Source organism: Anas platyrhynchos, chromosome 21, assembly GCF_047663525.1.
Source record: "Anas platyrhynchos isolate ZD024472 breed Pekin duck chromosome 21, IASCAAS_PekinDuck_T2T, whole genome shotgun sequence".
Classification (NCBI taxonomy): Eukaryota; Metazoa; Chordata; class Aves; order Anseriformes; family Anatidae; genus Anas; species Anas platyrhynchos.
Window position 1 is genome coordinate 16,519,993 of NC_092607.1, and position 141,897 is coordinate 16,661,889.

A 141,897-nucleotide genomic window follows, 5' to 3' on the forward strand; every position below is an offset into this window, starting at 1 on the left:
ACAGTAAAAGCTATTTTCTTCTAGCCAGCAAAGGACATTACGCAGGTTTCTTGCCTCTGATGCTCAAGCAATCTGCTGGTTGCTTGCACCACTTCGAAAACCAGGGAAATTGTTGAATTCCCCCAATTCCCCCGAGAAGCAACTCATGCTTTTGAGCACAGTGTCCTCTAGTGGCCACCCAGCCCTTTCTTACCAAGGCAGGTCGTGAAAGCAGCAGCATCTGCTGCAGCCTTTAAATAACACCCTGAGTGCTCCAGGTAAGTGACAGCTTTTAATTCCTGATTTGAGAGGTTAAGTGCAGCTCCCTCCTGAATTAAAAAAAGATGACGCAGGTTATGTCACCAGAATCTGCGAGAATTAAGTCGTTTTGTCTTCCACTCTGGTCCCCAGACCATCTGTTTGTGAAACATGAACTCCATCAGGACAGGATAACTACTTAGGAGCTGCTCTGGAAGTATTTCTAGGAAAATAAGCAAAACCACTCTCTTCTAACCATGTCTTAGCATTTATGAAATTCACCATCTTCTGTCGCACACGTGGATGCTCCACTAATACAAGACTTTTTGTATCCAGTTATGTCTGACTGCATAAACTACAAGCTCTAAACCAACCATCTGCAAAAAAAAAAAAAAAAAATTAATTCCCTTCCAGGTTTATTTATATTGCTAAGAGGAGAATTGGGTTATGCATCAGTCATGTTTCTATACGCACTTGTCTTTGCTATGTTAGTTGAGGGCCTGGTGGTATAGTTGACTGTAGCTTCTGGAAGGATTGAAGATATTTACTTATTTTGTGGGATATGGATAATTAGCAGTCAAGATTTAATAAGAGCCATACAACAGGGAATAATTTGAGTGCATAAAGGCAAGTTCTGCAACCTGAATCTACTTAGGAGCAGTCTTCACTTGAAGCATTCCTCTTCTACCTTACCTCCCCTTCATAACAAATGGGATGTTGGTGAGATGTTACAAAACACTAGCAATCATAGTTCCCTTACATGTGCATCAATTCATTTTATTTTCCAACAACATGACAAATTGTTTAAAAAAAAAAGTTTGCAGGTCTGAACAAGAGCCAAGAATTAACTCTCAAGTGACAGGAACAAAAGTTAATGCTTGTGTCCCATGGTTCAGCATTTGCAACCTGTGCTAGAAAGGCTTTTGCCACACTGGAAGAACAGAATTTTTGCTTGTTTGATCGTTTTTGCTTGCGTGGGTGCTGCTTTTTCTCTTTTAAGCACCCTTCTTTGTTTTTAACTTTGTTTTCTGTCCCAGTAAGAAGATTTCACAGGAGTACTCCTCCCAGAGTTCCTCACTACTTCCCTGGGAACTGCAATATGCATTTCACTAGGAAGTGAACATAAACATTACCTGTCTTGACAAAGTTAATCTACTTGATGTGACACATCCACGGCTTTCCAAAGCAGGAAAGGATTTTTTTCTTCCAGCACTGTCATGTGAAGGAATGCATTAACACTGTACTGCGCTTGTTTTATGGCTTGTAGAAGGACATCTATTATACAGACAGACAACAGGAAGAAACAGTCTACAAAGAACTATCACATGGAATAAAGGTGAGCAGACATTTAATTGGCAACAGCTGGATTTGCTATTATGAACAGCTTTCTATTACAGCTGAAGCATTGTTCTCAATATTATCAGAAGGAAGCTTTCAAACTAGCTCCTAAAATCTGCATTAATTAAACAGAAACAGCACAGGAGACGAAAAGGGAATTGCAGAAGTGGCAGTAGCTCAGAATGCATTTAAGAAGGTACCATCGTGCTTCCTTTAGGTGATCTTGTCTCAAAGCAGAGGAACAGACTTGATGACCTCTTGATGTCTCTGTTGTCTACAAGCCTATCAGCCGGGTAAGCGAGCTCTCTTTAAGTGTTCTATTAAAATCAAGTTCAGTGCTGCATATACTAACTCCAAAACACATCTTGCACAACTCCATTACATAAGGATTTGGAAATCATCAGATGGGCAGGTTTCTTTTGATTATATTCTGAGGAGTTCATCTAGAACTATGCACCTGCACCATATCATTAAGGGCTTTTTCTACTGTTCTAGTGTCTTAACCTTCAATTATGGAAATCAGCACTTATCTACAAAGTATTCTAATCACAACACGATGCAAAGCCATGTTAAGAAGGCTAAAAAGTCTTTACTGAATTTATTGATACAGAAACACTTATTAATGAAAGTTTTTAAGTTGTGTAACACTTTCGCATGCCTCAGGCCAATTTAACTCGTTTCTATACACAGATTTTTCAGCTTACACACTAATTATTAAAGCAGTTTGAAGTTCATTTCTCTTTGCACGTTTACTGAACTATCAAACCTAAAAGGAGTCAGATACAATTGAAGTGAAAACTACTTAAAACAAAAAGAAACAGTAAAAGCAGATAAAATTCCTAGAGAGCTTACAGGCTATACAAAAACAGTTATGCTACAATTACTCTGCTAAAAATGCATACAAAACTACAGTGCAAATGCTTGTGCACAGGGAAAAATGCATTTATGGTTCCCCTTCATTTATACACTATAAGCAATACTACTTCACAATTTTATTACACGGAAAAAATTCTACTATGGGTTTGTTTGGATCTGTGGGTTGTGGGGTTTTTTTTTTGGACAAGGGGACAACCTGACAAGCTAGAACACACATTTCCTGTATATATATTTACTTATCCGTATCCAGGAAAAATAGCAGTATTTTATGCATTTTATAGAAGACTACAAAAATCTAGCAAATGTAATAAAAAGGCAAATCTGGTGAAAAATCTGAAAAATATCTTTTAAAATTAGGGGATGGGGTGTGGTAAAAAAAAAAATCAAAGAGGGCTAAACAAAAGATTCTCCCTCAAACTGTCAGCTTTAACACAATCTCAGCAAAGTTTACTACCACAACCAGTACTTTACACATCTCTTTTTAAAGTGACTTCTTTACGACCTCCATAAGTTCTGCAATTGATAAACCAAAGGATAACCTGCTAGCCAGAAGTAAGCCCCCTGTACTTACTACATGGAGACATGTAAAGTGTGCCACAATACAGAAAGGTGCCTACCTGGTAGGATAGCTATTAAACAGAAATGCCTAACACCTGCAGAGATGATAGCCTTTGGGGAAGCACAAAGGAACTCTATATAGATTCTGTTACACCTCCATTTATCACCATATTCAGGATTTTCATCTGTAGAAAAAAAATTCCTTGTGGTTGCCAGATTTACAAGATGGGTACTTACAAGCGTCCAGAAAACCATCAGCTCAGTGGCCACGTAACTGCCCCATTCCAAATGCACAAACAAAAACCTGAGGGAGCAGGATAGCTTGGGGTACCATTTATTACAGAGGTGAAGACTTAGGAAACTAGAGGCAAAACACAGCCTACAACTTTCATATCACGTGGCCACCAGCCACATGACTCTGATCAGTTAATATTCTCAAAGACAAAAAAAAAAAAAAAAAAGCCTATTAAACAAGGAAGAGTTCTCCAGCTTGGGCTTAGATGTATAAGAGTTATCTGTACATTTTCAAAGCTGCATAGAACTTTGAAAAACTATCAAACAAGTTGTGCAACTCAGTACCATTAACTGAACACCCAGCATATTTTTGGCAAGACAGTCTTCATTCATTCCTCCTCAGAAACTGAGGAGACAGCTTCAAAACAGGTATCAAAGTGATACCACCTTCAGTGCTTTGATGGGCCAACCCTTTTCTTAAACAGCTTTGTTATCTACTGAGGGTTTGCTTTGTTTTTTTTATTACTCCCAGATTTAGGAGTACTACTCACCAATGCAAGCTTAAAGGTTTCTTTCCAGCCTATGCTGATTTAGGTAGATTTTTCCAACAGGCTGAACCAAGTCAACTTCCCCTTCCAAACACAGTATCTCCTTCCATCAGCATTACAGGAAGAACGGGGAATAAAAAGAAGTCCACACCCACAAAACTGCAGACTGTAAAGTCCTTCTATGCAAGTCTGGTAAAGCATCTATTTCATTGCTGCAGGAATAAAATAAACTGAGACAATCCACCTCTTTCTACCTACTGTATGTGGATTAGATGTGCACGAGCTGTATTCTAGCCACCTTGCTATCTACGAACTGCATCAATTTGGCTTTTTAGGCAGTTTCCATACACCCTCCACAAAACTACGCTTGGCTGATTTCTCAGGGCACAAGCCACTCTGCCCAGGCTGGAGCCCTGCACTCCACTCTGTTCAGCCCAGCAGCTGCAAGTTCTCACGCTTACTGCAAAATCTACAGATTCTGCTTTCACTGTCAGTAGTCACAAACTCTCCTACGCATCTCCTCTCTACCCTCGTCCCCATTCAGAATTACTCTGTAAAGATTTCCAGAGACTACAGTCACAACCCTGACTACACAAGCATCCTGTCAAAGCTAATCAGCTTCACAACTCTTCACCTGACTCCACTGCTTTAAAAGAAAGCTTCACAACTCATTGAACTGTAATTCACTAAAAGAGGTGTTTCCCATTAAGCAAACCAATATTCTGTAAATCATTTCTACTTTTTACTGAAAACGGATATAATGTTTAAAAGCAAATCTGAGACCAACCAAACGGGAGCTGATGCTTTCCTTCTGAATTCAAAACCTGGATGCCTCAAGAGTAACACCAAATATTCTTTTCTTTCTTATCCATAAAAGTTGTGCTTTTTCACGTTTCTGGAAGAAAAAGATTTGCTGGGTCAGCTTTTTACTAACAATCTTCACCCTCCATTAAACACACGCCACGGTAAATACATGGCAGGTTGAGCGGTAGAGTGCACAGACAGCAAAGGTCTTCAGGGAACTGCTTAAGAACGTAAGAATATTTAAAAACTGCAATTCGGTAGAGCAGCCGTGAGATTTTAGAACATCTCTCTGCAGTTAGTTTCAGGGAATTAAATCCTCCTTTCCGTAAGCAGCCAAGCATTTCACCAACTTGCTTCCTAAGGAATCCCTGCTGTAGGATCAAACTATAGCACACAACCAAGAAGAAAGAGGAAACTTAAAAAAAAAAAAAAGCTATAATGTTTAAGTATACAGCAGCCACATTCCCCAGCTAGCCTACTGCCTTGGGTGGTCACATTAGCAGGCAAGCAAGTGGTATACGTTTGTCAAGCCCTAAGTAGTACTTTATTTTCTGCCTACTCCCCACTTTCTAGAACAATTTACTTTTCCCTGTAATAAAGCAGGTAATATTTCAAGGGATCAGGCAAAGGCAAACTCAAGACCTTTTCCCTCAGAAAGTTTACAGGGGGATCTGGCTTTAGTTCAGAGGGTTTGGTTTCCTCCTCTTCTCGTCTCTCATCCTCGAGCTCCTCGCAGTTGTTATCATCCGATGGGTTGGAGATCCGACTAGCGAAGACCTCTTTGTCCAAGAAAACAATAGTTTCCATGCGACGGCGACGCACACGTCTTCGTTTAAATCTTGGGGGGTTCTTCAGCCCGTTTCCATTTTTGCTCATTGTTTCTTGATGTATAATTTTTTTAATGGTTCCTCGGATGGCTATGCGAGCCAGATCCTGGAGGCTGCGAACAGCCACTGGGGCTAAAACAAAATGAAAACCATGAACAGATACAGAGAAATTCCCCTCAAGAGCACTCACAGGAAAAGCTGCATTTGCTCAGATTAAATCAGGCCACTTGAATTCCCTGCTGTGATTTCGAAAACAGCTCTATTCAACTCCTGTCAACTCCGATAAACTGTATTGTAACTTTCCAAACAAAATTTAATTATGCATTTCTCTCATTAACTGGAGAGAAAGAATGGGATGAAAGAAGAGTTGTGTGTTTTGATGTCAAATCCTCACAATTATTTTAACATACACATCTTAAAGATTATAAGAATGTAGATTTAGGGACTGATACTGTGACTAGTTAATAACCAATATATTTTCCTATTGTAGATAACTAGAAGTGAAGTCTATTTAACTCTTCCACACAATGACTTTCCTATTGTGAAGTTATTTCAGCTTTGCCAAGTTGTTCTTTTTACAAACGAGTACTATTTATGCTCTTCAAAGACTGCTCCAGACTTATGGGGTGAAGACTGGCTGGAAATCTATTGGTAAAAATAACTTCAGAAGCAAAAGTTATTTATTAAAAAAATACTTTCCACATTAACGGCTTGGAAGACTACTGTCTTCTGCACTTATTTGCTGCCAGTATATAAACACATAACGCACGGAGCATAAGAAAAAAGGAATATACTAATGTATACGTCTATATGCTAAAAAAACAAGCAAACAAAAAACATATTAAACTGAAAAGCAAGCATTCCTGTGATCTGGATGAAAGAATGAGGAAAAAACCAGCATGTAATAAATGCAGGTGTCTCTACAAAGACACCATAAAAAGTATGCTCAAACACATTCTTAGTGGACTTTATGGTACTGTATGGACTGCTTACTGAGGTGCTTTTTGTCACACACAGACACCTTTCCAGAATAAGAATAAAGCCTGACTAATCTCTTCATGAGTATCTTTGTCTTTGTTCACTCTTAAGAGGCCTCTCTACAACAAAGTCTTAATCTGAAGATTGAGGCCATTGCATGACTGCATTTCAAACAACGAACCAGAAATTGCACAATTTACTTCTCTCAGGTGTTCCGGGTTTGGGCTTATTCTTAACTGCTGAGAGCCTTTGGGTAGAGGATGTTTGTTCACAGGTACTGCCCATGTATTTTCCATCACCATGGTGCAGGGCCTGAGAACTGTGACAGTACATGATTCCAGATTGAAAGAGATGTCTGAACATGCAAAAACAATGACCAAACATCCCATGAAGCTTAGGTACAATTTCACAACAGATCATTTGTATTTAGCATTTTAATTATGCAATTCTGATTCTAGCAGCAGATAGACTCCAAGACAGACTGGGATCCAGCACAGGAGTCTTAAAGAGTGTTCAAAGAAGGAAGCAGATGGAGTAATTTTTATGGAAAGGATTGGTAGCGATGTTAAGAACAAGGAAGCAAGATGCATCTTATGAACAAAGAGCAGACAAAATCTCTCCCATAGCCAAGAACATTTGTACTCACGCAAGTGAACAAGCCTTGATTTTCCTGAATCTGCGTGGTTGGGCTGAATCAAGGGAGCAAAAGAAACAGCAAGAATCTTCTTGGTTTCCCAGGCAGAAGGACCAGTACGGGTTATCTTAGTTAACTAAACCAAAACAAGGATGTTATTTTACTGTGTGTGAACTAGTAAGATTTTTAAACACAAAGAAAGAACAAGCAACTCCTCTGCCTGGACATGTGGTTAAAGTACAAGAAACTGTAATAGTAAGAAACTGGAAGGTAGAGGGATCACTTTTTCCCTCCAGAAAATTCAGAACTCCTGGTAGGATTAGCCCCAGGTAGCTTTTTCCATTGAATATGAACACGCACAGAATATGTACACCAGCAATTTGGGTCACCTAGCTTTCCCAATTCTCCCCCATTCTGAACCAAAACAGACTGACTCCTGAGAAAAAGCATCAACCACTAATGAACAATCCCTCTTGAGAGAAGCCTGCAGCTCACTATATTTCTGTTACAGCTCAAATCTTGCACAGCATATTACTAGGAAGAAACTGCATTCTGCTAATCTTAGCTCTAGAAAGGCAACTGAAAGATCAGATATTGGCCATTCAAGTCCATTAAAACAAGACATCTTTACAGCGAAACAATCACCTGAATTACCATCTTGAGTTTGCACACAGGGCAGTTACCCACTTCTTACTGAAACCAAATCCATTGATACTTGTAAATAGGGATGACTTTTGGGATGACTTGCAAACTCTTTCATGAGACAGTTTGGATGTAAAACCTTCTAATAGCAATTCTGTACTTTGTCATAGGTAAAACATTTGACTATACGACTTGAACAAAACCTTCTTACATTTTCCTGTAGCATTGAAGTAAGTCTGCATTAACAACAAAAGACCAGCACACATGGAAGTCTGGTACAGTGATGAATATTATGGTAGAACTTAAATGTTAGGAAGTGTGCAGAGTTCAGCTACCACTCTGAGTGAAGGCTGGTGTACTTTAGGCTTTCTTCAATTTGTCAAATCGCTGTTGGTAAGAAGTGCAAACTGATGGAAGAGCTATTGACTACTCTGAGATCAGAATTAAAAGTAACTGGAAGAAAAACAAGAGTAGAAAGGCACTCAACCTTCTCTTCCAGAGGCATGACAAGAATTCCCCCAACTTTCAACAGGTTCTTCATGTAGTCTTCGTGTTCCTTCTGTACTCCAGCACCACAGTAAACGCGGTCATACTGAGTACAGTCCGGGGAAATCTCTAAGCAATTGCCAGTAACAAATGATGGCTCGCAAAATTCAAATCTGAAAATTAAGAAGATGTGTATCATACAGGAATATTACAATTTATCATCTGAATTACTTCAATTCTGAAAAAAATGACAATGAAAAAAATACTCAAAATGTTTCATGGCATTTCTCCTCCCAAGCCCTTGTATTCTAGAGATTGCCAGAACAGACCACAGCTGGAAATCCTGAAACCACAAAAACCTTGAGGTGAGAACTCATACATAAAAATTTCCAAAGGGTATTGATGCACGATTGCACACCTGATTTGCATCTAACTTTAGAAGTAGCTATTTTTAGTTAGCTAATGCTGACTCAGTTCTAATATCTAAAGATAAACATTTGGCCTGCAATTCTAAATGTAGAAGTCTCAAGGACTACTGTACCAGTTGTTTGGTATTTTCAAAACCTTTTATATGGTTTTCAGATGTTCTGGGGAAGCTTGATGCTTCAGAAATATACATGCTGAAGCCAATGGGAGTTTTGCCATTAGCTTCAAAAGCAGCTTGATTTCATCCTTCATAAAAAGGAATTTTTGTCCATTGAATTTCTGATTTAGTTTGGAAGCAAAATGAGTAATTTTATGATACTTTTTTCTTTTTTTTACACACTCTAATCTACATAAGCTTTAAGCCCTACATTCAAGGCCTGACCTTGATTGAAGCTGTACAACATACCCATTTGTCTACCAGTATCTTGCGAGGCACCTCAGTATAACACCTACTTATTCCTAAATACTTCCTGAAGCTTTTTGCTTTTGCCAAGCATGCTAGACTTTCCTAGCAGCTGGCTAACAGTTCCTACACGAGGTGTTTTAGCAGCGTAATAACTCAGCAGCCACTTCTCTCAGCAATGCCAATTTTCCAGTCATGTTGATTTCTGAATTCAGCTGACTTTTGCTTTTACTTGTCCAGAGAGAAAAGAATAGCCTCCTTTAAAAACACCTGTTCAAACAATAGCAATGTGGCTGTCTGGGGAGGTGGGGTCATCAATGTGCAAGCACCTTCCATGCAGAAAAAATTTCAGCTGGTTGCCAGCATCAGGAAAATGCAGTTCTTTCATCAGCAGCTTCCCAGTACTGCAGTACCAGCAATTTCAAAATGGAGTAGTTTAAATTCCAGCATTTAAAGACTAATTTTCTTCCTCCCACAACAAGATGACTTTCAGGTAGCCAGAGATATTTTACTTCCATGTCTGAACAAACTGTGAGACAGATCCAAAAATATGACAGCTACAACTTTCATTGCTGAGGTTGCTTTTGGCAGTGGTTATCTTGCTAGAAAGTTATTACTTTTGACAGCAGCAAAATGGATGTTGTAAGAAAGAACATAAATCAAATCCCAAGCAGCTTTAGTACTAACTTAATCATTATAAAAATACCTTCCTGTTTTAAAATACCATTTTTCTTCTTCTCAGATAAAACACATTAGGTCACCACAGAAATCAGTTCATATTCTTCTCAATAACCATGCATGCTCTCAGATTACAAGCATAACTATTATTGTCATTTGTTGTTTCAAGCTGTTACCTGCAATTGCATTTTAAAATAAGCAACCGTTTTCAGCTTGTTCTGAGCTCTGCACCATCAGAACTGCTGTTGAAAACACCACAGCAGTTTCTGACCACCACCACCACCCCCCAAACACACATCAGCTTAGAAGGTCACACACTGAAGCTCAGCAAGCCTAAGGAGCCAGAATCCTCAGATTACCCTGAATCCAGAGCTGCCACATGGGAGCAAGAACTGCCACAACTACAGCCAAGCACACAAAATGAAACTGAACAGGCATTGAACATTCTTACTTGTCAAAGCTGTCACTTGTTTTGATGAAGAAGTCCAATTTCTGCTTTGCGTATTCAATCACATCGGAATGGAGCTCCACACCATGGTTAACACCAAAAGGACCTGAAAATTTAGAGAAAACAGGCAACAGGTAATGCTAACAGACAACAACACAAAATCCAGCAGAATCGAACACGGCTTTGGTTACTTCTTATATCAGATTACTCCTTGAGTGTAATTCAGTGCTTGTGTAGGGCTAGATGTCTTACTACTACAATAGGAAGTGAAACCCTACACTCACAGCTCCTGTCAGCAAATAAAGGTGTTTTGCACCATCAAGTTTGAATCATTCGGCCTTAACCAGGCAGGAAATTCGTCTGTAGGAAGAAAACACCAATAGTGAAGAAATACTGTTGCTGTAAAACTGACCACCTGGAAAAAACTTGCATGTGTAGAACAGCCTGCATGTTTTAGAAAATCCCTCAGAAATGTTATTTTATACCTCCTTGTTGATATACTAAAAATATCCACATCCAAGAAAACAGGAAGAGTGACCACAAATTGTACTTCAATTAGCAACAAAAATAAATTGGAAAAAATAGATGTTATTCAACATCCATGCTTTTTATTCAGGACTGACTTGATCACTTCAAAAATACTTCAGGGCAAACTGCAATTATAAAGCTGTACTTTGATGCTTCGTACCTGCAGTCACAAAGCCAGTTCTGATGCACTAACTGCTCTTCCACAAGCTATTCCCACCTATACATTGGTAAGAACCAAAACTGGATCTCAATTAACTGGCAACAAACCCAAGTTTGCACCCAGTCCTGTGGGAATCTACTAAAGCCACCCGTGTAATTTCACTGCTGCCTGCTCCAACTTGCCACAAAAATCTGGACACCATCCAGTTCCAGAAAGAAGGCTGCAAGAGTCCTGATAAATTGGCCAGCTGGATTAACGCACTGTTTACTAACATTTTTTTTCATTAATTGAGGAATGCTTCCCTCCTAAATTTAAAACTTTCTTCATTTTTTAAAACTAATGACAGTAGTTAAGGTGATTGAAAAGGTATTTACCCAAGATGAGTCCAACCATAGAACTCAGATAGCCAGTGCCACTGCCAAGATTCAAAAACGACAGCCCGGGTTGCAGATCCAAAGCTTCCATCACCTCAGAGTAAATGCAGGGTGCTGAAAGATGAATATTTCCATGCTTCCACGCCAAGTCCTTGTAAGCATTGTCTTTGAACTCTTCCAGGTAGTAGTCTGCTCGATCAATGGCACGGAACGCCTGCTCTACCAGTTCTGTCCGGATATATTGTGCCTCCTTCAGGTTATCAATTAACTCGTCATTGTCTTCTCCTGCACTCACTGCACCTCCCATCTTCAAGTTTTCTGTAAATGCTAAAACTAAAGAAGAGAAAGGAAAGGTGAGGAATACAACATGCATTTGAATGCTAAGTTCTGCTGCTGCATATGAAGTCCTTTGAGATAAACCTTTAGGTACATGAAGCACAAGAAGCAGCAGAAAAACATTACCACCACCACCCTACCCTGTCAAACAATGAAGAACAAAAGGCAGATCTGGCATCTAGTACCTGATGCTAGCAGGGAAAATCATAATAGACAGTTCAGATGTGCAACGCCTATCTTAAAACAACAGCAACACGTTACGAGTGTGTCAGCTGTTCCACTGAACCCTTTTACATAACAGATTACTCTAGCTGTTATGCTTATAGGTCATTCTTCATTGCAAATCCGAGCAATAACGTAAGTCTGGCTTCCCTGCCAGAGCTCTTGCCACACGTAGACTTTTATTTCCAAGAGCACCAAGGGGAAATTAAGAGGTAAGCAGGGAGAACCAGAAAATCTCAAGCTACACATTCAAAGAAAACATCAGGATTTTGGGTTCGTGGAGCTTAAAAACCTCTGGCCTAGACAGAAGCACAAGCTTCCTTTAGCAAATATACTTTCACACAGCTCATCTTTAGAGCTGGCACCATTATCATCAGTAAAGGACAACAGGGACAGCAACTGCAGAGAGAAGTTTCACTGAAGCCAGTGGAATTTTTTTAGGTCCTCCTAAATCCTAGACGAGCTAGCCCCCAATCTGAAAACACTGCAGTGACACAGACTGCAGAATTACAAACACTTCTGATTTTCCTGTCATCTCCGGCAACAAATTCAGACCTTGTGATGTGGGGGAAAGAAAAGCGAGCACCCTCCTTGACTGTGCAGAATATTAAGTAGAAATATGTGCTTCATGCGGTACAATATCTGCAGGTTTTAAAGAAAATATACAGGGAGAAGAACACAAAAGAACTTATTACTCTGAATTCTTCCAGCTTTCCTTCCCCTGGCCCCACCTACAAAAAAATCCCTTTTCAGAAAGCGAATTTTTTTTTTTTTAAGTGCATTTATTTACAATGCCTTTCGTGGCTCACAATAATAACCACAGAAGCAGCAGCTTTAGAATTCATTCCTGGGATCAGAAGATCTGCCTACAGCTAAATTGTTGGGGCTTATTTGTTACATTCAGCAGAGAGCAAATTGTACACTTTCGCTTTCAGAGGAAACAAAAAAACCTGCAGGAATCTAAGAAAGTTTCGCAGTTACTCAAATAACACACCATCCTAACCACCTGCTGTTGAGACACACAAAATAACACATATTTCAACAGGGAACTCAAGGCAGTTTTTAATAAATTCTTGTCTCAAACATATCAGTCCAGTTTTAGACTATTAATACAACTTTAAAAAAAAAAGCCTCCCTTTGCCTCTCTATCATAAATCCTTCAGTTTCTCTACAGAAAAACTATTGTGCTGTATTACTTCACAGTGGAAACACCACAAATTTAAGGCCTAGGTGGGTTCATCAGCCAAATCATTTTTTTTCCCCTCTTATATACAAATCACACTGCAAATACTCATTGAGGGCTGCTTTGGTCTTTAATACACTCCCTCTAACACTGCATTAAAACACTCTCTTCCCTGAAGGCGTTAACTCCCTTGACCTTTTGTACATTTAGTTCTTACACTTGCTTCTTTTTTCCACTTAAGGTCTTCTTGCAATTAAAATCAGCGTTTTCAGATTTAAAGCGTAAATCCACAGACTTTAACGGCGTTCCACTTTGGATGCCAATCAAATTCCTCCCAGCGTATGCAATCCCCACTGGGACAACTGGTCCGACCTGGTTTTAGCTCAGCTTTGTGATCAACAACCGTTCTTCCACGTTCTACAAGTAGCAGACATTTTCTAAGGGGATCAAGGAATATCCCAGCTCTAACAGGTGCCAGTTATTTCTGAAACAACTACTTTTACTGAACGCTACTTGGCTTCCAATAAAATGAGTGTTTTATGAGCAGAACACAGACCCCACTCATTTAAACTCCTCCTCGAGTAATTCCATGTTTTTGTTTACCTTCGTTGCCTCCTTCTAATTAGGAGGGAGCAACACAGGCTTGAAGCAGGATTTACTTGTAACAAACCTTTTAAAACGAGATCCTCTCCATCCACGCTTTGCACGGATGCACTTTTCACACTCCTCAGGAAGAACGCTGAATTCCACAGCTCTCTGCAGGCATGAAACTGATGTGAAGAAATGATGATCGGCAGCAGATCACGGTACAGGTACGGAATCAAGCAGCCTTCCAGCCCTGAAGCATCCCTTCAGTTGCCCGTTGCCATCTTCCTCCTTAAAAACAAACAAACAAGGCTGACATGAGTGGCTGCATTCAGACGCCTGGCCCAGAACAATGAAATTAAAGGGGTTTGGTACGAAGCAGGGAGCAGCAGATGCGCGGCAGCAGCCCCGGAACAATGCACAAGGCCCACCAGCACAGCCCCTCACCCCAACAGAGGGGCAGCACCTTTTTTCCCCCGTTAAAAATGAGCTGCAACAGCCCCAGCCTTCAATCCCACCCTTCCCACCCCAAATTAAGAACTCCTCCGACCAAATTAATCTCCCCACCACCACATTAAGAAGCCCCCAACCCTAATTAACCCTCCCATCCCCAAATTAAGGGCTCCACACCACGTTAAGAACCTCCAAAATTAAGAACCCCACAGCCCAAATTAAGAACCCCCCCCACCCAATTAAGAACCCCCCACCCAATTAAGAACCCCCCACCCAATTAAGAACCCCCCACCCAATTAAGAATCCCCCCAAATTAACCCCACACCAAGTTACGAACCCCCAAAATTATGACCCCTCTCCCCAAATTAAGAATCCCCAACAAGACACGAACCCCTCCAAATTAAGACCCTCACACCTCAGATTACGCACCCCCACCCCAAATTAAGAACCCCTCCACCAAATTACAAACCTCCCAAATTAAGCACCCCCCAACCCCAAATTATGACTCTTCTACCCTAATTAAGGCCCCCCACCCCCAAATTATGACCCCCCATTCCAAATTATGAACCCTCACATCAAATTATGACCACCCCCACCTCAAATCCAGACCTTCCCATCCCAAATTATGACCCCCTCCCCAAATTAATACCCCCCACCCCCAAATTAAGACCCCTCACTCCAAACTACGACCCCTCCTCCCCAGATTAAGACCTCCCATCGCCAAATTACGACCCCTCACCCCCAAATTAAGCCCCCCTCATCCCAAATTACGACCCCCCTCCCCAAATCACGAACCCTCACCCCAAACCCAGACCCCCCCCAACCCAAATTACGACCTCCCACCCCAAATTACGACTCCTCCTGCTCCCTAATTAAGACCTCCCCACCCCAAATTAAGCCCCCCAACCCAAATTCGACCTCCCATCGCCAAATTAAGACCCCTCACCCCAAATAACGACCCCCCATCGACAAATGACGACTCCTCACCCCAAATTAAGCCCCCCTCATCCCAAATCACGACCCCTCGCCCCAAATTAAGACCCCCCAAACCCAAATCACGACCCCTCGCCCCAAATTAAGACCCCCCAAACCCAAATTACGACCCCCCCGACCTCCACAGTCGCAGGCTGTGAGAACCGAGCTGAGGCCGGGCCCCCCCTTCAAGCTCTGCCCCCCCCAGCCCCGCCGCTGTAAACAGAGCCCAGCTGAGCGCCGGCCGCGCACTGCGCATGCGCGGCCCGTCCCACCGGGCCGGGGAGGGGGGGAGCGGGGCGTACCACTGAGAGCCGGAGGGGGAGCGGGGCTGTGCCATGGGGAAGAGGAGCGGGGGGAGGGCTGTACCACTGAGGGGTGATGGGGGGGGTTGTAATGGGACCTGGGGGTGGGAGGGGACTGGGAATAGGGCCCATATATAGGGCCTGGGGATGGGGTCTGTGTATGGGATCCCCGTATAGGACCCCTGTATAGGACCAATGTATGGGAACAATGTATGGGACCTGTGTAGGGACCCGCATATGGGACTCTGTATAGGACCGATGTATGGGACCTGTGTATGGGACCAGTGTATGGGGTCTGTGTATGGGATCTATGTAGGGACCCGCATACGGAACCTGTGTACGGGACCCTGTATAGGACCAATGTATGGGACCTGTGTATAGGACCTGTGTAAGGACCCATGTATGGGACCTGTGTATAGGACCACTCTATGGGGTCTGTGTATGGAACCTCTGTAGGGACCCGCATATGGGATCCATGTATGGGACCCTGTATAGGTCCAGTGTATGGGGTTTGTACATGGGATCTGTGTAGGGACCCACATGTGGGACCCGTGTATAGGACCAATGTATGGGGTCTGTACATGGGATCTGTGTAGGGACCCATGTACGGGACCTGTGTACAGGACCAATGTATGGGGTCTGTACATGGGATCTGTGTAGGGACCCATGTACGGGACCTGTGTACAGGACCAATGTATGGGGTCTGTGTATGGGACCTATGCAGGGACCTGCATATGGGACCTCTGTGTGGGACCCTGTATAGGACCAACATAGGGGGTCAGTGTATGGGATCTGTTTAGGGATCCCTGTATGGGGCTTGTGTATAGGACCTGTACTTGGGGTCTATATAGGGACCAGTGTATGGGACCTGTACATGAGACCCCTGGTTGAGGCCAACACATGGGGCCTATGTGTGAGGCATGCACAAACAGGGCCTGCATATGGGGCCTATGTATGGGCCCTACAGCCCTGGCCTCACCTCGAACCCAGCCCGCAGAGAGGCCTACCGGTCATGCATGGTTAAATACGGACCAGGCCCAAGTACAAACTGGGCCTGAGCACAGGCTGAGCCTCCAGCATGGAGCAGAGCTGCAGACCGGGGCTCAGTGCCAGCGGGGCCAGCAGAGCGGGGATAATTCCATGGTTTTATGACACTGGCCAGACCTAAAGGCAGACCAGGCCTAAAGAGAGGCTGTGCCAACAGCCCGCACCCACAGATCTGTCCTAAATATGGCCCAAGTTGAAATACAGCCCCGTGCCCATGTCCCCATCCCATGGTGACTGCCTTCCCCCCAGTCCCATACCCCGTACACTGCCCTAATTTCGGGCTCAGCTTCTTTTTGAGCTCAGCACCCAGCCCTCCCAGTTCTCCCAGTTGTCCCAACCCTCGAATCCTCGTGCCCTGCCACCCCGCTGTGACAGCAGTGCCTTGTCCCAGATCCCACTGGGATCGGGGCTCCCTGGGGTGCGGGAGCAGTGGGAGCGGTGCTGGGGAGATGCCAGCCTCCGGCTGGCACACGCAGTCCTCGCGCCGTAGCTGAGCCTCCCACGTGAAGCATGGCCAACACCAGATGTTCTGCTATCATTAGTCAGGCTTGGAAAAAAAATTAAAAAAAAAAAAAAATATATATATATATATATATATATATATATATGGGAACGTGGAAAAAGCATTGCTCTGGGGGCTAATTGATATTCTGCATTTTGAGCCTATGAACATCCAACACGCTAGGATTTTTATTATTAATTATTATTTTCAGCACCCATTAATATGAAAAAGAAATTCTCTGAGAAGTAAATAAGGGAGATGCTTCTTAACCTGACTCTCGGGGTTGGGAATTGAAGGAACCATGGAGGGTTATCGGCAGACTGCCACAATATCCGACTCCCCATTTGTGCAGCAGGGAGATCCTGTCCCCTGGCATTATCTGCCTGAGTGTTAGGCACATAATTCGGATTATATCAAACCATGTGGGCTCCTTCTCTGGTTGTAACCAACCTGGCAGGGTCTGAGGATAAGAGAAATTATCCTCTAAGTGTGTCTCCATCCATAAGTTACCCACACGATGTCAGCTGAGGCTGTGGGATCGGTCTGACCTCTATGGCTGCAGATCAGACAAAATTGTCTGAACTAGCCTTAGATCAGGGACTTGGTGCTGTGTATGGCTGCGAAATGAGAAGGAATAACCACATCTAGACAAGAGGCTTCTTGATTTGTCTGAAGATGATTTGTGGGGGAAAAAAAATAATAAAATAGCTGTCCTTCCAGACACAACAAGCCTGCAGCGGGGGAAAAAAAAGAAATAGCCTGGCAAATTGGACTCAAATAAGAGAAAGTGAATCAGCATCCGCGTATTTATGCGTTAAGGTGATTATCTCTGCTCCCTTCATTAACATGATAACAGCAGACTCCGTGCAAACAGGCACTGGGTAATACTGTAGATGTCTGCACTTTCATTTTGCAGAAGACAGCTGCCTGGGAGAATGGGATTATTTGTGGAGAGTGAGCACTGAACTCCTCCTTGCTGATTCAACCAAAACAGGACATGTTGATTGTGCTTGCCTCGTCTTGTTTAATAAGAAAAGCACCCGAGCATAATGGCAGCACAGTTGAAATCTGCAAACACAGAACCGACAAACTCCTTGCACGTATGAGTCCTGGGCTTCCATTCAGCATCTGCTCCCCTTCCCAGTAGAGCTGCTTGAAAAAAAATAGTTAAAATAAAAGCTGGGTAAAAATTTCCCGTTATCAGTAGGTCAGCAGTGATGTGAGAGCAGCAGGAGTGGTGGGGGGCACTGCTGTACCTCCCAGCAAAATGAGTAATTACTGAGGGAAGGAGAAAGATTCAGCGGCAGCACCTCTTCTTGCAAGACCCCAAGAAGACCAGAAAGTGCTAGAGGAGTGTTTTAGAGATTCCCAAATACGCACCTGCACCTCCCAGGTGTATTTGTGATTCCTAACAGCCTTTTGCTTCCAGGATTTGTGAGATGCAGCCCACCTGTTTCCAGATAATTACAGGAGTGAGCCAGGAGAAGCACCAGGGAAGACAAAAACCACGAGTCCCTGCCTGGTTGCCTGCACCCCAAATGTGTTTGGGGACGGAGCCTTGGGGAGGGACCGGCTAAAGGAAGATGAGCACCCCTAAGGGATGGGTTATTTTCTGCAGCTCTAACTCTGAGTGTGTCTGCAGTACCTGGCCCGAGTCACGATGTAGGAGGGATGAGTAACAGAAGAGTAAGGCAGAGCCGTGACCACACGGGCACATTTTGCTGCCGCATGGCTTCACCCCCAGCTTTCCCCTTGGCACCTGCTTGTTCTGCTCCCCTGCCAGCTCTTTCCCTTCTGGGTTCTTTGAACACGTAGTTCTCCGTTTATGCAGAGAATTTGGATTATTGCGAAAATCCCCACATTTAGGAAAACAGAAGGGTTGGGTTGGGACCCCAGGGACCCAGCGCCTCCGGCAGCAGCACCGGCAGGTGGCCCCAGCAGCACGGCCACTGCTGCGGGGCTCAGCGCCTGCCCCTCAGCATCCCCCCCAGCTCCAAGGCTCACCAGCAAGGATCAGGCCTGCAGCCTTCATTAGCTGAGATCCCTAATTGCTGAGAGCAAGCAGTTTTCATGAGGGCGAGCTGATAGCTTTTTCTTGCTTTCCCTGTATTGATTTCCTTGCTTTCTACTGTTTCCTCCTTCCTTTTTAAAACCCGATTTCTTTTATAAATATTTCTAAAAGCACCAGCCAACATGAATTAACTTCCTGAATTCCACGGTGGGGACGGCCAGTTAAAATGGGATGGTTTTGTTCATTTGAAAGAGGAAATAGTAACAATTAATTTTCGTGCCCGGCTGGGGGCCAGCAGGCTGAGCTCCGCCTGACCTGCAGCCTTGCAGTGCAGGTGGCTAAGTCAACACAGCAATTCGTAGGTGACAGGGTGGCTCATGTAAATCAAGATTTGGAGGAGCATTAAATCATGGGGTTATATTTTCACCATTTCCTTTTTTTTTTTTTTTAAATTGTGCACAATACCTCTGTTGCCTTTTCTGGTCATCTTGGCACTACATCTCGGTCAGAAGCTTATACGTATAAACACACACACACATGCATACATGTAAATACACACAGGCATATGTATTCCTACAAAAAAAACTGGCAACAGATCACCTAAATCCTCCTGCCCATGCAGAGGGTATGTGTGTGTGTCCGTGTCTCCGAAAGCTTTCCTCTTGTCTCACTTACCGAAGGGCTCTGTGAGTAATTGCTGCGCAAAGAGGAAGCACATCTGTCTTGATTTGCACCATATTGCCCTGTGCATAACCACTGCCACTTGGAAAAAAAGGCCCCATAAAGACCTGGATTCATCTCACTTAGCTGAGATGTCGGAGCAGAAAGGAGGGCAGCTGCTATGAAGTCCTGCGTGGTCAAAGGTAGGAAACAGCCAGCAGACCGAGCAGTCCCCTGCCTGCACCACCTGCTCTGGGGATGAGAAAGAGTTACCAAAAGTGCCTGCAAAAGCACCTGGGAATGTGAACATCTTCACATTCCCAATGGGAATATATTCCTGGCCAAGGTGCACTTTATTTGATCTCCCACCAGCATTATCCTCTAACTTAAATCATTCCCCTTCCTCCCACCCTGCGTGTATTTATGAGGAGTAATCATATCCCCTCTTAACCTTTGTTTTTTCTAGGCTAAACAAGCCGAGCTCTTTTAATCTCCTCTCCAAAGATAGGTTCTCCATTCTGCTAATCACCCCGCCAGTCCTTCCTGCACCTGTTCAAGGGTAAATTCATCCTTTCCTTTCCCAAAGACAGGTCCCAGAACTGCCCACAATATCCTGCACAAGGTCTTACTGCACCGCCTGCGCTGTTCCTAATACCTGGCTGTGTCTGCTAACAACTAGCGTGAAAGCTGCACGAGTCTTTTTGCACAGCAAATGGAAAATAGTTACAAATCCCTAAACCCATAGCCATAACACAATCATACTCAAGGAGATCGCTGTTTCACTTGGAAGGGCATTGTGCTCCTTTACATTTGTGGGTCCTGGTGCCCAGCAATCCTTACTCGGTATTTTTCTCTTTTCACTGGGTGAGCATCAGTCTCATCTTGGCTTTCGCTCAGCCTTTGCTCCAGCAAAACTCTCTGTGCAATCACGGGCGAGGGTTTGAACTGCATAGATGCAGAGTCAAACGATGAAAACCATTTTGCATTCATCTCTTCTCTTTTCAAAACGATTTTCCAGTTTTACTTGGGGTTTAATTAAATTTCTCCGACCCAGGCGGGGAGTTCAGCCTTTCTAGATTAGCGCTCTTTTAGGTGCCTCTGATAAGAATTTAGCATCAACAATTGAGCTAACAAGCCCCAGCGACCAGTTTGTAGCAGAGGACTAATTCTATTAACACTTTGCAGTGTCAGGGCTCCACTTTGAGCTAGAAGCCGAGAGGAGGGACGGGAAGCAAATGCAACATTTGGCAACTAAATCCCTGAGATTCAGCCTCTTTGCGGGCAGAGCTCAGCTGGAAACTATTTTAGCTGACAACATCAGAATTTCACCTGTTCTCTTTTTTTTTTTTTTTTTTTTCTCCTGGCTGAAGCTCTGCACTTTCTTGGCTCATTGTGATAACGGCCGGGAATAAGGAGCGGAACTGACTGGTGGCGTTGATAAGAGAAATGAAAGGGTAATGCGATGACATGATACCGGGGAAGGGCCTCTGCATCAGCCCTGCCCGTCTTGGATGTGGACCGAAGTACAGGATGGTCAGGACAAAGGTGCTTATGCTGACAGTTGCAAATTAGCCCGTTGTAAGGGAAAATTGAGGTTCGCACTCTGCAGAAGTGCCTCGGTTACTTTTTTTGGGTGATGACAGAAATGTCTTGCGGGTCTGTTGTGCCGTTCTGCACTAAAGAAGCTTGGCTGGTGCACAAGCATTTTCTCTCTCTCTTTCCCCCTCCCCTCCTGCTTCAGGTACCACTAAAATCTCTCTCTGTCTATGCTAAAACACGGCCTGATGTCTCTGAACCATAGCGTAACATCTTGGCCAAGGCATCCACCTGCCCAGAGCTTCTCATCTCCAGTGCCTGGAGACCCCATTTCAGACCAGCCTGCAAACCTCACACGAGCGTCTCCTTTGCGGAGAAGCCAGAACATTATTTCAGGGACATTGCTTTGCTTTCTGCCCCGGGCAGTCATCGAGAATAATTTGAGTCAAACAGATTACCTGGATGTGACCTGAAAACAAGGCTGCTCGGTGCTTGCTGCATTCCTCAGCCACACCAAACTGCGAGTTGAAATTCAGCATCCCTCGCTGCTGGGCTGCAGATGCTCCTTGTTGCTTTGGAGCACACGGGTGCCTTTCCCCATTGCTGCCATCCCTCCTGTCAACTTCTCATCCTTCCTTGAGAGGCTCAGGGCTCCCACCTGTTTCTGCTTTGCTCAGAATGGCTCCGTGTGGCTCTGCTGCCCTCTAAGGCTTTAGGAGCAAGGGGCTTCTCCAAGGCCAGCGGCTGAGCCAGGAGCGTAAGCAATGCTGGGGACCTGTGGCTCCTCCAGGACAGAGCTGCCCAGGAGCCCTGCAGCACCCTGCCATGCCATGTGGCAGGGAGAGGGACAGGGACGGGTGCCAAGTGCTGCTGGAGCCGTTCCTCCCCACGATGCTGCAGCTGGAGGCTGCCCTGGCAGGGCTGGCTGTGCCTGCACCCACGTCTCCGTGTGCGCACAGCCGCCGGTCTGCACCCCGCGCCCACAGAACACGCCTGGTTGTATTTTATTTATTTTCCAAAGCAGGCTAATGATTCAATTAAGTTATTTAGGCAATTTGATTACCTCCACAGTCAGTGCAGGGAGATGAAGAGCGTTTCAGTCCCTTCCTCGCCGGAGCTGGCAGGAGCATGTGTTCCCACATCACACCCAGCCTCCCCATGGCACTTCATTGGGATGAAAGCTCTTCTCTGTCCCCGGGTCAAACGATGACAAAATCTGCCAAGGACACGCAAACAGGCACCCTCCCTCACCCCCCTTGCCCGACTTTTGCCGCAGCATCGCCGTGGATTGGAGCTGTCAGCGGGAGACCACGCTCATCAGAAGGCTCCATCCGTAATCACTCTAAAGAGGATGCTGATATCTAAGTCCTGGAAGCTCCCCAATATCAGATCACAGCAGGGACTGAAATAATTCCCATGTTCCCTCCCATGAAAACGTGCAAACCCGCTGAGAAAGCACAGAGGAGGGAGCTGACGACACTCCCAACGCTGCAGGACCAGAGGCAGCAGAGCATCGGTGCTCAAAGGCACCGGCAACAAGCGAGCGCCGGTGAATGTCCTCTGCCTTCATCTCTACAGCTGTTGGAAATGGCCCCGCGCACAAAGGGCAGCATCCTCATTAAATTCCGTAGAGGGTTGCCATGTGGCCAGCAGAAATTTGGGTTTTGTTGTATTTGGGTAATACATTCACCACCTCCGCCGTAATGGGGTGACAGATGGGAGCTGGGCTCCGGCTTTCATGGGAAAGGCTCCTCTCGGCGGGGAGGCAGCGAGTTTCCCACCTAATCTTCTGTAACCTCCAGACTGCTAACAACTGCAAGAAGAAAGCAATGGGTAGTTATTAAATTAATGACTTCATCCCCGAGCCAGTAATAAATATCTTACAGTTTTATCTCTCCACCCTGTAGACTGCTCTAGACGGACTAGACTGTTTATTAATCTAGCTTCTGGATTTATGTTATTTAATTGCTGAACAGCCTCAGCATGGTTGGGCTGGATTATTAAATGCTGAAGCCCGAGGAGTCCTCTGGCAATGGCAAAACCTGAGGAGCTGATTCTCGATCTTGGGCTCGACGAGCTTTGGGCCAAAACCAAATCCCCTGAGGCCAGCACCATTAAACTGGTGCAAAGTCCAGGGTAGCCCCTGGTTGGGTCCAGACTAGTTGACCTCATGCCATTTGGGGGGACTCTGGAACTTGCTGGGAGTAGGAAGATGCAAGGAAAAGCTTTGGCACATCATGGCTTCGATAAGGATGTGCTGGAGTTAGCCATGGTCATGCCTGGCTGAGTCTCTCCCCATATGTCCCCTGATGTTGTGGGGTCAGACACCAAACCTGAGCATGTCCAGGCTCCTCCTGGCGTGGTCTGACCCTTGGTGCCAGTCCTGGAGCTTGAGTTTTCATGTCCTTGCTCTGTCTCTTCATGGCTCGTGGTTCTCCAGATCATCACTGAGATTCAAACAAAAGAGCGTTGCCGTTCCACAAATGAACGCAGGCTTTAATGCTTGCTGTACTTCCCAGCTGACAGCGATGAAAATGCCTTTAAATCTGATAGCACCGTTTTTACAGCAGTTGGTGATGTATTCGTCCTGCAGAAAGAAGGGGGTGAAGGCATCTGGAATAACGAGAGCTATTTGACGAATGCATCATCCTCGTGCTTCCCTACAACCCCAGTCCCACGAGCCCCGCTGGGCTCAGTGCTGGTCGGGGGGGCTGCGGTGGCCCCAGCACCCTCAGCACCATCTTCTTGGGGCCCAAGGAGGTGAGGTCCCTGCCAAAAAGCAGCTCTGGAGAGCACAGTTGTCTTCTCTCCCTGGTGGAAAACCTGATGGAGGAGGAGGCCACCCCATCCTGACCACACCAGTCTTTTCAGACCCTTGACGTGATCATGGTTGGCCTTTCTGGAGGCTACCGTGCACCATCCCCCCTTGTCCCCATGAGGGTTTTTGGTGGGGTGGGCAGGATGTAGGTGGTACCAGGACCACCACGGCTCACCGAGGGGCTTGGGTGTTACAGGGCAGCCTGGTGGCAAGGAGGCAGGTGGAAAGGAGGGCATGGATCGGGTGGGAGCCTTGAGACATCACCCAGAGGAGCTCGAGGGGAAGAAAATCAGTAAAAAAAATACAAGGCTGGGAAAGAAACCCCTTACTGCTCCCCCCAAAAGCCCTTGCCGGAGCGAGTGGAAGGTACGGCTTGAGCAGAAGAACAGAGGGAAGGGTCATTAGCAGCTTTCAACAATTAACAGTGGCATCAGCGAGGCCAAATGATGCTCTCGTTGGTCAATGATTTATCGACGTGTTTAGAAACGACCGTACGCTGACAAGGAGCTTTTCCCTTCATCCTGGAAGCAAAGCCCCGCTGTCCTCTGCCGCGCAGCTCTCACCCTCCGCTTGTCGGAGGAGGCTTAAGAGCTCTCCTAAGCACACCTATAAACGCACAGTGTACCATCTTAAACCAATTCAATTCCCTTCCCTGCGATAAAGGACGCCAGTTCGGAGAAGATAACATCTCACAGTGATGGCTCCCAAAGCTGCAATTTAACACAAATCCAACCGCTCCATTATGCAGCGCGGCCAATTCGTTAGGAGAGGACGCGCGAGCGCGCCTATTAGCTCGATCATCATCATCAAATATTGGCACAACGAACTGCTTCGTGGTGCAAAGCCTGTCAACACCCCCCCAAAACAATGCCGTGCCCTTCAGAAAAAAGCCATGCCAGCCAGTTTAGGCGTGCCATCACGCGAGTCTGCCCCCTTTTCCCATTTAAGCTGTGCCGCTCATTGTGGAGGGGGCAGGACCCCATGAGCTCCGTGAGGTCTCCAGCAAAACCTCAAAGAGTCCTTGTCCAGTTCATGGAGATAATAATTTTTTGGTTTTGTGTTTGGAGTGGCTTTCACACCCCGAAACTTAATAGCCTCATTTTTTTTTAATTTTATTTTTTTTCTGGAGAGCTGCTGGTGACTGGTAGCACTGTGGTCGCACTACTGGGCTCCAAACTCTGCCGCTCGCCCAGTCTGCAGCTCGCAGACACCCAACAGAGAGAAAAAAGCTTCCAGTGAACACTACGGCCATGCATCTTTGAGGAAAGGCTTTAAGGAATCTTGTTTCTATCCCAAAACCTTGCTCCAGCTTTCTCTGGCTCCAGTCCTTACCCGTCTGCCTCCATTTCACTCCGCCTTTCATGCCCGTGCCATCGCAGCGCTGCCACCGCCTCCAGCACAACCCAGCACCCCTCGTGCCCCTGTGCGGGGACAGCCAGGAGGCTCAGCTCACTTAATAAGAGAAATGAATTTCTCAATGACAGACCTGCCTGAAATTCCCATTCGCCCCAACTCGCTCAGCTCCAAACGGCCTTAATGTGATTTACCTTATTTCACCTCGGAAGCTGCAGCTCCAGCAGAGCTAAAGTGAATTTCGGTGACTTCCGAAATGCCTCCTCCGACGAAGAGCACGGTGATGAATCCCCTTCATTGCCACAGCTTCAGAAACGAGATTCTTCCTCCAGCAAAGCATCTCCGCTCCTTGACGAGGACAGCCTGGGAGCCAGGCAAATAAAAACGAGGCAATCCTGTCGAGAAGAACAACCGCCTCCCAGCATTTAAGTTAAAGCTCAAAGATCAATTCTGTGATTTTTTTTTTTAGTAAATCCAAAGGGTGAAAGCATCCATCCTGCACCCTGTCCTCCCCCTGCACCTCCTGTGCTCACGCAGGGCTGCTGAGTGCTGGGGGTGCAGGATGCGACCCCTGCTCGGGGACACGTCGGGGACGTTGGCAGAAGCTCGAAGAAAGACCATAGGAACTAAAGTCACAAACAGAACTGGGTTTTATTACGAAATAACCCTGCCAGTACATAAGGAAGTTCTGTCTGCAAAATACATTTCCTGAGGAAAGTAGATCACAGTATTCATCTTCACAGAATAACATGTAGCCTGCTATAACTTTCAATGTGACTCTTTATTATTTAAATATTAACAGTATTCCTTCACATAAACAAGTACTCAGTCATCACATAACCGACACACAAACGACAAAATAAATATACAACAAGAGCACAGTTCATTTTTTTTTTTCTCGACTTAAATATTAAATAAATAATAAATACAGAATTTTCATTTCCTGTTATCAGTGCCTGAAACAATATGAATGAAAAAGAAAAGAAAAACTGAAAAAGTCTCTCTTCCCCCGGTGCCCCTGCCCCCACAAAAAAACAAACCAAAAAATTATCAAAATGTCTCAGTTATAAAATATCTTTAAAAAAATTCCCATCGTTAAAAGAATAAATAACAAAATATATAAAAAATAACTTGGTTGCATCAAAATTACAAGTAGGAGTTGTAGATAGGGTGTTTTTTTTTTTGGAATATCATTTTTTATGGTCAAAAGTTTTAATTTTAAACTTTTTTTGCTTCTTTTATCTTCTTTTCTATGGTGCGGTGTCCAGTTTAAAGTAAGTATAAAATTAATAAATAAAAAAGTTAAATAAATAGAAAAAGTTAACATAAGGTGTTGTAAATATAAATTACATACATCTTGCCAAAATTAAATAATTTACAGGATAATTAAACTAACTACTTTTTTTTTTTCCTCTCTTTCTTCCAGGAAGTGCAATTTCTCTACTTTTAAATACTAACTGAATTGCAGTCACAATCAATTTGGACTCTATTTACATGTTAAGAACATTGTGTTTTTAACACCTCAAATTATTATTATTATTTTTTCCCCTTTCTTTTGTAGTTTTGCACTTGGAATGGGTTCTAAAATAAGCAAACTCACGGAGTCTGAGCCCGTGGAGGCCTCAGCGTGGCCGTGCACCCACTGAGCTCCTCAGGGGAACCAGCCCAGGCTGAGCTCCCCACCGACCTCTCCAAATCACAGATTCTGCCCCAAATAGCTGCAGGATTGGGCTCGAAACACCACCACGGCCTCGCCTTTAGCATCGGTCACCAAAATCCTCCCCACCTCTGCTCTGCCCCAACGCCACCAGGAGCCATGTGGGGGACCCTGGAGGGGTTTTGCCCCTTCCACTTCCAAGGTGTTTGCACCAGGGTGGCAGCGAGCCCTGGGTGGGAGCTAATGGAAAAAAAAAAAAAAAAAAAAAAAAAAAAAAGGAGCTCCCACCTCTCCTTTTCTTGGAAAGGTGCCGAAATGGCCCCCCAATCCCCACCGCGCTCAGCCTGGATGCTGGAGCATCGCAGAGACATTCACGGAGCTGCACGTACCGAGCTGCTTACAAAATGCTTCTTTGGAACAATACCCAATACCTGAATGCTTTTTTTTTTTTTCCTTTTTCTTTTTTTTTTTCTTCTTTTTGTTTTTCCTCCAGAGCGGCGCTTGTGCTGTGATTTTGCACAAGGTGTAGAACACCAAACCAAGAAAAACCCATTGCCCTGTGGATATCTGCAAGAAATAAACTGCTGATTCACGTTAAGTAAGCACTTTGCTGGCCATCAATTAACATTTCTCTTTTTGTTGCTTTTTTGTTTGTTTGTTTGCGGTTTTTTTTTTTGTTCATCGCAATCTCAAACGTTCTCTGGCATTGATGTATGATCTCTGGACTGGCAGTACTGCGCCACTGTAAGGATGATCACAATAATGAAAAGAACCAGAATCGTCATCAAACAGACTTCCAAAAAATCATATACACCGGACCATGACACATTAAGAATTCTTCTGTATGAAATATCTGGTATTGGCCTATTCATAATAGCTATTCTCATATTTAAGACAGACAAAGGAATACTGTAGTTGCAAACTCCAAAAGCTTCCCTGAGAACCTTTTTTCCATTGCGCTTTCCACTGGAGATCCAGAACTGCTCTTCAGATTTCTTTCAGAAAATAAAAATAAGCTACTTTATAATACTTAAGAGTTCCCATGCCCAGTGGATATCTGAACTCCTGGGGTTGGGAGGCCCAGCACAGGTTCAGATTTACAGGTAGCTTGCAGCTCCAGCACTTATAGCAACATATAACATAATTCATGGGTGAGTAGGTGATCTGGACATACGACCATAGACAACATGAGGGTTTGAGCCAGTCATACGCTAGTCTTGGATCAGACAAAACCCTGTTCTTGTAATGTTTTAACCCTTGGATCAACTCTGTGAAAGCACGGCAGCTTATGAAAGACGCCTGCTCTTCACCAGCTACCGAGCCCCACAGCCTACTGGAGAATTTAACCTTCCATCCTGGTCTACCTCGTGGTCCAGGGAGAAAAATCCCACTTTTCCTAAGAAGGTCCAAAGTTAAGTAAACGAGAACATTGAGTTCGATCAGTTCCACGTCTCAGAAATGGCCTCTTGGTTACGTTTTGGTCCTTTGTGTGTTTTTGTTTTTGTTTTTTTTTTTTCATTCATTAAACAAGTTTTACAACTTGTAAACCTGAATACTTGGAGGGAAAGTTCCGTCTTACAGTCTGTTTGCTTGCCCGTCTCCATCCCGCGGCACTAAACCTGGATGCCCTTGACGGCTTGCTTGATGCTCTCCAGCAGGTCCTTGTTCTCCGGGTTCTGGTAGCACTCCTGGTTGGTGTACATGTCGGTCAGCGTGTTCACGTACGCATCGAAGTTCTGCTCGCTAATGGGCTCCTGCAGCCAAAAAAGCCAAATAAAAGTGTTAGCAGCGGAGCAGGGAAGGATTGAAATCTTTCTTTGCAATGAATCATACCAACAGCCAACGGTCTCGACATCAGAGACTCTTTGTGCGCGGTGCTGTGCGTACAGGAAACTCATTGTGCAGCCCCTGATCCTCCAAAATCTTCACTGGTTGCTCAATTTTTAATGCATTGGCCATGAGGAACAATTAACAGCACCAGGTTAAGTGTGTGCGGGCGGTTTGATGGGCTTGAGGCTGAATCAAGCCATGGAAATGAAAGGTTGGAGGAGGAGGCAGGGACTGCTGGAGCATCACAGGGGGAATCAAAGGCGAAGTTAGGACAGGAGCAGGTCACCCTGGGCTCGTGTCTGCCCACGCCAGCATGCTGCTGCTGCTGGACAGCTTTGGCTTTTGAGGGGCATCGTGGAAACCTTGCCAACATCTATTTCAGGGTTAACAGGGAAAAAAAAGTAACAAGGAGGAGGAAGAAAAAGAACAGGAATAAAATAAGCATACAAGTCTCCTGGGCCTTATTTAATTGGAGTTGCCTGAAACCTTGAAAATATATTTGCTGAACAGTTTATTTGACCTTTATGAGTCAAATACTTCACAAAAAAAAAGCACTCAGTGAGCGGTTTTCTGCCAGTTAGGCAGCTGGGTGAATACTGTCCAAAAGTGCTCTGCTGGAGGATGGCGCATCTCCAACCAGCCTGAATTTAAATACAGCCCCCAATGAAAAGGGTTCCCAAAAAATGATGGCAGAAAAAAAAAAAAATAAATCAAAAGCTCATTCCTCTGATCATCGTGATGGTCGTTATGGCTTGTAAGAGGACAGCTTCCCCACCAGCACGCAGCCCCCCCTGCACACACCTGTTTTTGACAACAGTAATTACATTCCTGGGAATAGAGGGAAGGTAATTAATAGCCTTTTGTGGTTTTACTATTTTAATGCAGCCTTTTCATTTTGCAGTAACTCTATGGTAACATGCTGTGGGCTGTTAGACCTTGTTAAATTAAACAAAATACACTCTCTTTAAGAATGCTATTCTTTGGCTGCCAGCTATTCAAAACTGAATTGAAACTACCTGCATTATAATGGGAGCTGTAAGATCTCTCTGACGTTGAAATCCAATCCCTCCTGATCTCTGCTTGTGCTGTCTTAGCCTAAAAGGCGCTGGGTGCCCTTGATAAAGTTTCCTATTTTGTGATAATACTCCCAGATGTAATGAGACAGAACAATAGATACAAAAGGAGATCAGCAGAAAATGACAACAAAAGGGAGATATAATGCAAGCTTCAGAGATAAGGCAAAAGCACTGATCTTATAAAGGACAGGTAGGTGTACATAGAGAAATTCTCCCCCTTTTTAGTGGTCCATAAGCCTTATCTAAGCCCGATTTTGCTCTGCTCCTTCCATCACCCCAACTGGGGCCGGGCGCCAACAAAGTTTCTTACCATGTGCGGAAGGCGGATATTGGCAAGACTTTGGATTAGAGCCTGGCTCAACCCTGAGAGCTCCAGGAACAGGGCTTCGTTTTGCTCCTCTATGATTTTGTTTTCCTCCTCAATGTTCTTCAGGTTCTTCTCCATGCTGGAGATCTGCAGAGCAAGGAGCAGGCAGGGTTAGCAGCCCTCCATCGAGGGCACCCTCCACCACCCTCTGGGAGCTCCTCTGCACATCCACGCTCACAAACCTGCGACTGCAGCTTCACCATGGCAGCTTCCATCTCCGAGTTGGACTCGTTCAGCTCACTGATCTCCTTGTTCAGCTGCTTGATCCCTTCATCGTTCTCCAGAACTGCAGGAGGGAAAGCAGCAGGAGCTCAGCCCCTTCACATAGGCAGGCATCACACCTCCCAGCGTCCTCACCTTTGCTTTCACGTCCTCAGCACAGGATGCACATCTCGCTTGCTCTATTTTTTGTTTATTTTTTAAGCGAGGCTTTCAGCAGCACGGTTCAATAGTGCTTTATAGGTCAATATGTAAATGCAAAAGCAAAGTAGAGCGTAGCGGCTGGAGCCCAGTGCATCCGCATGCCCTGCAAGGCTGGCTGCCCCGACAACTGCTCTGTCTGGTCCTGAGTCAGGAATACATCATTTGAAAAATGAATGTGTGTCTTAATTAGAAACCACAGGGTTGGTAAAATAAGGGAACTTTTCTGGAAGAAATTTATCTTCCAAAATATATAAGAATTCAAGTAAAACGTCCAAAGCTTGCCCAATACCAAACCCCCTCAGTGATAGCACCAGAAACAGTGATAGTGCCATCGCTAACAAAACTCCAGATCCAGAAATATCTGTGGGATTAAAAGTCCTGAATAGGTGAAAGTAGAAAAATGACTGAAAGGGACTTATGAAAATGCCAGAGAATACTTGAAAAAACATCTCGATTTCAGCACCACTTCACTATGGGATCCCCTTTGCCATTTCACCTGTGTCACTCAGGGAGCCGCATCAGTGCCACACCACCCCCAACACTGAGGAGACCCCAAAAGAGGAGTTCATAGCACAGGATTTGCTAGTAAAACTGAAGCCAGGTTTCAATCTGCGAAGAACAAGCCATAGGGGTTTGGTACCTGACACACCTGCCAGAAAAAAATGAGTGCAAATCCTTACCATCGCTGGTCTTGAACTTAGTGTTGAGAATTTCATCCCCTGAGAGTTTTCCTTTCTTCCCAGCAAAAGTAGCTCGTGGGCACCCTGACAAACTGAAAAGCAAGTAAAAATGGGTTTCATAAACTCTCCGTATTTATAGGTGCTATGTTCCCAACAAGAGCACGTACCATTTGGTGGAGCTCACGCTGTGAGACAGCCCTTCTAAAAGCTTTTTATGGTGCAGAGGAAATTGCTTTATGAATAATGCCACAAAGGTCCTCATTTATAAAGCAAGAGCAATTTTCTCTGAGCAAAGATTTTTTAAAAAATATGTTGTTTCCTAAAAGAGAGGGCATGACAGGCAAGGAAGGTGAAGCGAGTCTGGATGGATTGGGCAACAAGCCCCCATTTTGGCTGCCAAAGTCCTGAGCTGGCGTGCTAAATGACATTATATCACTGCTTTTCATGACTTTGGTCAATTCACACCTCGCCACTGAAAAGTTACAAGAACCAAGCGTTTCCAAGTGTTTTTATCCATTGCAGAATGGTGCCATGCTTGGGGCAACCTCCAGCCCATCCTTTACCTCCTGTGAGTGAGGAAGCTCCCGTTGGCGTGGCCGGAGCCGTCGCAGCCCGGGGTAGGGCAGGTCGGGCCTTCGTTTTTCAACGATTTCCAGGAAAACGAGGAGCCGTTGAGGGATCCTTCCTTCTGCCTGCGGGCTGCGAGGGGGCACCCCGAGGCGCTCCGGTGCGAGGCGTATTTGCCACTGATGTGTCCAAGCCCAACGCAGCCAGGAACCGGACACCTGGGCACAGGGAAAAAAAAATACAGCATAGGAATGAAGAGGGATGGAAGGAAAATAAAGATGATGAAGTGTAGGAAGTGAGTGCTCGTGTTTGGGGACCTCATCTAGATTTTCTTTGGTCGGTGCTTTAATGATGGAGAGGGTCACACCGCTTTGCATCAGCTGGGATGATTCTTCCCATGGGCTTTAAGAATCTGTGGAACTTGCTGGGCTCTACCTGTTATTCCCATGGCTACAGATGGCAACAAAACCAGGCTGGGAGCTTTTCTCACTGCAGGGGCTTGTCCCTGAGCTGAGCAGGGGATGGAGGGCAGCAGAGCAGGACGGTGCTGGAGGGAACCTTCCCCACCAGACTGCTGGTGCTGTGGGGCAGAAGCTGCATAGCACGGGAGGAGAGGTGCTTTCTAAGTCCAAAACCAGGGGACAGGGACACAAACATGTAGTAACTTCTACCAAATATGTGATGGAAACCCCACTTCAGGGAATATAAGCTCTGTTTTTACAGCAATGGGTATGGGAGGCAGATGGCTGCCCCCCTAAAAAGACCCAAAGCCAGCCAGCAGACCACATCAGCGCCACACTTGCAGCAAAACAGCTGAACAGCAGCTGCTGGGGAGTCCCAACCCATCACACAGAAGGTCAAAAACCGTGCTGGGTGGGTGCCTTGGATGCCAGGTGGCCTCCTGGGTCCTGATTTTGGACCCTGACACCCCCCCAAGGAGGACACGCTCGCACCAAACACCTTTGGGAGCAGGAATTGCTGTCCGTCCCAGCACAAACCCTCCATCCCCATGCCTCCAGCACAGATTAGGGCTGGTTAAATTGTGCTGGAGATGTGGTGGCAGTGCTGACACGGCCAGTGTTAATTAGCAATAAGTGCTGTGAAAGGAGCCACTGTCCCCTTGCTCGCCAGCCCGATGGCACACCAAGTACACGCGGCCGCTCAGCACAGCCCTGAGTGTCTATTAAGGTTTCTGCTGTGCCTTGCACTTGCTTAAGGATGCTAGTCAATTATAAATACAGTTAAAAGTTTATTACTTGAGGGAGGTTGCCCTATAAAAGGGGAGAAAAAAAAAAAAAAAAAAGTAGGCAGGAAACGGTGAAAATAACCTCTTGTCCTCAGTTGGAAAGCAATTAGGGGCTTCAGGTTTCCCCAGCAAAATAGCCACTGAGCTGCTCCTGAAAATCGCAGCAGTTTCACCACAGAAATGATTCCCCTTATTGTTTATGTTTGGTACAAAAGGGAGCTGACAGCAGAAGGGGGAGCCGCACACCCATTATTTTCCCAAGATAATTTGAAAAATGCTGATCTCAATTTTAATCAGCTGCAAATGCAGCACAATTCACTTATAATATCCCTGCCAGCAGGATCCTCACTAAATTCATAACATCATTGCTTTTATATGATCACGAGCAAATTACTGAATCCTCAGGAGGAAAAGGAGAGGAAAAAAAAAAAAAGAGAGAGAGAGAGAGAGAGAGAAACAAACCCCAGCATTTAGCATGCAGCTGTTATGGCCCAACCGTTACATATTTTACACTGTTAATTTAACTTTCATTACACTTCCATTTTTTAAAAAATAAACCAGAGCCTTGTTGTGCAAAACAGCTGGCTTGGATATTTTATTTTATTATTATTATTTAACGGAAGTAACGGCAGCGCTCGATCAATTAGGCAGCCACGGATGCTTCCGCTTTGTGCCAGGGCTGGGCTGAAGGTTGAGGTGATCTGTTCTATCACATCTGTAGCAAATTGCTCGAAGGCTGAGCAGCAAAACAACGGGGACTAAATGACATTCTCCTTGGTGGTGATGTGCAAAACTCGGCCGGGTGCCAAGAGGCACTCGGTGCAGGCAGAGGAGAGGATTTGGAGGCAAAGCTCCTTAACGCATCCTCGTGGGGATGTGCGTCAGGTGCACCTTGTGCTGGAGACAAAACTCCAGCTTGCCAAGGGCTGGAGGAAGCCAGCAGTGAAGAGACCATTGCACTGTGCTGTTTTGCACATCTCAAGGAGATGATGCTCATCCTGGGAATATTGGAGGACTGGGGGTTGCTGCTCGTACTGCAGCACATCAGGGGATGCTTTCATGGCCCCCTGCACCCCACCATCCTGCTGCAAACAGGGGAGCGGAGCCCCAGTGAGGTCTCTGAGGCCAGTTCGGTGATGGACAGCATCAGTTCTCTGGGATCCAGAAAATCTCATCCCTACAAGAGCCCCTTTTCCCTTTGCTCTGGGAAGAGATCTCCTGCCAAAGAGCTGTGCTGGGGGAGCCACTTGGTGCATTCAGCACTGCAAAAGCCCAGCAGCCCTGTGACCACACTTACTGCTTTCCCTGTCCTTTACCATGACACCAGGTAATGGAGCAGCATCACAACACCACCAGTTATTTAGGATATTTGAGTCCAAATGTTTTTTCTTTTGTCTCTCTCTCTTTTTTTTTTTTTTTTTTCCTGCAGATTATTGAGCAGTTTGCTTAATTTTTAATAAACTCCGCTAACTCCTGCTAATTAGGCACACAGTTCATTTAACTCGGAGGCTTTCCTTCCTGGAGACAGAGTGAGAACAGAGCAGATGGCTCAAATATCATCTGCTTCGTACAGCTCCTTTCCCCAGCTCGTGTGCCCCGGCTCCCCACAGCCCTGGCAGAGCGCAGGGGCCAGCAGCAACCAGCACAGCCTCTGCTCCTGGACCTCCGAAATTCGGCAAGGGTGAGAGCTGCCCTGTCAAGGGAAGGGCTAAAATAGGGAGAAAAATGTCTGGGGAGAGCTTGCTGAGTGAAAGGGGTTTGACCAGAAGTGCCAGCACTCCTGGCTGCTCCGGCAGCATCCAGAAACTCACTAAAAGGTTTCCTCTGGCTCCCCATGCTCCCTTTTTCCCTGCTCCACCTGAACCTGCTGGGTTAGTGGATGGGTTCTGGCAAGCTGGGGATGTGCTGGGTTAACCAAAAATAGGATCCTGGAGTTGGGGCTGGCACCATCCTGCCGTAAAGGTTTTGACATCCCAGAGATGTGCAAGGGGTCGCAGGGCAGCCCCTGGGCACCCAGCCCGTGGTGCTGTGGTGTGCCAAGAGCCAGGATGAGGGGGTTTGAAGTGGGCTTTTTTTTAAAATCCCTGTTCCCAGGCGGATTATTCCCCTGGGTGGTGTTGAAAAATTCAGCCCGAGGCAGCAGAGAGGGGCTTTTTCAGCTCACTCTGAGCACTCAGCGGTGGCAAAGACTCTACAACACATTCACTGCTACCAGGTCCTGACCCTGCAGAACTAAGCAAGCCCACCGGCACCCTTCACATGCCCATTTCCACCCTGAAAACCCCCAACATTTCATCCGGCTGCGGGTTTTTACCCTCATTCCCAACACCAGCAATTTCCTCAGGAATTATATAAAGCACGGGAAGGAGAGGAACCGTTGGTGCCCTGCCAACCTACCTTTCACATCTGCAAACAACAATGAGAAAAAAAAACACGCCGTTACCTCCCCCACCTCCCAATTTTCCCATCCAATTTCAGAATTGCATTTGTGGCATCAAGGAAAAAATCATGGGAAAAATGTGGAAGAGCTTTGATGGTGCCAGAGCCCGGCCCCGGGCAGGCGATGCTCTGAGCGGTGGGGATGCAGGGTGGTTTTATCCAGACTTACTTCATCAGCTCCGGGTCTTCTTTATCATCCTTTGTCGGGGTTATCTTGATCCCGCTTTTCTTGGCACGAGGGCAGCCTGACAGACTGTGTTTGAAAAGAGAAGAAAGGCCTGTCTGAGAGGCAGGGCCCCGCGCACGCGATGCCCCCGCTCCAGTCAGCTTCCCCCTGCACTTCGCGCACTGTTTTGATCTCTCTCGATTTGCAGCTTCACATCACCAGAAGTCAGGAGGAGAAAAAAAAAAAAAAAATCTATATATTTGAGGGAGATGGACAGTAATTAACGGTGTCTAGATAAGAAGATATCTGCTAACAGCCTGCGATGTTTAATGGAATTGTTGAAACAGAAGGCTCAGATCTCCGCTATTAATGCTCTAAAGTGATAATAGAAGTCATAAATAGGTAGCATTATTAACAGGAACATTGCATCAGCTAAAATCTGACCCTTTGTCTTTTATTCTATTGAAGGGAGCTTCTAATCAGATGCTGGAAACATCAAAAAAAAAGAAAAAGAAAGTCAGATTAAAGAGATGAAAATAGGCTTCAGTTGTCAGTAACATTAATGTTTTATTCAGAACTTTACAACTCTGCCCATTGCAGGGGAAAAAATAATAAGAAAGAAAGAAAAGAAAAAAAAAAGGAAAAAGGAAAAAAAATAGTAAGAGGCTAAGGATAAAATAATTTAAGGGAAGATCTTACCTTCTATGCGATGCATAATTTCCTGTTATGTGACCAGAGCCGTCACAGCCAGGAGTAGGGCACCTGCAGAAGAAAGGGAGGCTCCCATTAGCCAGGGGACACGCACAGAGCTGGAGGCTTTGCACTGCTCGTGCCAGAGAAATCCGGGCAGCACCGAAGCAGGATTTTCTCCCTGCCTCTTCTCCCTCCACTGGAACAACGTCGGGTCCGTGGCATCCGCAGCGTCGGAGCCCCTGTGCCCAGTGTGGGCATTAGGGGGGTGGTTGGTGGGAAGGGATGGGGTCATGGGGAGGGACACGAGTCCTGGCCTCATCCCCACCTTCTTGATAGGGACAGCTCAGGTGATAGTAGAAAACCATCAAAAAAAAAAAAAACAAGGCAAGAAAAGACCTCCAGGACAGTGCCCATCCTCTTGGGGAAGATGCAAGGAGACACTGGTACCCTCCCGGATCATTGGGTTGGATGTGAGCCCAGCCAAGAAACCAGAAAAAATGTTTTCAGCCATGGACAACTCGGCTGTTGAGGTTTCTCCTCCTGGGCCACCTTGGCTGATGCCAAGAAGAAGCCCATCGAGAGGTTTTATTTAGCTCAGGTCTGGGTGACAGTGGGGGGCTAAGTTCAGTGGGAGCAGACCCAAAAACAGACTCCAAAACCAACCAATGCCTCTGATGGAGAATAATGAAGAAGGAACGAGGAAAAAGCTGAGCTTAACCTTTGGTCTCTTCCCTCTGTTACACCATGGGTAAGGGCATGGGTCCCACAGGGGTCCTCAGGTGGGGTCACCGGCACCTTCAGGTGCCCCCTCTCCACCTCTGCCTGTTGCAGAGGGCTCCTTGAAGACCTCACCCCCAACCACGGGGCTGAAGGCAAGCAGCCAGCACTCAGGCACATGAACGAGAGCCGAGCCTGGCAGAACACATCCGTGCTCACACAGAGCTGCACAAAGGCAGCGAGCGGCAGCACAGATAATGCTGCGAGTCGAGCACGGCGTCATTAAGGCCACCGAAGCGAGGGAGGTGAGGGGCTCTGAAGTGCCACCAGCACAAAGCCCCGCTCCGAACGCCGCAGGTGAGCCATAAAAGTTGTCATGAGGACCAGCATGAGAGGTGAGGAGTCCTCGCCGAGGACGCGCGTGCCGGCCTGCCAATTAGCCAGCGCTGCTCCAGTCAAGTGAGTGGGGCTGGAGGGGGTCCCTGGGGGGGTGCTGAGCTGCTCCCTGCTTGCAGAGGGCCCCTGCTCTCAGGGGAATGGTTTTGTGCCCCCACTTTCTCAGTCCCCGTTTAGTTTAGTTTTAAAATCAGGAAATATCCCACTTTCTCGACGCCCGTTTGGTTTGGTTCTAAAATCAGAAAATAGCAAAACTCCTCGTTGTGTCAGCTCTGAGTGTCGGTTTGGGGTTTGCAGGTCACTGATGGTCTCTGCTGGAGGAAAATTTCGGCTGCAGGGAGAACAGGGACCTGTCCCGGTCCCAGAAGGGTGACATGGGGCACGGCTCCACCTGCAGACCCAGCAAAGCCCCAGGTCCATTGCAGGAGGGACAGGGCCACATCCAGCAGGACCTGATGAGGATGCAAATCCTCCAACTCAAACATTAAAGGCTTAGGAGATGACTACATCTTTGAACAGGAGATGAACATCTTTGTTGTTCTAGCTTCGGGCTGGGATGGAATTATGAAAACACCAACACCGAACTCCTCCTGCCTTTCAGGACTTTTAAAGAGGTGAAAGAAGTGATTTGATTTTTATTTTTAATTATCCGGAGACAAATCATTCCGACAGAGACCTTTTATTGCATGTTCCAGCCTGGAGCTATTTTTTTATATCAGGGATATTAACCCCCTGAAATAGAATTTATAATGGAAATGCTGACATGGCCTTATCTGAAGTTGTGAAAGAGCTGTGACTGTGGGATCCGCAACATCTCCGAATCCTCCTCCTTCCTCCTCTCCCTGCCTCCATCCTCACCAGGATATACGAACAGGACAACCCTTGGAAAATAACACTGAAAGGCTTTGTTTTGGCCAGGGGTTACCTGTTTTATGTAGTATTTTGATCAAAAAGCACTAACTTCAGATGCCCGAAGTGCATTATTCTGGATGCTGAATGATGACTCTAGTCCATTTTTCACCACGTCCATACTTGGCATGGGTGCTGTTCCTGAGAGCTTTTAATATCTTACCACTAATTGCCTGATCGCCAGGCTGTTCTTTAGGGCTGTTGGAGAAACACCAGTTCAGCAAAGCTCTCTTAAGAGCTTCTTTCAAAATGTATATCATCTATAATGCACGATTAAGTGTACTTAGCACTAATCAGGAGAGTCCTTGCCATCCACTGGCATATTCTATTAACGTCACCTAATCCAGCCACTTTTTCCACTTCTCTGGTGCAGAACAGGAGGTTAACGAATGGTTTCCTGGCACCAGCACCTGCAGCAGTCCCAGACCCACACTGTAAGGGGATTTGGGGTTTTGCTGATCACCTTCACTGAGCAAAGGGGCTCCCACCTGGCTGTTATTTATTCTGAGCATCACCAGCTGCATACGGGACACAGGACTGAGTTTTTCTATCATGAGCCTATGCAATGCAAAGCCCCCTGCAGAGGCCTCCCTGGTTATGGTTATGAATATCTCACCGTCAAAATAATCCTAAAATTGGATTCAGCAAAGCAGGACGCTACGAGGAGAATCAGCCTGCAAAGACAGGCTGGCTCCATGGCAAAGATGTGGGAAAAACATTCACCATTAGTTCTGTCCCTCATAGGTTGTGTTGGGAGAAGAAATGCTCAGGTCCCCCCATGGTTTCTGCTGATTTTAAATACAATTTCTAATAAACCTTCCTAGAGGGGATGCAAACTAAGAAACAGTAGGGAAACTCCCCTGTGAAGCTGCAGCTCCTCCTGAAAATGAGGAGCATTGGGAAGAGAGGAGCAAAGCTGAAAATGGGATTTGGAGGAACACATTTGAATGGAAATACCAATGCCAGATTCCTCCCTTCGGGAACAGAATTGTGCACACACATCCAGGTGCCCAAAGCCTTTTGCCCCCAGTTAGCAGATGCACACTCAGATCTGCCCCTTCGCAGCTGCTCAGGATCCAGCCTTGCCCAGCACCATTTTCTTGGTCCCGCTGTCATTGCCCCACTGATCAGGCACCCAAGTGTCACTGCTCCCCCAACAGCCCCTTAAATTTAGCAAAAAATTAGCACGTCGGGTTCTCCAAGAGTTGGCTTCTTTTTGCTATTTTCCCAGCTGTGTCTCTACCCAGTCCTAAAGCGTGTGCCTTCATCCTGGCTTTGGATTCTCTGAGAGCCACACAGAAATGATGAATTAAAAGGGAACAAATGAAAAAGAAATGAGCTTATTTCTGCGGTGTCCAAAGGAAAATTGCCAGGGGTCCGAGTTATTGCTGAACAGCTCCGTGATCTCCCTCTCCCCAAAATATTCCTTCGCTCATTCCATTGCATTCCCAAAATGACATGGAGAGGCTGGGCTCCACCAGAGCTCCTCGCAGGTAGACACTTATCGGCTTTTGGAAGGAGAAGGGAAGGGATAAAAAAAGCAAAAGCAGAGCACAAAGGGGGGGCAGGGAGGGAAAAGACAGAAAAAAAGGGGGAAAAAAAGAAAAACAAAAGGAGATCCAAGTTGAGCGCAAACATACTTGAGGTCAGCAGAGTGGGCAGCCATGAGGTTTCTGAGGCTCTTGTCAGCAAGAGGACAACCAGAAAGGCTGAAAGAGAAGAGATGGAATATCTGGATAAGCAAAAAAAAAAAAAAAAAAAAAAAAGGAAAAAAGGAAAAAGAAAAAGGGCTGGGGCGTGGGGAGGGAGAGGGGCAACAGAAGGCGGGGAAGAAACAGAACCAAATCGTCCACATGGTGAAAAAATATACTAAAAAATAAAGTTGTATTTAGAGTCTGAGCCATGGAAAAGAGGCGAACCCACCTGCGGTGAGAGGCATAGTTTCCCGTGATGTGTCCGCTGCCGTCACAGCCTGGGGTAGGGCAACTGGGCAACAACAACACCACAAGCGTAAGTGCTGGAAGGGAATGAATTCACCCGAAAACGCGCGCATGCAGCCAGTAAAGCCCTCCTTGGGGTCTGCCCCTGCCATCAGCCCTGCTCGTGTGCAAATACCCCAGCTCTTTCCCTTCCACCCTCTTTTCATGCCTCTTTTATTTCAAAAAGATCACAAGAACCCTCCATAATTTTGAAAAAAATATGGCAAATGTGAAGAAAGTGATGTGTTGCCGTGTGCCGGCAGGCAGAGGTGAGCAGCACCTCCACACCTCCATCGGTGCTGGGAGATGGCCCAAGCTCTGCACCCAGACACAGAGCTTCAGATAGACACAGCCAGCTCCTGGATTAACTGCAAATAATTTCTTAGGGCCAAGAAGGAGCAAGGATGCTAAATGGGGAGAGGTGGCTCTGGGCTGGCCATGACATCGCTTATTTATTCCAGGGCTGTTTGTTTGTAGGAAATTCGTCTACCTTCATACTATACCTAAAGGGTTCTACCTCAAAAACTGCTATTCACATCACTGCTGGGTTTTAAAAAAGCCCAGAGAGCTTTGCACAGGGCAGCTGGTGCATGCTTTGCTCATTTAGGAAGCTGCTGCTGCTGCTCTGCTCCCTCGGACCTCTTCCTTGCCTGTCCGCACAGCTCCCTCAGGTTCCTGCTTGCGCAGCCAAATAACGAGCAGCTTGTATAGGGTCAGCAAAACGAGGCTCGCCAGACTTCCCTCTTTAGCATATGGGAAGGTCAGATGCAGGAAAAAGATCTGCAGGGAGGTCTGGGAGGGGAAACCTCAGCACCACGACCTCCAAACGGACCCGAGGGGCATTGGGGCAGAGCCAGGTCTGGGCTGCAGCGCCTGTGGCCAGCTCTAAACCTTAACCTTTGGGGGGTCAGCATGGATAGAACAGCTCTGGGCCTATTTTTCTCCCCATCCAACGCTGTGAATACACGGAGGGGAGCTCGGTTAAGACCCCTCTGCAATGCAAAATGCAACGTCAGCAATCCTGCTGCAGCCAGAGCTCACGTTTGGTGGCCCTGCACCTTCACAGTGATGGAGCTCCTTGCTCCACATGAAGCAGAAGTCCTGCCTGCTCAACAAAACACCTTGAAGCCCAACACCTCCGTGGGAAGGTACATTTTAAAATGTATTTCCTCCAGTTTTTGTCTGCTGCATGCCCTGAGTGCATGTTTTATATGCATCAGAGAAAGAGGCGAGAAGGACTCACGTGAGCAGCTCTTTCTTGATGTCCTTGGAGAGGAATTTAAGCTTGAAGTTGGTTAAAGTAACTTCCCCTGGGTATTTTCGTTCTTCAAAGTTTTCCTCCGACACTTCTTGCTCATCAGCTTCCGAGGAGGCAAACGAGTGGGCTGCTGGCTCTGACTGCAAGAGAACAGCCGGGAGAAGGGGATGCAGGGGTGCAGTGGATGTAAGGGTGCCGGGAGAAGTGGATGTAATGGTTCATCCCAGCTCAGAGCTCCTGCAGCTTTGGCAACACTCCTGAGCCCTGTAAACACCTCGGTCCCCAGACCAACCAGCCTCAATATCCCCTTTTGGGCTGTGCAAGAAAATATGGCCTTCAGCCCCCCATGAGGTGTTACCTAAGGTCCAGAGCTCACCTCTTCTGGCTCCTCTTCCCGCTGGCGGTTTGGTTTGGTGTAGTCGATGGGCCCATCCCATTCATCCTGGCGGGAGGTCTGGCTGGACTGGGGGGAGGTCATGGTGCTGCTCGTGGCACTGGTGCTGTTTTGGCGCTGGGACACATCTGGGGACTTCATGCTGGGACTGCTGCTGCAGCTGCTGCTGCTGGGGAAGGTGCTCTCCCGCTTGCGGTGCTTGTTCATACTCAAGTCCAGAGTCCCATTTTCATCCACCTCAATGTCCATGGACTGAAAAGGGGGAAATACGCCCAACGTCAGCATCTGCCAGAAATCCCCTAAGGGGATCTTGTCCCCATTTGTCATGGGGGAGGTTATGGAACAGGTTACTCGTGTCCTGTCCTCTCTGCAGTCACAGACCCACGGATCAGTTTGGGCTGGCAGGGTCCTTAAAACCCACCCAGCTCCTGCCCCTGCCATGGGCACCACCTGAGAAGGTTCTAAAGGTTTCCAGAAATGTGCCTTGCAAATGCAACCCTCCAATAAAAGCAGCATGGTATATCACAAAGGTTGCCTGAATACAGACATCCAGTGCCATGTAAGACATCTCGTGGCATTCAGGACATTTGCCCAAAGCTGGGAGTGTGGCACAGGACCTCTGGAAAACCCAAACTCCTCTGAAAAGCAGCTGGAGGTCAGCCTGGATGCAACGGGGAAATCTCCAATGGCACCAGACACTGAGCTGCGAGCAACTGGAACCAGACATGGGTATCTGCTTGGGATAGTCTCATCTCCAATGGGTAAATTCAAACTATGATGCAGCTCCAGAACACACAAAAAAACAAGATTATATCCTCCAAATTCTACATCACCCAAAGCACGTCAGGAGGCAAAGGCTGGCAAGCGATAAGCCATCCGCTCCTCTCTATATAAAGCTCAAAATGAAAGGGAAGGTTTAAAAAAAAAAGGTCTTTTTGCCTTCTGAGAATTGCAGTTCGAAGCTCACCTTGCCGGGGGCCTCCTGCTGCTTGGTGCTGAGGTTCTCGGGCATTTCCCAGCAGCGGGTGGAGAGGTTGAGGATGGCGGTGGCAGCCATGTGCGCGGCCTCGGCGTCGTGGGAGTAGTCGAAGCCTGTGGAGGAAGATGAAGTGCTCTTCACGTAACTGCTGGAGGGGCTGTGGCTGGGGGAGGAGGCCTTTGGAAAAGGTTTGGCTGGAATAAAAAAAAAAAAGAGAAGGAAGAACACAAGGCTAAGGCATGGCTGGCACAAGTAAATCGTCGGCAGCGCCAGCCCGCTGCTATTACCGGCCCTGGATTGCCAGGGAGGTGCAATAGGAGCAGTGCTGGCTGCTGCCACGATCTTGTGTGATGGTTTCTTGTTGGGAAAAGTCAATTCATTAGCTGGCTCTGCCATCGAGCCTCCCAGAACCCACTTTCCTTCATTAAAGCTACCCCTCAGTGGAAGACACTGAAAGAAAAAGCCCAGAGGAGCTTCCCAGCCCTTTTATTTTTTGCTCTCTCTCTGTTCCTAACTTAGCCACGGAGCTGACTTGCAGGGAGATTTCTTGCAGCACGTTTGAACACTTCTAAGTTAAAAAATTACATTTATAGGAAACCCACGGCCATGAAATACGAGCTTCTGAGGATGACAGCGGTGAAATATGGATTTTCCGACAGCTGACATATAATTTAAATATGTCTGAGTAACCAGATTTATTGCACAGCCACACATGGTCACTACTCCGCACTGGCACTGTATATCACAGCACAGAGCAGCGCGATCCTGGAGGTGTTCTCCTCTCTTCACACCCTATGAAATCAAAGTCAGTATTTCCCAAGGTTAACCCACAATTAAACTGGCTCCAGTTTAAAAACTGGACCCATTTAGGAAGGCTCAGAAGTCAGCAGTTTCAGGGGGTGCAGACTGGATCATCCGATTTTGAACCACCACAGGATTGTATTCGGAATCAATTACCAAAGTTTTCCAATTCTCATTTCATTTCCCTCTGCACGTTTTGAGGGAAAACCCAGGAGTCTCACCCAGGGCAGACTCGTGAGGTTTGTCCTGCTGGTAGCGGAGCAGGAGGACAACCTGGGCAGCTGTGGCTGCAGAGCTTCATGATTGCCATCACAAACTGGAAATATAAGACACCATAAAATGCTAATGTTCCCGAGGACTGCTTTCTTCCTGGCTGTGTGCGTATATAATGCACGTTGACATTAATGGGAAGGACGCACACACATGCAGGGGAGTATAAATCCCTCTGGATGAAGATCTCTTTAAAATAAGTTCTCAGTGAAAGGAACAGATTTCCCTGCTATGATTGGCAATCATATTCATCTTGTCGCTTTGATTAACTCATTGGAAGCTTGCCCAAATGGTTATTCTTGTGTATGGCTGCTTATTTTTGAGTCCGGTTTAATCCACATCTTCGCTGCGGAGTGCGGGTGTTTGCCAGCCCAACCTGACAATATCCAGGATCGCGAGATGCCAATTTCAATTTCACACCGTAGACTCAGCGATGCTTTTCCATTTCATAAGTATTTCTACCACTAATAGACTCGCAATCAGCAAATTAGTAAAATAAGTGATGAGAAAAAATAGAAAGGATTATCCTAGTGGGTTTGCTGGAATTATTTTTGTCAGTACAATTACCCTGAAAATTCTTTGCTAATATTGCAAATAACACAATCTATTCAGCAAGAGAATCACTTGTGCTGGGAAACAAATTACTTTTCCATCAGCCCTAACCCAGGATGACAGTGGCAGTTGTGCTCTCTGGCCTCCATCCAATTTCATTGTCTGATCCTTTACAGATTTAGTACTGTAATAAAGGCAGCTTCCATTGTAGTGCAACAACCGGGATGCTTTCAAGTACGAGCACTTTTTAGAGAGCAGCTGCATCAGGATTAAACAGGATTGTGGAAGTGGGATTAGCCAGACAGAAAGCCCTCTTGAGGCTGCTGACTTCTGCAAACCGGTCTCCTAAATCTTTATGTTTTTATTCAGGAAGATGTCCTCAGGAGCATGTTTGGTGTCAAAGAGAGGGGGGACATTAAACGTCAGTCCCCCGGCACAGGGCTGGGGCAGGCGGGCTCCCTACACAGCTCCTGAGAACCCATCCCGGAGGGTTTAATTTCATTTCACCATTTCATTTTCACCCACACTGTCATCGCACAGCGCTGTAACCAGGGCAAGAGCCTCGGTGCGGAGCAGAGGTGGGTGGCTGCGACAGGGAGCAGAGGATGGGAGGGGGTGATCGATAGGAGCAGCGCTGGAGAGCCCAGCGCGGCCAAGAAGACAAATGGGGGGAGTGGGTCATACGTAAGATGGAAGAGAGGAGAACTATAATCCATTTAGCTAGATGAGAAAAGACAGATCAATAGATATGAACTGCAAAGCAGTGGGGACCAACTGAGGACAACTGTGTAACTTATCCCACCTGGAGCCATCGCTCAGATTAATGCTCCCACCGCTCCAGGCAATTCTTCCCAAACCCGAAGCCCAAGGGCCTCTCCCCCAGGCCAAGCTCTTGTGGCAGCCACGGACCCCGTGTCCCTCTCCCCGTGGTGGGGATGTGCCACAGGACCCAGCTCAGCCGCCCCATCCCATCCCCATTTCTCCTCCCACCCCACAAGGCTCAGTCCCGGGACTCTCCCCGCACCCCAAGGTGATGCTCCCCAGGGCCTCACAGCACACGAGGTGCTGAGACAGGCAGAAAATTCAAAACCCAACCCTTCCCTGCGCCCAACTTACATTTAAAGGCTTTAGGTGAGGTTTCGCTAGTCTGAATCTTTGGGGCAAGCATGCGTTTGCCAAAAACCTGAGCATCAAAACTTGCATAATCGAAGGTGACCTTGGAGTACTTCTCCAGCTCCTTGGCCAGGTTGGCCCGGGGGGTGGCTGGGACCATGTTGGGCCGGTAGCTTCCATACTGAGGGATCTCCAGTTGCTTCACAAAGCACATAGGCCTGAGGACGAAACAATGAGCACCGGTGACTTCTCTTTTCCTCATCGTGACCGAGGTGGCACCTGGTGGCTGGGGTAGTGCAAGGGGACTGATGTGGTGGGGACATCCCCAGGGGCTGCAGGGGAAGAGTTGGCAGTGACAGCCCTTTGGCTGTTCCCTCAGCAAGTCTGCACCTGGTTTGGATCCATTAAATTCATTTTTCTTTTTTTTTTCTTTCTTTCTTTCTTTCTTTTTTTTCTTTTTTGTTTTTCATTTTTAATTTCTTTATAAACCAAAAGCTGAGGTGTCCATCTCATCCAAAATACCCCGCGGGCTGCTGTGAGATGGCAGCACGTTTCCAACAGCAGTAAGTAAACACCCAGGTGCCACTTGCCCATGGGAGCTGTGCCAAAAGGACAGCACACGAAGGCATCAGGACCCCAATCCAGCTCCGAAACCCCCTGCAGCTTGGCCGCAAAGGGGAGCTTGAGGCACAGCCGAGCCGAGCGTGCCTCTCCCCTGCCTGCAGAGTCCCCCTGCTTCTGCCGGGCTGCCTATCATGAATCAATTTGTCTTGCATATAAATTGTATATAAATGGCCCATTGTTATTCTCCTTCCCGTGACCTCTTTCCACCAGCGAGTCCTCGGAGCGGGAGCTCCTTGGAGCATGGAGTGTCCTCGTGATGCGCTCAGAGCACGCTGCGCCCATCGCAGGCTCCGCTGCAAATAAATAAGTAATCGCCCCGAATGGCCTTCCTTTGCAAAGCACCGAGCTCTCAGCACCAGTGCACCGGGGTGCTCAGCAGTCCTGGGGAGCAAATAAATAAATTAATCCGACCTCGATGCCTTGGTGGGAGCGCTGCTCAGCGCAGCATGGCAAGGGCTCGTGCTGCGGTTCCTATCCTCCTGCTCTCATTGCGAAATAACTAAGCATATTACAATCCATCTGTAGCCTCATGAATCACGTCGGCTACGGAAGCCAGCATCTATCAGGGACATCCTTGCTGTGAGACAGCCCTTTCTCCCGGGAAGACAGAGATGGGTGAAATAACAAAATAAATGCGGGCGGTTTGGCAATGAGTGGCAGGTTCCTCTCCTCTGACCCGTGCGGGCTAAGGAAGAAAAGTGGGAGGACTTGTGTGAAACTGTGATCGAGTGATTTATATGTAGCCGAAATCTCCTCCTCCCCCTCCCCAGGCCCACCCTACTTATAATGCTAATATAATAACCATAATTCTCTGGCAGTTTGCATTGCAGCGCTATCGGCACAAATGCCTTCTGCTGCGCTGCTGAAACCCTTTGGCCTGTAGCCTCAGCATTAATTGATGCTACAGAAGCAATTCATTGTCCTCAATGCCCTCCCTGGGATCATCAATTAAATATCTCCCCACCTTGGCGAGACCTATGATCATAATAACAGGACTCAGCAGTATCAGCATACAGCTGGAGCGAGCCGGCTCCCGCTGTGGGCGCGGGTCCCCGGGGCTGGCTTCCCACGCCACGTACCTGAGTATCCGGTCAGAATTGGAGCTGGTTTTCGAAGGGTCACCAGACTGGGTTTGTTGCTTTTCATGTGATTTGGCTAATTTTTCAGCAGCAGCAATGGGGCACCCAGATAAACTGTGTGAGGTGAAAAAGGAGAGAGGGGAGGAAACAGAGCATGAGGGATGCGCATGGAAATCCTCTCTCATTTCAGACACCCAGAACTACACTAAGCCCATAAGAAAAATATTTGCATTTAAGGTTTTTCTGGTTAGCATTATCCCAGTTTACTGTTAGTCTTGCCGAGCTGCAGAGCTGCCAGATCTCTCTGGGACAAGCCCCGGAGCATCACCAGTGCCGGGGATGGAGGAGGGAGGCAGCTGCCCCAGGCTGAGCACAGCAGAGGCCGGGCTGCTTTCTTTGGGGAGTTTTAACCATTAAATGGCATTTTTGATTTGTGTTTATTTGTCTCTTTTGAGGCTGTTTGAAGGGAGCCTTCTGAGGGGTGCTGGATGGGAAACATTTGCACTTCTGATGTGCACATGGTGCCTGGGGTCACTCGGGGGCTATGAGGGTTTTTGCTCGCCCTCATCCTTTGCATGAGCTTGGCTGTGCCTCTTTGGGATCAGCTTGGCTCTTGCAGTGATCACTCAGGGAAGGTAGAAACGCCTTACAAGCAGTGCTTGCATGCTCTAGCGCATCCCCAAGCCATCTCAGGTGCCCCCATCCCTGCAGCATCCAGCACCAAGGGACCCCCTCCAGGCTCAGGGCCGGGTCTGGCAGAGCAAAGCCCTCTCCATAACCCCCTGGAAGCAGCCGCTCACCTCAGCCTCTCTCCAATCTCACTGCTTGCAGCAAACCACATTTCTCAATTAACCCAGCAGATTTCCCTAATTCCCCTCTAGCAATTACAGCTACAAGGAGGGCATCACCAGGGTGGCTGCCCCCGTGGTCCCCAGCCACGTCTGGATGGGTGACGGCGCACACGCACCTCGCGCCAGCAGCACGGTAATGCTCACAGAGCTGGCACTCTGTGCTAATGAAGCGTGGGCATAATGAATAAATCACAAACTGGTGAGCAGATCCCTGTAGCACAAGCTAGTCTGGCTTTTGGGATGGTTTCTAGCTTGAACAGCACCATCACCTCTTCTTGTAGCCTTCCCGTTTGTAAAATTTCTGGGGTTTGACTGAAGCCAGAGCACAGGGTATAATTACTGATCCCAAAGCACCAGCCTGTCCCCTCCTGCCCATAGCTGGGCTGAGGTCCTACAGCAGCCTAAACTCCCAGCCCACTTGTACTGCGGACTAATTTCAGCCCAAATATTGTGGCAATTCCCAGAAACCCTGCAAAGTGCCACACAAGCAAACATCACGAGGTGCCACCGATCCCCTGGCTCCATGTGTCTCCTCCTTGAGCCCCCACCCCTTGTAGTCCACCTTTGAGCCTGGAAGCATTGCTCTTCCCTATCACCCAGCCAGAAATCCCTGCCCCATCTCTGCTTTCCCATATTATTCCTTGTCTTAGGATCATCCCTTCCTTGTCCATCCTGCTTGGAGCATCTCCCAGCATGAGGGCTGCAGCTCCAGAACAAATCCTGTGCCCCTGGGGCTGGCTGCAGGGCAGAAGAAGTGGAAGGCAGTACCTCCTGTGCGTGTTGCGGTTGCTGTTGACGTGACCCTGTCCTGTGCAGCCTGGCGTGGGGCATTTCAACACGTTCTCGTGCATCGCCAAGACTTCGGAGCGAGGAGGGGAAGGGGAGAAGGGAAGGGAGGCAAAAAAACAACTCGATAAAAATCAGAGAGAACAAAATAATAAAAAAAAGACAAAATCATCAAGGCTTGTACACTGGCTTCCTAGAAATCAAGGCACGTGAAATGCTGTAATTAGAATTTGTCTGCGTGGAGGGAAAAAAAAAAGAGATGTTCAAAGGAGAACTGCTCAGGTCAGAGCATCCCTGCACACAGCCTGGGCTTTGTCCCTCTTTGCTGATTGCAGTCCAGTTTCCCCAACCAGCCCCTCCATCATTTTGGAGCCAGGCCTCCCCATTTCAGGTAGTTTTAAGTGATTGAAGTTGTATCTCTGCTTTTATCCTGAGGACTAGTCTTTGTTTGATTTTTTTTTTTTTTTTAATTTTAATCTTCAGGATTATTGCTTCCTGCAGTGCTGACCTTAAAAGTAAAGAAAATAATTTGATTTGCAAGCCTTTCTGAAGCACACAGCTCGTATTATTTATTTATTAATATTTTCCCTTGCATTTGAACTTGTGCAGAGATAGCTGTACTTCCTCCTTGTTTCCTGCAAGTCTGTCTTTATAGCAGGTCTGCAACCTTTGAAATTACTGATAAGGAAGTGTGGTGGTTTTAGTTTTTGGTCTATTATGCCATTATCGTAAACATACAACATTGATTTTTATGTATATGCACAAGGAAAACTATTTAGGATGCTGGTAGAGAGGTAGAAATAAACTCTCCCTCTGTATATGTATATAAAAATCTGTTATGATGCTGATAAATATTTTCTGGAGAAGAGATGAATCTCAGTATAGTGCTTCATGAATTTTATAGCAACGAGAGCACAGGAGGAGACTCGGCTGCCTTACACGTCCTGAGCACCTCCTCTCCTTTGCCAGATGGCAACACCCTCATCTCGGTTGGACATCAGTAGAAAACACTTTTTTCCTCCTTCCAAATATGATGTCTCAAATAGAGAAAAATACAAGAAATTCAGTGTAAAGGTGGGAACCGCTCGACACATCTCTGGGGGTGGGCAGTCATTTTCAAAGCACCTTTGATTTGCAGAGAAGGGACCTCATCCTCCACAGGATGGTGCTAAAATCTTTAAGAAGGGTCTGACTTTCTCGTAATCTCCTTAGCATTTCCCGTTAAGTGCAGTACCACCTTGGTGGACAGAAGCATCCTGGAATGAGCTGGAAAATCACCATACCACACCAGAGACCCCGTTATACCTCAGGGGTTAACATCAGACTCCTACTAGGGACTCATTTGCAAAATTCACACTATTTGGTATTCTATAGAGTGCCCAATACCCTTGGGTGGCTCTACCCATCAGATGTAAAAGTCCCTCTAGGAAATACGGCTCCAGACTAATTTAAGCAACCTGTGCTCTCCTGCTGGGCACCCGAGCATGTACTCACTCTCAGGGGGGATCCTGTCTTTGTGCGGACAACCAGAGAGGCTGCGATGGTGAGGGTAGAGTCCCGTGACGTGGCCAGTCCCATCGCAGCCAGGCGTTGGACATTTGATTTCTCGCTTCTCGGGTCTCGAGGGATCTAGGGGATGTGGGAAGCAGGTTAGTGGATTTGGAGGAGAAAAAGTGTAAAGGTTTGGAATATTTCATTGAAAAATTGCCCCGGATGCTTCCCACCACTCTTCCAGTCAATGAGGGAGAATCTTTGGGTTTGGAGATATTTTTCTGAAAGTGGAGATGTAACACTGGAGACAAATCAGCAGTGAAGAGCTACTCCTCTGACCAAGCAGGCAGCCCAGCAGCAGTGCTCGCAGTGCACAGAGTCCCTTGCCTGGCCATGCCCAATGCCTGCCCTTACCCCAAAACCCATCTGGCTTTGAAACCAACCCTCCAGCAGCCCAGGCTGAGATTTGCAAGGCCAACAGAGCTCTTTAACCAGTTAACTCCCCTGCTGAGACACGGAGGCCACCATCATTTTATGCATTCACTGCTGACCTCAAGGATGTCCCCCTTTCTCTGGGCATGGATTTGTGGCTAAATTCCCACTGTGGGACATGAACCCCCCGCCCAGCATCCCTCTTTTCCTGGAGCTGAGCAGCTCAGCCCCTGGGAATGGGAAGGAAGAAGACACATGGAGGCTCGCCCCCATACCCCACCTTTTCCATAGTAGCTCTTTCGGATACTGTCCAGTGGTTTGCTCTGCTTCTCGTCCACCTGGAAGTGCTTTACGTGCTCTCCCGGCAGCCGGCTGGGTTCCCTCACGATTTTCACCTGCTCGGCCTTCAACGCGATGGCTTGCTCCAGCAGCCCCAGGTTCCCCCTCGTCATCATGTCGTACATCTCCGACTCGTCGGTCACGGCTGACTTCTGGGAGCGGGCGTCATCGTCCTTGTCATCGTCCGAGCGGACCTCCACGATGACCGAGTACTCGGGCTTCGGGCTGAACTGCCCTTCACAGTGGCTTTTCTGGGCATCCTGAGAAGTGTGAGGAGCTTCTTCACAGATCACTTCGGGAGCTATCTCTTCCTCTTCCTCCTCCTCCTCTTCCTCCTCCTCCTCCTCTTCCTCTTCTTCTTCCTCCTCCTCCTCCTCATCTTCATCCTCCTCCTCCTCCTCATCCTCCTCCTCCTCCTCTCCTTCAGCCTGCATGGCTTTGGGCAGCTTGCAGGCCTCCTCGCAGCTGGCATCGTCCCGGTGCTCCGGACACAACTCGCTGCTGCTGCGTTCGCTGGTGACCTCGATGACTTCCTCCGCGTCCTCCGTCTGGATGATGATCTCCTTGTCGCACTCCTCCACCATCTCCTCTCCCGCGTCCTCGTGGACCAGGTGCACAACGTTTTGGGGCGGTTTGGAGACCTGCAGCTCCGCTTCGGGCAGCTGCCCTTCGATGGCGAGGGTTTCCTCCGCTATTTGGCCTAGGTTTAGGAGAGAGTTGGCGATTATTTCTTGATAGCTGCTATAGTTGGCCTTGCTGGGCCCAGATGTGCTTGTTGCTGGTTTTTGTCCGTAATGGGTTGATTTTGCTGGGCTTCTCTCTGAGAAGGGGGGGGGCGTGGGGAGTGGGAAAAGGAAAAGGGAAAGGAAAAAAGGAAAAGGAAGAGGAAAAAAGAGAGGGGAAAAAAAGAAAGAAGAAAAAGAAGATGGAAAAAATAGGGGGAAAAATTAGAAAACAAGGGAGGAAAAAGAAGAGAGAAAAAAAAAGGAGGAAGAAAAAAGGAGAGAAAAAAAAAAGAGAGGGGAAAAAAAGGAAAATAAAGTAATGATATAAGCTTGTAAACATCTCTTTGTCTTCCTTAAGCTTAATTGAAACCAGAGCCTTGCTGTTATACCCCTGGAGCAGCCTAATTTATTGCACTCGGGGACGGCAGATAGAAAGGGGATTTCCTTGCGAAAGCTTTCCCGGTGCTCAGACGCTCGCTGCTTCCCAGCCCCCACCCATCAGCAGCCAGCTGGCCCCGTACTCCCCCTGCTCCCAAAACCAGGGGCTCTGTACCCAGCGATGCCAGGACCCTGAACAGACACCCAGCCCATCCGCCCGTCGCTCCTCTCCTTGGAAAGAGGATGGATGGTCGGATCCTGCACCAGTGAGGTGATGGAGGAGCCCAGGCTGCCGCTCTCGCCACCACTTGGAGCTCCTTTGTGCTTCCCAGGGGTCTTTCCCCGGGGAGCATCCCTGGTGGAGCAGCTCTCGCTTTGAAGACTCGAGAGACAATCTGCGCGTAACCCATCACCGCTTAACCAGAGCTCTGCTGCCGTGCTTCCACCAAACACAATAATTGCGGGACGCGCGATTCAGAGGAGCTATAACTCCTGGTTATTAACACTCGCTGCCCTTTATTCATCTCCACAATGCAGCTTGGCAATCAATAATGACAAAGCACCTTCTGCCGGCTCAGGGCTGCGGGTCTCCTCCTGCTCCACCGCCTCCGCCTCGTCCTCCTCCAGCGTCCCCTCCGACTCATCGGAGCCGGACTCCTTCGCCTCGGCCTCCTCACTGCCGTCACTGTCGACGTTGTAGCCTTCGTCCAAGGCCAGCTTGAGCGGGTGGGATTTTCGCTTCGACACCAGGTGTTCGGCCTCCGCATCCTGAAGTTTCCTCTTCTTTGCTAGAGGGCAGCTTTGTAGGCTGCGGGTGGGAGCAAGGAGGCATTGCCCGGTGAGAAGGCATGTCTACGGCATCCCAATCGGGCAGGCAAGTGGGATAAATACACAAATACTAAAAAATAACACATGTAGTAGCTCAGATTTTTATCATTTCTAATATCTTATGGCCAGAAGATCTGCTCTCAGATCTTGACTTTGGGTATCTCCTGATATTGGCTTTACACAGAAGCCAGCACAAACTTGCCGGACTCATGCAACCAGTCCGCCCATGGACAGTTGGTGTCCAGGGAGCAGCAAGACCAATGGTTCCCAGCAGCACTGCTGGTGCTGGCCACCAGTACCATCATGAAAACCAGGCAGGGGACACAGAACCAGCCTCTGGGGCTTGTCCACCGACCGCTGTAACTAAATTTATCTGAAAACCACTGGTTACTGCTGGCTTGGCTTCCAAGGTAGCCAGTGGGCTCTCATTCCTCTCTTTGTCCATAAAGGCACTGAGCAAACCAAAATCTGTCCCTGCTGACAGTTCCCATTGATACCAGGCACCCAAACCAGGCACTGCTGTCTTGGTTTGGGGTCGGTGTGAAGGCTGCTGTCAGCCTGGTGAAAGACCCCACGGACTGATGGATACACAGCAAGAGATGGATTTAGGGTGAGGGAGTTTGGCTCCTGCTCTGAGCCATCCTCCAAGGAACCAGCTTCTCCAGGGAACATCTGTCTCTGGGTTTCCTGCTTGCATGTTTCCATCCCCATTACCTCCGACCCAGCCTTACCTTCTGTGCCTCGCATACTTCCCACGGATGTGTCCTGAGCCGTTACAGCCTGGGGTAGGACAGCTGGAGAAGGAAACAAGCAACCATCAAGAACAGCAATAGGACCCGAAGAATTCTTTTTTAATTAGAAGAGTATAAGCTATGGTCAGTTAAACAGGTTCTGTGCACAAAGAACAAAATAACCGCAAAAAAAAAGGAAGATAATTTCCCTCAAATGCTTCAGCTTGTCCCTTTGAATTCCAAGTGAGGAGGGCAGGAGAGCAGCTTTGCAGTTTGCTAAAAATTAATGAAATGACTCACCCCATTTAATTAGATGAACGGTTCATTATAGTTTTATGAGTATGTTTAATTAAAGATTTGCATGTGTAAGAGCAAGCTTTTAAAAACCAGACAACTACTACACTCTGCCTCCCCCCCTCCCCACTCTTCAGCTTTCTTTTTCGCTGGTGCTGGAGGGAAACATGGGTTTCCACTCGCGTGATGGCTTAGTGGGGAACTGGGGCTCCTGGCACCAAGAAATGGGAGCCCTGATGAAAAGAGCAGGCAGGGAACGGGGTGAGGACGTTCAGCTTTTAGCCAGAGCACGGTGGGTGAAAGTCACCTGGAGGCAAATCCCCCAGAGCACTGCAGAGGCTCGCTTTTGGGGGAACAGATAGCATTTAGGTGACAAAAATCCCAATTCCTCGCACTTGCTCCTGCTGCCCTGCAGAAGAGGACTCATTAAAGACTTCCTGGGGGCTCTGGGCAGTGCTCACAGTCGCTCCTGCCCTTGCCAGGGGCTGCATCCCCGCCGTCTGCTTGCTGCATCCCTCGTTGCGGGGCCGCACGCTTCCCCTGCAGGGGTAATTAATCCCAGCTCCGAGAGCAAGAAGGGCTCCAGATAAAAAGCATTAAAGCAAACATTTTCTGGCAAAACCAGATTACGGCATTGATTATAGGATGCCCAAGTGACTCGGCCTGACGTCTGAGGGATTCTGGAGTCGTGTAGGATTAATAACCTCATTTAGCACCGTATCACCCTCGGCCCGGGAAGTTGGAAGCGCTAATGAAATCTCCTGATGACAGTGCAAAGGGAGAAAGCATCGCCAGCCCAGAAGGGATCCGGCCAGCCTATTAGTCTTGGAGTAAAAACACGGGATGATATTAAATAGCAGCAAGTGCCAAGTCAGGCTGTAGGGACGCAGAGTTTCTGCTCTCAGCAGAGAGCACAGCCCCTGCAAAAAGCTCGGGAAAAGGTGAATGGGAGCACACCAGTGGGTTCCTAATGGCTTAGCTCCCAAAAACACCACGCACAAGCTGGACTGCTGCATTCAAATGAAAGAATTAAACCCCAAAACAGGACAGGAATGGGTTGCTGGATTGTCAGGGCAGTAGGAATGGTTTCTTTGGGTACGAACTGAACCATTTTTGGAGAATTTAAAAACTGAGTCCTGCCACTACTGGGGGTCCTGCATACAACACACCTATCCCTAGCAAAACGCTCAGGGCCATATATAAACGCACCTCATCCCACTAACGTGCATGATCAGGGGCTGCCCCCTCGCTGCTCCCTCTGCTGCTGATCTTCAAGTCTAGTTAATTTTAATTGTCCTCAGCCACGACTGAGGCTGCTCTGTGCCCAGCAGCCCCAGACACACGTTAAGGGAGTGCAGGCAGAAGACAGAGCGGTGTTTATGGTGCCAGTGACTCGCCTGAAAAAGGCTTCATTCAGCAGGAAACAAAAGCAGCTCTGATGAAGATGTTACGGGCTTTTATAAGCTTTCCTGAATCAATTAAAGCTCGTTCCCCCCACCTCATTTTTTAATGTGGTGAAATGAAGCCTGCAGTAAATAATAAAAAGGAACAAGCCAAGCGGCTCAGCATCGGGGTTTCCCAAAGCAGGCGGTGATTTGGGATGTCTCCGGTGCGTGGATTTAATCCCTTAAAAAGCCCCCAAAGCAGAGGTGATGCTCACCACGCTCTGGGCCAGGCTTTGCCATCCCCACACCTCTGTCCCCGCTCTTCTCCAGGGGGGTTTCACGCGTTTTGGCTGGGGTCCCAGAAGCAGAAAGGGCCTCTGGGGTCTGTGAAAGCCTCGCTCCTTCCCTGCCACAGCCACTGCCGGACCTGCTCCCCTCTCCCCGAAGCCTTCATCTGCTTGACAAAAGGGCCGCTTATTGTCATGCAGACGTTGCCCTGCTTCCAATTAGTCGATTAATCGTCCAGTTAATCAGGCAATTAGGTGACAGCTGCAGAGATGGCTTTGTGGAGCGCTCTGTCCTGCCCCTTATATATGTCACCTGCTCCAATTACCACCTCCACTCAAGTGTTCAGCAATAAAAGTTGGAGAAGTGGCGTGCCTGCCACTCGCTCCTCCATCTCTCCAGAGCAATCGGGGAGTGGAGGAGCAGAAACGCGCTGAGATTGGGGCTGGTTAAGGTCCAATTACTCTTTGACACGCACGGCTTTCTAGCGGAAAGGCAGCCCCTGCTATTAGCGCCTGTCCAGGTTAAAGACTCCTACCTCTTGCCTAAGCCCTTGCGCGAGGTTTAAAGGCAGCTTAGAGGTGGGGGAGGCTGTTATTTATAATGAGAAGCTCTGTAGGGCTGCAAAGGCTCGCTCCAGCTCTTTGGGCTGCTGCTGCTCGCATGCCAGCGCTGCTAAATGAGTGACGACGAGACCTCGGTGGCTTGACAGGGGACGCAGGGCTGGAGGAGGAGCATTTGGCACGAGGAGTGATGTGACGTGGCTGTGTTTGGGGGCAAGGGGAGGATGGGAACTACATGGAAAAGAAATCCTGCTCTGTTGTAAGATCATCAAAGACAACACCCTACAGAAAATAGAGGCATCAGGCATTGCTGGAGTTTACACCAGGAAGGACAAAAGGTAGATGGAGGCTCTTTGGTCCCATATAAGCCATCCAGCAAGATCTCCACCCTCTACGTCCCACACATTTGCTCCCCACACCCTGGTCCCCAGACGGGCCAGCAGCAGCAGGGTTTCACCCGAGCTGACCCCAGCCTGGGGTCTCCATCCCTCCCACTGCCACCGAGGAGGAGGAGCAGGGTCCTTACCTCACCTCCTGGCCGATGAGCTCCGTGGGCACTGGCCGAAGGGGCAGGAGGCAGCAATGGAAACAAAGACATGGTCAAAAACACATCAAGGGGCTGAGCCCTCATGCGGCACCTCCCCTCCCTGGGGGATGCTCTCCTACAGCTGCTCCATTCCTATTGCACCCAGAGGCATCCCACTTGGGCAAGAAAGGACAACCCACTCTGCCAATGCTTGCTACGTGCCATCATACACTTGCCTTGGAAATCCTTATGCTCAGACATGTGGCTTTTAGAGTGAACAATAGTTTTGGGGGGGATAGGGATTATTCCCCACTCGTGGTTAAGAGGACATCCCACTGCTTACAGTAACAACATACACCAACATCGCGTCGGTGCCAAAAACCTTCCATTCAGCCAGAAATCCAAATAATCAGGAGGGAAAAAAAGACACAACACAAGCTAAATTTGCCCAAGCTAAAAACCATAACACGTTTGCTCAATTTGTTTGAGCTAATTGGGTTTCCTGGGATCCAGCTCCCGGTGGGATGACTCACAAGCTTCAACAAACTGGAGGCAGTGGCAAATCCCACGGTGTATTCGATAAATTACCTTTTCACATCCAGAAACCCAGATTCAAGTGTGGCGAAGGCAGGGTGTGAGAAAATAAATAGAATCGGGCTGCTCTCATTAGCAACCTGAGCGAGCACTTTTAGGTACGTGCAGCAAGACAATAAAACCCACATAATCCAGCTTGATTCAGCACAATTGGCAGCATCTGGTTTTTCCTTTGGTTTTAAAAAAGATGCTGAAAAGTGCAAGGAGGAAGGCAGGCCAGCACTAAGTGAGGTGGGCCAGCACAGCTGCGTGCATGAAGCTGCAACCCCTGCAGCCCTCCCGCTTCATGTCAACCAGCCCCATTCATCCCTCGCTGCCAGCCACCTTCACAATTAATCAAATCCACGTCCACAAGAAGGAATAAATACTGCGAGGATGCCCTGCGCCCATCACACGAGGTGATGCACCGTGCTCTGCACCAGACCGCCTCGCCTCCTCCCGGAGAGGAAACACGTGAAGAGCGAACTGAGCAATTTTTTAAAGGTGGAAAATAAATATCAATCAAGCTTTGCATTAACAAGTCACTTGTCCTCGTGTCCCTGCCGGGAGACAGCCCTGTTTGCTTCTGCAGCATGCACTACTTCTGCCAGGCGCTCTCAGATGTACAACTTCAAAGCCGCTGGCAGAGTGTGCATGATGAAAGCCCCGGGAGCTGATCTGAAGCTACAGCGATTGCGATCCCCATCAAGCAAAGCATGCAAAGGGCTTTTGCTTTTTGCTTTTTAATTTTTTTTTTTTTCTTTGGGCAGCGGGGATGAGGGAAGCAGGGAGGGAGGGTTAAATATTACGAGGCGCTGTAAAGGTTTGTAGCTGGGAGTTTTCCAGGCTCGTGGACAAATCTCAGTGGGGCTGGAGGAGAGGCAGTGTGTGTCATTTAAAGCCTGGACCTGACAAACCAAAGCCCTTTTGGAACAAGCAAAGTGCAGGGAGCCCGGGTGCCACCTCCCCGCGCAGGGGGATGATCAGCTGCTCACCTCTGATAGACTTCGATCGCGTGCGTGCTCTCTTATCGTCATTTTCTAAACTCATCTGGGATGGAAAGAGAAGGTGTTGGTTAAAAGACAACGTGAAAACTATCATTAAAGGCAATTTGCACACATGGCTGTTGCTCTGGGTAAATACCTGAGATAGACAATTCTTGCATTGCTTTTATCGTTCAACCCAAAGTTATTCATTTGAAAGGCAGAAGGCACAATCTCCTTTTGGATTGCCAGATTTAGCAGTCTTACATTAATTTCCCCAACCCAGGGCACAGCAAGGACTCCCTGCTGGGGGTGCCAGGGAGGGACGAACAGGCAGGTGAAAACACCCCGATAGAGGCAAACAACTCCCTTGCTAAGGCCAGACCAAATTTCCCTGTATTTACACCAAACCCGGTAATTCAGAACTACTGTGAGCAACTCAGGGAGCAGCCAGCACATCTCAGCCTTCAGAAATCTCTGAATATTGGGTCAAGCTGATCTTGTGCCCGGGAAGGGCAACTTCTCATGTAGAGCTCTAAAGAGCAACCTCTCCGCTGTGCTCAGATTTGACACAGAGGGTGCATCTAAATAACCTCTGCAACATGGACATCAAACGGGAGGGTCTGCGGGGAATATGGGCATGAATAAGTAACGCCAGGGACTTCAAAGCACTCGCTATTAATTAAACATCACAGCGTGCCACAAGGTAGCGGAGGGCTGAATGCAGCAGCGCGTGGCTGCGGCGCTGTCTCCGTGCCCGCACCGTGGCGGAGGTGGGAGCTTTGAGATCAGCCCTGCCTGAGGTGGCAGCAAAAGGAGGGGATGGCCAGGTGAGGGGAGAAGGTCTGGCCGGGATAACAGAAGTGGCACTGCAATTAGCTTCTCAGGGAAGCTGCTGAAGGGGCCCGAGAGCCGATTTCGTCTCCTGCCCTTGTCCTGCCCTAAGGCGATTGCAGCCGCTCCTATGTGGGCAGCCCAAATCTCTTTGTGCAGCCCCGCAGCAGGGATGAAAATCCCAGTGTCACAAAATCTGAGTCATCGGGTGTGTTTGGCAGCAAATGCCAATGGGGTGTGGAGGATCAGGGTATGAGAAGGGAGGTGAATGGGATCTGGGTAGACCGGGGAGATGATTTAGGTTTTATTGCAGAGCATTACACGCCAGGAGATTTCCTCCTGGGAAAGAGAGAAAAGGGGGAAAAGGATTTCTGAGTGCAATTTGATGCAATAAAAATAAATTTTCTTTGGCATGTGCTCTTTGGAGCATCCTTTACAGGTCCCATATGGATGAGACCAGCTCCTGTGCCACCCCAAAACGAGGAGACTCAAAAGCAAACCCTCTGGTACCCCAATGGAGGTGGGACAGGACACACATGGGAGCTGCCCCACTGCTGGTGGGGACAATTCACACACAGTAGGTGCCTCCAAGACCCTACGAGCGCCTCAAAACTGTCTGGATGGATCCCTGGCAGGCAGGGATTGTGGATGGAGGTCCCAGCCGATGGGGCACCACAGCTGGAAACCCCTCAAAGCGAGGGCTGAAGTTTCCCCAGCGCCTCTCTCCCTCCCACTGCCTCCCTCTGGCAGCAAGGCACTAACACACCTTCATTTCTGTGGTTTGCTGGATAGAAACACTCAAGAAAAGGAAAAAAAAATCAAAACCTGGAGCAATTTATGCATCCTGTCAGCATTCAGCTCGTGGCACCGCGGTGTTGTGCTCCGCGTTTATTACAATCTTCCCAATAACACAGCAGACAATTACTATAATTTCTATTTTTAAAGCCCCGGTTCCCTGCGGACCAATGGCTTACGTTTAAAGTGCGGAGAGGAGCAGGTGTCAAAGGGACTTCATTACATTTATGAGCCTTTCAAAGCCGGCGTGCACTGAGCGAGCTAACGCCGCGCGCCGACAAAGCGCCTGATACGTTTGATTGCTGGGAGCCTGCGTTCAACCAAAATGAATTTCAGAGAGGGCTTTTTTTTTTTTTTTTTTTTTTTTTTTTTTCCCTTTGACAGTTTTCCCAGGGAACTGGCACGCTTTGGGCTGGTGCCTTGGCAATACGGGTTTCCTGCGGATAAATTATTCAAAGCGAGAGCAGGGTGGGCTGCGGGCAGTGCCTGTGACGTGCTGGCTGCGTGGCCAGCGGAGCTGATGGACGTGGCTCTGGTTTCACAGCCTGTCTTCAAAAGAGCCCAGAGGGAGGGCTGGGACTGAGAGAAACACAGGGCAAAACTTCAGTTTTCTTAAACCTGCCCTTGGATGACAAGCAGGTGGGCCAGGCTGCGGCTGTTTGCTTATAAACGGGAGAGATCCCGCTGCAAAAAAAAAATCGATATCACACCTGAGCTAACACCAAGCTCCTCTCTACACCACAACACCTCAACAGAGCAATCCTTCCCATTGCCTTCAACGTCTCTTTCAAGGTGGAACTGTCTTCCCTGGGCAATGAGAGCACAGGGTCTGCGGAGAAGGGGCAGGAGGGTCCTTTCTTCCTAAATCCAGCTCCTAACAAAAACCCTGCATGCACAAGCACACGATTAATTGGTAAGGAAACCTGAAAATAAATTATTGCTCCCAGGTGCTGGCCCCAGTGCATGTTAGAGCAGCTAGAACAAGGCAGGGGTTGTGCAGCCCCTCCTCGCCTCGTGGCTGGATGCTCTCTCACACACCGAGAGGATTTCCTAAGCCAAAAGCACAGAATCAGGCAGACACCAGGCCCTGCACTGGGTCAGGATGCTCACATCAGGACTCAGCTTCATGGCCTGTCACTGCCAGGCACGGTAACCTGGAGAGCATCCCTTTTCTCTCTGAAGGTGCTTTGGTGCAGGGACAATTTCTTACCACGTTTACCCTGCGCTAAGGAACTTCCCGACACAATACAAACAGTACCGATGGTGTCCTGATGCTGCACACCTAAATCAACGAGGTTCGGAGAGAGAAACTTGAAAGCCAGTTTAACCTGAGCACCAGGTGAATTTTAAAAGCCTCCTGGTGCAGTAGCTGTCTGGCTCTGCTGCCAAAACTACAGCAATAAGGTGCGGGAACAGCGGAACGGATCCGAAGTTTAATTTTACAGAGCACCTACACGGTTGATATTTTCATCTCCTTTCTCATCTTAATACACATTTATTTTCTGAAGGCAGACCGAGGCGTTAACATAAAACCACTGAAGCCTCCCGTGCCCAGACACCCAGGTGCGCCGGGGCTTCGACAGCTCTATGCAAATCCCCCATTAAGGGCCATGCTGAAATTCCCCACGGTCAGCAGTAATACTTTATATGTATTCAAGAGCAGCGCGGAGCTCAGAGAAAATAAACACGCTGAAAAAGCCTTCAGCTGGCCAAAGAGAGGTGAGGATTCAGCAGGAATATTTATTTTACTCTGGAAGCAGCAGAACTTCCATCAGCGCCTATCTGCGGATGCTGCAAAAAAAGCCTTTTGCGTGAAGCTGGGGCTGAGGGACACGCAGAGAGCTTCTGCTCAATTAGAAAACAAAATTGAGATTTGCTCAGCAGGTAGGGGAGAAAAATGCCAGAAGAAATGATGTTTTACAGAAGGGTCGAATGGTGGTTTTGTTCTTGGTTTTTCCTCTTGGGTCATGCAGGGTAGGACAGCCCAGTTCTCACTGCCCAATTTCGGGGCTGGGTTCAAAGCCAGGATGAGTTAAGGGAAGGGAGAAGGGTGGTGAGTGGGAAACACCACCACCAATAACCTTATCCCAGCAGTCAGACTCCTTCAGGCTCTCACCAGGGACAATTAATGGTCTGATTAATTTGCACTGTGGTCCCCCAGCTCCCTCTGGACCAGGGGGCTGCCTCACCAGCCCGAGCTAGCCCCAGGGTCCAGCTGGATGCCAGCGTGGGGGGCTATGGGGCCAACCCAAGTCAGGCAGCAAAAACGGGGTTGAATGGCCTGGCCTGATTATTTTAATTTTTTTTTAACCCCACAAGGATCCCCCTTGGCTGCTGCACAGGGGTGGAGAGACCTGGATCTGGGTCTCCACATCCCCCTCTGCCAAGTGCCATGGCATCACCGCCCACTGCAGGAAATACAGAGGGCTCCATCCCGCTGCACCTTCTCTAGCTATTAATTTTTAAAGAATAAATAAAGAGAGGATGGAGGAAGAAATACTCTTTGCTCAAGAGTCTCGCTCTTCTTTTAAAAAGCGCTGAAAGTGGCTGAAAGCCTCCGCAGCAGCCCCGTAGTTCCCAGGCACTCTTTTATAACCGCACTCTGGGGCTGTTTATTTTTTCCCCCTCCTCCTTTAGGGTCTTCCCCTGCTGCTTGATTTAAATCCTCCTGACGTTTCACCTATGGAGAGCCCCGTCCTCAGCTGTACAAGCTACCGTCTGCCTTCTGCTCTCTCGCTGCTGCCGAGAAAGGCCACCCTGTGCTCCGAGCCGGGGGAGGATTTCGCCTTGACATCCTTAATTGCAAAACCACAGCTTGTACCTCCGCCCTCTCCCCCAAATTAAAACCTGTAGCTTTGTCACCACCAGCCTCCTTCAGCTGTGCTGCCAGTTTTCATTTGCAAAAAGGGGTCCTACACCCACCCCCCCCAAAAAAAAGGAAAACAACAACAATGCTGCAAATTAAACATTTACAGAGCGCTAATGCTCTGTAGCAGAGGCATCCTCCGCACGAGTGAAGCGGACCAGAAAAGATGCTCAGAGCATCACGTTTGGCACAGCCACAGCTGCACCGTGTGCCTCTGCAGCTCCGGCATTCAAGGCTGGGGTGATTTCACGGGCAGCAGTTTAAGTTGACATCTACTTTCCTCTTGACTGTTTGGAAGTGCTACAACATGCAATCCAAACGCCATTTCAGGCGCACAGAGACCTAAGTGGCTCGGTATGTGCAAACAGCTCTCGTGCCAAAAGAGGAGGGGTGGGGGGAGGGAAAAAAAAATTGCAGTTCCTCAACCCCATTGTTTTCAGGCTCGGTAATAAGCTGCCATTTTCATAAGATTATCCTCAAGTGGCACGAGCTGAGGCAGTTGCTGAAGCGAGACTATGAGAGCACATCTCCAACGAGGGGCTCTGGCAGCCCCGTCACCACCAGCCCTACCTGTCCTAGCAGCTGCCAGCCTTTGCTGGGCCAGGGAGCTCTCCAAGGCACAGGGGAATGGAGATTTGGGAGAAAAAGGCTCATTTTTCCTCCAGCTGCTGGGGCCAGGACAAGAGCAAGCAGGAGTGTCTGGGCAGACAGACGCAGCTGGATGCATGCAGGGAGCGCCTCTCATTTCAGACCTGTCAAAGGAAATTTTACCCTGCACCCAGACTTCTTTAGGGACAAAAATAAATAAGAGTGTCCCACATCTGATTGTCCTTTCAAGCTGCACATCCTGTAGGTTACGAGCCATAACTACCATGGAAAGCTACATATAAATGTAGTCCGTGCTTATTTGGTGCTCTCAGCACGACCTGGCTTTGCAGGACCACCCCAAATCCTGCTCCCACTTTGGATGTCCCCTCCCAGCTCCTCCTGTCCCCAGACCAGGTTCTCTGTGTTAATGCACAGCTGGGCAGAGTGGTAAGGGTTGAGAGAAATGGTTAATATTAGCAACGTGCTTGGCAGAGGCAGAGCACTAGATGAGCACCAGGTACTAGGCACATTACCTTTTGTAATCATCGCTTTATTAACATACAACAATCTTATTAAATCTAATCTAAGTGCTTATTTGGCAGGTTCAATAGAAAAGCCTTAATTGAGCCGCTTTTAAATATAGCAACAACTGCTTACTCTGCTTTCTAAGAAGGTGTGAGCTTTCCTGGCGACACCTGCACGCAGCTGACAGCTTGTTAGCCAAGAAGGATGCTGCTAAGGGGGGATTTTTGCTGATTTGGACTTTTCCTGGGGCTCCATTTATTTGGGGACCGAGGATGAGTGGCTAACATCAGTCACCCAAGGAGGGCTCCCTCCACAGCCCTGGGGGTCCGTCCGTCTGTCCCAGCCCGTGCTTCATTACCAAGAGTCCAAAATCAGGCAGGAAGCATCACTTGTGTAACGAGCAGCCCCGTTCTGTGCTTAAATAAAGCTTCCTCATCTGCTGGCAGAGGCTCTGATGGCGCGGGCTGGAGCCCTTTCAGCAGCCCCAGCTGCAGCAGTAAATGGGCAGCTCTGTGGCCGGGCAGGATGAATGCCTCGCTTGTCCCCTCGGCGCACACCACGGCTTCACCTGGCCCGCGAGGGGCTTCTTCCGACCAGCCGGCCCCTCACAGAAAGGGTCTCTTTTAACGGGCCTGGGACTGAGCTAAATATCCTGAGCTGTCCTTGAAGGATGGCACCGGAGAGGAAAGGAAATTTAAATAACTGGCCCCGAAGCCAAATCTCGCCAGCTGGAAGCCTCTCTGCCTGCACGCACCACGCAGGAGGCTAAGTTTTAACAAGGAGACAGAGCCACCCAGTTCCTGCCTGTGGTTTGGGTGCCAGAAAGGCTCCGTCCCCCTGGCCCAGCTGGTCCCCGAGGGCTGTGACACCGTAGAGCCCTGTCCTGCTGTCACCACAGTGAGGAAGAGGATGCTCGTGGAGGAGGAAGGGCTCTCCGCTCACCTTGATGCGTGTGCCGTGCAGGCTGGCGGCTCCCTCGCAGCTGCTGATCTTCTCTCCGCAGGTCCACCTCTGGTTCAGCAGCTCGCCCCGAAACTCATTTTCTAGGGAGGGGGAGAGGAACACGGGGTCAGGAGGTGAAGTCAGCCCGGCACCGCTTTGGCAGCATCAGCCAGAGGTGAAAATGCCATTTTTATTTCCTGCTTTATTTAAACGGGCACTTAAACCATGCTGGGGGTCTCCATGCCCTGAGCAGGACCCCTTGGTGACACTCCAGGACCACGAGTCCTGACCATGAAGACTTTGCAGTTGGGGTAAAAGAAGGCTCAGAGACCTGACGGGCTCCCATGCAGCAGCCAAGCTGCAGAAGCACCCATGGGTGCCCTCAGCCTTTTGCAGGCTCTGCACAATGCTGCTCATTTTGGTCTTTTGATGGAAAAACCAACAAGATCAGTGACTGCAGCCTGCAGGTTGCCCACGGTGGCCACCAGCAGCAGCCCAGGAGCCTCGTGGTGCCTGTGGCAACCAGCAAAACCTCTCCACATGCTCTACCCTCACACTTCCTTTTCTTCTCTTTCCAGAGATAAAGTTATTTTTTATTCTTTTCCAGAAATTTTACACATCCAAGGCAGCAGATGGGACCCACTGCTGGGCATCGCTGGGAGCCGAGCAGGGTCCCTGCTCCTGGTGCAGTTTTCCATGACAACTCTGGGCACCACCAGCTTTTTGGGAGCAGTGCACTGCAGTGATTCATGGTGAAGATGCAAAATGAGGATATTCAGGTTACAGCTCCTGGAGGCAGAGCAAGGGAAAGCCCTAGGAAGCACGCACTTTACAAGCTGATGCTTGGCACTCTCCCTTCCTCTTACACAACTTCAAACACATCCGAGGGGCAGGCACCAGCCCTGCTGCAGCAGCAGGAGCTGCGCTGTGGGTCTTCCCCTCCTGTTTGCGGTAATGAGATGAAAAATGTTCGCCCCCAGACTCCAGGTCCCCAGGGTCAGAGCTCACCTTGGCAAGCCAGGGTTGCTTTGGGTGCCGCCGCCACCAGCCTTCCCCTTCAATCTTTAATTGCGGCTCCCTGTGGCATTGAGCAGTGAATAATTTACTGCCTCTTCTCCAAGCCTCGCTCCATTCATCTTCCAGCAGCAAGGCGAGGGGAAGGAGAGCATCCCCCAGCAGGAGGGAGCTGGGGAAGCGCATCCATCGCAGGTGCTAACAGCCTGCAGAAGAGCCCAGGGCAGCTCTGGGCTCCCTGCGTGATGCCGGAGCAGGCTCCCATGCTTCCTCGATGTGTCTATTATTTGGGTGATCTCTAAGCGAAAGCAGGCAGAAGGCTAACAGGCACTGAAGGAAACCTGAGACGGGCTTTCAGAAACGGATAAGGATCACGGGTAACTTGCTGAGCGTGCAGGACGCCAGCTGAGTGACTTCAGAGCTGCTCTGCCACCGAGCAGCTTTTAGGAGAACGCACAACAAATACCAAGGGAAATACCCAGCCCTGCCTGTGCCTGTTCTTTATCTACAAGATATTAAGGAACAAGCACATCCCACGGTGCTCTTGCAAGGATGAGCACGTTGAAAGGCTGGGATAATTCAATCCCGCAGTGACACACAGCCCAAGGTAGCGCCCGGCACCGATGACTGTGAAAGTCACCTTCATGCATTTGTTGTGAAATTGTTCTGAAGCCAGCAGAGAAGTTTAGGGGGGCTTTTCTAGGCTTCACGGGAAAAAAAATCTGTGTTGGAGACTCTGCTCTAAATCCTGTCTAAAGCACTGTGTCCAGCCTGGATCCCCAAGAAAGGCACAGGGCTTGGACACAAGATCCAGGAGCTGCTGAAACATTATTTTCCTTGAGAGAAGCTCCAAGGAAAGGAAGTGGGGAGGCACAGATGGCCAGGCAGATGATAAAAAATGAAACATAATGTGGGAGAGAAACTAAAAACGGGACAGAGGAAAGGAGAACGGGGGTGAGGGCATCAAGTGATAATAATAAAAGATGTTTCTAAAGCACTTACATGGGACATTATGGCCTGACTGCTTGTCTGAAGGGAAACATTTCCCTAAGTAGGAGGCTAAGAATGAGCCCTGGAGCTGTCGGGATAAACGTAGACCAAGGTGCCAGCTATATTTCCCATCACATCCCGTGCCTTTGGACCTAGGGTAAAGAGGAGGGGATGGGGCCAGGCTCTCCCCACCAGCTCAGCACCCTCCAGCCACTGCTCCCAGCCCGGAGCTGCCGTGGCCATCTGAGCCGTCACCACCAGAATCAGATTTCCTCTCCTCTGTGCTGCTTAAATGCATCTCTCCGGTCTCCAGAGGGGATCAGCTTGCACGTGCTGGCTGTGCCCTTTCCCCTCGCCTCCAGACCTGGATTCAGCAGAAAGGCAGCACGTTTATGTGAAGGACACTCCTGTTAACCCTGCCCGGACCACCCAAGCTGAGATGTGGGATATTGCCTTCAATGACAGATTTTGTGCACGGGAAGCAGATCCCTGAGGGAACCGGCCCTTCTGAGCTCCCCTCCTGGGAAAAAACGTTTCCCTTGAAAAGCAGCCCTAGATGCTCAGCCTGTCCGGGAGGTCACAGCCTGATGCTCACATCAAGCCTGATGCTTACCCAAGGAGGTAACCAGCCTTCCTCCACTGCACCCATCCTCTGTGCCCACTGTCTGGGTCACTCATTAAAAAGATCATGTTTTCCCATCAACATTTATGTCAGTCCATCACCAAAGCATCACCGTGTCCTCTTCTGAAAGAGCTTTTTCCCAAGCCTTGAATCTGTTTGTCCCCTCCTCTCCTTCAGAGATAACTGCCGAGGAAGGGCGGTTGTGAACCGAAGCACTGCAAAATGTGCAAAACCATGACATGAAAGAGCAAGGTCTCTGAAACCTCTGGTCACCCTCATCAAGTCCAGAAAGGAAAATCTGGGAACTTTGGAAGGAGACCGCACGCAAGGCAGAAGGTGGATCAGACTTTGGAGTATTTCACTTTCCAAGGAGAGAAAGCATTGATTTTCCAGGAAAAAAAATAAAAATAAAAAATAATAATAAGCCCTCCAAGGGACAGCACATATTTCCCTCAAAATTAAGCCCATACAAAACTCGGGAGTGCAGAAGGTGAGCAGAAAACAAGGTGGCCGTGGAGGGAGGCTGCTGGGAGGCAGCACAGGGCAGCCCCCTCGCAGGCAGAGCAGCACGGCCGTGCCTCCGGAGCTGCCCCTGCACGGGGTTACAGCTGCTCCGGCAAAGCGACGGGGTGAGAGACGGGGCTCTCGGAGAACAGATGGGGGAAAGGCTTCGTTTCCTCATAGATGCATCGCCGCATATTTTAACCGAAAGACCAGAAGAAAAACATATCAATCTTCATTTGCTCCCCCAAGTGCGAGGAAAGAAAGAGGAAGAGGGGGAGATTTTTCTTCATCTTTGTTCGGGCACATTTTTCACGGGCAAGGTGAGCGCCGTGTTCACAAGGGACCCTGAGCTGGGTCCTTCAGCCCAGGTGCTCTGCATCCTGCTAAATGACACGGGCTCGCTCCTTGGGACAAATACAACAGCGGCACCAAGGGTGTATTTTGGACCCCGTCTTTCACATGAATAAAAAAAGTCCCAGGTCCAAATTTTGCATCATTTCTGTGCCTCCACACCTCTTGGTGGCTCACAGGGGTAACACTTCGCAGCGCATTGACCACAATCACTGCTCTCTGCACCCAAACTCCTCAAGGCAACAGGCACCTTTCCCTGCCAGCCAGAGGGGGAGCAAACCCCTGCACTGAGCTGCAGCTTGCACGTGCCATTGTAGAAGGGAAACGCACGGTCTCAGCCACATACTGAAAGACTTTGGCTCTTTTGCCAGGTTTACAAGGAAATACGGGAGTTTTCCACCTCGTCATTAGGTCCCTGAATGCCTCCGCAGGTTCCTTTGCAGCTACACTGAGGAACAGCGATGGCATGGGGTGGAAAAACTCTGTGGAGGTGGCTGAACACACAATCTGCTGCTTTTGCTGCCACTACACACCCGCACACCAACGCTTGCACCCGACAGCACAGAATAAAGGCAGGGAGCTCTCAGCAGCCCCTCTGATAGCCCTCGGGGCAAACAGCCTGGTGCAGGGCTGCATTTGCCTTGGGAAAACCCTTCAGTTACTAATTGTGCTGCCCAAGATCTCCACGAGAAGTGACGAATGCCCTCTCACAGCACAGAAGCACTGTCTACTCCATACGATGATCACTGTTTACTGCAGCGCAGCCACGTTCAGCGCTCCAAATTTAGCTTCCCAAACATGCATTTAATTCAAGATTTAATACCGGATGTTAATTGTATATTGCACAGTAAATGACTGATCGTTAAAACATATTAATTGGGGCTTAACAGCTGTATAATAGATATTACATCCCGCACTTATCAGCAAATATGATTTAATAATCAATTAGACTGAATGTATGGATGGGAGATGGAGCAGGGCCGGCCAGATTGCAGGTTGGTCTGTGTTGCTCAGTGGTTGACCTAAAGATACTTTTATTTAGCAGGTTGGGAAAGGAGCTCAGCAATTGCCAAGCAGATGTTGAGCTTGGATGCTGGGAGATGGGGAGCTTCCCCGGACAAACCCCAAAGAGTTTATTATCTCTGCGAAAGGACAGATGTAGGATCCACAGACAGTTCCTTCTTATAAAGCTGCAGGGAGCTGGCCCCACCACTACACCAGCAGGAAAGTGGGGAACTGGTGAGCAGGGAGCAAATGCCAAGAGATGCTCGTCCTCCCCCGGCACCTGGAGGCTGCTGCGTGCCAGAACCACAGCAGCCCCGTGCTTCTGATTGTGGCTCTTATTTAAAGCAGGCTGGCAAACATTAGCGCCTTTGATGAGGGATACAAATGGCTCCTACACCCTGGGCTGGTCTCCAGGGCAGCTCACCCACATCTTGGTCTCCTGCTCAGCCACACTGGGCTGGGTGATGCCTCACTGCTCACCCCAGCCATGCGGAGCCCCAGCAGCCCACTGGATGCATGAATTTTTGGTCCCTCTGCCCCAGCAGGCAGGCAGCATTGGCTTAATGCACTCTGCTACCAAACCACACGTTGTAGCATCAAAGGTTACAAAATCCACGATGCACACTGACCTTTTCCATTACACAAAGGAAAAGAAAGGTTTGGATTTTAGTAGGATCAAGTCTTTCTGGTGCTCTCACTGCCGAACCGATGCTTGCAGCACAGCACGTGTGACCAACCAGCTCAGCACCAGTGGGGCTCGGAGGTGTCTGGTGCTGCCACCCTCCCTCCAGCTCTGCCTGATGCAGTGCCGGGGGCCACCCAGCAGCACCCTGCCTGGGATCCCTTCTCCAGGACCACACAAAGCCCAGGAGGCTCCTGTCCATCCATCCACCACCCCCCTGCCATCTCACCACCCCCAGACCCAGCAGCTCTGCGCACCGAGCACCAGGACCCACCTTTGGCCTCACCCTGAGCTGCAGGGGCTGAAGCTCTCAGCACACCTCCAACGCAAAGAAAGCAAATGAGGCCACAGCCTCTCCTCATTAAGAGCAATATTCATGCTCCAGTGTTCACAGCCAGTTAATAAGGCTTTTTGTTGGAGCCTTTTTTATTTTCCTTTTCCCGCTGGCTGGCAGAAGGACGGCACACGGTGCTGCAGAAGGTGTAGGGGCTTTTTGCCTTCCATCCTTGCATCACTGTGAACTCTTCAAGAGAAGGAATGCTGCATGCCCACAGTAACATCACTATTTGAGCACTGTTCATTAAATATATGGATCAAAAAGAATAGAAAGAGTGAACATTCCTCAGCGTCCCATCCATCCCCAGCTCCTTGGCTTGCTGCTGTTAATACGAGGCACGCTGAGCGTGGTGAGCAAGGCCACCACAACAGCAAAAGCAAAGTGGTGAGATCCTCCATGAGGACCCCTTTGAGGTTCCCAAGGGCCAGGGCAACAGCAGGGCTTGGAAAAGCAGATGCTGACCCCACCGAGATGAGAGCTAGGTCTGAAGGACGGGCATCTCCCTCCTGCCCTCACCTTTCCAGCCCTTACAGGTTGCCCAAAGAGCGAATTTTCCTGCTGCTGTCTCAGGAGCTGCACCTTCCGTGCTGAACATACCTGAGCCTGGACAAAAACCAAGCAAGCCCTGGCTTCTCCTTTCCAAATTGGGAGTGCCAGGGCCCTCCTCTGCCACACTCTTCCACAACAGGACCACTCCTGCATCCCTTTGTGCACAGAGGCAGCCGTGCTCAGACGTGCGCTCGTGCCCAATGCATGTGCAAACGGGCGTGTAACACGTCAGGCATGCAGAGCGCATCTCCGAGAAGCAAGGCACAGGATGCCGCTCCTTTCTTCTTGCACATTTTCCTCATTATTTTGTTCTAATTTGGCTTTCCCGGTACCTTCTCTATTCAATAAAAGCCAAATGCAAACTGCGTCCCTTAATCGCCGAAACAGCAGCTCACTGCTGAGAAAATAATATAGATGTAACTTCCAGCACCACACACTTTCTTTTCCATTTATATGCAAATGTCGACCTTTCACCCAAGCTGTCTCAAAGAAGTATTTCCTTAAAAATGCAAATAGCATGTTGCAGACAGTTACTCTGGCTGAGTCTTTCTTATATTATTATTATTATTTCTTTTAACCTTACCAGTGCTGTGAAAAATAACTGCTAAACTGCACCCCGGTAATAATTACTTTTCATACCAAATCGAAAGCTTCCATGGAGCCGATGTGTCGAAACACCAGCAGGAGAATTCACCACAGATGGATTTTTAGAGATGATTTTGGATAAGTGTGTCTTGGGTCAGGGGAAAGAAAGCAGCTCCGAGTCGAGCCGCTGCTGAAACAAATGAACTGATGGCTCGGGGTGAAGCCACAAAAGTGTTTTCTGTGTCGTAAAACCTTGTGCACGTGGAAAAGAGGTGCAGCACTAGGGCTGCTGGGGATGAGGAGTAGAGGGAGGGGTGGCTAAGGAAAGAGGTGGTGGGGAAGCAGGTCACAACGAGGTGATGGAGAGGAGCAAACCGTATGGGGGGATTTCAGCTCCAAGACCCACCTCGTTCGCTCCTCAAGGGGTAAAGGGGGGCATCAGTGATTGCTGGAGCCAGATCCTTCCCTCTCGCATAGCAGTGCTGTGCCTGCATGGGGAGGGTCTCCCGGTGTGGGTGGATGGACGGCAAACAGATCGAGCTGGGTGCACTGAGACAGCTCAGGTATTCACAGCACCCCTTGTCCGAGCTGCTCCATCACCAGTTTGGATATCAAGAGAGAAGAGGAGCGAACCTGAGCACTGTGCTTGCACGGTGGGGGAAGCCAAATGTTTAAATCAAAGGTAACAAATGGGGGTCTTTGCGTGAAGAAATAGCAAGTGAGGAAAAACTAACTCCAGACAGCCTTCCTGGGGCAGGCTGAAGCATCATTTAGGTCTGTTAGATCTGTGGTTTTTTTTTTTGGAACAGCAAACATGGATTCCCCCAGCATGTAGGGAAAGAGCTGAAGAAACTGCTGGGGTACAAACTGATCTTTCCTCCGTCATCTGCCAGCTATAGATTTGTCTGTCAATGACTCTTGTTCCTTCCGGGCTCCAAACTTCCAGAAATACCCCAGCGAATTTGTCACAGCCCACGTGAATCTGAATCTGCCTGGGGAGCTTACCCTTGGGCCCCCCGGGTTCGTAACAAAAACACAAAACTGGAAGAAAAAAAAAAAAAAAGAAAAAGAAAAAAGGAAATAATTTTGCTGCTGCCTGAATGTGGCTCACTGCTGGTGACCAAACCGGGCACAGAGGTGTCCGAGGGACAGAGCCCTCCTGTCCCCAGCACAGGACCAGGTCCTGCTACTGGTGTTTGCTGGAGCAGCCCCTTTTCTGCACTGGGGGGGGGTCTGCAGCAGGCAGCAGCAGGTCAGGCACCGGAGGAGAGGCTGCCTGGAGGAGCCGGGGAAGATGCTGGCAGCGCTGTGACGCACGGCTAGATGACTAAGTGGGCTACTTCCCAGCTGCCAGCTTGTCTTTGCGATATTAAGCCTTTCCTCTCGGCTGTCTTATAAGAAGTGAAAACTTGACACGTAAGCGTGTGTCAGGCGGAGTCCAACAGACAGCAGCAATAAGGCAGGAGCGGAGGTGAGCTCATCGTGCGCCTACAGCTCCCCTGGGGAAGCGGCAGCGCCGCGCTCGCACCGGGGTCGTCCCCACGCTGCCCACCACGAGCCAGGACCCTCTCTGCTGGGATCGTGCCACGGCCTGCCAGGACAGTCGCCTGCTGAGCTCCACTCGCTCGCAAGGAATCATCAGATACGCTGAGTTTATAGCCCTGCTGGCAGCGCTCTTCGCGCTCCTGCAGCCCCGTGTAATTGGGATTAAATGGAGGCGAGTGGCACCTCTCCGCCTGGCCCATGGGAGCCAGGGCTTGCTTGTGAATAAGAAGCAGGGACAATGTCATGCCCGGGGAGGAGGATGGGGCAGCGGCTGCGTGCCTATCTGCACATCATCCATCCCCACATCCAGCCTCTGGCATGGGCTGAGCCCCCTTCAATGCGCCTCTTAGCCACAAAGCTGAGCCCCAGCCCGAGGTCTGAGCCCAGCGCATGGGAAACGCTGCAGGATGGGGGGTACAGACCCAAATCCCAAGGCTCAGACACAGGCAGGGTTTAGCTCACACCCTGCCAAGCCTCCTTCTCCCCCCTGCCCTCCCCTCGCTCCTGCTGTCACCCAGCACCCCCATGGCACCGCAGCACCCTGCCCATGGCCAGGGGCCTCTCCTCTGCAGAGGAAAGCCACAAGTTTCCAGGGGATGTGTGAGAGGAGATGACAACCCCGTGCTCTGCTGCGATGCTGCAGGCAAAGTTAACTGTTTTGACTGTCTTTTTCCTTTCTGAAGCAACAACATGGCTCCCAGGCACCTTTTTTTTCCCTTTTTTTTTTTTTTTTTTGAACCAGCAGCTCCCTCCAGAAGGCCATTCATCCTCTCCTGTCACTTGTGTACTTGCAGAGAGCATTTCTCTGGGCAAAAGCAGCTACTTGCTCGCTGACTAATTACATCAAAATATTGAGGGCAACAAACAAACCTTTAGCTCCACTTGCCAGGAGCTTGCTAGACGCAGAGCTTGAGGATTACAGAGGAGAAACGTGTGCATCAGCAGCTGGGGCTCACGGCCACGGCTCCTTGCAGAGGCACAAACTTTTCATCCTTGCTGCTTGAGCTGGGCCAACTTTGGAGGCACAGACACTGATACAAGTGACTAAAAGGCCAGGTTTGGCCCCAAGCACCCAGCTGCCAAACAGACATTGGCCTCCACCCCCTGTGCTGCCTTCCCCTGGCTGGGAAGGCTCCAGCCCCAAAACACCGACACCAGGTGGGTTGATCCCAGCCAGCTGCTGGGGGGTTAATCCACACCTCGTAGCCGTTTCCACGTGCAGATAACTCAGTACTCATCACCAAACTTAACCAGCCACACTTGGGGATCCCAGGGACAAGCACAAGGCAGAATTACTCAGCACCAAATTGTCAGGTTTGTGGGATTGTTTAAAAAAAAAATAAATGCGAAAGCGTTCAGAGTGTCACCTACAGGTTTTGCCTCCGTTTTTAAATACCGTGTGCATGAAAGCTCCCCCAGAGCCATCTCTTGTACCTTATAATAATATTCACCAGGGGATCCTCCTAATGCAGGGTTTAATTCATTGCTGTTGAATCCACCTGACTGCCACGCTTGCAGAGAGCATTCAGGTAAACACGCCCGCGAGCTGCGGCTCAAGGAGACGATTACAGCCCTCTGTCCCGTCCTCCACGCTGAGCAAAAAGGTCTGAGCGTGCCACCAAGGGGGGAGAGGCTTCTTCAGAAGAGGCTTGACTTGCAGATGCTGGCCTAGGGAAAGCCGCACGCGTGCCAAATGGTCTCAAGCGAAGGCACGAAGCAGAAGAAACCCGAGTCCCCGCTGCAGTTTATATTTAATTAGAGCAGAGGCAGCTTATGCAGCAGTTTCGGAAGCATATTGTCTTACAGCATATTGGGTATTTGTATCTTAACAGCTCGACATCGATTTCTTTTATGTGAAGGAAGAGAGGGAAGAGAACCGTGTGCCCTAAGTTGTGTTAGTTCCAAAGAGACTCCTGTACCACTTGGACTAATGTTTAGCGTAATCAAAGGCGTGAACTCATGTATTATGGATGGGAACGAGAGTTTTCAGTCTTCTGCAAAAAGGAATCTCCAACGTTTGGTATTTTGTTAGCATGCTGGCACCATATGGCTCTCCCCTGCTGATATTCTTTCACACCAGAACTTTATGTTCAGATGCTTTAGTTAATATTTTACCCAGCAAGCATAAACAAGATGCAAAGATTGCAGGCGACAGCAACCTTCTCCTAAACCATATACCCGCGTTAATAGCGGAGGGTTCTTTCAGCAGGTCGTTTACCGAACACACGCCTGGCTTTTTTCCCCCCCTCCTTTAAGGGTCCATTTACTTTAACTGCATTAGCATCAAGCAGAACACCAGCAGCAAACCCAGGGAGGACATTTGCACTCCCTTCCTGCTCACTTTCCTGGCAGCCCCATGCTGCCACCACCCCAAAATACAACCCCACAGGGCAAGGTACGAGGAGCTGACTGCTGGTGCAGGGCTTTTTTATGGGGTGGTCCATCCTGCCCACCCCACAAATACAGCAAGGGGATGCTGGAGCACCAGGCACAGATCCAGCAGCCCGGCAAAGCTGGCAGCCCATGGGGAGAGCTGCCTCAAACACCAACGTGCTGAAGCACCAGGCAAAGCCAGCAACACCACATCCAACCTCGCTGCCTTCCCACCCACCCTGCCCCAAGTTGGGCACAGAACCACTCTGCAAGGCTGCAGCTTAGACATTTGGCTCTAAAAACAGCATTTAGGTCCCCCATTCCCCCCCCTCCCCCAAATATTCTTATTATTCTTTAATATTCTTAAAACAAATAGGACCCAACAGATGTCTTTCAGCCTGCACTCTTATTAATGAGAATATTGTAAGAATGGAAATCAGGTCACAAATGTTTAATACTTCGTTTAAAAAGTCTTCAGCTTCTTTAAAGAGTTCCACTAATCCCAACATGACAGATGTACAAGGCAGTTTTGCTTGGGGCAGATTAAAGTTCTCGCTCTGATTTGCTCTTTCATTTGGTCTGATTAAAATAACACTGCAATTTTTTTAATGTGCTGACTTCAAAATAAAAAAAAAAAAAAAGGAAGAATAAAAAGAATAAAAAAGTGACCAGTAAAGGCCAGCATGATCACAATAAAAGCAAGTTTATTGTTGTCGAGATAAAAAAGCGAGACAAAAGGAACTGAGGGACAGCCAGCCCGTACCCAGGTTAGCATTAAAGCTCCACGTTAAAGATGAAAGGGGAACCTTTCCAAACTATGTTTTTTTCCATTTGAAAGTGTTTATTAATCTATTCTTTCTGAAGCAAAAAGTTCAATGAAAGGCAGATCAAAAGTATTTTAAATCAGGTGAAAATTGTATTTTATTTTAAACTAAGCCAAAATGAAAAGCAGATATTGCGGAGCGTGTCACCGCATTACGGCCGGTCAGAGGAGGCGATCTCTGCCACCCTCCCCTCAATAAAATTGTGCTGGAAATTTTCTGTATCCTTTCTTGACATCTTTTTGCACCAGACCAGCTTCCAGACTCTTTCACAGCTACCTGCATTTCCTTGCTGCTATAAAACACACTGGGCAGCCCAGAAGAGGGGCTGGCAGGGGGCTGAGCCCCATCACGTTCCCAGCCTCTCTTTTCCCCCATGGCCTCCACAGAGCTGTGTGTGCCGGGGGTCTGCCCAATTTCCTGACCCCTCCACACCCCTGGAATGTGGACAGGGGCATTTCTGAAGCTGTTATCTGAAACACAGACCCATAAGTGGTAAACCACAGGATGCCCAGATTAAAGGGTCCCAGATTTCACTCTCACATCCCAGCCAGTTGGCCTGGGCCTTCCTGGCCCCAAATCCTCCTCTGCCTCAACGTCCCCACTGCAAAACCACAGCAAGACCTCACAGAAGCGTTGCAGGGATGAGTAACCTCCACGCTAGGCTTGTGTTGTGTATTCAGCCACTTTTCCTTACAACTCCAGCGTGTGCCATCCATAAGCGTCCACAAAAAAATTCCGCAAAGTGTTCCAGATTTCCCAAGAACGACCCCGTTCGGGTTTTTTTTTGATGCTTACAGTCTTTGCGCATGAATATTTAGCACGTGTCCATGCTACCAAGGTGTCCCCTCCCCAGCTGGTGGTGGGGCAGGAGCAGCCCCCCCCCCCAGCACACACCACAGTCACAGCAGCTCTGGGATCCCCTCCTGGGGGACACCAGGCAGGGAAAACCCAGCAGACCTGCACGGGGAGGACACCCCTGGAACATGCCCTTTGCATTTAGTGTCCCAGTCCTGTCCCCAAGGGCCAAGCCACCGCGCAGCAGCTCCCAGCGAGCAGCTCGCGAGCTCTGCAAGAGCAAACGCTGCGCTTTCAGAAATTATCAGAGCAGCCTACCGAGAGGGGAAGCTTGTTTCCTCTGAGCGTACACACACACGGAGCTCTTCTCTCCTCGGCTAAAATAACCGGGGGGACTGAAGGGTGACAGATTTCCTCCCACCTCTGTTTGAAGCCGGAGGGATGCCACAGCCCTGCTCTTTGGTATTACTCATGACCTGCTTCCCAGATCGGGAGCCTCGTGTGAATTCATTTCACTAGGAGCAAGGTGGTTTGGGGCATCTCACCTCCCCCCCAAAAACTTCACAGCACACGCTTACTGCCACGCTTCTGTATTCACACCACCATCTGCTAAGGACTAGCTGCTGGATGGAGTTTATTTCGCAGAGGTAAGCATCCTCAGCAGCACCACGGAGTGTTTGAGGTTGTGGGAGGCTTCACACAGCCCCGAGGCTGCCAGCGGTGCCAGCCAGCAAACACCAAGGACCCTGCAGCACGTGCCCATGGACACCAGCACAGATCTGCAGGAGTTCTTTGCAGAACCCAGCAAAAATCAGGAAAAAAAGTGGAAAGAAAAGTGTAAAGAGCGAGGCTTCCTGACAGCAACTTCCACCCTGTCAAAACTCTGGAAGTGTCTGGGAACCGAGGGGATGGGCAGGAGTTAATCGGGGCATCCTTCAGACTGCTGCTGTAGGGCTGCTTCCCCAAATGAGCAATAAACCCAGGGTCTGGGGCCACCTTTTCAGCCCTCCTGGGTGTCAGCACCCCTGCCTGCTCGGCTGAGGGTAAATCAGCATCTGCACGGCACAGAGCTGATGGGGAAGGCGATGGGAGCACTCCCAGCTCTGGAAGTTTGCAGCGTGGATCCTCCACCCTCCGCTCCCACGCAGAAGAAAGGGCAGCAGCGAGAAAGTGACAGGAGACGTCCTTTGTCGTTAAGGGAAGAGCTCAAGCAACTAAGCCGTCCAGTTCGCAGCTGTAAAAATAAGCCCTTGCCACTCACAGGCTGCCACAAGGACACAAAGCCAAGGGGGGAGCGGGTCTTGCCCCCCACTTCACCATCAGCGCTCACATCTGACTTCCCAGCGGTAAGGCGATGCCTCCCCCGGCCTCCCCCCCCCCTTCTTTCCCAGGGCTGATTTCACATCTTCTGGGAAGCCCAGCCCAGCCGAGGCGATTTCCCCTGCACACTCCAGCCTTTACTGTAAGCCAGCCGCTTCCCCCTCGTCCCTCAGCTCTGGGGGGCAGATGCAAGCACCCCCGGCAAAATCAGCACTCCCCAGGACTCAAAAATAGACCATCCCTCGCCAGACCGGGAGCTAGGGACCATTTTGCATCACACCGATCGATTTCTGGGGCTCAGGGAATAAAGTCACCTGCCACTCCCCCCACCCCCCCAAACCCCAAGACAGAAGCAAGTTGGGGTTTGGGGGGAAAAGACGTATTTATATCCCTGAGCCCCTAAAGCTGCGTTGTTCGGCTTGCTCAGGGCGCACTGCTGACTTCTTGGTCGTTGTGCACCCGAAGAGGAGCACGACCCAAGGAGCCCGATTTGATGCGGCGCCCTAAAGCCAAGTTATGGGGGGGTGCGGGGGGGGGCAGTTTAACAATGTCTGCTAAAATGGCAGCTGCTCTGACGCCGCGCTACGTCTTGCAAAGTCAGCCCTGCCCTCCCCATCATCTGACTGCCAGGAACCGGGGCCGGCCCGCTCCCGGCGCCGCCCCCCCCCGCCCCGGGCCGGGGGCAGAACCGGAGCTGCGCACCCCCGGACCCCCTTCCCCGGACCCCCGGTTTCTCGCCGAAGTCCCGTCCCGGCTGGGTTATTTGGCGACCTGATGACTTCCCCCGGCTGGATGTCACCCGGGCTCCCTGCGCCCCCCCAAGCCCAGCCCGGGGCGATTTACCAGCCCAGCTCTTAAAACAGAAGCCCGGGGGGGGGTCCTCGGGGTGTTTGCCCCCTCCCCGGCTCCGTGGGAGACTCTGGGGACAAGGATGAACCCAGAGTGGCAAAGGGAGCGTGGTGGCACCGCTGTCGCCTCCCCCGCCCCACAACAGTAGGGACGGGGAGGGGAAGGGGAGAGGTGTCCCCCCCTCCAGCCCCAAGGGCTTGGCCGGAGGGTAGGGGTCACTGCCACCCCCCCCACCCCAAAGCTACCGAGGTGACACTCCGCAGGGACACTGAGCGCTGCCTGGAGCCCCCCTCCCGCAGCGGGACCCCCTGTAGTAGGGCTGGGGGCTTCGGGCTGCTCGGGGGACAAAACGGCCCAGCCCGGACAGACCTCCCCAGGACCGGACCCCCGGTCAGCCCCCAGCTGCTGCCCACCCCCAGGGCACGGAGACCACCCCCCTCACAGTGCCACCGGTCCGGGATGGAGCCGGACCCACCGCTCCCGAGACCCCAGCCCCAAATTCCACCAGGACACGAGGGGGGCGTCCCCGCTTGCTTTTGGGATCGGGACAAAGTCAACTTTTGGGGAGTTTTTCCTACTCCTCGCGTCCGTGCGGTCGGGATGCCACAGATCGCTAAACCACTTTAAAAAATAATAATAATAATAATAAAAGGGTGGGAGGAGATCCTCGGCCTCCCCGAGGTGGCAGAAAGAGGGGAAGGATGGGGGAAAGAGGGCAGGCAGGGAGAAGGGGAGCCGAAGGGCAGAAGTTGTGCGGGGCGAGCCCGGGGGGGGGCTCCGAGCAGCAGGCGCGGGGCTGAGCTTTGCAACACGCGGCTGCTCCAGCCTGCGCCGCTCGGGAACAATAAACAGGATCATACAAAGAAGTGGAAAGGCGGCATCTTTGCTTCTGGTTTCTATGACAGCATCGGAGACAACCCAACTATAAACTCTAATTCCTAGATTCCTCCCCCCCCCCCCCCCTCGCGCCCCCCTCCCTTTTGTCTGCCATTAATTAAAGTGGCCATATGGAAAAGGCTGATAATAACAGCAGATGAGCCAACGAGAGGGGGGAAAAAGGGAAAGAAAAGAGAAATAACTAAAAGTAGCGGCAGGGCGAGAGATTTACCCGGGGCTTTTTGCACTTGTTTGCAGAGGCTGCTCGGAGCGAGGGGGTTCAACAATAGCGGGGGGGGGAGAAAAGGGGGGGGCAGCGGAGGGGGCTTGCGGCTGCCCCCCACCGTTTTTGGGGTCGCGGGTGCCCTGCCAGAGGCGGCCCGGCAAGGTCTGGGAAGCAAAGGGCAGCTGCCCCCCCCCCAACGCCCCAGCAGCCCGGCTCCGGGGGGGCTGACATTAGGCCGCCCCCCCGTGCCTCCTGGTATGGGGGGTTGATGCCCGCGACTTGCCCCTGGAGTGCGGGAGAGCCTCGGGGGGGTTCGGGACCCTCTTGGGGACACCTCCCCTGGGGGGGGGGGGGTCGGTCCTGCCCGCCGGGGAGCTGCGCCCCAAACTCAGCCTAACTCGCCGGGCTCCATCGCAGCGGCAGCATTTCCCCGGGCACCGAGCCCCTTCCCCCGAATTATCGATAGAACAACATCGCCAGCAGCACCACCAAACTTTGCTGAAATTGATAAAGGGATTAGGCGAGCAAAGCCTCTGCCGAGCTAGCTAAAAATAAGAGCCCGCAGATCTCTGCCACGGTCAGCGCACGGGGAGAAGAAATCCACAAACATGGCACGATTCCCTTGTTCCTCGCTGCTATAAATAGAGAAGTCTCAAGGAGTCGATAGTGGGGGGGGGGGGGAGGAAGGGGAGAAAAAAAAAAATAAAGAAACAAAACCCAAAAGTGCGCTCATGGCAAGAGCGGGGCAGAGGCTGGGGCGTGCGAGCGCAAGCCCCGCACACGGAGCCCCGCTGCTGGCAGCGCTGCCCCCCCCACCCCCCCACCCCAGCCCCGAGGGGTCCCCGGGGTGGGCTGGGGGCCCTGCAGGGCACCGAGGGCTCGGGGGGAGCCCGGAGAGGGATGAGCCGAGCCCGGCCGCGCACCGCGATCAGCACCTCCGAGAGCTCCGCGTCCCGGCGCCCCCGGCGTCTTCTGCTAACACCGCGCTCGCTGCCCTCCGGGTAAACATCCACCGATCCCCCGGTCCGCAAACCCGGCAAGCATCCTCTTCCAGAAAAATTCAGAAAGTTTCCCGGCTGAAAACGATGTCTTGTTTATATATATATTTAAAAAATAAAAAAATCTCCTCCTTCCTCGTCTTATTCAAGCTCTTTTTCAGTCAGAAGCAGAATATGTCCACTAGCGTCTCGCAGCCAGCGAGAGAGCGAGCGAGCAAAGATGGACCTAGGAGCATGATGATCATCATAAAATCCCCTCGGTTCTCCAGTGCAATTTTCAAAACAACAACCCAGCCTTCGTGCTCTAAAGGCGAAACGCCTGCGTCTGTTTACATCAACTGTGTGCTCCGAAAGCCTTTCCCCTCTGTCTCAATCCAAGGGAAGAAAAAAAAAAAAAAAAAAAGAGGAGGAAAAGGAAAAAAAAAAAAAAAAGCCAGCATTATCTGCCTTTGTCAGCGAAAGAACATAATATTGACTTACCTTTCCCCACAGCTATTGTCTGCCCCTTTGCAAAATGACATCACGGAAACCAATCATGAAATTTGCATGGGGGAGGTTGTGGGGGGAGAGTTCTTGGAGGGCAGCCCACTTCCCTACACCAGTAACACGCGTGTAAGACGGGTTGTTGGTTTCAATTAAATATCTGATACTCCTTAGTGTGTGAACTCTTAAGCCTGCTAAAGGCAATGTCTCATTTACTTAATGACCGCTCTCATTAATGGAAATGGCACAGAGGGGGCTTGCTGCGCCTTCCCTTTGTAAATACACTACCCATGAACCCTTGGGGTTGCAATATATCTGTTTACTCTCCGAGGTGAAATAAATTTACAGTATAGCATCAAAAAGAGAGAGAGAGAGAGAGAGATGGAGCTGCTGACTTGAGCGCACGGAGAGTTGGGGCTCTCCCAGCCCCGCCGGCCCCTCTCGCTCCCGCTCCCCCTCGCCGAGAGCCGGCAGAAGGTGAGGGATTTTTGCCCGAGCTGATTCATAATTAATATGCACGAGGCTCGGGGCTCCTTTGATGGCAGCAACACAAAAGGACGGCGAGCTCGACGAGCACCGTGCCGTCCCCCCCGCGCATCCCTCGGCGTGGTACAGCCCAATAATTCCTAATAGCAGCAAGCAGCGAGTGACAGATGCCCTGGGTTAGCACAGCTCCAGCGAAAGTACTTTACAATATTTATTGGTGGTTAGGAAGATGACCTATCACCATAAAGAACAGACTGGGAAATTTATCGCCTCTATGAACCTGGAAGTATTGCATATTAGCTGATATACATATTCAAAAGCGAGCGCTTAAAAGGTGTATAAATATTTTTTTTTTCCTTCCCCTTAAAGAAAATAAATGGCACAAGGTGTTCCCGGCAGACGTCGCCTCACCCCACGAGGGACGGATCCCCGACTCGTTCAGGACTTTGGGACGGGGAGGAGAAGACCGGGAGGATAAGTCCCAAAAGAAAACGGTGGCTGAAAGAGTTCGGGGGGTGTTTTAAGTGAGCAAAGCCCTGTGCTCTGCCCGGCTGCCTGCTTTCCCCCCCCGGGGAGAGCCGCACTTTTCCTTGCGGAGACCCCCGCAGGAGCCCCCCCCGGCAGAGGGGCGCATTAACACTTTGCTGGCAACTTTTTGGAAACGGGGCAGGAGGAGCGGGGGCTCGCCTTCCTACCCAGCACTTTTCCCTGCACCTTCACGCCTCCCCCGACACTGATTTAGACTTTGGTGTTGTACTGAAGATTTCCGAAAAGATGCGGAAGGGAGCCCCAGGCATGGAAAGCCGGGTCCTACCCTCTCCCTGCCCCGCATCGGAGCGGCTCCTGGGGGAACAGAAAGGGAAAAACCTTGGAAAAAGCCCTGGACACTGCTCGGGGACTCAATCTCAGCAGCTCTGCTGGGACCCTTCCAGGCACCGTGGGCTGGAAGGAGCTCAGGATGCAGCCCCGTCCTGCCCACGGATTGTTACAGGGGCATGGCAGGGGGACACTGAGAAAATCCATCGTTTCGGGCGTTTTGTTGAGGAAAGGGTGACAAAAAATAAAAATACTCATTTTAAACTGTCGAGGTAGTCTTGGAAATTCTTGCGATGCTCATTTCCATGGCTCGCAAGCCTGGTGTGCTCCTAACCCGGGAGCATAAAGGAGGTATTCAGCAGAGAGTGCTCCTGAAAAGCCGTTTTCTATCTCCTTTGGACACACCACGAAGACGGGGATATTTTACATCCTAAACCTTTGGCATTCAGAAATTCTATTAAACTCTTATCTGCAGGCAGCAGGCCCGGTGCTACACCGCAGCCCCATTGTTCTGCGCCCGCGATAGAATCAAAGGCAGGGCCGGGAGGGCTCAGCGCCTCTCCCCACAATGCTGCCTGGTGCTCTCCACCGCTATTTCATTTAGACACGCAACGCTAAAACTTGAGAAACAAAAGCATAATAGCCAGGACGGGAGGCAGGAGGGAGGTGCTTTCTTTCTCTTGTGCTCCCACATAAATCTGTGCGTGCACCGCCGCTCGTATACAAATGCGGGTGATGTGCAAGCGTACCTGTGCCTCTGAGCATCAGCACGGAGGTGTTTTATTATTGCTGCTCTTGCATTTATTAGCACGCGGTGCACCCAGGGAGCCCTAAGGCAGCTCGAGCTCGCAGCTTTGATACCTTTTCCTAAGCTCGGGGTTCCCAGAGGCTGGTTGGTTCCCCTTTGTTCCCAAACTCGCCAACTTCACCGTCCTCCAGCCTCAAAACCTCCCCAAAACGGTGCAACCAACCGGCCCCTTACCCCCACCTTCCAGTCGCCACCAAGAGCTCCAGCAAGCAGCGGGACTCCCCAGACCCCCCCGGCACCCCCCAGGCTCCGGGGGCAGCCCTAAGGGGGGGGGGGGGGGGGCTGCAGCCCGGGCCGAGCCGTGCCAGCAGCGGCTCAGCACCACGGCAGCGGACAGCTCCGGCCGCCCCCGTCCGGCTTTTAAGGCATTTTCGCACTTTTTATTTATTTATTTTATTTTTAAGCTCCACAGTCACTTCACAGACGGTTTCAGGCAGCAAGTAATTACCGTGCGCTCCCAGGTCTGAAAGAGCTGCCGCATCCCCGAGGGGAGCCGTGCAGCGGAAAGGTATAAAATAAAAATATTCCAATATTTTCGCCTTTGCAGCGTTGTTTGAGACGGGTACGCTGAGGGCACTGACTGAACGTCGCCTACAGAAATGAATGCCAGAAGGGTTTATTTTTTTTTAAGTGGAGTCCCTTCGCTTCTGTCCCCATGCAGTATTTTTATTTATTTTAACGTCTTTCTATGCTCAGCTTTTCAGATCAGGCGTTTCAAGTTTCAGGTTATTTAAAATAAAACTGCAATTGCTTGTGTAAATACAGACATAAAAAACGCCGTGCTGCAGTTCGCTTGCTTCGCTGAGACTGTTCCGAAGTAATTTAGATCTCAAACTTTATGCATTTGTAATTGGCACCAGCTTCTCCGGTTACCAGCTGGGGGTGAAAGATTTTTTCCTTGTTTCTTTCTGAAAGCTTCTATGCAGATGGGCTGGCTGCCTTAATGCCTCAGACTACAATTAGTGCCGTTGTATGCCGAATAGAAATGGCCAGCATTAATATTGTATATGGAACAGCTGAAGGGTTGCGAAGAAACCTGCCCACTACAGGCCCCTGGCAGATGGAACAACATGCACAGGCACAAAAAAAAAAAAAAAAAAAAAAAAAAAAAAGAAAAAAAACTTTTAATAACCCTCTGCTCGCTCTCTGGCGCGCCCCTTCTCCCCGATTTGGGCGGTTCCTTCCCGAAGAGGCGATGCCTTTGTCTCACCCCCATCTAGAGCTCTTTTCTCCCTAAAAAAGCGACAATTGAAGCAATCGGCGGCTTTTGCAAGAGGCACCTTGCGTTAGCCCAGCACTTTCCCTTTGTACCCCGGTTAATGCAGGCACCGAAACACCCCCCCCGGCCAAGCGACTTCACCTTTTGTCGCGTGCCACCCCCTCCCCTCCGTTACCCACCCGTGTGCGGGAGCAAAAACCCAACCCAAACTTAGCAGAACTGTGCCAGAAGTGGCAGAAAACGGGATTTGCTCCCTTCGCCCCCCTGCCCTTTGTAAGCAGCTGGGAGCCGCGGCAGAGGGGACAAAGCCCGGCGGAGGCGCGCAGCAGCAGCAGCCCCGGGGCCGCGCGCGTCCCCGCGCACCTGTAGCCTCGCGGGGACGCGCCCGGAGAGAAGCGGAGGGGATACGGGGCCGGGATCACGCCTGCTAGATGCAAACTCGGGAAACCTGTGCTCTGAAACACTCTTTCCGCTATGACATTAGGGGAAAAATAAAAAAAAAAAAGTCGAAAATCAGCCCAAAACAAGGGGAGCATTTGTGGGACCGCCTTCCCCCCAGCCCACCGAGCCCCTTTGCGAGGAGGGGCTTGGGCAGAGTTAAACTTCTCGAGAGCTTCAGAAACAAGGGGAGAGTGGGGGCACCCAGCACGCCCCCCACCCTTACCCACGCCCCCCCCCCACCCACCCACTCCGCCCCATCCGCCGGCGAACGGCTACGAACCGAGGAAAGTCCCGCAGAGCTTCATCCTTGCCGGCGAGCGGTGGCTGCCTTCGGCGGGGAAGAGGAACAGAGAGGGCCTGGGGAGGGGGGGGTGGGGGGGCGGCTGGACGGCGGCAGGGAGGGAGGGAGCGGAGGCTCCGTGGGGGTTTCTCCCTCCCTGGGAAAAGTTCCCGGCCGGAGCAAAAACTTATCCCCGCCGTCGGCCAATGGCACCTCGCCGCCAAATCACTGCAGCGCACTCGGCGGCCAATGGGCGGGGGCGGGCCGGGGCCCGGCACAATGGCTCTGCCCCCCCCACCCCCACCCCCCGACCCCCCCACCTCCCAAAGGCCAAGCATCTCCGTGTCTTTAATTGGAAGAGAGACGAAGCGATAACTCGCATGTCCCAGTCGGGGGTTATAATCCTATAACCAACACCCTCTCCAGGCTGAGCGTCCCCGGAGCCCTATCCACCTCTCACGGGTCAGGGAGACCCCAAGAGAGCCCATGGCTGATTGTGGCGTGACAGTGTGTCCCCCTCCCAGTTCACCCCGAGGGCACCCTAGGGACCTGGCAGCCCCTGGAGAGCTTGGTGGCTGGGTCAGGGAACCTCTTGCATGTCTGATCTGGGTGTACATGGGCCATACGCAGCTCACGGGATGCTTTGGTCCAGTCCAGAGTGTGTGGGGGAAGGGGAATGGCTTCTGGGAGAGATCCGAAATGGAAAAGGACGTCCCTCTGTCTCCAAGGACAGATGGCAACATTGGACTCAACCGATCCCAGCTGGAGAAAACTGGCTACGGGCCAGCGAGGAACGCTCTCGCTGGCCTCCCAGATGGAAAAGCAGGGAAATAGTTACCAGGAAATAATAATAATAACGATGATAATAAAAATTAACCAGCAAAATTAACCAGGATTGTAATTACAACATGCGGTAGCACCGATCTTTGCTACCTTGTTGGCTCCAAGTGCAAAGTGCCTTCTGCAGGTTGTGTGGCCCCATGCCCTCTCCGCATCACCCTTGACAAAAACATGGCCAGCTCCTTCTGAGAGGCAGCTCTGACCTGCAGAGAGGGGAAAGTGCCTTTCCTGAAAGTGCGAGAGAGGAGGGATTGCCTGGCAAAAAGCCTGATTGTCAGTATGAAAACTCAGTGCTCAGACCTGGGGGGGCAAATAAGTGCACTTGCAGACAGAGGGCAAGCCCACCCAGGCCTCAGCTTGAGTAATTTGGGAGAGGGAAAGAGGAAAAGCCTGGGTTTGGAGGGACAGGTGGCACCAGTAACAAGGAGTGCTGGACAAAGCTGATATTAGCTGAAGGAGCGTTGAATGCAATTTATCTCAGCAGGGTACGCCTGTATATTTGGGTAATTTTTTATTTTATAAACATAGGGGGGTGCAGTTGGAATAAAGGTCAGCAAAGAATGTAGAACAAGAGGCTAATTCACTCTTTGGTGTAAGATCCCGGGCTGAACTCTCTGCTGAATGCATCGAGCTCCTTAATTCAGATTTCTTTGAAGGCAGAAGGCTGGAAGGGGGAGCCTGGAGGAACAGCTTTGCTGGATCGGGGCATGGAGGTGAATATCTAAGTGCACCTTTTCTCCTGCACATCCATCATCGCCTTCTGGTAATCTCAGGGAGGGCTAAGAAATTAATAATAATAATTATTATTATCATAAGCACTGGATTGGATTGGAAGTCAGGAGTTTGGTTCAAATTAAAAGCGTAACTGGTGAATTGGTGAGCTTTTTTTGTGATTCTTGCTCTTAGAAAGGCTGGAAAAAGTGATGCTCACCACATCCAGCTCACCTGTGCAGCTTGGGAAGGGAGCTGGGAATGGTCCCCCAGTACAGGTACGTCTGAGCTGCACAGATCTCCCAGAAGAAGAGGGTGTGAGGCTGGCTGTTTGGGGACCAGCACCTCTTCTGTCTTTGTATTAGCAGCTCTGTCTCTTCAGAATATTCTGCGCTTTATTGTTCCTTCAGTCCCCACCTTGGAAGATGAGAGGTGACATTGCGGAGAGCTCTGCGCTTGGAAAATGACTTTCAGAATTATATTCTGGCAATTTGAAACTTTCACTCTCTCATCTTCAGCCTCTTGGGGCTTTAATGGGAGACAGCAAAGTGCCTCTTCCTCCTCCCCTCTTTTCTTTTCCTCCCCTCTTCTCATGCAGCTGCGACGGCCGGGATTCAGCAAGGTCACTTAACTTCATTGCTGCCTGCATGCAGGAGATCTCAAATTAAGGTGTGTTGGGAGAAGCCAGTTGAGATGAAACAGCCCTTGCTCAGCTCCGGCAGGCAAGGAAAGGAAACCAATTCACAGTGGCTCCGGAACAGCCCACCTTCCCCATGCATTAGCTGGGGAAAAAGGTGAAGACTCCGAGGAGACAAAAGCAGAATGAAATTAGTTCATCTAAGAGCTGGGAGATTTTCTTTTGTCTGGCACAGGGAGCCCCACCATGTTATAAGCAGGTCTTGTGACTGCGTCTGCCTTTTCCATTCTGTTTTGGTGTTTCTCAAGCACCTCATCCTTGTTTTTTCTGCTGCTGCCTCCCCTTTGCTCCCCTCTACCAGCGAGGCAGGGCTGGCCCTGGCTCCTTCCAGCTTCAGAGCTCAGTGGAAAGCTACGGGGACTGGTTTGTTTGGGCTCCGGATCCCCCAGGGGTGTGCTCCTCCTCCCTGCTGCAGCCTGAACGGGAGCAGAATCCAACCCAGGAGCCAAAGAGAGCACAAATGGGAAGAGAAAAAAATCACAGAAACTCCACTGCTATCTGAAAGATTCCCTGGCACGTGTCCGTGGAAGCCACATGGCTCCCGTGGAAGAAGACCGAAGGAAATTCTGTCCCTTTGTAGCCCAGTTCCTGCTGACGCACTGCCAGACGGGGGGAGTTTATTGTTCCATGTGTGCAGTTTTGCATCTGAAAAAAAAAAAAATTAAAAAAAAAAAATCACCAAAACGTTTCACCACCGTGTTACCACAGCCTGTGTTACACCTTCCTCACCCGACACAGTTGTCCTTGTCCCCAGCAGCCCCGGCTTTGTCACAAAGACGGGGACAGCTCCAGTTATCTGTTGAGTGTTTGCTTCTGCCTGAAATCGCTTCCTCCAGCACCTCGCAGATCACAGTGCGAGGGAGAGACGGGGAAGCAGTATGCAGATATTGTCAAGCTCAACTTGATAGGTACTGTCAAAACTGCCAGAGTGTGGTGACAATAAACATTTTAGCTGGCTAACAATTTGCTGCAAAAAGGGTTGACCCTGAAATCAAGTTCTGCTGTAATGAACACTTTGTCTCCAAATATTTGCATTTTTGCTGACAAGGTTCACTCTCCAGGAGATTTCCCGCGCCCGTGAGCAATCTGCCTTCAGACGAGGCGGAGGATGGATGCGGTTTCCCGAGCCAGTTCGTTATCCAACCGCAGCACGTGTGAGGGATGTGCGGGTGCCTGCGATGAGCAGAGGCACCGTGGACGGGGGGTGCCAGACCAGGGGGGCTGCTCAGCTCCAGGGTGCTGCTCACCCGCACTTAGAAACCTGTTTCTGTCGGGTTTTGGCATGGCAATGCAGCGCTGATAGCACAAAACTGAGAGTGATGATTAGGGAAACTGAGGCACGTGGAGTTTTGGGACGAGCTGGGGCTGCCCACACCCAGGAGCTGCTGAGCTGGGTCTCCTTCCACCCATCCCAAAGTGCCCAGTGATTTGATCAGCGTTACACCTTGCTGCTGGCAGAGCTGAGAGCCAAGTGCCGTGTTCCTTAGCCCTGAGTCCCCAAAACCCAGGTGGCTCCACGGTAGCAGAGCCAAAATGCCAAAAGCTCCCTTGCTGCAAAGGCAGAGATATAATGCTTATATATATATATATTTATTTTATTTTATTTTTTCAGGAGAAGGATAATCACCACCTTGGCAGGCATCTTTTGGTCTGTTCCTATTAGAGATGGGCAAAGAAGCTCTGCCTAATTCCCCAGGGGCCGGGTCTCCAGCCTGGGCTGGGGGCATTCGCTTGCACAGCACACTCAGGGAAATAAGTGTCCCCCACCCATATTGCATGGGTTCCCACACGTGCCATTTGTCACAGCTCCGGGCACGGGGCAGAGCAGCAGGAAGGGCAGGAGCTGGCTTCTGGCTTAGGACTCCAACATCACAGCTCCATCACTGCATTTACTCCTTGATACTGGAAAAAATCCCCAGGTGGACAGCTGCCCAAGGGCCTAGGAGGCAGAGATCTGCATCTCGTTTCCATTTTTGCCGCTGATTTTTGAGAGTGGCCACGGTCAAGTCTCCTCATCCACTTTTCCTCCGACACTTGGCTTCTCTATTGAGAGCAAAACGAGCTCAGAGCGTTCCCTGGCTCTCACCACGTCTGTCAGCAGCGCTGTCAGGCTGGGCTGTGATTTGCTTGAGATCCCTAAATTCCTAGTCAAATACACAATAAATTGTAATAAAACTTCTCACTGCTGGAGGAAACTGGGGGGGAAAAGACAGGGGAAATACTTACAGGTTTGCAAAAAGAACATAAAGGGGAGAAAAGCACGGCTTATTTCATTTTTATCTCCCTTTCCCCTCCCTGCTGTAATGAAAGGCAATTTTCACTAGCAGAGTGTTGTCATTTTGCTGAAGAAAAATTCCCAGTTTTGGCCAGAGACTGGTGTGTTTTGTTTTTTTTTTTACCCTATCCATGACCAAAAGCTGTTGGGTCTCTGGCAGCAGTGACAGCGCCGTGCTTGGCTCTGCCATCCCCTGGTGCCTCTGCCCTGGGCTTGGGTAGGGTGCAGTGCCCTAAATGAGTATGACCTCGGACAGACCCTGTAAATCGGGACCAACTGTGGCAGCAAATCTCCCTGAGAGAGGTGAATGGGTGCTGCTGCTGCCAGCCATGCCCGGGCAGCCCACACAAACCCTGCAAAGAAATGTTTGAGGCCCCTCACAAAAGCAAAACCTGCTGCTATTATCCCATACAAGCACACATAGGAACATGTAGGTACGCCCATGGCCTTGAAAACTTCCCCCCACAACCCCTCTGTGGGTCTCTATTGGGATTTTTCTCCTGCACCTGGCTACAGAGGAGTTTCTTAACACTGCCTAATGCCATCATCACCCCCCAGCCCTCCTGGACTTCTGCATCTCCTGGTGGATGTCCTAAGGCTGCTCCCATTTCTCTTCTCCCTTACAAACTGTGGGAACCATGGGGAAGAGAACACCTTGGTTAAAGGCTACAAGCCAAGTTCCCCAAATCCTCACCTACTCCAAAGGGACAATTTTCTCCTTTTCCTTCTTCTTCCCCTCTCTCTGGCACAGGACGATTACCACAGCCCCAGACACCCACCTCGAGCCCCGTGCCAGCTGAGCCACTTCACCCTGTCCTCGTTGCGAGCCGTGATGGGAAGCCCATAAAGCACCCGGGAGGGATAATTACCACTCCCAGCACCGCGTTGTTAATTAATACTCCGCTAAAAGGAGCGCTTGTCAGGTCAGGGAGCAGGAGGAGGGAGGGGAAAGCAAACAGGGAAAACTTAAACCTGAGGATGGATTTGCCAGGAAAACCCTGCAGCCATCACCTCAGCCACCTGGGCAGGGGCACACCTGCCTGCTGAGGAGGAGATAAGTCTGTTATTTAGCAAAAAAAAATTGATTTTCAGGCCACACTAGCTCAATCTCTGAGCGGGCATCCCGCAGACCTCACATCAGACGAGCAGTATGGTCAAAGAAATAGAAATATCTACTTGTCTTACCTCGTGTGCACAGGGCCTTCTCGTCCCCAAGTCCCAGCTCTCCCTCTTCGCAAGCTTCTTGAATTTAAGACTGGCTTCACCGTTCGGGGGACATCAGCGTCCACCTTTTAAATGAGGTTGTAAAAGGAAATGTGGAAGAAATATAAATAATTCCGTGGGAGCAACGTGGATCTTTAAACCTAAAGTTCATAAATCGCAACTCCATAAATCTGAGCACGGCCGAGCAGAGGAGGAAGGAGGAAGGCAGCCAGGGAAAAGCGGGCTTGGGGCTCTCTCCCAGCAGAGATTTTTGGACAACCACGAGCAAATGGGTTTGTATTTCTCTGCCTCAGTCTCATCACCTGAACGACCAGCAAAAGGCCTCCATGTGCACTGGTTGTGTTATGTTGCCCCTTGCATCAGCGGAGTTAAAACCCCAAAGACAACAACCCAGCACCCGTGGTAAGGGGTGAGAGAAACAGCGAAGTGCTGGCAAGGGAGAACAATATGTTTTCAGACAAGATTTAGAAGGAAATGTTATGTTAATACTAGTTTGGCGTCATACTGTCATAACACCATCAAAATGACATGCTGTCACCACTAATATGACTGTTTAGGGAATATGCAACATGAACAAAAAAGCAATTCGCTCAGAAACAAACTGGGATGAGGCTACACGGGAAGAAAACAGAAATATGCTGTGATCCGAGGGAGGCCTGGGAAATGCTGGGGGGTTTCTGCAGGCAGCAGCACAGACGGGCACCAGGAGCTGGGAGCAGAGCTTGCTCCTTGCTTTGTATGGCCCCAGCCTTCGCTGGGATAATCTGCTCGTATGAGAGAAACAGTTTAAGGACAGCTGTTCTGGCGTTAATTAAAAAGCTCTACATTTCTTCCCTAATAAAACCACTTTCCTTCTAAGATCTTCTTCCTCGACTTGTTTTAATACCTGTCCCTAATTAAGTCCGGCGAGAGGAATCCGCTACTTCAAATGAGTTAAAAACGGCTGTTCTCAAGGCACCTGCGTCTGAAGGAACTTAGTTTTGAAGTCCCTGAATTAAATTAAGAGGGGACATTTTCAAGCTGATCGCTCCCTTTTGATTAGCACGAGCGAGCTGCTCCGCTGGCGCTGCGTTACAAATCGTCCCGCTCGCTTTTCCGGCTAATTTGGAGAGAGTTCAGCTGTTCGGGCGGTAAATTGTCACATTAAAGGCTACAGACCTGAGCGTGCGTGTGGGTATCTGAGCTCTCTAGGAGGAGGCTCAGCATCCCTTGGGTGCAGCTGCCCGGCTGCCATCAGCACCTCCTTGCCCGATGGGTTCAGCACCAACCCCGCACATCACTCGTGGCTGGGGCAGTTGCTGTGCATGGAGCTGGCAGAAAAATAAGCAGAAAAGTGTCTCTGCAGAAAGAAGCAAAGAAAATAAAGATAGAAAGCACGCAAGGAAACGAAGCTGCATGTGATGGATACCAGGAGGCACGTTAGATCTGCTTGTAGGTACAGTCAGCCCCACATAGTGTTGGACCTTTAAGCAGGCACTTCCTCGCCACAAGCACTCCCCATGTGTTTTTTGTTTGGTTTTGTCAATTTTCTGACATTCTTTAATGTCTTAACTCTCACTAATATGAACAAAATTGAGAGTCGAGATGGTTTCCCCTATCCACTGATCTCCCAGGGGTCGTCCATGCCTGGCTCACACTGCGGGTTCTCCTCCCTGCCGCCCCTTCAGCCCCACCAGCTCCATCAGCTGCACAAGTGGACAAGCCGATGAAGAGAGAAATGCTTGTTGCCCCACTCCTCCCAGTAAATCTGACGAGAAAATGGCTTCGAGCCTTTCCAAGGGGCTTCCTTAATGATAATTTCATACCTCTTGTCAGAGGCGGCAGAAAAGGCGATCAATCAGTGCTGGGCGATGCGCCGGGACGGAGAGTAAGCTCCACGAAAGCCACCCCGTCTCCAGCTGAGCCTCGGGTGAACTAAATTCATTCCCGGTGTCAGGCCAGTGAAGCACACAATTATGCAGGAAAGCTTTCGGTCTGCGCTGTCTATTTACGTTAGGCCACCGCATCAGGAGCTGGCGAGATTGCAGCCAAGAATTTGCTTATGGAAGAATTGAAAAACTGCCCCGTTCAATCTCTTCCTTCCCACCTGCTGGGCTTTCGCTCTTAAAACCTGAAAACCGAGGCAGAATGATTTGCTCCGAGAGCTCTGACCCATGAGTTGGTTTTCTCGTGTTGCTAACAGCCGAGCGTTTCGAAAACAAGCCCAGCCACCGCCGGCCGGGATGAATTGCCGTGTTACAACACATCCGCACAGTGGTAGGCTCCTTTCTGCCGGAGCTGGGCACTTGCCACGCTTTCCTAGAAAAGCTCTCCGCCGCTCTCCTTGCAACATTAATTCTGGACAAGGGAGATGGAATGAAATGTACGTTTGAAAGCAAGCCACAAGGCAGAGAGCAATATTTAGCTTTCCTATCCCAGAGGTCTCACCTGTGTTGGCACTGGTTTAAAGATGTTAGAACGGGATTAAGGGGCTGAATCGGATATTTTATTAGTTACAGGAGCCCATTTTCCTTGCTAAATAATTGAATGCATGCGCTTAAGGCAAGAGCCTGGGCTGGCTGGTGAAAGGAAGTCCCTGAAACGCCAGGCTGAGGTTTCACAGAGGATCAGATTTAGTGCGTGGCATCAGTCTGTCTGGCAAGGACATCTGGCTTTCCTTCCATCTGGAGTGGACAGCGCCCATTAAGATGCATCTCCGTTCCCGAGATGTTTCTGACGAGGAAGATCAGAAGGAAGATTTCATGACACGAGGAGATAAAGAGAGCCAAAATTTCTTTAGAGGAAATCATTTGTCCTTCAAAGGACAAAACAGGAGCCGAATTCATGTCTTCAGAAACATGTTGTTTTTGGTTTTTTTAATTATTATTATTATTATTGCTTTTTTATTTGCCAAATCTCTGAAAGGAACAAGAACTCGAAGTCCTCTTTTGATTCAGGTCTCTACATGGTGTTAGCCAGAAGGAGAAAAAGCTGAGAAACTTGCATCAAAACAGCTCTTATGAAATGTTCCTCTTCTGCAGATTTAATAGATATAAATACTTCTGCAAATACCCTGAAACTTATTCATCTCTGGTAAAACTTGGTACCTTATAATTTCTACATACAGATACAGAAAAAATAATAATAATAAAAAATGTAGATTTTGTGGTAGATCATCCAATTTATCAACAAACAAACAAAAAAAAAAGATTTCAAAGCAACAGAGACTTTCTCTGCAGGTTAATGTAAGTTATCCTGCTTATTAGCTGGGGTTTGCTGAGTCTGCATTCCTGGCCAATGACTTGACAATGTGGCTTAGGGATCACAACCATGCAAAGCAAGGTGTGTGACCAAGGAGGGGACACTGGGCACCTTCACCACCGAGGCCACCTCGTGCATGTGTGGTTGCCATGCCAAGGACCTGCATAGGGGTAACCTCAAATGCCTTGCAAAAAAGCCACAGAAACAGCTGCTGGAATACCCCAGGACTCAGCCAATGCTGGAAAACTCCCAATTCCCAGGAGACCTAATTCCATTCTGCCTCCTTCTGATCTCCACGGGGCTATGACGGAGCCGTGCACCCTGCGCAGGCATTCGTCACATCCCCGCCTCGACTCTGGCCATCTGCCACGCTGCCTCCAGAGGTGGCTGCCTCCGCTTTAGGTGAATGATGACGGCACATCCAGAGTGTTATGGGCACTGGGCGGCTTAACATGGCTAAATAAATGTAATGAATATATATGATTGCATTTCCCCCCCGGCCGCATCGCTACGCTGCCGTTTGATCTGGTCGACGTGCCGCAGCCTCGCTGACTGTAAGCCACACGAACGCCCCGTGTCGTGGAGCAGAGCCAGGGATCTGGAAGGTAGGAGCTCAAGGCAAAAGAGACCCCGGTGCTGCATATGCATGAGTGGGGAGCCAGCAGTGTCGTACATCACACTGCGTGCCTGCCCCGACAGCCAGCAGGGCTGTGGTTTCCCATCCCAAACCAGCCCATCCGCAACCTCGACACCCCTGTGCACGTACACGCACACTCACACTGGTGACAGCTGCATATCCCATGGGTGCAGGCACATGAACAGTCAGGGCAGGTTTTTTTCTTGGGCATTTCTGGCTCTCGGGAGGGACGGGGATGATCAGGAGAGGCAGGGATGCTCAGGAGGGACAAGGATGCTCAGGGCACGGGTGCAGACTCCACCTCGGCAGAGGAAACTCATCCTTCACCCCGTGATGGATTTACTCCCGTGACCCAGTGGGCAGAGGTCAGAAGACCGTGGCAGAAAACCAATGAGAAATGGCATCTTTCAGAAATTCCTGTGGAAACGTGTTCCCCCCCACCAGCTGCTGCGCCTCTCCCCTTGCAGCAGAGGGGCCAGGCACAGAGATGCCCCTCACAACCTGGGTGCTGCCGGGGCACCTCCCTGGGGGTCCCCATCTCCTCCCAGCTACAGCCTGGGGGCTCCTCCAGCTCTGCATGCTGTGGGACAACAACCTGTAAAGCCCCCATCAGCATCCCCCACTGTATGGCTCATGCCCTCCAATAGCTCCCTGCTGGTGGTGACTTATATCTGAAATAAAATACATTAGAAATGACTTTGTCCAGAAGCACAACTTTGCACACTCGTGTTTCTGTCCTGCTGTCAAAGCCCGTGTCCTCTCCTGTCCCTTTTCAGTGCACTTGAAGCCACTCATCCCACAGCGAGCCCTTGTGGGTCCTACACAAACCAGAGCCCCAAAGAGCAGGGACTGAACCCCCCTCATCCCCCTAACCCCTCCTGTTCCCTTCCCAAAACATTCCCGGTCGTGGGGGTGAGCACACGTGGGGACACAACAATTTATTGTTTCCATTCATACGAGGATGCTGCCCCTTCAGAAAGCCGGGGGAGAAAGGAATTAGCCGGGTTAGTTTTCTCCGCCGCTTAATTGTTCCAGCGAGGCTGAGTTCTGGGGTGGGTGATGAATCATTGTTTATGAAATATTTCTTCCAAGAAGATGATTTGAAAAAAAAAAAAAAAAAAAAAAAAAAAAAAGATACATTTATAATTTATTGCAACCTCTTGCTTTCTCTGGGAACGGCAGCCAAAGGAGGAAAGTTCCTCCCTCCCCCCCGGCCGCCCTCCCTCAGTTCATTATCGCTATAATCTTATCTCCCGTACCCTCTCCTCACCCTTTGAATATTACATCTCCTGCTTGTGCACGGAGGTGTAGCCACGCGGGGAGGGGGGAGACTGGGAAAAAAATCGTCACATATTTCAGGCTGGCTCTATTTAAATGAGTTTGGGATTGTGCTTCTCGGGAGCAGATGGCCCTGGAGATAATGATGCCTGAGCAGCGGAGGCTGGAGCCCCTCTCTCCTGTTGCCATGGCAGGCCACGGGGCTGAAATGGATTCTGCTTATTAAATTTGCGAGCTCTTGTGTACTCAGGATGAATGGCGTTCAGTCATAAAGAGGCCCAGCCTCCTAACGGCGCTGGATAGTTTTATCTTGGAAAGCCAGGCACTCCAGCTCCGCCAGACGAGGGGCTCATTAACCTATTAACAGCAGCCGTGGAGGAGTTCATCCCGCGGGGGTCTGGGCTCGGGATGCTCCCAGCAGCGTGCCCAGCTCCGATGCTGCTCGTGCCGTGAGAGCCCAGCGAGGCGGTGGATGTGCCGGGCTGGTGGGCGGCCACGCGTCCTGTGTGTTTTTGTAGGGTCTAACACAACAAAGCCTCGCTGCCGCTGGGTGCCCGCGGCCCTGCTGGGGGTACTGGGAAGGGTTTGGGATCCACGGGGGGCAGTGGGGTTTGTGTGGGGTGGGAGCCGTGTGTCCTACAGGCGGCATGACCTCGGTGTTTCACAGCAAGATGACATGGAAATGAGTTTAATTCCGCACCGGAGCCATAGGGAGAACTCAGTAGGCTACAGCTGATGGCTCTTAATAGAAGCTGCAGGAGGATAACAGGGGAATATTTGAAATTTAGGGGACAAATATTAAAAAAAAATAATAATAAAGAGAAGGTTGGCGCTCCTTTTCTTTCTGATTTTCCTGTAGGACCAGCTAACGCTCACACAGCGGCAACACTCCTCGCACAGACTCAAAATATTGCTGATTAAATAGGGCTGGCTGAAAGGCTTTACCTGAGAACTTTCTTTCTACAGAAACTGGATCTTTGCTTCAAGTAAACATTTGTATATCTGCTCCAGACAAGACAGACAAATCTGTTTTGTTTTTTTCTTTTTTCCAGAGCACTGGAAATGGGTGTTTCTTAATGTTCCCCCTCCCACCCAGCCCTCCCACCCAGGCTTGCTTCAAAAGATGTGGTGAAACTTCAAGTAAAGAATCAGAACTTTTTTTTTTTTAATCGGTAGAAATCGAAGTTTACTGACGATTCGAGGTGTAGCATGGCTGGGACTTTAATTTCTGCTGTTCTTCTCTGTAGAGCCGTGTTTGACAAACGCAGCCATGGTTTGGAAGAATGGAAATTTGATATGCAGTGAGACAACGCATGTTACATTATAATGCAGTTAACTTTGATTAACCAGAGGTTGGTGAAATAGCACTGCACTATATTTAGTTTCACATCACATTTTTTTACATGTTATTATGCAAATTTTTGCACGAGCCTTATTTCACATGCAACCCAACTCTATTTTCTTCCCTGCTTGGGGGGAATCTGGGCTCCTGCATGGCCACCACCAGCCACCTGGCCATGCAGAAACCTTGGGATTTGCAAGAAATATGCCAAAGGCTGCCAGAACTGGACAATTTTTTTCTGGGACTGTCATAGAGGTGCAGACCACTTGCTTTGGTGCAAGTCTTCCCACACCAAGAGAAGTCAGAGCCCAAACGCCCGCAAGTATCCAGGAACACATGGATGGACTTGGTTGGGTCCACAGTCGTAAAGCAGGTGAGATGTTTTCCAAGGGAAATATTTTTCCCCCATCATTGGAAAATGTTGATTTGTTGGAAAAGGAAGCATTCATGGATCAGAAATGTGTCTGGAAATGTTTTAAAACCCCTTCCTCATTTCACAAGCTTCTCATACTTGCCTACAAGCAAGCCATTGCATGGGGTTGGGGCAAATAATCCCCCATAACGTGGGAAGGCCATCCTTGCCTCTGCAAATGAAGCAGAGAAGTCTAATCCAGCCAAATTTCTTGGCATCTGATTCCCCCAACTTCAGGCCAGAGCTGGAGGTTAATACACCTAATGGCAGAGGGAGGTTCACAAGACTTTTGTTCACTTGGCAAAGCCGGCTGGATCTTTAGATGTAACGTTCCTATTCATTTCGGTGAGTGCTGAGAGGCCACATCCTGCAGCTGGCTTTGAAAGCCGTGGTCTCATCCAGGGACTCCGAACATCTCCCCCGTCAGCTGCTGGATGCACAGAAGCTCCTGCAGTTTGCTCGGCTTTCAGCTGAGCTGAAATAAAATCCCACCCTCGCTCGATACCGGCTCTTTACAAAGCTCTGCAGACCGGAGGAGAAGAAACTTGTGCCCAGATTTTGACAGAGCTCTCAAAATACAGCCCCAGCAATATTGAGCGGCGGCAATTCCAATTTCAAAAAGCTGGTTGGGAGCCCCAGGAAGGTTTTTACCCACTTGCTCGGGTCTGGCCATGTCCCTCAGAAGCTCTCGTGCCCGGGCTGGTGGCCAGCCACGTGGGTAGGAGGCACGAGGGCTGCTAAGCCTCCTCTGGCACCCGCGTGGATGGCATCTGTGACACTTATCCAGGGTCACCTTGGGAGGCTGCGTGAGAGCAGAACACAACTACCAGGTCTCCTGCATGCCAGGTTGGTGTCCCTACCCTGCCCCATGTCCCCTGTGGTCTGAGACCCCACTCAATAGGGGGACAGGCAGGGGACAGGCAGGGGACAGGCAGAAAGCTCCTGGGGCAGCTGCCTGCGAGCGCAAGCCGTAGAAAAGGGATTAGCTCCATCTGCACAATGCAAATCCCCTCGACACACGTCAAGCTCCCAGGCACTCCTGGAGCAGTTTGCCTGGTCCTAACTTTCAGCCTGCAGCCAGGCACAAGCTTGGCAACTTCTTGTCACAGGTACGGCCACCGGAGAATCAAAACGGAGCCTACAAGTGAAAAGGCAATTAGCAGATATTAGAAGGACGTTGAGACGAAGAGGCATCAGGGATGGAGAAAGGCTCCTGGCCTCCACCTTGGGTCATCTCATGAGATTGTGGGAGCAGAGGGACACAGCGACTTCTCATCACCATCATTCATTCTGTTCCTATCTTTTCCATTCCTCATCTTCTGCACAAGCAGAGCAGAGCCCAGGAGGTGCAGACACCCCAGCAGGTGCCGGACACCTCGCACTCGAGGGCTGCTGTCAGTACCAGGACCTGCAGGAGCAAGAAGGATTTCCTGAGTTTAGAGACCAAAGACCTCTGTGTGCTTCCTGAGACAGTCACTTTTATGCCCCAGGATTTATGAAGCAAACAGGGAAAAGGCACGTTAAGCATAGTGGCAAAGGCAAGTTAAAAATGCAGGGTAAAAATTGGTCTTTTCCCTCCCTTTGTTCCTAAAGAACCCATTTGGAACCTGAGATTTTCCTGCCTGTGAATGCTTCTTGTGTCTGCCCAAAGTGGGACATACCCACAAGCAATTTCGCAAATTGAAGACAAACACTTCAGTCACGAAGCCAGCTTAACTTCACAGGGAAAACAAGAACGGCATTAACCCGGCATTCTTCGAGTAACGTTTTAGTGTGTGTGTTTTTTTTTTTTCTGTTAAAAAATAAATTACTGACTATGGAAGGAAGAAAGGAATCATTTTGCTGTGATAATTGCAAAGCACACAAAAAAGGCAATTTTTTGCCTGACTTACATTTAGAAAATGTCTCAGCTTTTACCAAACAGCCTTGGTTACCAACAGAAAGCCGGCACTGAAATATGCAAATATTTAAAAACTCGCGAGCAAATCCCTGGAGAAGAAGGAACAAAAAGAAGCGGGGGGAAGGGGTGCCAGGAGATAAGAGATGCCACAGGCTGGGAGTTGCCTTTCTGAAGCCTCTTGGAAGTTTTAGCCGGGGACAGCCCAGGAAAGCCACGGCACGAGGCTGTCCTCGGAGGTCCAGCTCTCAAGTCAGCCTCGAAGGCATCGAAGGTTGTCACAAATCACAAGACCTAGAGGGTTCGTCATCCCATTTAAATAATATCTTGTATTTGGAGGCTTGCATCCTGCTTGCTTTGCTGCTCTCAGTGTCCGTGTCCAGTGGGCGACCATCCGAGCCCCATGGGGGGACCGTCTGTGAGCTCTGGGACATGCCCAGGGAAATGTTTGTGGGATTTATCTTTGCTTGCTTGTATATTGCTAATAGACCCCATGAACCTTTGTAAAATGGTTTATGGGCACTTCTGGTGTAGTTCTGTTGGGAAGTGACTCCTGTTGGCAATGGGAATAAACTGGGACATGCTGGGGCCTTACGGAGCACCAAACCTGGGCAGGCTGCAAGTTCAGAAGAGGCAGAAGGAGATACTCCTTTGCAAGAGGATCTGCAGGAAGGAATCTCCTTGCACAATAAATAAATAAATAAATAAATAAATAAATAAATAAATAATGAAGCAAACTCAAAAAACAACTGGAAAGGGAAAAAAAAAATCCATCAGAAGAGACTTTGTGGCTAATGCAGGAATCTCTGCAGCCGCGGATCCCCGTGGCCAGGTAACGGGCGCAGGAGGAGGCATCTTGCTCCTCTTCCCATCACTGCCCCGACCCGGTGCAGGTGTCCATACAGCACGTTCCTATAGGATCAGATCCTATGGCTCCTATATGGTTCCTCTCCCATCCTGCAGCCTGCAAGTGTGCACGGGGGGGGGGGCTCGGTTGAGGTCTGTGGGCGGGCGCGCGTGTGCGTGCATGCGTGCGAGCCCCAGGCGCTGGGTGCATTTTCCTCTCCTGCACGCTGACACGGCCTCGCTTTTGTTTGCTGAGTAAATAGAAAAGCCACGGTGGCAGGAAGGAGAAAAGCACGGCAGCGCCCAGCGAGCAGCCCCTGCTTACAATGACAAAGGGCTCTGCCACACTTCTGGGAGGAAATTTTCCTTCCAGACTTCAGGGCTCATTAAGTGAGTGGGCACAGCTAATAGGCTTTGTGTGCGAACGGCCCCAGCCTTGCAAGGTCCAGCTGTCACCGGGGCGAATGTCAAAACTAACAGCGGGCCCAGCCATTCTCCACCCCGCTCCGGCTTTAAAATTTATCTTTAAAAGGGGGTGGAGGGGGGGGGGGGGAGCAGGCAGGGAAAAGTAGCGAGCAATTAATGGGAGACAAAAGCAAATGGACCCGGCGGGCTGATTGCAGGGGGTGAAAGACCCTCGAGCTGGGCCGGAGGGTTGGTGGGGGGGAGAAAGAAAAGCTGGGAGCCCCCCCTGCCAAGCAGAAACTCGTCGCGGTGCTAAATGCAGGGGCAGGGCTGGGAGGATGCTGAGGAATTGAGGGTCTGAGTGGTCCCGCTCCGTGTCGGGCTGATGCAGCCGCCTCCCTGCCGAGCATCCTCGCTCCCCAAAATCTCGCTTCCAGATGGTGACTCCGAGAAGGCGAGCTCACGTCTTCCCACGGAGAAGCCGGAGGTCAGGCTCCTCCGAAGTTTAGTCTCTCGCTGCCAGCAGAAGGCTGACGAAAATATGCAGAAATAAATATGCTGCTATGTTTAACTTTCCTCTCTGTCACCCCGTCCAATCTCAGCCTGCCCTGAAATAATATTTGCATGCGTTTGCTTTATCCCCCTGTCAGCTCCGTCTGGAGGGAGACGCACAAATGGCTCGTTTGAGGGTATTTGTGATTCATGTGATACATCAATGGGAAAAAGGATTTTAAATCTCCAGAACTTTTAATAGCTTACTGGGTCTTGGCACCCACAGTCCCCCGGAACGTGCCTGCTGTATATTTAGCTAACCTCGGGCTGACTTTGATTCCAGGCAGCAGCATCACACGCTCCAGAGCTTGCCAACGTTTCTTTGTTTCGCAGAATGTGCCCCTACTCCCTCCCGATTTCCCACATTCTTAAAATACCTGGGGACATCCTTTCACTTTTACTGCTGAAGCCTGCTTTTCCATGCCTCTTTGAGCCACTTGGTCTCCGCGTCAAGGAGAGATTGTGCCTGCTCAGCCTGAATTCATGACATTTACACAGCGCTTTGCTACTTCTGGGCAGAGGACACGAGGTGCAAGCAGCGCGAGCTGCACAGCAGACAATTTACAAGCCAAACTCTTTCCGTTTTTCAAATGGAAAAGTGCTGTCTTTGTACAAATCCTCCAGATCTGTGTCTGAAAAAAAGGTGGGGCTCCCAAAACGAAGGTGCTTGCAAGGGTCTGCCCTTGCAGAAGGGTTTAAATGGGGTCTAACCGCATTAATGCAGTGCCCTGATACCACTCCAGCCCCAGGCAGTAGTTGCGCAGCTTTCCGGTGCCCTGCTGCATCCTCTGGCCTCTCAGGTGCGGAAACGCTGTGATAAAACAGAGAGAGAGAGAGACCTCTCAAGGGGAAGCTTGGGGTCAGTCTGAGGCTCAAAACACAGCCGCGGAAGAGGTAAAGTACTCCTGGAAGCCCTCGAGGGTCCCTGAAAACAGCACGGAAATTTTGCCTGAATGAGTCACGCGGGCGAGCGAGCGCTGGAGCTCTCAAAAGCCACAACAATACACCTTGATGGGGAGGAAGCGAGGAGAGAGAGAGAGCCTACTCCAAACACATCTGCTCAGATCCAGGGATCAGCTTGTTGCACTCGTGGGGGGAAATCTGTGCAAACAAACAGTTATTGAACGGGTCAACTGAGCAGAGCGGCTGAAGGATGCGAACAATGCCGCGGTTGATTCACGTAATGTTATGCCAAGGCCATTCACCAGGCGAGCACCTCTCGAGGAGCCACGTGACGATCAGACCCCATTCACCACTCACTGGGGGTACCGGGGGTGATTTTTGCTACCGGGAGCGACAAGGACGGCGAGGGAGCCGCGCCACTTCCAGCACCTCCGTGTCGTGGGGGTTTTGTTCCCGTTAATGCTGCAGGGGTAGGAGAAGGGGGAGGGTGGTGAGCTCTCAGCCCAGGCACGGTGCTGTGGCTCTGTGTTTTGCCTCCCTGGTAAAGGACAGCCTTCAAAACTCGGGCTGCTGATGGGTTGCAACGAGCCCCAGCAGCAGAAAGTGAGCGATGGATTCGGTGTTTCCTCCACGTGCAGCCTCAGCTTGCTACGTGCTCAACCTCCAGGTTTGACAAATTCATCCTCCCCTCTGCCCAAGGACCCTCCGCAGTCGCTCACAGCTTCCCCCTCTTTATTTGCTCTTCAAACGTGTTTGATGGATAACTTTTCTCTAAAATAAAGCGAATGGACTGCTATGGGCCACACCAGGCTGCCGCTGGAGTTCCTTTGATGCATGAATCACAGGTTGATGCCTTTCCCCCTTGCTGATGGTTTGCTCAGCCCTCCTCAGCCTGCAAAATCTGCTGCTTTTTGAGCACTCAAAAGCGAGGGTTTCATGCCCTTGGCATGGTTGGATGGGTTGTGCTCCAGGCAAGGTACTGGGGAGCGCACGAAGCTGCCGGGCAGCAGGTGAGCAGGATCAAAGCATCATTTTAAAGCACTACCCCAGCTCTTCAAGAACCCCTGCAGGTAGGGGAAAAGCAGGAGAACAGGCTGATAAAGAGGGTGAGAGGAGGAACAAGAGAAGCATCAGGAAGGGGAGAAGAGGCAGACAGACGGGGCAGGATGGTGCTGCAGGGCGGGGAACATCCCGCACCCCACTGCAGGGCCTGTGGGGACAGCCTGGCTGATGGCCTTTGTCTGGCCACCTGGCCCCCCAAGCCTGGAGATTTTGGGGGCTGCTGGCTGGCCAGCCTCGCCTCTTTGCCCATGCCATCGCCTCCGTCCCCCTTGACGCCAGGGCCCTCAAGGATTCCCCACGCATCTGTATGCAAATCGTGGGCTGCCGGCACCAGGGGGGACACTTTGTTCGGAGCAGCCCCGGCACAGCTGCGATGCTTCCCGGGCCTGGCCGGGCTGGAAGCAGCCCCAACATTGCCCACTCTGCAGGGCTTGGGTGTGGGGAAATGTCAGCAAGGGCACTGTAGGATTTCAGAGAAATATCCCAAGATTGCCCATCCCACAGCCTCAGGCTGCTGTGAGCCCCCAGTGTGTCCCTGTTCACCAAGGGGTCTTGGATAGGGGCAGCCTCCTGCTCCTGGGTAAAGACAGCTTGGGTTTTCTTTGCCATCTCAGCCTTCTTCTTGGACTTTTTTTTTTTTCCTATTAGAAACACATCATATTCAAAAAAAAATAATCCTATTCTCTCCAAAAACTGTTCATGCTCATCACAAAGTGTTTACAGGGCCCTAGTGATTAGCCAGCCCCCTCCGCAAACAGAGGAACCCACAACACCCCAGGAGCTGATTTTTCAATCTACCAAGTCCGGAGCAGCAGAAATCCCTGCTGACGCTGAAATGAGCCATTGCTCCCCAAAACAGAGAGCGGCGTTGGAGGATCTGGCCCCAAGGAGCCATCAGACAGGGGTTGGCAGGCTGAGACCCCCCCTGCCTCACCGTGGGTTTTGGGGAGCGATGGGAGCCCCCAGCACGGGGCATGCAGGGCTGGAGGGATGAGCAGGACACAGCAGTGGGCTCCTGGCAGGGCTCAGTGCCCGGCCAGCATCTGCCCTGGGCACAAACTGCTCTCGGGGAGCAGGGGGGGTCCCGTTTTCCAACGGAGTTGTCATTTGCAACTCAAACGGCCGCTGCCTCGGGGGATCTGTTTATTTTCTGCTTTCTGCTGGATGAGATTCTCTGGCTCAACGTTTTATAAAAGCAGATTTTATTTTTCCCTTCATCCCATGTGACACAGATGCAAATGGGGAACAGTAGGATGCCAGCTTATCTTTTATTTGTGCTTTTAGGTTATAATTGCAGTCTGAATCACTGACTTTTAAGTTACGCTACGTTCTGCCTCAGCAGAGAAAGGGAGAGGAGCGGAAACAGGGAACGATCCCTTGAAGTTCAGTAACACCAAGCAGCTTTGCCTTCAGACAAAAAGGCATTTGCAAATGTTCCTCCCGTTCGTTGAAGGCACAAACAATTTCCGTGATGAAATAATAAAGAGAGTTAATTGAGATGGAAGAAGGCAAAAAAAAAAAAAATCAAACAAGAAAGGCTGCTTTGGTTTTGGTGACCGTTGCGCTCACCACTGCGGTGCCCGTTCTCCAGCTCTGATTTGGGGAGTTTGGGGTGTTTCACCTCACCCCGAACCAGCATTTTGGTGGCTCACAAAGCAATGCTGTGATTGCGGATTGCCCCCCCAGCCCCCAGACAGCCCTGCCTGATGCCGTCAGTCTGTCTGTCTGTCTGTCTGTCTGCTGTCACCGCTTCCTCCCCGCTCCTGCCGGGGCTGGCGAGTGCAGCCTCACCACGGCCGGCACCAGCGCAGCCACAGGAGCCAGGGCTGCTGGAGGAAACAGGGAAAGCTCAGCCCCATTCCCTGCTTCAGCATCCTGTGGGGCACCTGGGCTGGGCTGGCTGCTCAGCACCTCCACCCCGACCCTTCACAAGGACAGGCAGCGCCGTGCTCCCCTAAATTCCCAAACAGCATCGGTTTGGCTGTGGAAAGGGGTTTTCTCTCAATATAGAGCCCAACTTCCCTTCAAAAGCTGTATGTGTTCGGTTAGCCAACCTCAGCACCCCCACGGCAGCAGGTCAGGGTAATTAGAGACCCTGTGTTAACGAGGAAACCCTGGCTCAAGAGCCTAATTGATGCTTCCAAACCCATGCGTATTGCCAATTGCCAGAGTTGGACCCACAGCTCCTGAGTTAACACATGAAATCCTTCCTGTAAATAAGATTTCCCCCTCTATTTTCAACCTCCAGCAGTGGGACAGGAGCAGACGGGCACGGGGCTGGGCTGGATGCTGCAGGATCCGAGGGGCTGTGATGTGCAGGGGACAGCGCCGGATGCTGCCGGCCTTTCTGCCCTGCCAAAAACCCATCCGGAGGCTCCTGAGCAGACAATAACATCACTCGCCGCCCCGCGTGCCCCCGGCAATGACCCCGGAGGACCACCCTCCTCGGAGGTGAAGGGGAAGGCGGCTGCCCCACTAAATCAGCCCTCTCAATCTTCCCCGGACAAAGGCTGTCGGGGGGCAGCGGGTCCTGGGGGGCCGGGGCAGGGCTGGCTGGTGGGAAGCAGCACCCCAGGGTCACAGGCAGAGGGATGCGGAGGGGGAGCGGGGCTGCAGAGGGGAAGGGGCAACCCCATCCTTGACCCCATAGCATCCACCAAGCTCACTCCCCTTGGCCTTTGCTCCCTTGTCGTGCTGCTCCCCCCAGTCTGGCCCTGGAAACGGGGAAACCCCAGCACAGTTCGTGGAGTATTTCACTCCTGGATAATTTACGGACGCAGCATCTGCCAGGCACTATATTTAATCTCAGCTTTCACCACGTCCTCCTTCACAATGAGTTTGAGTGGAGGGGTTTTTTTTGTTTTGTTTTGTGTTTTTTTTTTTTTTGCTTTAAAGAACCCCCAAAAGCACTAAAAGGACCTCTTTGTCCATTCCCAGTCTTAGGTCTGGAGCAGCTCCTCCAAGGAAACTGCACTGAGACACTCGGTGCGCAGACTGCCTCCTCCCACGGGACCTCAGCCTTGGCCGGGGTGTGATGGCAATACCGACCCAACCTTCCTTCCTCTCCTCTGCACACAGCAGGGGCTGAGACCTGCCTCATCACGTAATGCCTGCCTTGAATTAGGTTGATATTACGGATTTAAGAAGCTCCTGGTGACAGGATTGACACAGACGGGGTAAAACAGACACAGGACTTGAAAACAGAGGTGGAGGTGGGAGACAGCAAGCAATTAGGGATTGGAAATGCCCCGGACTGCACAGCTTCATTATCCCTGCAGACTTGCCTTTATACAGAGCAACATCAGAAGATGGAATTGGGAAGGAGATATTTCCTTCATGTCAAAAAATTAAAAAAAAAAAATAGACAAAACCATCACCAGCAAAATCAGCCCCGTTCCATTTGCCAGCTGAATTTCTCATCTGCACAGAGCCCGCGTCTAATTGTGAAAATTAATTGTGAAGCACGCTGGCTATTTATGTGTCCTGATGCCCACATCAGTGCAGCATCGCTTTGGGCTGCACACCCAGGGCTGTGTCCCCTCTCCTCATGTGTCCCCATCTCTGCGGGGTCCCTTGTCCCAGGCCAAGCGTGGCGCAGACCAGATGCATACTTCCATACGAGCCTCACTAATGGCCTTTCAGGTACAACATTATTATTTTCCTCTAATGGCGTGCTTTTCTCTCTTTCTTCCTCGCTGGCTCATAAAAGGCACATCATAACTACAGAGGGAGGGGAAAAAGAAAAAAAAAAAAAGGCAAAAGCTTTGCAAATTACAGCAATCAGAGAGCCTGAACCATTAGGAGCATCTGGGACTGCATTTTACATAACAGTGGACACTTTCTTTGAGACAATTACAGCTAATAATGAATTAGGATTGACTGGGCTGTAAACGTTTCAAATTGCAATTCAGAGACTGTCACTCCCCGCCATCCCCTTCTCTCCGGAAAAAGCCCTCCTAATGCTGGGCACAAGCGGGCTGCCCAGGCTCTGGCACTGAGAGGCTGAGATCCGCTCCGTGGGCTCAGCCTGGGCTCTGCCAGAGCAGGGATGTTGTCTCCAAACATCCCAAATCCCAATGCATCTATTTACAGGGTAAATTTGGTGCTTCGTCCCTGCGTGTTCCAGCTCATCCTGATTTAGGGACGCTTCTTTCCCCCAAGGGCTGTATTTCCAAGGAATCGGGGAATGGTCCTAAACACCTGGGGAAATGCTGTGTTTGGGTCCTCTCTCCATCTGCCCCAGCCCCTGTGAGCCCAATACCAGAATCAGGCCTCCAGTTCAGTTTTGTCCCAGGTTTTTGCCCCATATCATGGGATCCGAGGTGTCGTGGGACTGGAGCCTCGTGTGTGCCCAGAGATGAGCTGGGCAGGACCATTCCCCAGCACTGGCTCGGTACCTGCCACACACTGCAGCTTTTTATCCCCAATTTGGGGCAGTAAGACCTTGCAGATTTAGGGAATTTAGTAGTGCACTAATTTAATAAAAACTAGAAATATTACTGCTCTTCTCACCTTGCCTCTGATGGTGGCACTGGCTCCTGCAATGCCACTTCTTGGGGCACGGCATTGGCACCCCTGCAACCCACCCGCAGCCCCAGCAAAGCACCCCACACATCACAGGAGCTGTCCCCCAGCTGGGAAGTCCCCGAGTGCCCCCACAGAGCCAGGATAGGGACCCCAAACAGGCACAAAGCCCAGCAGCTGGGTGCTGCGTGCCCGCACTCCCGCTGCAGCTGCCCTGCGGCACAGGTAACCGGGCACCAGCTGAGGAAGAGACATCAATCCCTTGGCTTTCACCGGAATAAAAAAAAAACCTTTCCTGAAAAGGCAGCGAGTATAGAGAGGGAGATTGAGAGGAGGGAACACGCTGCTGCTCCGCTGGGCGTGCAGATGTGCTGTCAATGGGCTGCTCTCTGCCCTCTCAAAGCCCCCTTCTCTCCCGACTTGGCAGGTCCTAAAAGGCCACTTGTTGGCGAGTTGGCTGCCACCTTCACCTCAGGCTTCAAAGAGCAGTCGCCCTGGCCTGTCCTCACCCCGTCCCCATCTCAGTTTTGTCTCCTTTTCCCAGGGGGTCACCAAACAGAGGGCACGTGAAGCAAGGATCCCAAATCCTCCCGATTTCAGCCCTTCTTGGGGTAACGGGGAATATTCTGGGATGAAACGTGGCAAATTCAACCTGAAGCAAAAAAAAAAAAAAATCCCATGCTCCCCTTTCAGACAAACCCAGGAGCTTTTTTTATATCCAATCCTTGGTAATATCAGATTTTGAAGTGTTCATTGAGACGATACGACAATGTCAAGACACAGAGCATGGCTTGCACCTCTTGCAGCCCGGGCCCACCTCCCCTTCCACCTAATCCTACAAGGGTTAGGACAACAACATCTCTTTCCTTGGGAAAGCTGAGACCTTGCAAGAGGTGTGCATAGGGAATACACCTGCCTATTTTATAGAGACGGCCCGCACCAGCTTTAAAACTCTAATTATAGAAGAATAACAAGGCTCTGAAGCTCCGAAGCACTTAGGTATTATTTCGTGCCGGCCAATGAGGAAGTTACAGCGGCTGTAATTAAACATGACACGGAGAAGTCAAGCATTAAACACAGGTTCATTAAAAAACGCGGGGACTCGGTGATCCATAAAGGCAGGCCCGTGTCGTCGTGGGCCAGGCGGGGAGGAAGGCAGCACGGGGAAACATCGTCAACCCCATCAGGTTGTGCGGGCCCCGAAGCCGTCTGTCTTTACTACATGTCAAGAAAAAACACAAAACAACCCTGAAGCCCGAAAAAAACGGTGTTGATATTTGGGTGCTGCCCCTCCAGCTGGTACCTGGTGCTGCCCAAGCTGCTGTCACGGAGCATCGGGCAGGATTGGGCCTGCTGGTGCTGAGCCCAGGCTGTCTGTAGGGTCTGGATTGAGGCTGGGCAGCTGTCCCCTGCTTTGGGTAAGCCCAGGGTGATTTTGTAGGGGCATCACCAGGGTGCATGGGGAGGTAATAGGGTGCATGGAGAGGCAGCGGGGTGTGTGGGAAGGCAGTGGGGTGCACGGGGAGGCCATGGGGTGAATGGGGATGCTGTGGGATGAATGGAGAGGCCATGGGGTGAATGGGGTCCCAGCTCCCCACACAGCATCCCAGGGCAGGAGCCATGAGCACAACAGTAGGACCCTACCCACCACCACCCCACCGAGACCCCATAAGGGAGAAAAACCCACCTGCAACCTCTGCAGGAATAAAACCCCACACACCCCAAAAAATACCCCCCGAGCCCCCCGAAACCAAAGCGAACCATCCCGAAGACCCCCGGAGACTATTGCATTTCTCTTAAAAGCTGCAGAAGAAGGGAGGACGGCGGCGAAGAATAGAAGAAAGGAGGGATGAACAACGCGACCCCCCCCGACCCGGAGCGTGCAGCCCCGCAGCCCCGGCTTTGTGCGCGCCCCTTCCCCCAGCGCCCGGGCGTACAATCGGGGCAGCTGCCTGGAACGGGGCCGGCTGCCGCTCAGGAGAGGGCACGGGGGCAGAGAGTAATTTATTTACTCCTTACAATGTGCTGTTTGAACAGGCTCCTAAAGAAAACGGAGGAGGAAGCAACACTCTGCCAGGCGGGAGGAGGGCGAGAGGGGCGGGGGGGGGGAGACGGTCCTAAATGGATTAGAAATTTACCCTGCAACTGTGGGCCTTTAATTGATACACGGGGAAGGAGGGGTGGGGGGGAGCGGTAAAATTTCCCTCTAATTGTATTAAAGATACACTAATTAGGTTGATTAAAAACAGAGAGGCTGTTTCTTTCTTTCCCCAGAAGGCCTAAGGGATGGCAGCGGGGAGGGGGGAGAAGTGCAAACAGATTGGAGTTTAAAAAAAAAAAAAAAAAAGAGTGAAAAGAGAAGAGCTGAGAGGGGCAGGCATGGGGTTTCACCGCTGGCCATGATGCTGAGCCCCGGGCAGAGCGGGGACCATGTCCTGGGGGCAAGGTTTTGCTTTGCCCCCAGCACTGGGCACCCTTGGCAGCTCCAGCGCCCCGATGTGCCGGGCTTTACCTAGCCACCATGGCCTGGAATTGGATTTTGGGGTTGTTTTGTCCCTGGTTTGTGAATTTTTGATCAGCCTTATTTGCACAAATGTCTGTAAGCCCTCGTGCATCTGGATATCTCTTATAAAACTTGGAAATGAAGACCACACCTTTGCCCCAAACAGAATGAGCATAAAGCAGTGGTTTCCACTGTTCAGTCCTCTCTTGGGCAGTCCCAACTATTAAAGGATGGACATGGTGATAGGGAGAGGATGGAAAAGATCATCTCAACCCCCAAACCTCCTTCTGTAAGAGGTGTTTTCCTCTTCCCAGTGGTTTCTGATGGGAGCACAGTACGGCCCCAGCCCGGCAACCTGCTAGACTTTCCCGTTACCTTCCCTCTCCTTCCTGCATTTGGCAGCTTTTTACCTGGGAATTGCCGCTTTGAGGAACAACTTGCCCATTCCATCTTCATCTAGGAGAGACAAAAAAGTACTTTTCAGCCTGGGGAAAAGTTTCTCTGTGAAAGGTTTTCTTCTTTGTGTATAAGACAGCTGCTAATTGATTCTTGAAAGGGCCAGGCTGGAAAACAGGAATGGCAAATAAAGAGCTGTGACTTTAAGGGAGATGAACGAGACAATGGTTTTTTCCCCCTTCCTCTTCCAAATGACCATTTTCTCCTTAGCCTAAAACCACGGGATGAAGGGCAAACTCAAATTGAGGAAGGAAGCTCGGTGATTTCTGATGCTTCCATTACTGCATAATCAGAGGCTGAAACTGCAATCAACAGAAACCTCCTTTGCAACCCAGAAGCTTTCAAAAATAAAAACCAAGTGAAAGGCAGATAATTTTCTTTGTGGGACTTTATGTTCCTGAACCACTGCCTCCCTTCCGGCCTTTTTTCCTGATGTTTGTTTGGAGAGGAGAAGCGAAGGGCCCCAGGGAGCAGTGGTGAGCTGGAGGTCGGGGCAGGGCGATGCAGGACGAGGATGTCACGGCCCCAAGAACACAGGTAGGCACCAAAGAGGCTGGAAAACAACCATAGCTGTTCAAGAAGTGCATCCACCCAAAGGATGAGGAGAAAAGGGGCAGTTTTCTGTGTTTTCCTTTGATTGAATTCACTTTTCAAGTTGTCCAAGCCTGGATCTGTCCCCACTCCTGAGCTTGCCCCTGTAAATCCCACCAGCATCTCATCACCGGGAGGGTTTCATCTGGAGACCACTTCTTCCAACTGGTCATCTTGGTGCAAACAGAAGCTTCTGCTTGCTGGGAGAATTCAGCATTGAGCAAGTCAGCATCACCCAAAGGAGCAATGTGGGGCATCTTCAGAGAGCTCCATGGTGCCGAGACCCAGGTCCACTCCCACCATGTGGGAATTAACATGCAGATGCAGAAGAAGAGAGGAAAAAGAGATCTTTTCCAACCCAAGAAGACGCTTGCCTTTTGTCCAGGTGGAGTTGTAAGTGGGTAAACTTTAGAGGAGGTCCTGGGCTGGTGCTCTGCCCACCCGGGATGCCGTCAGCAGAGCGCTGGGACCGCAGGTCTCACCCAGCCACAGCGCCCGCAGCTTCCCCAGCAGCCACAGGCCTGGAGATAACCAGCTTAGCTGGATTAAAACCAACTGGATCTTTCATTAGCAGATTAGGATTATTGCTGATATTTCATACTGCTGAGGCAGTCTGAAGGGCTTCCTAAAGTCCTATAACAGCCTCCGAATAAACATTTAGAATCCTGCGGGATATTTTTCCCTGGAAGTTAATGCACATGGTCTCAATCTGTTCACCTCGTGCTTCATCCAAACCTTTGAAACTGCAACAAGCCAAGCAGGGACCGGCAAAAATGGAGCCTGAGACCCAGCACGCTCAGGACAGGCAGGATCCAGCCTGGATCTGAGCTCAGACCTCACTTTGCAGCCGCAAAACTTCCTTATTGTCCCCCCCGTCTGCAGCTGCTCTCCTCCTGAAAGCACCTCTCGGCTTCAGAGGCTTCCCCAGCCCCTTTGACAAACACCTCCAGCCTTTGTAGGCGACTATCGCGCTCTGCCACAAGCAACGTACCCTGCGAGCTATTCCCTCGGCCACACAACAAGCAACCAACCCTTCAAAGGCAGCTTTTGATCGTGCCTGAGCTGGCCAGGATCTGAGCAGCCTGCGAGCATTGGCAGCGCGCTGCTGCTGGAGCTCGCCGTGCCCAGGGCACGCCAGGAGGGTTTGAGATGCCAGCAGCAAGTCGCCCTGCTCTGCTTCACCTTCACATTTGGGGAAATCTTGGCAGTCTGTCTCAAAGTGAATAGCAATTGAATGAAGTTCTTGCTATGACACAACGCATCACACGCCTTTTTGCACCGTGGAAATGACAATGGGGGTTGCAAACCACTGGCAACCCCAGCTGCCCAGGTTTCCCATCACTTGCAGCTTTCAAAACACACAAGGCACAGATTTATTTATTTTTTAAGCTACTAAAATGTTTGCTGGGAAATTAAGTTTCAGAAGGACTAAAAATATTAACAAATTTAGGTTGAAAAAAAAAATGGGAGGAGGAGGAGAGTGGATTTAAAAAATGTCAAAACACTCAGATGCAGCATTTTTAATGAAATGTTTCACTTCAGAAATGCCAAAACATTTTGTTTTGACATTTTCAAAATGAAACTTAATGATATTTTTCTTCGGAACAGCATGGATTGCTTTGTAATAACCTGAGCTAAAGCAGAAAGGAAAGAGGAGAAAAATGCAGAGGCTCGACAGCCACCAAAACAAAACAAACTTTTCGTCATCCTTCCAGCAACGTGTTGACATGGAAAGAGCATTTCCTTCCCTCCTCCTGCCACTTTGCCAGCAAATTGAAGCATTTTCTGTTTCCCTTCATCTTGCACTAATGAGTTCCCCTGCTTTTCTGCACCGAAAACAGCCTCACGCCTTCACCTGCCTTCCAGTCTGGAGCTGCTCCTCCCACCCCTGGCCCTGCTGCAGGCGTGGGGCTGCCCGTGAAGCCGAGGAAAATCCCCTTGCCCAGGGGTGTCCTCAACCTCCTTCTGCCCCAGAGAGGTTTTATTTCAAGCAGCAGTCGCTTGCCGTCCTTGGGAGAGGAGCTGCTGCTCTATTGCTTGCAGAGAAATCAAGCTTCTGCAATATTAAGTGTACCACAAGCATCCCTTATCCTCGGTCTCCTGCCCAACTTTGGAGGCAGAGGAGGAGCTGGTGCATGAAAAAAATGGGTGCAAGGGTTAGGATCACACCCAGATCTCTGGCAGGACAGAGGGGCGAGCACTGGTCCACGACTGGCCGGCAGCATCCCAATTCCCCAGCCCTCCTTCCCCTGCATACATGGAGATAAAACGGACCATGAAAGTTTATCAGCCATGAACCAAACGGCTGTTTACATGTGTTTATTATGCAGTTATTTGTGATCTGCAGCCCTTCTTGTAATGCAGAGTTCATAATAGTTAATATCCTGTGCTGAGCCCGTGCAGCCTGATATCAAACACTGGGTTTGGGGGTGGGTGCAGTGCTGGAAGCAGCCACCCATTTGCTGCTCTCGGTGGCTTTTGTTTTTCTTTGGGCTGGGCAGGACTTTAATATTTCATGGGGGTGATGAGGAGTCAGGCAGCAACCCCAAACTCCCTCCAGAAGGACTGCTTGAGCTTGCTGTGTGTCTGGACTGGGAAATGAAGGGGAATGAAGGGGCAGATCCCAAAGCTTTGCTTTGCAGCGTGAGTTCTGCAAGGAACCCGAGGGCAAAGAGAAGCAAGGCGATGAAAAGGAAGGAAACAAGCAGCTGAAAAGCCCTTTGGTGCCTAGGGAAGATGCAATTGTGAGTAAATAAGTAAAACCAAAATGTGTCAGAAAGAGGCAAACGTGTGTAGGCAAAGACATGCAGACTTTGTCATTTTTTGCTGGAAAACACACATCCAGATACACAGGCACCCCAAGAAGCAGTGGGGACAGATACTGGCATCTGTCCACGGAAAGCCAAAACTGGGGAATCCAGCAAATTTGCAAGGAGTGGGGCCCCCAGGATCACAGCAGTGGTGTGCAAGGCAGAGGACACCCTTTTTTTTTAGGCTCAGAAACCCACATTTCACTGGGGATTTCTCGCTTTGCTCTGCGCAGAAACAATCAAAACACCTAACTGCTTGCACACCCCCTGCATGCACAGTCCTGTATTTACATAGGGAAATTAAAACCATGGGTGTGCAAAGCCAAGCACATCCCGTGGATTTACACCAGGCTCCTTGCAGCCTTACAAGTGTCCCTGCAGGACGAGTCAGGGTGCGTGCAGCACCCCTGTGCTTGCTAACGAGAGATCCACATCCCATTTAAAGGCCAGTTCTGCCTCTTAACCAACTCAGTCTTTTCTAATTGTAATTACGCAGCGTACAGGGTTTGGTTCTTGCAGCTGAGTCACTCCCAGCGAGAGGAGATCCAAACACCCACCCTCAGCATGGAGAGGAGGCTCAAAACCAAAGGGAGAAGGCTGCACACCCCCAAACGTGAACTGTCCCTTTAATTTCTGTCAAGGCTAAAGCCCACAGACTACAAAAACAACATTTTAATTTAAATTCCGATTCCACATTCATTCATGGGAGCTGGCTCTGAGCGGGGATTTCATTAAAGGCTTTAATAGATTTTATAGGACTTGTCAGATCCGGAAAGGTTATGGAGCAAATGCATTTTCTCTGCTTCCAGAATTTCAACAACGGCTCGGTAAACAAATTTACCATGAAAATGCAAAGAGTCCAGCCTTGTTCAGACAAGGAGAAATGAACTTCATCTAGTGACTTAAAGGCATCAGGATGCGCTGCCCGCTGCTGTCCTCGCTTCTCTCCACTCCGTTCCTCAGTTTAGGAGCTGATTCTTTTCCGATGGTAAAACCAAAAAGCAGAAACATCTTTTTTCCACCGATAAGGCTTGAATTTGGAGGTATTTAGGTCGGAAGCTTTAGTGGCAATGTATGGACGGGTGTCTCAAGAGGGGAGCTGGTTGGCTCAGGGCAGCGGCTTTGGCAGCTAGAAATGACTTTGCTTTTATTTGAGGTGTTTTGGGGTATTTGAGGCAGATGTGCATCAGCTGGTGAAGGTGGTAGAGCTGTGGGAGAGGCAGTGAGCAGGCAGGAGAGCTAGAAACAACCTTGTTTTGCTCCCAGCTGGTCTAGGGTGGCATCACCATCACTTCAGGGGCTTCTTGACCACTGCTTTCATCTAAAAGACCAGCGCAGACTTGGGTTGAGCAGCCCAGCAGCAAAACACCCTTTTGCCCCACGCTTTTCATTTTTTTTGCCCCTGATGAACCAAACTGGAAGGCAGATCCTGGTGTCAGGCCCTGGAAGGAGCCCACCATGGCTTGGGGGTGCCTCTGCACCATGGGGACACCACGGGGCTCTGCTGCGGGGTAGCGCTGGGACACGGGCAAGAGCACTCAGGCACCGTGGTTAGAGCCAGAGTGCAGGAATCAAAGGCTGGTGCCTTGGCAACCGAGCGGTGGTGGTGCTGAATCGGGTGAAGAAAAGGCCTCTTGTTTTTGGATGAGCTCTGTAAACAGAGATGAATGTCAGAGGGGATTTTGCTCGAGTATCGCTCACGGGCTGTACGGTGGCATCGCAGGGAGAAATCAGCTTGGAGAAAATTATAACCAATGCAAAACCCCCAACCAAACCCTTTTTTTTTTTTTTTTTCCTCTGTTGGAGGCTAAGACAAGTTGATGACTTTATTATTATCATTACTACGATGATTATTTTCCCTCCTTATGACTTTGCAGTTTGAGATTGACGGGTCCCAGCACAGCTGCTCTGGATCCCTTCCCGGTGCCACAAAGGGAGACGCAGCACGAAAGCAGCGAGCAAGAGCGGGGAGCAGCAGCCCTGCCACAGCGGCCCCAAAGCTGCAGGGCCCCATGCCCAGAGGTGCCCAGCATCTGGGGACCCTTTTCTTGGGAACAGGCACTGCAGGTGGCTCGGGACGCGCTGAGAGCTCCGCTGTAATTATGGGAAGCTGGAGAGAGAGGCGGGTTTAAATCAAGTGGCCGCTGAGTTAAAGCGTAAGAATTCCCCATGCAGTTTATGGCACGTGAGGTAGCCTGAATATTCTGTCCTCGTGAGTTACTCTGGGAGTTCGTGGCTCTTATTTTGAGCAAGATTTTTCTACGATTTTCCTTAATCTTGATTTTTCTTCATAGCCAGCAGGTATTACATCAAAATTTCCTCCTCCGCTGAGTAACGTCTACCTAAAATGACGTGTTCCTTAGGACATCAGCTCATTAAACAACTGTAACATCAACCAAGAGGGAAGCTTTAAACCAAATCACCAAACGGAGCCTCAGAAAAGATTTCAGGAAGCCCCAGTGTGGATCCAGGACGTGGGCCCAGGGTCCTGCTAACACACCTGGGCCACCCCAATGGTTAATGGTACGGTTGCAAAGGACCAGGACAATGCTTCTGAAGGCTCACCCAGCCCTTCTCAAAGCGCTAGCAGGCTGTGTGACTGGCTAAAGGCAGTGAAAACCCCATTATATTGACCCAGATGGGTACAAATAGCACTTGGAGACTAAAGAGTCAAAGACCAGGCTGGCACCAGGCGAGCACAGCAAACTCTGGAGATCCCTGGTCCGAGCAGGGAGATTCCCAAATTCTGGGAATCTCCAAGGATGGAGGTGCCACAAGTCACTGCTTCGTCTTCTGTTCCCCTTCCCAGGAGGCAGCAGCCACATTTCTCTCCAGGCCGTGATGCAGCAGCTTGGGACCAAACTTCGGGGCAGCTCCATGGGAAGTTCAGTGGCAGCATCCCCCTCTGCTCCCTGCGGACGCTTCCAGCCTGGAGCACACGTGGAAAATCCCGTGCAGGTTTTGGCACAGGCTGCGGGCTGGCCTGAAGCCAAGGCAGGGCTGTGCACCCAGCAGAAGCATCGGAGCCAAGGGGCTCCACCAGACAGCGGCCATTAGCAGAAAAACACTATCCAGAGCCGGAGTCACAAAGAAATAGGAAAATCTTTTTCCTGCTGCCACCTACAGTTCGGGTCGTGCCGGGAGGATGGGCTGAGGAGAAAAGGGAGAGAAGCAGGCAAGAGAAAGGCAGAGCTGCAGAGAGCTGCTCCAGCTCTTCCAAGCAAAGGCTCCTCTGCCAGCAGCCGGGAAGCTGCTGCCATCTACTGATGCGAGGGGGTGCAGGAAAGGTGGGAATAACTTCACGTATGATCCAAGAAACAGTTTCCAAATACCTGATTGCACCTGCAACGATGTTTTATTCCCATTTCTGCTTTGCATCAGCTTTCAAAGGGTTTTCTCCCTGCCCTTGCAGCAGTTTTTCTTCCTCCCTTGCTGGTGTTGCCCACCCTTATCAGCCCCTTGCTGTGCCAGGCTCCGTCCTGCGGGTGCAAAGCTCACTCTGACGTTCAGCTTGGTCTGAACCCAACACCCCAGCGTGATCTTCCCCGTCCCCAGCAGCAGATTTCCCCCCAAGCCTGGAGGAAGGGGGCTCTGCACCAAGCCCAGCTGCAGGCAGCAGGATTAGTGCCACGGTGCTCGGAGAGGGTCCGAGGGACGTCTGGGGAGAACGGTAACGAAGGACTCCAAGGTTAATTTCGAGCTGGTTTATTTTTGGAGCACACGAGGAAGGAGAGTGGCACAGACCCGCCCGGGGAAGATCTGTGGGGAACTTGTTCAAACAAATGCGAGCGATAACGCCTTCAGATTAATAAAGCGGAGAGAACACACACTGGTGTGTGCTGGGGGAAATGAGGTCAGGCTCCATAAACGAATCCCTCAGCAAGCAAAGACAGCTCCAAAGCACCTCGGACTTGCTCGGGAAGGTTTCCAAGGACAGAAAGGACCATCTCAGTCCGCCCCCTCCCTCAATGCAGGCTTTGTGGCACTCGCACATCGAGGACAGGCAATTTTCCTTCCTGCCCCATCTTCCTCCAGCCCCGGGGGCTGTAACAGAGCCAGGTTTGTTGGAAGGCACAAAGGGAGCACACAGCATCTCCCCCAGATGCACGGCCCTTCTCAGCCACCCCCACTCACAGCCCCCCTCTGCTTTTTGCTTTGATTTCGCAGCATAAATCACCAGGTTCCCAGCTCCAGCCCAAAATTTAGCACAGCATCACCCATCCTTGCTCCTCTCCAGCTCCTCCAAGCCCAGACCCAAACCCTGGTGCATCCTCCAGGCTGTCAGCCCAGCACCAAGCTGCTGTCCCCACCGTGGGGACAGGACACCTTCCTCCCTGCGCCAGCACAAGAGGAGAGCAGAGGGGTGTGCGCGCAGCCATATCCATCAGTGCCAAAAAAAATCCTGCTGAGCAAAACCCATTTCTCTCCAAGAAACAGCTAAGCAAGGAACAGGACAGCGTGGCTTTTCCAAGGGCTATAAAAACGCTTTGTTTTGGGGCGAAACCAGCTGTCTCTCACCCACGCACAGGTAGGCAGAGCTCAGCGTGCTGCGCAGCTTTCCCAGCATCGCAAAGTGCTGCAAACTAAATTATCATGTTTGACATTCCAGCCCCCCTCCCAAAAGGGCAAAATAATTCCTTTGCTCTGGATACAGATCAGTTGGCAAACAAGCTTTCAGACACAATTATTTTGCCCTGGGAGGATTCTGCAGCTGCTCCTCTTTTTCTCGAGATCAATACCTAGAGGATAATCCTGCAGCTTATCCTACAGTTTGGTGGTGTTAGCTCAAGCTCTCTTGTTTGCTTTATTTCCTTCATGAATTACAAGGAATTTTCTGGTTAGATGGGGGGGGAAAAAAATATGTTATTTTATTCTGTGCTGTCAGAAATTAGATTTGATACCGCAAATTGTCTGTAGTTGGCTGGAAATTAATTTTGTTGACTTTTTAGTCAATTGGAACATTTTCTGAGAACACAGCGATTTCAGGTGGTGACTCATCCCCTTCCAAAGCAGCAAACAATAGCAACCACCTAAACAACAAAAAAAATCAGAGCAGCCTTCTTTCCTCCCAAGCTAGCAGCTGTATTCTTTTAAGGAAAATCAAGCCTGGAGGAGTTTATTCTCTAGCAAGTCCCGTAGGCGTGCAAGGTAGCAGAGATCACAAACACGTTCTTTGAGACGAAAGGTTATTTTTGTTTGTTTTTAACCTGTCACACAGCTCCGAAACCAACCACATGCATCCAGAATAGCAGCTCATGACTATTTATTGCTGGAAAACTTCCCAGGTGGCAAACTTGAAGAAACAGGAGAATAGCTCTGTCACTCCCGGAGCAGACAGGCTGCTGCTAAAATAAAAGTTTTATCTCGGAGTAATTGCCACAGAGTACTTGGCTGTTGCCCAATAGATCAGATTCATAAATCTCCATGACAGATCCCCCCCAAAAAATCCATGTTGGGTAAAGAAATTTTCAAGGCTTGAGGGACTGCATGGGGGTTGCTGGAATTTGACATTTCTGACGATGCCCCTGTGACAGCAGCGTGCACAGGGAGCTCCAGCTCACCCCTCTCCATCAGCCTGCCAAGGGACACATGATGCACACTCACTGAAAATTAAAGTCTTTCAGGCCCTTATTTAGGTGGTGCATTTGTAATTTTAAGAATTGGTTTACAAGGCTGGGGGTGGCTTCAAGGAATAACACTCCTGCTTTCCTGAATATGGCATTTCTGAGGCAAAATTGTCTTTAATGCTCTCAGAAACACACCCCTTAAAGACAACTGTTTGAGCAGATGTTTAGAGCAAAACAACTTGGGAGAAAAGTATTTGTACACAAAGCCAGAAGGGAAACCACGCAGAGCTACCGCACATCCCTGCTCTGCGCCTCCACCCCCTGCCCAGGGTCCCCCCCATCTTCCAGCAGCAGATTTCAGAGTTTCAAAGGGAAGAGCGGGCCCAGTGAGTGATTCAGCACAGGATTAGAATGCACAACGGTGATCTGAACCTCGAAATAAAACTCACTACACATGCCTGATGAGTTCAAGTCCTCCTCCTGGTGGCTGAGCATCCGTCTGTCCTTCTCAGGACCACAGCACTGATGCTTGGGGTGAGCAGTGATGGAGAGCCTGGCACGTCTGTGCAGCTGGGAGCCAGAAGCACACTGGTGTAAGGAAACACGACAAATCACCAACCAAAAGGGCTGAGCTTTGCACGGCCACATCGCTCCTGCCACTTGACAATTCAATTACATCGGTGCTCACAGCGCTGTGGCTCTGGAAGCGAGCATATGGGTGAGGGAAGGAAGTGCCAATTAGTGGATCTCAGCAGCCCTACTAGTTCGTTCCCCTTTCGTTGTCTTTTCAAGGCTCAAAAAGACAATCTGAGCATTAATCCTAATTGGTGCTCGCAGGCAGTGCTGCAGCAGCCCACCACCAAAACCTTGCTCATGGACAGCAGCTCCTGCCATGCTGCAGGAGGGGGTAAAACCTGGCTTCCAGCCCCCCCCCAGAAGCTGCTGCTCAAGTGAGCATCCTTCTTCACCCTTTCCTTTCCCCCAATTAAAACCCCAAGCATGGGACTCCCCATCCCCTCTCTTTCCATCCTCACACCCAGATTTACTCACAGGACCATGTCCATCTCCCCCATCATCTCCCACTTGGGTTTCAGCATTCCCAGGGCAGGATCACGCTGGGGGACAGCAGCACCCCCTGCCATCCTCATCCCATTTCATAGCAGAACCTCTCTGATTTTTGAGCAGAAGCAGTGGGAGACAGAGACAGGGAGCTGCCAGACCTGCCCACGGGTAGCGTGAGCCCCAGGCCAGCACAGAGGTACCCCCCCGTGAAAACATCTGCCTCCTAAAAAAAAGAGTGAGCACCCCAGGACATCAAGCACTGATGTCTCTCACATCCTCAGAGACCTGCACATACCAAAAAAAAAAAAAAAAAAACAACACACACATCAAGGAAGAGCACTGCAGGCATTAAGATCATATTTCTCCCAAGAGGTTGCACTGATATTGCAGGGTTTTTAGCATCAGACCATCCCCATCATCCTAGAGCCGCCGTGTGAGGAGTTTTAGCAATGATTTCTATTCGGTTACGTTTTTTTGGGGAACTTTCTGTAGGATTTCTCCGCAGCAGCAAGGCCGGGACGTGTCGGAGGCACCCCACAAGGTGGCAGGGCGCTCTCGCTCATCGGCGGCACGAAGCGATGCTGGGGCTCTGCAGCTGGAGGAGAGGGGGACAGGGGCAGGAGGACTGGGTTTTTGTCTTTGCTGAGGTTTGCAGGTCTAAAACTCAAGGGAGATTTAAACTGGGAATGAAAATGCAGACAGTTAAGTGAGCAAGAACGGTTGTGATAAATTATAAGCACTTCCAGAACTGAATGGGGGGATTTTGCTGGGTTTTCACATTAACGTTTTTAACATCAGGTTTTCAGATTCTTTCCTGAGCTGTTCAGAAACAGGCAATTTCTCCCTCTCTGGAGCTGCCCCACTACAGCCCAGTTCAACAAATTGACGTGAAGTGGCTGTGAACTCACTTCAGCAGGAGACTAACACCGTTTCTGAACTTCAGAACTACTAAATTCCAAGAAGAGTCAAAAGGAGGACCCACAAGCAAAGGAAAAATAAGGAGAGAAAGAAAACTGCTACTTTGATTTAGTTCTCAACCAGTTTAGGAAGAGCTGCTACAGCAAAGCAATTGCACCTAGAAACCCTTCATAGTCCTATGCCATCAGTGAGGTTAGTGCATCACCTGGTGCTGAGTAGAGGCAAGTTGGGTTTGGGTAAAGCAGCAAATTCCTGCAGACATCATTTTTCACTGATATCCTCAGACTTCAGAGCAGGCCTCCATGCAATCCTCTCACTTTCAGCATGTCCTAAGTCTTTTTTTTTTTTTTTTTTTTTTTATCATGGACTCATTTCAGAAGTGACTGTGGTTTTAAATAAGCATCAGGGTACCAGCCTAGAGAGGTCTTCAAAAGAGAGAAATGCTTTGCAGCCCGTCAGGTAAAGGGACAAAGGAAACATTTCACGCTCCGAGTGGAAACCAGAGAGATGCAATCTTTAGAACGGATGCTCTGAAGCGATGGGAAGCTGCAGCAGGAATTTTCCACTGGAGGAAATCACACTCAAAGGAATGGGCTAATTTGCTGAAGCAAAATTAAACCTTCCCTCATTCAAACACCCAAACCAACAGCCTGACAAAATAGTTACCGTAGCAACCAGAGGGAAGAAAAAAACTCAGATTTTTTTTTTTTCTTTTCCTGTTGAATGGAAAAAATCAACTTCTAATTGCAGTGAGCATTGCTGCTGTGTAGGTAGAGAGGTGGCCACAGCAGCAGAGCCAACGTGGGCTGCAGGGGTTTGGGGTTTACACCACGAGGGACTGCCAACCCTTCCTCTTCATCAGTCTCAGGAATGCTGAGAAACCCTGGTTGACTTGTTAAGAGATTGGTTCAGCAGCTTTCTAAGAGAAGGAGAAGGGCCTGGGGGAAAACACAGTGCAAGTGCCCCAAGAAAGATAGGGAAAAAGAGGTTCAAAAATCAAATTGTGGTTTACGAGAGAGGGATGTGGTCCACAGGTTCAAAGAGCTCCAAGTGTGCTTGCTCCCAGCCAAGATAACACCCCTGTAGAGTATTTCCAAAGTTTCCTCAAAATGGCATTTAACAGATAGATTTATTACCTTTCTAGCAGTGCAATGCCAAGGCTGCAGCCAGACATACAGCAGCCAAAAAATCAAATGTACCTCAAAAGCCCACAGACCTCAGCTCCCCTGGCATCACCTCAAGGGCCTTGCTCCTGTACCTCGGTGCTACACGTGCATCCTCCATCCTGAGCATCATCCCCTGCCTTGGGGCTCCAAAGCCCAAGGAGACAGGCTGCAATAAAGGTGTGTTTGCTGCCAGTCTCAGAAAACACGCAGGAACAACCTCAGCAAACATCCCAGCCCTCCAAAGAGTCCTCAGACAAACCTGACAGCGCACTGCCTTTTAATAAAAGCAGCCTTAGCCCAGTCCACGAGGTAATTACTTGCTGCACAGATGCTCCGCTGTACCATTTGTAGGTATTTTTATCTTGCTGATAGGAAACAGCTTGAGCTGAGGGTGCAGAAGTTGCCCACGAGCCCCTTTCCATGGGGCAGGGCTCATCCACGCACCTCTCCCCACACCACCAGCAGCCCCCTCCTGCCTTGCTCCATGCCCCTCTTGTGCTTTTCCTTAACAAAGTAGCTTTTAATTGTGCCGCGGTGCTTCCAGTTCTGAGAAATGGCATGGAAAGGACATTGCAGTCCCCTCAGGTTTATATAAACAGGGCCTGTTTATTATCCTTCGCAGCGACTGTCTGAGCTAAAATGCTGGCATTTAGTTAAAAAAAAAAAAAAAGAAAAAAAGGAAAAAAAAAAAAAAAAAACAAACAGGAGAAATTGAATCTTTCTTTTACCGTGCTTGCACGAGGCTGCAAACACAGCTTGGGCAGCTGTTAAGGAGGTCAACGATGCCCTTATTAAGGGAAGAGTTTTTTAATGGCTGCAAATACTCTTCAGTGACTTGTTTTCCTCTTCCCAGTCTCCTTGCTTTCTCGAGCCATCGCCCTACACAGCACCCAAACCTCAGGCACCCACCCCCTGCCTGCACCCACCCCCAGGGTGCTGGTCCCCATCCCAGGGGACAGAGACCCCCAGGCAAGGGCTGAGAGCCAACACAGACCCAGTGTTTCCCTTCTCCCTTGCTCATGTCCCTTCGCCAACCCATCAAGTAAACACTTCTTGTTGTTGTTGTTTTGCAAAACTATCATTTCCAGGCTGTGATTCCGGCTAATTTACAACCCGGCACTGCCGAGCAACAATGAATTATGGAGAAAGATTATGGGAAGGTCTGACATCGCTCATGTTTGGAGGAATAAATGGGAGCAGACTGTTAAATATGATTATTCTCATTCATGTCTGCCTTTCCTTAGGGTGCCTATCACTAGAGCACAAGTGCCACGTGCATTAATTAATTGAAACAACACATTTACATGATTAGGGATTAACTCCTGTACTTCTCCTTTGGCTAATTAGTGTATCTATAGATCTATTTAGAAAGAAAATACCTTGGGGAAGGCAGGAGCCTTCGGAGCTTATTTCATATAAACTAGCTGTCAAATTCAGGGATTAGAAAAATGCTCACTTCTCCCTTCCCTCCCATGGCACCTAATGTTTGCTTGTTTTATCTCTCTTGACTCCTATGCAGCATCTGCATTGAGTTTCACCACGAAAACACTGTTCTTTTCCCCACCCCCTCATTTTGCTCCCCAGTTTCCATCATCCTCAGGCTGCTCAAAGGCTCTGCAAGAAATACGCCCAGGTGGAGAAGTGTTTTACAGCAGGGATTTCAGCCTGGTGGATTAATTAGTTTCTCCTGTGCAGGATGGTCCTCCAGGTCCCTGCTCAGCTCAGAGGGAGCTGAAATCTGCTGTCTGAATGCAAGGAGCCTTGGAACTGTGTCTCCAGGCTCCCTGGCTGGCCACACACCACCTGGTGCTTAATTTTGGGGTGTAGGTGCCTCATTTATCCCCCAAAATCTATCTGCTGCTTCCATAGTAAGTAAATGGGGTTGCCCAGCTTCCCTAGGGACTCCATAGTACCCAGGCTCCTTGCCAGCTTCCAGTCCACTTATTTGCCTCCTGTCCCACCTTTCTTGCATCTTTCTCAGCCCCCAAATTGTATTTGTATTAGTGTTCTGCATCCCATGCAGCTGGAGGTGTCCTGGTGGTGCACGGCTACAGGGATGCTGCTTTCCTTCCCTGAGCAAAGCGCGTTCCAGTGATGGGTGAAATTGTCCTTGTAATCTCCATCACCTGCTTTACAGCTTGTAAGGGGTTCTGACACATTCACTGAGCTGTTTGGAAAGGCTGCTGAAGTGGAGGCTTTCAGAAAATGCATGAAACACAGGAGGATTGTTTAGAGAAATGAGAGAATTTAAGAGAATTAAGCATTTTCACTGCTGGAACAATGCACACATCCATCAAATTAGAGTTTAGGAATCAAATACTTTTACACTGCAAAAAATAATATAGTGAATAATTTTCTAGGAACTTCTGCGTGAAAAACTTTTCCAGCTTACTTCCCTCACATCTGGGCAGCCCCAGGAAGATACCAAGCATTAGCCAGCATCAACAGAACTGAAGCCAAGAGGGTATTTGAACACACTGCCCTATAACAAGTGTTGTGCAAACAGGACACAGACCCCAAACCCTTCTTATTTCAAAAGCACTTTGATTAGCTGATCAGACACTGAATTGCAGAGAAACCCTGAAGAAAAGGGGACGCTCCAACACTTAATCACTAGGATTAATGATCCCCATTTAATTTTCTTTATGTAGGCTAAAGGACAAGGCAAGAAGAGGTAAACTTCCCTAACCCAACTCAAGATGGCTTTGTCTGGACCTATGGCTGCAGCTCAGAATGCATTTTTTCACCCAGCAAAAAGAGACAACCTACAGATTCTCAGCTTTTAACACCAAGTAACCCTTTAAAACTCCACCTGATTGCACAATAACACCCTGCCACCACACAGAAGAGGAAGAGGCTGCACCTTCCCTGCTCTCCCAGGCTTTTTGAGAGCTAACTGATAGCTTAAATATTACTAAATAGAAAAATAATAATAATAAAATCTCTATTCCTTCAGAGCCCAGCTTTTATTCACTTTAAAAAGGCCTAGCCAAACTTTTTGCTAAATAATTACTTTCATCACCTCCAGCCCTTTCAGAACCATCTCTGCTCCTTCCCTGGCCTTTGCTATTTGTAGGCTGGGGAGGAGGAGGGCAAAGTGTGTTAATTCATTAATTACTTGCAGCTGAACCAGATTTACTTTCTTTTCCCAGCTCTGTGCTGCAGATTCCTGTGCTCATTGCAGGCTGCTGTGGCTGAGGAAGCTGAGCCCCATCCTCCTGTTGAGTTTCCTTGTGATAAAGCACAGCAATCTGCTCCACGATGGAGACTCATCAGCAAATATTATATCTTAGTGATTCACTCTGTTTTCCTTATTGAAGACTCATGAACTCATTTTGGACATGCGAGAAAAGAGCAAGGTTCATTGCTGCGTGAAATGCTTTCTTCCAACTGAGAAGAAATCCAGCCACTGTTGCAAAATGAAATCCCAAATGAGCTTTTTCATCTACTCTTTCACAGTGACCCTTGCTTGTGACCTTTAGGTGCCTACTCATACAGAAGGTACCTGCAAGATTAGGTTTGTGCAGGACTCCTCTCTTTTTCATTATTTTTGTAACATCTTGGCCCCCTTGAGTATTTTGAATAGAGGATTCCTATAAAACAAAATATCAGGCCTACGCAAATACATGTTGATTTTTAGTCTCAAATTCATGTCTTCTGTTCTCTACCAATACTGATACCCAAATGTATCCTTCCCGTTCATTCACACTGACTCTCACAAAGACAACTGAAAAGTAAACAAGCTAAATGGTTCTTTATCTTTCTTAAATTTGTTTTGAATTTAAATCTCTGCTAGATAAGCTTTGATGGTTGAAACCATTTAAAACAATGCTTCAATTTAAAGGGAAAAATCATATAGCTGAACATGGAAGTTATTATTTTTTCCTCCTGATTTTGACAGGCTTTTAAGCAAATAACACACAAGCTTAAAATGAAGAGGTTCAAGAACCCCACTCTTACTTTTTTTCTGTATTTAGAAAAGAAAAGGGAAAAACCTGCTGCAGAAGTGTTTCACTTGGCACTCTGCTAGCAACCGGTCCTTCTCTGCACTTTAATTATCAGCTGCTGGCCGTGGCCATGCACGCTGCTAAAAGCCTTTCCTCACAAGTCCAAAGCTGTCTGTGTGTTTACCCTGACACCACCAACGAAGCTGGAGCAGAAGCAGACGTGCTGGTGCTTGGGGTGTGTGGAGCAGGCACTTGCACCACTCCATGATAAATATTTTCCTCTCATAACCTGTGCTGGGACTCACAGGCCTAAAATTAGGCAGGTGCCATCTCTGGCTGGAGGACCGAGGTGGTTAAAAAACTCTAATGGAATGTATTTTGGTGCAGGTGGGTATGGTCAGGAGGTGGGGGGCTCACAGCTGGAGCACAGAGGGGCTCTGCTGGGGATGAGCTGCTCAAGGTGGTCCAGGTCCTCTCCAAGGTCTGCGCTGCTCCTGTGGGGCTGCCGAATGCATTCTGAGCAAGGACAGAAAAGAGGGGACATGTGGAGGAATAAACTTGGTGTCACGGTGAGCACAGAGGCCAATTTCCCCTCTGTGTGAGACCAGAGCACTCAGGCAGCATTCCTTCACCTCCCCCCTTCCCAGGGGCCTGCCCCATCCCTCAGCATCCCCTGTGGCCTCAGCTGATCCCAGCAGCAATCCCAGAGCTGATGTTCTTCCAGCAGGCCGAGTACGGAAAGAAACTCAGATTTAAAACCTGACTCATTTATGTTCCTTCACCTGAAGGGCTTAGCAGGATCGTGTACAGACTGGCAGCCTGGGGTTGGTAAAAAGACACCTGAGGATTGTTCGAGTCTGCCTGCCAATCTATTATTAATAACAAAGCGCTGTATTTGTGTCTGGGTGCCCAAGTGATGTTAACATATTCCTGACATCTTCTGAACAAAGGAGGAACTGAACCGGAAAATGCAAGCTGCATTTATTTTTGGCTGCTGCAAACCAGAAGCAGGCCTGCTGCTGGCTGCTAGGCCCCAGTCCAGGTCCTGGCTCTCCGGCATCACCCAGCTGTGGGCTCTCACCAAGGCCATATGCTCAGGAGGGATTATTTTCAGGTAGATCAGAGCACAGGGTCCACAGGTCCTCTCATCTGAATCAAGTTTGCAATCACCCCTTGCAATCCCTCGGCTCAGCAGCCCCTCTGCATCCCCCAGGCTCAGCTGGACACAAGGGGTGGATCAGTCATCCCTGTTAGATGTGCCAGGATGAGGTTTCTTTTCCTTTTTTTGACTGCCTTTGGTTTCTCCTCCTGCCCAAGTCAGACAGCTGACACTTCTTCATTTCGGTGAGATGTCCTCATTACCCACAAAGTTGATTGCAGCGCCCTGTGCTGAGACTGGCGGGGGTTTGTATCCACAGATTAACATCAGAAATGAACACACTGCTCTTCTTCATGATGAGTGAGAGAGAGTGAATAAGGAGGAGGAGGACAGCAGTTCCTGATGAGCTCTAACCAAAAAACACCCAGCCACAGACAGCACAAAGGCTGTCGTGCTCCAACCTCTTGGGCTGAAATACTCAACTAAATCTCAGCGCTTGTTAGTGGTGCTGCAAACAGGCATGTGAAATAGAGAAGTAATGCATGCACATGGAGAAAGGGCATTATTCCTAAAGGAAATGTCCAGATTTACACCGGAGTAAGAAAATAATATATATATATTCACATGATAACCTAGTTCCTCTACCTGACAAGAGCTGATGGTGAGGCACTGGGGAGAACTGGTACATGCATGGCAGGAAGGGGGGATCATGCCAAGAGAAAGAAACCCTAAATTTCTAATAAAATTCTCAAATTCTCCAAAGAAAGCTCTCTCTGCAAAACTTTATGCAATCAAATAATTAGTTTCCTTAATAAAATGAACACAAAGCTAAATAAGTAAAAAGCACAGGTGGAAAATGTTGATCCCTTTACTACTATAAGGTTTATTGGGAGCTGCTATTGAGCCAGCTGCAGAGCTGGCTAGCTGCCTGCCCCCCTCATTGCAATGCAATGCACACTGTGGCACGTCTGGCAAAATGCAATTTTCCAAGCAGCAAGAAGAAAGGTGTTACTGGCGCGTCATCACTTCCCCCCTCACTGAAAGCAGCATGGGAAGCAGGGAGTATACTGACTGCTGTTTTCTCCCCCATTCAAAACTGCTGCTGTTCTTTAAAATGAATTTTTCTTAGTTTGAAAATACTTTAAAAATTTGAGAAAATTCTGCTTAAAATATTTATTTTAATTGATACAACATTTTCTAAAAATCTCAGAACAACAAGTTGAAGTTGGCTTGTACCTTAGCAAGGATTTCTTACTTCTTTATTTCCTTTCTAAGGAAAATAACAGTTCCACATGAACTGTTGCAGCACTACCTCTGCCTTTCATGAAAACATTCACATACTGAAAACAAGCTGCAAAACAAACTTAGATAAACTCATTTCTTTTTTGGGGAGGTAAAAGTCTCAGAAGAGGATCCTGAAAGCAACAGGAGGTTGAAAGCAATTTGTGTTTGGTTTTTGTTTTTTTTTTTTTTTTTCCTCTTCCCTGGGACCAGGAATATTTTGCCCCTCTGAGTTGTTTAAGCCACTTAGCTCACCCTGCTGAGGACTAATTCCCTGTGACAAAGCCATCCTGGTTCAGAAACCTCATCCAAAACTATCCTGGGACTATGATCGTGCAAACAGGGGCTTGAGGGTTATGCAAGATCCTACATGTGCATTTGTTTTTTTAAGAATTACTTCTCCAAAACTGCAAAAATCCCCTGCTCCTTCCTACCCGTGACTGGCTCTGTCTCCAGCATGGGCACAACATTCCTGCAGGAGCATCCCCGCCCTGCCTGGAGGACACAAAGCTGCCAACCAAGACGAGCAAACCAGGAGGACACGGAGCAGGGCAGGAACAAAAAGGCTGCAGTGTCCTGGCCTTGGCTCCTTCCCTGTGCAAGGAGAGGAACAGGATCTGCTCCGGGAATCCCTAGTTAGATCTTTCTGCCCGTTTTTGTTAGGTAGTCAACGGCCCTGTATAATTCACTCAATGAATGCATAAAGAAAAGTGCAGCTATGTAAAGATTAAATGTGAATCTGCGATCCACAAGCAGTGCTAGAGAGTCTCACAAAGTTAGCCCACGTGTTCCTTAACTTGAGCTGAAAGCACAGCTCCACTTTGACAGACTTTGAATTATTTCGGAACATTTGCGACATTCTCAGCGTCAGCTCTGAAGCTGTCCCCAAAGATTGTTTTTCCCGTCTCAGCATGGATTTATAATCACCTGCCAGTATCTGCTTGAAGCCTGAGCTATGGAGGGAGCCCGGCGCTGTGAAGTGCCGATGCATCACAGCCAAAACCCCGCACGATCGATGCCGCCCCTGCAGTACCTTGAGTCAAATATCGACCCTCGAGGAGGTACCGTTTCTAATCATGTCACTTCACTCTATACAGCCAAGGTTTTGTTGTCTCTTTCCCAGGTCTTGGTGGGATTAGGAAGAGCACAAGAGGAGAAAAGCCCCATCAGCCCTTCTTCCTGGGTGTAATGCCTCGGAGGGCTCTCCTGCTTGAATTTGTCAGATGCATTCAATAATGCTCCCTCGTGTAAAACAAAGCTGTCATCGCCAACAAATAACGTTCTTGAACCAGCGTGATGAGACTGAAATATCTCCTGGCTTCTAGAAGCACAGTGCTTCAGTGTCCTTAAAGGGCTGAACAGCTCCAAAGCTCCTCTGACCCTGTAATCCCAAACAAGCAAACGATCCTCCCTCTGCAGATCTTTGGGCTTCAACTTTCTTGGGAAGTTTGGGGATGAAGCATGGCACAGCTCAGGGTTCGAGCCTGCAGGCATCACCACCCAGACAGATGTTGGGACGTAGCTGCCCCCGTTGCCTTACAGACAGCACAGGGTCTCAGAGGAAAAGAAGAGCCACACACACACGTACCTGTGTGCAAAAATGCAGGCACAGTACCCAGGCAGCCAGAGCAAAGCACATCTTGACCAGCCTTGCATGTGGCTACACCTATTTTCCTAAACATTGAAAGAAAAAAAAATATAAAAAAGTTCAGTCCTTCACTTCTTTGGTTAATTCACAGTATCCTTGGGCTTCTCAGCAAGTACTTTGTGTCCATGGAGAAAGCCTTGTATTTTATATGAGCTTAATATTATTTAGTGGTCACACAGGTGGACTGGTGTTTGCTTTTGCAGACATAACATATAGTGACTTATAAACAAGCCTGAGAGAAGAATAATGTTTCTCTACTTCACGGTGAAGGACTTATTGTTGATTTCCCTCTTGTTTGTACAAGAAGCAGCTCAAAGTGATGCTGGTTGGAACAGCTGAAAATAAAGCAAAGCCAACGTGAAGATCCAAGCACCCAGGCACACACTCACCCACAGCTCTCCCAGGGCAATTAAACAGGCTCTTGTTAATTTTCCAAGAACAAGAAATCATTGTGCTGTTCTCCTACCTAGTAAGAACCATCTGTCTCACTTTTCCTTGCTTGGTTTTCACCTCCTAATCCTTGCTTTAATTGAATTTTCAGAACTGCTCTCTTCCCTCGTGGTGTAACCAGACCTTTTGGCCTTAACTCGTGCTGATGTCCTGCTGCATTTCGTGTCCCCTCCGTGCCAGCTGGGGCAGTACCAGGCTTCGTGCAGGGGAGATGCTCAATAAAACTGGTCCCAGCCATCCCTGCCCTGCTGCAGCAGGCACCACGGTGCAAAACCAGCCGGCGTCCTGAGTGTGTGTCGTCAGTGCCTGTTGCACGGGATGCCAGCTCATTTACTGCGTGCTAATTAGCAATGCAAATCCTGTGCCAGCGTTTATCTCATTTCCCAGAATACGAGAGGCGCAGTCAGGCAGAGCACAGCCGCTCAGGAGCTCGGCCCGTGAGTCAAAGCTCACCAAAACACTTGGAAAAAAAATAATAATTAAAAAAAAAAAAATCCAAAAAATTGCTCTAAGGGCAGCAGCCAGGAGGGGCTCAAGGCGGTAATGAGCCAGGATCATCTGAGGGTCTCCCATGACATGAAGCTGTTCATTCCTTGACATGAAGCTGTTCATGACCCAGATGGTGATTTTAGCACCTATTGGGAAAGTAGCCTTGCCTCTGGGGCTGGAGGACTCACTCCTTTTGGGAATTGTCCTTAACAAGGAGACCAAAAGCAGCGTTCGTCCATGGCCAGTGCAGGTCCACAGGTCCCTGCTGAGCACAGCCCGAGAGCAGCTGCTTGCCCCAGCACAGGGAAGGGAGAGAAAGGATTAATGAGCTTCTCTGCAACCCAGACAGTTGCTCTGACCTCTTTTTACAAAGTACACCTATAAATAACTGGTTTCCTTCTGAAAAGTCCCTTCAAAATGACATTTTTTCTCCTTAATAACACAATTGGATGTTGCAATATTATAGAAATCTTTATTTTTTTTTTATTTTTTCACAAATCATTATTTTGTCTCAACTAATCCTGCCTTGCAAAATAGCTGCATATTGCTAGGAAAGGCTTTTTCATTAACAAGCCCAGCTGTTCCACCCCACAATGCTGATGAGCTCTAATCAAATGGCATTCACAAGCATCGCCCAGTAGGAACTATTTGTGGCATCACTTGCGGATGAATCCTCTCCCTGCGCTTTCAACATCCTTGCAACCAGATTTTTGTCCTGGTTTCCAAAGGAGATGAGGCTTTTGCAGATGTGCTGCTTGGTCTGCCTTCTCCCCATGTTCTCCTCACTACCGTTTTACAAAATCATTCAGTTATGTGTGGAAGGAGGGCTAGAAGAAAGGAAGGAAGGGTGTCGCATTTAAGCTCAGTGAAAACAATGGCCCAAGTGAAGCAAATGGAGCGAAACGAAAAATTTCATCCATTGCATGTCCAGCTGGCAACGTCCTGCTGGCCAGCCAGCACGTGCTCTGCCAGGTCAGCAGGGTGGTGAAGGGCAGGGCAGGGGATCCAAGGCACTGAAAAAAAGGGGGCAGAGAGGGGATAATGGATAAAAACCCACGGGACATAAAAACTTATTGTTCGGCACGCCGTGTGCGCGGCTGCAGAGTGAACCCTGGGAAAGCAGAGCTGGCAGTAATGGGAGCGGGATGCTATCAAACATGAATCACAGGCTCCAAATGAGGCGGTGGAAGTCAGGGACACACTCTTCTAATATTCCTTCCTGACAGCAATAGGAACACTTAGGGGAAAGATTCAAGGAGCACTCATAATTGGAGCTCCGACGAACACTGCAGAGCTCTTCAGGGGCGAAGTTAAACAAAATTGCAGTCATTAAAAAAAAAATACAGCAATCCCATGAGAGTTGGGTCTGATGGCAGATGCAGATTTGTGTGGGGACAAGAAGAAAGGCAGGGGCCTGGAGGTGCATGGCACAAGGGGCTTGCACTGGCTGGAGCTGCTCTCCTCCATCGGTAGCTCCTTTGGAGCAGAGATGTGTCATGGGTCAAATCAGAGCATGGGAATTAAGAAGTTTGGGCTGATGGACTGAAAAACAGCAGGTAGCCCAAAGGTGTGTTTTATGAAGAAAAATAAATAAATAAATAAATAAAATAAAATAAAATAAAATAAAATAAAATAAAATAAAATAAAATAATAAAATAAAATGAAATGAAATGAAATGAAATGAAATAAAATAAAATAAAATAAAATAAAATAAAATAAAATAAAATAAAATAAAATAAAATAAAATAAAATAAAATAAAATAAAATAAATAAAATAAAATAAAATAATAAAATAAAAGTGGATTTCTGTGTCGTCCTGGTGCCTTCTCCCTACCCCATTTTCTATGACTCCGTGACTGTATTAAAATATACCTAAGACTAAGCACTAAGAGAATTTCTAAGACCTAAGCACTAAGACGTAAGCATTAAGAGAATTTCATGCTGAAGTCCCAGCCCTGTTGAGTTCAGCGAGTTTTACAGTCACTCCAAATGGCTTCTGTAGGGGTACTTTGCTCAGATTAGTCCAAGGCAAGGAGAACTTCCTTGGCAGGAGTCCCTCTGTTGCCCAGAGGAGCACGGGGCTGTGCCAGATGGCAAAGGGCAGCTGCCTTTGATCCTGCGTATTGGTCTCCTTATCCAAAAAGTGCTCAGAGGCTGGGAGCTGAGAATTCGTCCTCTCTCTGGCTGCTTTCAGTCCTGCCCAGTCCCGTTGGTTTCAAATCACCTGCACTGCACTAGATGAAGCACAGAGCTGCTGCTGTTGCTGTTTGGGGTCTTTCCTCCACCGTCGTCTCAGTGTTAGGAACAGATAAAAAATGAAAGCAGAAGAGATTATGGGAGCATTATTGTCTGGCTTTGAAAATAAATCAAAGGAAGGGACTGTGGAAATAATGTTTGATGACATGGCTTTCGGGGGAGGAGAATTTTTTTCAAGATTAGTTGTTTGAATCCCCCATGAAATCCACTAGTACATTGTTGTGCCTCAGAAATTGGTGGTAATTTAATTCCACTTACTCTTTCGTTCTCCTGAACTGCTGTCTCCTGATGTCCTATTCTCCCTTTTCCGTCCACTGGCCTGCTTTCATAGCTCATTAAGACATAACTAAGGCTCTAAGGCTGAACAAACAAAGCCAGAAATAGGACGATTTTTTATTTTTTTCTTTAATATGCAAAGGTTACATCACGGTCCTGCTGGCTTCCACCCATCACAACCGGTTCGCTAATCCAAGGAGCTGATATTTTAAGCAGAAAGGCCCTGGTTTTGCTAAGGTCTTGCTCAGCTCTATATCTTGCTGACATCTTGTGGCAGCAAGGTCCCCAAGTTGTTTGTGCTCAAGAACAGCTTCTAGAGCTTCGCCTTCAGTAGTCTGCACGTGCCAAAGCCAAAAAGGAGCAAGAAGGATTCAAAAAGGGACCTAACAGCCAAGCAGAAGTGTTCGTGTAGAGCCACAGGTGAGTCACTGGCGTCCATGAGACAGGGTCCCTTGGCTGTTGAATGAAGGGCACTTTACCTAAATGAGAATTAGTACCTTCAGCAGGCCAGCACCGAGATTCAAAGTGGATTTTCCCATCTTCAGCTCTGAAGAGTCCTTTTAGGCTCGGATTCAAGCAGCTCTCCAGTGCCAGCCAGCCGGAGCCCGTTGGCTTTGAAGGACGTGAAGTGCTGATCGGTGTCAGACGTCAGCTCCTGGCCCCAGCCCCACTTCTCAGCAGGGGCAACCTCTGAGCCCTGTTGGCGACCATATTATGAAATTAACCCCTGCAGGCAATGGGGGGAGGCACATCAGCTGCATTTCAATAGCATTAGTTCAGGGATGCTCTCCTTCATGCTGCTCTGGAGATGCTCCTGCGAGCAGCGTGACACCCACTCCCCTCTCGGTGTTTCTTTTGCAGGCATGCACAGCAATGAGTTTTTTTTTCCCTTTGCTTGCTTACCCACTAGAGAAAATTTCATTTCCTGAATTCACCCTCCCCATTTTGTTCATTAAATTGTCTTTTCTTATTTACAGTGATGAGGCTGTTAGGATGACACTTGTGGATGTGTGCAGCCGGTTGAAATGTACCCACTTCAAACACTGCTCCTGCGAGGAGTGGGTAGCTACGTTCAGACACGGCAGGAAAAATAATATGCCAGGCCCAAATGTCAAATATAATGATGGGTGATATTAACCTCCCCAGTGAAAGGAATACATCCCTTTGTGCAATAACCTGGCTTTAATGTTCAAGATTGCTACAACAGATTAAACGGTAGTCCTTGATAAGTTGCCTACACTAAAAGCATCATGGAAATTGAAAACATAATGTACCTCACTAAAGTGATTCACACTATTAATATGTAGAGTTTTCTAAGCTATAGTTTTACCAAAGTTGAACTGTGGGAATAAGTGAAGGTTTGTTTCCTCATTTTTTTTTTTTGGTAAAGAATAAAACAGGCGCATTTATGTCCAGCGAAGAAAAAAGAAGTTAAATTGTTTCTGAGAAATAATGGTTGGCACCTTGAGCAATTCTATTCCAAGTAGATGAAAAAGGAGAGTACTCACTATTGCCCTGCCCTTTTCCTGAAGAATGGCTATGCAGTGATATTTCCAATCATATTTACACGTCCAGTATGTGGATCCACTCTTTCTGCAGTTATTGTGGTGCATCCCTCACTGGTCTCCTGTCCAGCTGGCTGCAAGTAGTAAATTCTTTTTTTTTTCTTTTCTTTTCTTCTTTTTTTCTCTTTTCCTTTTTTTTTTCCTTTTTTTTTTCTCCTTTTTCTTCTTTTTTATATTTTTTTTTTCTTTTTCCTTTGGATGGAAACAATTACTAATTTTTATTGTTATATTGAATAAGAGGATCTGTGGATATTCACAAGGATGGCTGTGTTCGTGGCAGGATGGACACACACACAGCATACACACATCATCTCTCTGCCTGTGTCCATCTGCAGCTTCCAAATCTTGTGAGATTTAGAAATATCAGATAGCCTTTCAATTATGGTCTCTCACAATCAATTTCTGTGGCAAGCCCCAGGCTGGATATCTCAGCACTAAGAGCTGAACGCTTCTGTTTAATCTACTTGTTGACTTTTCAGACTCAGCGCAGCCAGAGCTGTACCTTTGGTCTACAAAAACATTTTGCAGCTGTTCCTCTTCCCTTGCAGGCTATTTAATATCCAGAGCTCCTATCTCCTCAGAAGTGGTACGCCGTGAGTCTAGAAATCCCTGGTGCCACCCACGCCCTGCCTCCCAGCAGAGCGAACGCCTCCAAAGTTTGGGATACGGCTGCCTTGAAGCGTCCTTCCGAATGCACCGCTACACCTCGCCCACGGGCTGGATGGCTCTTGTTCTGCTTTTGCAGAGCTGTGAAACACCTGCGGCCAGCCCCCTTGGGAGATGCTGAAGGACAGGAGAGGCCAAATGCATTTACTCAGTGCCAAACTGGGAAGGGAAATGTCTGCACTCGGCCATGCGACCTCTGCTTCTTACTGCTTTGAGCACTTTTTTTTTTTTAGCACTTAGAGGACAGCAGCTGCAAAGACAGCTTCAGGTCTGAGTCTGCCCCCAGCGTACCACGGGTGCACCCGCTCCTCTTCCAAGCCTCCCACGGGACTATGAAATCTGGGGGCATGAAGTCGGTGTAATAGGCACTGGGGACAGTGAGGGGGAGCGTGGGGGACTTGGTTTTGTATCGAAAGGCAAAAGGATTTCAGAAGTTCTCCTCCTTTGTCTCCCTGCACAGGTCCAGGCGGTCAGCTCCTGACCTCAGTGATTCCCAGTTTAGGGGCAAGGCGGCTGCCTGCGAGCCAGGTTCCTTTGGTACAGCCTTGAGGAAAGGCTGGGGTTTGCTCTGTCGCAGACTCATCACAGACAAATGATTCAGTACATCAGAAAGCCTTTCCCATTCCTCCTGGCTGCATTAATGCTTCAGCTACCACCATTTCAAAAGAAATATCATTTATCCAAATCCCACAGAGCCCCCCGGTACCCAGAGCCAGATGCGCTCACAGCAGCAGCGAGGAGGGGACAGGAACACGGTCCCAGAGCTGCCCCAGCCTCTCTTCACCACTGATTTCACCCCAGGTAATACACTCTCTGGCATTTTATCTTCTAGATCTAAGCTTCATTAATCACAAAAAGCTGGCTGTGGTCCACGTCCCAGAGTCTCTTCGATTTGGGTGGGAATTGTTGCCTTGTGAATACATGCATCACTGTGCGCCATGCAAGGGAAGGAGATGTGCCACTGCTCTGGCACATGCCTGGCAAGGTGGGACAGGAGCCACTGGGTAAAAGTTGATCCTGAGACAAGATAAAAGTCAGACCAGCACAGAATTTCTAGTTACAACACTTCCTCGGTCTTTCTTCCTCTGCTTTGTAGAAAGCTCTTGTTATACCAGTGAATAAGAGTCCCAGTGCACCAAAGCAATTTTCAGCAGCAATAGCCTGTGAAAAAATCTGGAAGCATTATCACTCATTAACATTACAAGACGGGGAAGGCTAGGGTAGGGGAAAAAGCTGAAACCTCTTTGATTCTTTTGCCATGGTGAAGTGGATTGCTCAATGACATGTACACAGGGTAAACCCACAGATTAGCCAGAAGAAATCTTGCCTTTGCTTTAAGCACATAAACACGACGGTTTGGAGGAGGATGTTCCAAGCTGAGGAAGGTTTACTCATCTCCTTTACATGCCTGAAAACACATCCAGCATATTTCAGGCAGAATTTGGCCAATTCACTTTCTGCACTCAAAGCTTTAATGTGAGCAAAGAACATGAGGCTCTCAACAGCCTCTCTCATTTCACTATGCAGGAAAAATCATATTTGCATTTTGCCTATGGATCGTTATTTTCAGTTTGAAATCCAAGGACTATAAACTGAATCCAACTGAGTTCTCATAATTTTATTTTATTTGAAGATGAACTCCTTCAGGTTGAAGGTATTGAGTAAATCTCGCCCTGACTTCAGCAATGAAAATCAGACCTTGCACTGGCATTCTGTGAAGGAGGTGGGAAGAGATAGCAGTTCAGTGGCTTCCCAAAAACACCACCCCTGTTTTCAGCCCCAGAAAGGAAAAAAAAAAAATAATTCTGTGCTCAGTTGTGTCTCAGTTTGTCATCTGGGGACCCGTTCACTTGTCCATGTTGTTACTCATAAAGACGGAGCTCTCCGAAGCTGGAGCTGCACCATATGGGTATCACGTGTGACACTTTGCTATGTGATACTCTTAATAACCAGGCATTACAAATTCAAAATGAGCCTAAATGGAGGCTTCCCTTCTACGTATTTATTCTCTTTACAAGTTTCTGGCATGTAAGCCCCAGAGACCACAAAACACAATAAAACATATTCTGCAGCTAATTTATGGTAACTGGAACTGTTAGGCATTTAATTTTAATAAGAAATGGCAGGATAATGTCCGTGCAACTGGAAATGCCTCCATTTGCTGTCTTCCCTAATCAAAAATTAACTTATCTTTCTTCTCACGGAAGACTATGGGTTCCCCTCTTCCCCACTTTTCAAGCCATTTGTCACCACAGATGACTGCAGATTTACGGTACAGTCTCGCAAGGGCAGGCAGGGTTAGTGGGCTATTTCTAAAGAGAACAGCGGGTAGATACGGCTTGGAATTGCTCCCTTGGCCCAGGCATCAAATTCAGTTAGAGTGAAGATGTTTAACGCTGCTAACATTGGCATCACCTGCCTTTGCACGGGCCCTGCAAGCACACTTCAGGAGCCACAGCCAAAATTCACAGGTAGCTGCTGAGCTCAGCACCTATTTCATGTTATTCCTGAGCCCTTCAGAGCACCAGCCTCCTTCTGCAGAGGCAGAAATAAACCTTCGCCCCGGCACTGTCTGCAAACAAGGTTGCTCCCTATTGATTGTTTCTTCTCCACTCCTCCTTACCCTCTGTGCTCGCTTAATGAGCATGGGACCAGATCTCAACCCGCTGCAGATTCAGGATAAAAATGGGCAAACCATCGGAGTCTGCAAATTATCATTTTCTTCTATTAGCAATATGGACTTTGCCAAATCCAAGGGGTGTTCAAGAGCATTTGGGAGCAAAACAGTAAAGCCAGATGCTGAGCGAGCTTTGCAGGTGCTGCTAGGCACCTGCTGTGGATCTGTGTTTTGGCATTTCTCCCCTTGCTCAGGTCTGTACTTCTGGCTCCTGAGTGACCTTGTAAATGCAGCCCTCTGAATCCAGCAAGCACAGAAGGGTGAGTTATGGCCTGTACAAAACACAGGGGGGAAAAAAAGCACAGGACAGACATTCTCAGCTTTCAAATCATACACCAGAAAGCAGGTCTGTCCCTGGTGCTGCGGGGTCTCTCGGGGATGGTTTTCCCTCCTGAAAACACGAGCTCCTTGTGCACTCCTTGGAGTATAAACGAAACCAGTGGTGTATATTATACAAATAGGAATTACTCAAATTAATGGCAAGATTACAATAAGCTGTAAAATTCCTCTACCAAAACAACTCATTAAACTGGCTGATTTCATTTTTCACCCCGATGGTCTCATTGGAAGTGTCATGAATACAGCGATGCCAGGCTGAGGCAAGCAACGCAGGGACAGGCTGAACAGAGAGGAAGGGCTTCCAGAAAATGCAAACCCAACGACTTCTTGGTTTGGCTCGAGAATTAGGAAACATGCTCTGCAAAGACCTTTTGCAGCTGGTTTTGCTGGGAAATCCTGCCTGCAAACGAAGGCAAGGATGCAGGATTGATGAAAACATCACCCCTGTCTCCTAGAAACAGGACAAACTCGTACACTTAAGACATACAGAAGAGGGGCTTGACCCTTCCCCAGCACCTTTCCAGTGAACGTATGGAAAATATAATAGCGATGATGTTGCTCCGCTGAAGTCAGTGATTTTATCAGTTCTCTCACTTAAGAAATGATTGATTTTCTCATATTACCAGGATAAATTCTGGCCTGTAATATGTAGGTCACGAACTCATCCATCTCCACCTTCTGAATCTCTGGGCATGGTACTCCTAGAATTAATGGTAATAATAATAAACTCCTATCTCCTTCGGATCATAAGAGTTTAACGATTATTCGTTAGCAGGAGTGCGTTGCTTCTGCAGCCTCCTCTTCCCTCGCACACCCGACTCTCTGGGCTATGCTGCTTGTATTTACGAGGAGCAGTCAATAAACCCCATGCGGTTGTAGGCTTTGTGGGGTGCTAATTTCTCCCTTTCGGAGCTAGGCACACGGTCCCCGTGGCTCCAGCTAAGTCCTTTTGCCAAACAAACAAGAAAAAAACCCAACACCCAATACAACAAATGATTAAAGGAGAGCGTGCCTCCAAGCTGCATGATGAGGAGAGAGGGTGCTGGAGGAGTGGGATGTGCTGGGATGGGAGGTGCAAGACACTGACAAGGGGAAGCTGGGGCCTCATAAAGATAACAGGAGCATGGTCCCACCAGCCCTGTTCCTGCACTGAGGGGAAGAAGCTGAGAAGCCACTTCCACGCCTCAAATCCTTCCTGGGAGGACGGGATT

At 49.3% G+C, this 141,897-nt stretch overlaps 2 protein-coding genes and 2 long non-coding RNA genes across 9 annotated transcripts; 1 reads left to right on the forward strand and 3 right to left on the reverse strand.

The window, feature by feature from the left end:
* Positions 1 to 2,144: 2,144 nt before the first annotated feature.
* PCMTD2 (protein-L-isoaspartate (D-aspartate) O-methyltransferase domain containing 2) lies at positions 2,145 to 15,210 on the reverse strand. The gene is made up of 7 exons (XM_038166127.2): positions 15,071 to 15,210; positions 13,591 to 13,796; positions 11,180 to 11,512; positions 10,121 to 10,223; positions 8,164 to 8,335; positions 7,047 to 7,170; positions 2,145 to 5,554 (listed from the first exon to the last, which is right to left on the reverse strand). Exons 3-7 carry the CDS (start codon positions 11,484 to 11,486, stop codon positions 5,175 to 5,177), a joined length of 1,086 nt encoding a protein of 361 aa, XP_038022055.1. The 5' UTR covers positions 11,487 to 11,512; positions 13,591 to 13,796; positions 15,071 to 15,210; the 3' UTR covers positions 2,145 to 5,174.
* A 2,007-nt stretch (positions 15,211 to 17,217) lies between these two features.
* LOC113839644 (uncharacterized) lies at positions 17,218 to 19,831 on the reverse strand. The gene is made up of 3 exons (XR_003492177.3): positions 19,471 to 19,831; positions 18,165 to 18,234; positions 17,218 to 17,933 (listed from the first exon to the last, which is right to left on the reverse strand). It is a non-coding gene; the product is annotated as an uncharacterized lncRNA (long non-coding RNA).
* A 5,958-nt stretch (positions 19,832 to 25,789) lies between these two features.
* Positions 25,790 to 86,153, reverse strand: MYT1 (myelin transcription factor 1). Of its 6 annotated transcripts, none has more exons than XM_072026495.1 (23): positions 86,076 to 86,153; positions 65,098 to 65,198; positions 58,560 to 58,614; positions 56,992 to 57,022; positions 53,939 to 54,001; positions 52,943 to 53,187; positions 51,218 to 52,096; positions 50,509 to 50,643; positions 48,997 to 49,087; positions 47,378 to 47,491; positions 45,678 to 45,892; positions 42,927 to 43,051; positions 41,942 to 42,211; positions 41,551 to 41,705; positions 40,252 to 40,314; positions 39,969 to 40,037; positions 36,313 to 36,375; positions 35,617 to 35,700; positions 31,759 to 31,980; positions 31,196 to 31,287; positions 30,275 to 30,378; positions 30,036 to 30,179; positions 25,790 to 28,573 (listed from the first exon to the last, which is right to left on the reverse strand). In XM_072026495.1, the coding sequence occupies exons 1-23, from the start codon at positions 86,098 to 86,100 to the stop codon at positions 28,433 to 28,435; spliced, it is 3,486 nt and encodes a 1,161-aa protein (XP_071882596.1). In that variant the 5' UTR covers positions 86,101 to 86,153; the 3' UTR covers positions 25,790 to 28,432. The 6 variants fall into 6 exon arrangements, with proteins under 6 accessions (XP_071882596.1, XP_071882597.1, XP_071882593.1 ...); XM_072026496.1 differs by having other exon boundaries at positions 42,927 to 43,132; positions 51,218 to 51,976; positions 86,076 to 86,152; XM_072026492.1 differs by having other exon boundaries at positions 42,927 to 43,132; positions 86,076 to 86,152.
* A 43,115-nt stretch (positions 86,154 to 129,268) lies between these two features.
* Positions 129,269 to 131,901, forward strand: LOC139999223 (uncharacterized). Its single transcript, XR_011804498.1, has 2 exons — positions 129,269 to 129,557; positions 131,444 to 131,901. It is a non-coding gene; the product is annotated as an uncharacterized lncRNA (long non-coding RNA).
* The last annotated feature ends 9,996 nt before the right edge of the window (positions 131,902 to 141,897 follow it).

Excerpts from the sequence above, each read along its gene's own strand:
- PCMTD2 (XM_038166127.2), bottom strand. The coding sequence starts at position 11,486 with ATGGGAGGTGCAGTGAGTGCAGGAGAAGACAATGACGAGTTAATTGAT. Across the intron at positions 10,224-11,179 it reads TATGGTTGGACTCATCTTGG|GTCCTTTTGGTGTTAACCAT; the intron begins GTAAATACCTTT and ends CTAAATTTTCAG. Across the intron at positions 7,171-8,163 it reads TCATGCCTCTGGAAGAGAAG|TTAACTAAGATAACCCGTAC; the intron begins GTTGAGTGCCTT and ends GTTTTGGTTTAG.
- MYT1 (XM_072026492.1), bottom strand. The coding sequence starts at position 86,100 with ATGAAGCTCTGCGGGACTTTCCTCG. Across the intron at positions 47,492-48,996 it reads AACCGCAACACGCACAGGAG|TTTATCTGGGTGCCCCATTG; the intron begins GTACTGCCTTCC and ends CACCTCACACAG. Across the intron at positions 40,315-41,550 it reads ATCAAGAAAGAGCTGCTCAC|TTGCCCTACCCCAGGCTGTG; the intron begins GTGAGTCCTTCT and ends GTTGTTGCCCAG.